A 133,996-nucleotide genomic window follows, 5' to 3' on the forward strand; every position below is an offset into this window, starting at 1 on the left:
AGGACAAAGAATAGGGGTCCATGTTCACACCCCTTCCCCAATTTTTTAAAATTTTCCTATCCTTAACATTTAACCTTATTCCATCCCACCTAAAACCCTTAAGCCTTTACATTCACCATTTTCCCTTTCCTCTACCCTCTTTCCTTCTACAACATCATTTTCTTTGACTCATTGATTTTCTCTTTGTTGCTTGGAAATTTGAAATTTTAAGATATAAAATGGTCATGGTTACACTTATTTCCAAAACTATGGTTATGAAAGGGACTGTCAAATTCATATTCCACAACAATGCGACAAGCCCCTACCACCCATCATTTTGTGGGTTTCTACAAAAGTACCTGATTTTTTAAAAATATTTATTAAAAGGTCATTGTCCCCAAAATATTTCTAAAACTACAACAATTTGCCTTGAGTGGGATTCCATGTAGACCTTGTATGTTGAAAAGACAGGTTCAATGTAAAATGTAGAACTTGTCTATTAAGAAGACAAGTTCAATGTAAAATTGAAATTGGTTTTGTCAATAGATGAGTTTAATATAAAATTCAGAACTCGTCTGTTGAAAAAAAGAGTTCAGTGTAAAATTGGAATTCGTTTTATCAATAGACAACTAGTGTAAAAACTCAGAACTCGTTTGTTGAAAAAATAAGTTTAGTGTAAAATTGGAACTAAGATCGATTAAGTAATTGAGATCTTTGACTCAAATCAGCAAGTGTCACACTCAAATTGATAAATAAATTTTCATAAATATGCACTTTTAGCCATTGCACATATCTATGATCTATCTATGAATTTTAAACCAATAACAAAGCTTATCCTAAAATTTTTCCGTTAATTATTACCAATAAACTAGATAGGATCCATCAAAATGTCATTACCAGTAAAACATCACATTTTGGTAAAATGTTTAGTGTAATGATCTCAGATGGAATATTAAATTCTGATTTTCCTCCACCATAAGTAACCATCATTTTGGCATCATCTTAAAGCAAATTGAAACATACCCTCTAGCCCTTTTATGGGATAATTGCCTTGCTTAGGAAGCTCAGTTGCATCACATTGAGGATGAAATAGGTAGCAAACAACAACCCAATTTAATATTCATTCTTGTCATTTACCAAATATTTTTCTATCCTTACTTGTATAACTTATTAAAACTAAATGAAAAATGTTCAATTGCTAAAATTCACTTCAATACCCATCATTCAGTACTAATCCCATCCCCATTCAAATCATTGTAACTGTATGTTAAATAGAAATCCTGTTTAATTTTAATACATTAAAGAACTAATGAGATATGGGTTGTTGTAGAATTCCACCCTGCTTCATCTAAATAACCATAATAATTTAGGACCATTAACTTTGCTTGCTTTGCAAGCTCCACTACTTGAGTATTAATTTAGTTACATTTTGCCATCATCTTGCAAGACGAAGCCTAATCACACCTTACTCTGCATCTAACTCAAAGTGGGCTCTAGAGAATTGAGTGCTTGAAAATAATGGTTTAAGATCATAGATTTCATAATCATGTGCCTACTAAAAATGAAACCAGTTCCAAAAGTTAAGATGGTCGTACGACCATTTGGTTGAATTATATGATGATGATAATGAAGAAGAGTTCTAATTTCATTTCCTTGCTTTGCAACTCCTCCACATTTACATCAATATGGGTAAGTCCTAAACTTGACCCAAATACAATTTCTTCAAAGTGTAGTGCATCCTTGACAAGCCCTCTTAGGAGATACAAGAGCAATTCATTGTAATCCTTTTTTATGGTCATGTGCTTTTTGAAGCTCTACAACAAATTCCCAATACTTTTAAACCAATTATCTGGGAAATGAATTATTGATAGACTTGAAAATTTTATGTGACATACTGCAATTGATTCTTAGAAAGGTAGAATTTCACATGTTTAAACAAGTCAAGTCATCTACATGCATTCCCTAAGTATGGCCATTGTTAACTTCTCCTACTTAGCATCTATAGAAATCCCAAATTCATGACAAATCAATAAACTAGAAAATTCAACCATCCAAACCTCACTTTAAGAAGTTTCTCATATTGTTGACAAAACTTGAACCTGACCAACCAAATCGACGATGGTTGTTTGGAACCAGCACTGGTTTAGAATGAAGTAGAGTAAACTTGCGAAACAACTTGCCTATTTGATATAAAGAAGCTAAAAACAAGTCATATTTTGAAACCTAATAGCTTTACGACACATGCTTCTACATTATGTTTTCCTATTTCGTTACAATAATAAAAAATGAAAGCAATAGAAAATGATGCAACTTATGTTTATATGCAAATCTTTGATGTGCCTAAAAATCAATGGTAATTAGCTAGGCTAAAAACCTAATTAGCATTGGTGAGATGCATGAGCCACACATAAGCCAAAACATCAGTGAATGCTGAGTAATAAAAAATGGACTACAAACTTCCCATGGATGAAACTCAAAATTCGGTACATTGTGCTTAAGGCATTTTCTAGAAGAATTGCCCAAAAACAAAAAAAAAACCTCCCAACACCTATAATAATTGAAGAGTTAGTATTCAAATCAATATATGTTAAACATGGTTTAAAGTAAATGAAATAATAAGAGGTAGGAATTGAAGAAGTAGCTATACAAAGTTGAGCAAAGTTAATTGACCTAGGAAAAATATTAATTTTTATGTTCTCAATTTCAACCCAGTACTCCTCAATTTGATTTAAATTAGTTGAAAATTTTCCTTACATCACATTGAGAATAAAATTAAAATCTTTGAATACTTATATATGATCTTCAACTTAACATTAAATATCAAAAGCAAAATGTATTCACTAACATCCACACAAAATTAATATGTGCTTATAGAATTCAAATTAAAAAGATGATAGAAATATTTTGACATAAGTTCATGCAAAATTTACTAGGTTGAAGAAAGATGGATCAAGATACTAAACCTGGTTGTTTGTAGCATCTATAGTCTAATTGACTAAGGCAAGACCTTCATCAGTAACACGCTGCATCATGGAAATTCTCAAAAGTTTTAGCAAGTCAAAATGATCATATAATAGATGCTCTTTTTGAATAATAAACCAATTGACTTGTATAAATATGCTAAAAGCAAGTTCCAAGCCTTGAGGTATTTTATGATAGAGCCTATATATCCTAGAGAGATCATTCACCTAATACAAAAATAAGTGGACAATTTATATATGATTTGTTTGAAAATTGCTAGAGCACAATTTTTTTTAAAAAAAATCAACTAACGAGATTCTACAAAATACCTTGTCATCTCTAAGCAAGGCATGACAATTAGATTGCTACTTTCCAGGCAACTGGTTTGCATATACCACTAACAACTCAATTTTCACTTTCTATAAAAAAAAAAAAACATTAATGAAATTGAAAACAAATAGAACCTTACTGAAACCTAAAATATCAAGTATTTAAAGTATTCATTAATTATATTTACAAGTTACTCCATGAGCTCCTTAAGACAAGTTTTACTTCATTGCAAGTTAGGAATTTAATGTCATTATACGTATAACATGATCAATTGTTCATGTACTCGATCTAGATCTACTAGGAATTTATATAAAAACACATCTATATGAATTTATACAAAAGTACTTGTTAGCGGTGCTTGTCTTCCAATCTCATGATGTCTTCACTAATTTCTTCATCCTTCATCTATGCTCTGTCAAGATGAAAACAAAGGGAAATGATATCATAGGAACCATTAATAGGTCTCATACCAAAGTTGAAAAGCAAAAAGTGAAACAAATCATTCGAAGTACTGTAATAAGAAAAAGAGAGATAAAGAAAAAAAACCACAACTTCAAGCCAAACCCTATAAATAGTCCACTTCCTATCAATAGTTAAACAAAAGAAAACTTGATAAAACCTTGGGCTATAAAAAAATAAAATAAAAAATAAAAAATTAACATAGGATTGTTATGTAACCACACCTAACAATATCTACCACGTACCATATCTTAATTACAATACATTCATCAATTGTTCAATGACAATCTCAAGTGTCCTTAAGCATAAAAGAAGTTGTCATTCCAAATAGAAAAAAACAACACATGTAGAGGTAATGTGGACTTAAAAATGCCACATGGAAAGATCAAGTGGCACATGGAGGGGCTCTTCTCTTACATCTTAGATGTATTTAGTAAGTCACATTAGAAGCATCGATATTAAAAGTAATGTGGACATTTAAAGGAACATCACAAGCAGCCTAAACATCACAAACAACTTGAACATCATAAGCATCCTAAACATCACAAGTAGCTTAAACATCACAAGCAATCAAATCAATAGAAGCAACCGGAACATCACAAGCAATCAAATCAATAGAAGCAATCGGAATGTCACAAGCAATCTGATTATCAAAAGCAACCAGAACATCACAAGCAACTTGAACATCAAAAGCAATGGAATCATCAGAAGCAACTAGAATAGCTAAAGCAATAGGAACATTAGAAGCATTTACAACATCAGAAGCACTTAAAACATAAAAAACGACATCGGTATCCTCTACATCATTTATAGGGTTTACTATGACATCATCAAGAGGAAAATCGATAGCATGAGAACTAATCCATCATGCTCTAGACATGTACTCCCTTGTTTTCAACATCGTACTCGATGTTGGCCTTTATGAGGTTCTACTAGAAGTGGAATATATGAGGATGATATCATGAATGATGTCGATTATTGATGATATGTTGCAATTGGGATGCTATAAGGCTGAACAAGTGTTTGCCTGATGTGGATGGTCGATCTTGTATAGGAATCTATTCCTGGATAATAGGTGCTATAGGAGTCTAAGAGTGTTGATGTTGCTTCATAACATGTCCTCTACACCTCCCTTTTCTTCTACCTTGTCATGAAGATAACTATGAGACTGTGGTAGCGGGACTAACATGTAATAGACTCATCTCATCCATTGCTTGCAAGGTATTGTAAGATAATGAATGTATATCCTTTTTTGTTGTTGGTGGGGTATTTGGCCTTGACAACTCATTTTTTCGTTCCAAGTGGTTGGCCTACATGTCCAAAGTAGAAGATGTTAATTAAAATTGAAGAGAAACCAAAAGAGAAAGAATGGAAAAGTGATGTTCTTGAAATTACCATGATATCATGGAAGGATCCCTGCTTAATGATAAATTGACGTGTGATTGAACGATACCACTCCATATAAGGGGTCACAATATGAAATATCCCCAGATACTAACTCATTACTAATTACATGATCACGATAGTAGCTCCATCTCTCTATATACTCTTTACGTTCAACCCTTCAATCAAGATCATGTCGACCTCGTAATGTACTTTAATGCTAGTATCACATGACTTCGATATATGTTGACTCATACCAAATTGGCATAAAACTCGATTTGGCCTGTCACTCAACAATATGGAAACAAATAAGTGATGATACAGTACGCTAAATGTCATCACCAATAGTACAATAGTTTGTCCATGTAGACATGATATCAAACGTGTAAGGCTACCATATAATGTGACTTGGCCTTTGTATTTCAAAGGTAAATCTATATTGGCCAAGGACAAGCATAGATACCTCTATGACAGAGAAAACATCTCTTCACCTAAGATTAAGTAGTAACATGTTAGTTGAGATCAAATGTAAGTAAAATTCTTAATGAATTTTTTATACAAAAAAAAAAAATCAATTGTTGTATATATCGTGCACCCAATGGAAGTGGTGGGAATGGAAGACCATCATCACCAATTATATCATGTGGAAATACATCTAATTTCTTATGGACAATACATGGAAATCTCTCCCATGCCCATAGTTGTAATAATATAGGTGGGCCAATTATATCACACGTTTGAACTTGGGATGCTTGACACATCTCCCTATAAAGCCAAGCTAAGCAAGCACTACCCCAACTATACCTACCAAGAACCCTAAAATCTGATAAAAATTGAAGAAACATGAGATGCACAAAGCAACTAGATTTGTCTGCAAATAAACATCCTCCTATAAGTTGTAAGATATATGCTTTGGCATAATACTAAATAGCAATATCATCAGCTTCAAAGGGTAGAGTGGGAAATTTTTTTGTTAACCATGTTATATTAAGTTGTGATCCATCCATGTCATCCTCTTCAAGTGTGTGTCCTAACAAAGACTCGCATAACTCAAGCCACTATTGTGACTTCAAACGAATAAGAGGAAGTCTATCAACTGGTAGTCCAAGTATAATGATGACATATTGTAGAGTAATCGTCATCTCTCCATGTGGCATGTGGAATGTATGGGTCTCAAGGCTCTATATTTCAATTAAGATAATGACCAAGTGCTAGTCCAATGTAACAAATCCAAGTCATGCTATACCATAGAAGCCCATTTGCTGCAAATATGGAATAATTTGTCGATCTAGTGACATTATATGATGGAATATAGCCTCATGTTGTCTACAATGAAGAATTTGTGTCCTAACTACCTTTGTATCCTATAAAATGCGCGATTGATGTACATGTTGTGAAGATAACACTAATGAGTCATAAGATTGGGGATCCATGAGACTTACAAAACAAGGTTTCTTATTATATGTTTTTTTATATTTTAAAAGTTCATACATATGAAGAGCTCATACATCATTAAGTAAGAGTTCATATATTACCAAAAGTTCATACATCACCAAAGTTCATACATTGATTAAAGTCAATACATTATGAAAAGTTCATACATCAGTAAGAGTTACATTGGTAAAAGTTCATACATTACCAAAAGTTCATGCATCACCAGAAGTTCATACATCATTACATATTTCAAAAGTTTGTTAGGACCTTGTGCCGATTATGACTTTCTTACTTGCATGCGCCACACCTAACCTTTACACTAGGTTTTCTCCAATCCATCTCATTTTGTATGCATGATGATCTAGGTCGCCCGTGTTCTCGTAACATTGCTGGATCGGGATGCAAAATTGGGAAATCTGGTTTAGGTTTATAGTCTTCATGTGGTATTGGACTAAATTTTGGGGCATAACAAGCTGCATATTTTTCTATCCTATAATAAGAATCCACAAATTGCCAATTGTTTAACCTTGCATACACACAAACAGTTAGGACATAGGAACAAGACAACCCAAATGATTGCCATTTGTTACAAGTATAAGTACCTTCCTTAAGCTTTATGATTTGCTTCTTATTGTCCTTATCCATATGGAACCCATGAACATTAGTAGTTACGTCAAATACCTCATTTGCTTGATGAAATATTGTAATACTATGTCCACTTGCCTTAACTTCCCAAATAATGATTTTATTCTTCACATAAGAAGTATACATTTCACATTTTTTGCGTTTAGATTGTGTTTTTGCTCTATGCCTTCCAATAGAGGCAACACGTATAGAAAGTTAGTTGCACCAATGCAGTAATAGTTAACATACAAGCTCCCTTAAACACCCCATTAATGCTCTCTGCAATATTTGTTGTCATACAACCATACTAAAATCCTTCATCATATGCTTGTGTCCATCCTTTTATCTACTTTATCAAAGAAATGCACAAGTCATTCAACTTCTATAGTTTCTCATGCAAAATTGAAACTTGCGAGGTTGATGTTGGGATCCAACCTTGTACACTAAGTCTTTCAAGACTTTGGTTCTATACTTCTCATTGAAATTGCTTGCCACATGTTTTAGACAATATCTATGATAAGCACGAGGTGGAGTCCATCCAACTTTAACATTCTATACTATTGTCATGATTCCTGCATGACAATAAAAAATTAAAAATATCTCATCACTTTGAGTAACATGAAACCTTAATGCAAAAAGGAACCAAGACCAACTATTTGTTGTTTCCTCCTCAACAAGTGCAAAGGTAAAATGGAAGAGATGTCTATTGGTCATCGATTTGAATGATTGACCTACAATGCTTAAATCCTTATATAGGAGCTCTAAATGCCCAAAACAATCTTTTAAATCTTACATTGCCATTAAAGTTTCCTAAGGGATTTGTTTTCCAAACAACTTTTGTACCATGATTAGTTGCTTGAAGAACATTCATCCACTTGGGTAAAAGGTAGTAAGATGTATCCCAATCACCAAACACTACGATAAGTCTTTTTCTTTTTGCTTCCCAAACTCTTCTATTGTGAACTTCATATCCATATTTATCTTTTATTATATGATGCAATGTTGGTGCTGACATAGATGGATCATTCCTTACAACATTTTGGATCTCTCTAGCAATCAAGATGGACCCCAATTGAGAGTGGTCGTAGGAGAGTTTAGGATATACACAAGGGTGAAAACTTGTGTACTATGTTATCTGAAACAAGTGGTGAGTTTTACATCGAGAAGCATGAAGTCTCCACTTATAACCTTCATCCCACCTCTCGTATTTTATCGACAATAAATGTGACTTTGATTTAACTACAACCAAATCCTAATTGTTGTATATGCAATATCTTTTAACAACATACTGTAAGTCTTTCTTATTCTCAAACTACAAGCCTTTGTACAATATATCATGGTCTTTCCACATTCCACTATGTGACTCTAAGTTCTTCTAAGACATGACATTTATCACATCCTAATTCAACTCACTCAACATCAAGGAAGGGATGACATATTCATGATCAAGGTGTGTGGACTCATTTCCTAGATGCTCCAATTTCTCAACATCTATCTTCAACATCATGGTTTCTAGGGGCCTCATAAACATACCATTCACTCATGACCATATCATGCACCGCATTGGAATCTATATTCATTAGAGGATCATCATCATCTTTACTCATTTCAAGTGCATCATCAACATCTACCATATTTTGTGATGGGATAGGTGGTACATCAATTGACAATTCAATGGTGCATTCAACATTCTCCATCTATATTGATAGGATTTCTACATACAACTCAACAGTAGGAGGTGAAAGGAACTTTGTTGCTATATTGAACATTAAACTCATATCATCATCGTCATTTATGGATAATGCTACAAAGTTGAAATTACCATCTCCAAGATTAATTGAATAATGATAAACCAACTTCAACTTCACTTGAGATGAGCCTTTGCACAATGCATCACATAAACATGTAACTAAGTCATAGAATGTTGTGTTGCTTTTTACTAACACAACCTTTGATAGGGAAAAATTGTAGCAAATCTTGTTAGGTACATTGATCATATTACTATTAATGTAACAGAACACCATGATTGAATTGTCCCCCATTTTTTATCCTAAAGTTTTAAGATCAACACAAGAATTCCATGTTGGTGTCACCAATAATCCAATACACAATAATTCCCAATAACAATATCAATCAAATGATACACAATCAATAGGAACATTTGAGGCTAGAACATGATTCAATCCTAAATATTATTCACTTTTAGATGTTTATCTAAGAACCATTGCAACACCATATTGAAATAAATCTCAAGAATTAAGGAAAAGCTTTAGTATGACCTTAATAACCTCAATGGAATAAAATGTTGTCTAACCTAAAAAAAACAATACCAGAACCATATTTTTAATTTTTATTGTCAATTCAATATTTATTTGATTTCAATATGGTTCAATTAGTTCTTTTCTTAGGAGTTATTTTTAATTAGTATTCAACATTGGCAACACAGTCATAATTCATAATCATGGTTTTACAATGATGTTTGTAACAATTCAAAAAGCTAATAAAATCTAGGTAGAAAAATAATTACTTTCAAACCCAAGGAGAATTCCATTTCAAATGACACAAGCATAGCCTTAACAAGAAATGTATCTCAACATATCATAAGTCATGAGAAGCCTTAAATGGGCTTTACCTGCTACTATCAATAGAAAGATGAATAAACATTTACAACACAATTTATTAACTATATTTGCAAAAATATGAAACATCTAATGCCAAAAATTTATTTATTAATTAATTAGCACAATTTTATTGCATGCTTTACCTTAATTTGATTTAAAAATAAATAGTGGAAAATGAAATAAAGTTGGAAAGCAACATTTTGGAGACAAAGAATTAACCTTCAACGAGTTTTTACCAAACAATGGATGAAATTGTTTGTGTCATCCTACCCTCATTTGCACATATTTGGGACCTTCCACCTGTATAATAAGAAACCTTAAATCTAAAATTTTTCTAAAATAAATATAGAACTAATTACAAAAAGATGAGGAAAAATTCAAAAAGATGATTTTCAAGCTTACCTTGTTGATAGTTGAAAATGGTGAAAAGTCTTGTGGTTCTCCAACAACTTCTGTGCGAAATGGAGTTAGAATATGAAAGCGTAGAAAATGGATTAGGATTTTTAGAAAATGGGAGAAAGGAACCACTTAATAAATGAAGTTATTAGAAAAAAAAAGGTGATAAAAAGCAAAAGTGAAGAGAAAATCAATGGTCTACAGTAACAAGATCCAGAGAATGATAAGTAAGATAAGCAGATAACTTGATTGAATAAGGAAAAAAAGATGATAACTTGACAACTCCTCCTCAACAACCCATAATCATAGAAATCAGGTGAATCAAGTGAGGAAGATTAGGGTGAAGAAAAGGGAATAAGGTTTCAGAAAATGAGAAAAATGAAGAAGAGGTTTTTTGAAATGGGGAAAAAGGGTTTTCTAAATCCTTATGGTGCTTACATGGCATCCATGTGGAAAAATGTGTCATATTTCTATCAATAGTTTTTAATGTGCATTCTTTTAAAAAGTATATGTTTTTTTTAAATATTATATTTTAATAAATAAAAAATCCATCATTTCGCCCTTAAAATAATGTGGAAAGCAATTTTAAGTTAACATAAAAGGGCTATCTTGCCATCATTATAAATGTTACCTGCTAACATGACCACTTGCTTTTCACCCAAACAATCAATTAGAATGAGATTTAGGTAAATGAAATAACCAAATTCACTTAGTTATATTTGCAAAGAGCTTGGATTATATTGCATGTTCCCTAAAATCCATGGTTGACTACAAATTCATATTTGGTTAAGTTAAACTCACACACATGGATTGAAATATCGGTACTTGGATTTTACAGATATATTGGAGAAATATCAGTGGATTTTTTTACATAAATATTGGTGAGACAAAAATTATCCAAAATTGATGGGAATGCTTAGAAAAATCCAAAGAATAATAAAATAAGCAAGAATATACATGTTAAAGTTATTTTATAAGTGTAATTGACATAAATATGGTCAAAGAAAAAAATATCGGTAAATAGTTTACGATACTTGGATTTTAAGAATAGAAAATATGAATTTTGGAATTGTACACTTAGAAAGTTAGAATTGAGTTAAGAAATATTTGATTTTATTAAATGAAAACAATTTATACATAAACATAATACATATGACATTGCAATAGTCCTTAATACCAAAATGAAGATCGATGTGGTTCCATCATATTGTTAGATGAAGGGAGCCCATCTTGTTGAAGACAATATTCATACTAGGACATGGAGTTTCGATAGTATTGATTCCAAGTATGAATATGCCATGCATAAATGAGATAAATATAAAAAATAGTTAAAAATAAAATGATAATATAGATTTAAAATAAAAAAAACAAATTAAAAATGAATAATTTAAAAATAAAAAAGGTTAATATTAAAAAAAAAAGCTTTCAATTTTTTTTTTATATTTTCCTAATATATCAGTGGTATATCCGACATATTCGCTGATATATCTGATATATTCACCGATATATCTGATATATTCGTTGATATATTCGATATATCACCAATATATCTCTGATATTTTGACAGGCTCCTCCATTGCTCTACGCGTTGCTTCACGCTCGATTTTTTTGTCCATTTTATCGTTTTTTTTCCCAATATTCTTCTTGTTCGATAATCGATGTTGAATTTTGTTTTGAAGCCGCTCGATGTTTGATATATTGTCGATAAAATCCGATTTTTCAATCCATGCTCACATGTGCATTAAAATAGAGCTAAGGTCATAATGTGTTAAGCATAAGTAATTATTGAGAATTTAAAGTGGGAAATGTCATGTCTCAAATGCTTAGAGAGTGGACTATCGAGTTGCATGCCGTTTCACTCGAGGCAACCATATTTTAGGTGAAAGACGAGTAGATGGTGGGTCAAAAAGAAAGAAAAGATAGCAAAAAAAGAAAGAGTGAAGTGGAAGACACTAATGAGAATGAGATAATTTTTTTTTTATAGATAAATGGTAAATAATTTAGATATGGATTTGGAGATTTTTTACTTTTTTTAAATACCCAAAACGAGTTTAAATATTTTCTTATCTCATTGTATTTATATATAATCAAATGAAAAACTAATTCAATTTATTTTATTTCTTTTTTAACACATTTTTTCTTTAAAAAAAAAAAACAAATGATAAAAATGTATAATATTTATTTATCTATAAATTATTATTATTTTTAATTTAATAAAAATTCTAGAAAAAATTTACAAAAATAAAAAATTCAAGACGAAACAAGTCCTATTCACACCATCCCATTTATTTATTTATTTACTTTAGACAATAATAAAATAAATTCAAATAACGGGGACGAGATTGGAATGAGCGGACCAATCCCGAACTTTGACATTGTTATCCCCAATTGAAGAATATGGTAAAAAGACAATTCCATAATAATTAATTTTTTATCCCATTTTATTATTTTTGTTGCTTTCTAATTCAAAGAAAAATTTAAACTACCAAATCAATATTATTAAGCGTTATTACAAATAAAGGAGACAATGATATAAAAATAATACGAGTAAGGTCGAACCGAGTTGCATAAATATAATTGAATATTAATAAATGTTGATCCAAGTCACGTGCATAAACCAATCGAATGGATCTACGTCACTTCCCATTCCCCAGCCCATCAATTTTATTCTATAAATTTTATTTCTAAACTTCCTTGCATTCCCTCCGAGAACATCAAAGTTGCAGAAAACAAAGACAACATCATGAGAAGGTAAACACCTACCCATACTTTTCCTTTCATTTTCTTTCATTTTCTTTCATATTCCACACAACCAAACACACAGACACCTGCCTAGATCTTACTTGTTGCTGCTCGTGTTGTTGTTGTTGTTGTTGTTGCAGATACGGGCACCATAGGCAGCCCAAGCATCAGAGTGGAGGAGGATTGAAGGCTGTCTTGGGGAGAGTTTCAGTGGCAGTCACGGCTCTCTTGATCTGCACCGTTTGGTTGCTCTTCTCTTCGTCTTCGGTCAGCAACGGCAATCGTTCCTTTCGATATGGATCTAAGGTCAGTGGAAGAAGAGTGAATGCGAAGCATTTGAATTATTGGAATGCCAGTGATGTTTTTTCAGTGCTGTGATGCTGACATGTTGGTTCTGTTGTTTGGAAGCGGTTTTCAGAAAGTAAGATTTAGGAATAAGAAAAGGAAAAGATTTTATAGGGTTTTTAGCTGAAAAACATGTTTAGGTATGTAAATTGGAGAACAGTTTTTAAAAATGAAAACTAAGTGACACTTGTAACTTGTTTGATTTTATTGGTTGAAAACAATTTTACAAACAATAAAGATGGAGAGGTTGATTAAAGCAACAGATTGACAAATAATTTGATTGGAATATTATCGCTTGAGGTTCTCCTTATGGATATCGGGTGGCATCAGGCAAAGGAAAATAGGAGTTTTATGTTATCTTGTTTGGTTTGTTATGGAAAATACGAGGAAAATTGAACTATAATGAAGCTTATTAGAAAACTTATGCATTTGATTGTCCGTATAAAAGGGTAGTAAAATTGGAGAAGGATGACAAAGAACTTTAATGGGTTGAAACTAATTTTTTCTCTCCCTTTCCCCCCTCTTTCCCTCATACTTCCATGATTTTTTGAATCTAAGCAGAGCTGATGTGATAAAAGGAAGTAGGAGAAAATCAGTTTTTATTTCTTTCTTGTTATCTTCATCTTGTATCAATAAGACTGGATCCATTGGATTTCTAAATAGGATTAACATCCCTTCATGTGTGGTTGTCAAAGAATTTTTTGTCCAATCATTTCAACCTTTCATCATAAAAGCAAATAAGATTGCAAAATAGAACCATGGGATTTGATTTGTTCTTGATAGCCATGAGATCATCCTGTTCTTGTAGCTTTGATTAAAATAGAACCTAAAAAGCCCTTGTTTGCTATAATAATGCGTATAGCATAATTATAGTAGATAGTATAGATTTTTTCAGAAGCCATTTCCATTTTTTGTTCCATGTCTTGGGTTTGTGTGGTGTTGTTTTCAGAAAGTTCCCTGTTTTTAGGTCAGGAAAATATGAAAATGACACAGGTAACACATTTGGTGAAAATGCAATAGGGAACACAAAGTGAAACTAGAGACACATAACATTGTGTTATCTTCTTTGAAAGCTGCCGAATTTATATAGGGACACGAAATTAGTTTCCCACCTTTTATTTTATAAAGACAATCTTGGAACCTCCTATCTCCTCGCCTTAACACTTTGCTGCTTGAGCTAGGTATCGAGGAAATAATTTCCCACTTTTTCATTTTTAATTTCTAAAAATGGAAAAGAAAGTAAAAATAGCATTCTCAAAAGTTATCACTTTGTTTATTTTGTGAGTTTTATCTCACTGTAAGAGAATTCTATAGAAGCACATAAATGGGTGCAATTCCAGTATGTGCTAGGTGTACAAGGGAACTCTTAGTTTGTGGCAGGAGCAGAGTAGAAGTACTTTTGAAGACCTGAAAGTTTTGGCTTGGGCACTAAAAAGAGGAGGCTTAGGTAGCAAAGGCCTGGAGCAAGAATGAGGAGGTTCAAGGTTCGATTGTAAACACAAAAAAAGGGTGCTTATTAGAAACAAATAGAATGCACACCTTTTCATGTAGATGATGATGCATAGTGTGAATCTCAATGCTACTCACTGAGCACCAATAGTTATCTCCCACTCAATTCATCAATAAAATGAAAAATATGAACTTTTAAGGTTCAAGCTCGAAGTTGATATTCAAGCAGAAACAGGGCATTAAATCATTCAGTTGCTCCCCTTTATGTGCTTTTACTGCAATTGTAAGTTCCCAATAAGCAAATGGGATTTAAATATTGTAACACATAAGATCAATGAACCTTAGCGAATAGAAATAGCAAATGGAAGCAACAGATCCTCTATTACTTTCTTGTTCTTCATTATCACAATTCTTTGCTGTTGTTATTTATGTTATAATGGGGAATCTCAAATATATTTTTGTAAATGGTTGTTTATGTGTTGATACTGCAAATGACAGTTGACAAAATCAGGTTTGAATCATTGAAATTAAGGGGTTGTTGTGGTTGGGGATCATGCGTTTTATTGTTATGCGGACTAAGTGGATGTTTCTGGGCTGGAAGAGTCATTCAGGAGTTTAAACTGACAAAGAACTAAGTAGATCTGGTCATTGGATTTAATGGTTCTCTACTTTAATCCTCATTTGTTTTAAACTTACTAACTTAAATATGCTTGTATATGCTACCTAGTAAGGAGGAGAGGAGATTATGGGAGAGATGGATGTAAACAACATTGTCAAATGTCTTAAATTATTTTTTTTTTGATACGTAAGCACAAATATATTAGCAAAGGCAAAACGCCGCAAGGTACACAGGGAGTATACGAGGCGACGACGGCCTCACAACAAAAGACCAAAAAACAAACAAACAAAAAACCCACCAGCCCTCAACTGGAGGCTAGCCACTCCAGGAAACCTATAAGGGAGCGGGACTCCGCACCATTATACAACTTAGCCCACCCCCACAAATTACAAACAAAAGAATATTTAATTTTCTGTATAGCAAGCTCCCCCCCCCTAAATGCTAGTCTATTCCTTTCTTTCCATACCGTCCAAAAAATAAATAACGGTATGGATCTCCAAATTCTCTTCCTCTTTTTGCCCACAAAAGAGCCCTTCCAGCTGATAATCACCTCCTTTACAGTTTCTGGAAAAACCCACTGGGCTCCAAACAGGCTAAGAACCATCCCCCACAACACTCCAGCCACTGTACACTGAATAAGAAGATGATTCACATTTTCCTCCTCACTACCACAAAGGTAACACCTGTTAGGCATCTGCCATCCTCTCTTTTGAAGCCTATCAATAGTAAGAACCCTTCCCCAAGTCGCTTCCCAAGCAAAAAACGCTAACTTGGAAGGAACATTCTCCACCCAAACTTCTTTTTTGGGAAACATAGGGATGCTATGGCTGGTCACCAGCCCATACGCATCCTTGACTTCATACTTCCCATTTTTTCCCCCCTTCCATACAGCCAAGTCTTCCTCCAAGGATATTCTTTGACTCCTTAAGATTTGTAGCAATTCGTCAACCCGGGTCAGCTCCCAATCATTGAACCTTCTAATAAACCTAAGGTTCCAGCCTCCTTGGCCAGCAGACTGGTCCCATAACTCCCCCACAGTGGCACTTTTTTGTGCAGCCACATTAAAGAGATTAGGGAATCTCCTGGCCAGCCCCACATCCCCACACCAAGTATCCTTCCAAAAACTGATTTTGGTGCCTTTTCCAACCTTAAAAGCCATATTGTTCCAACACCAATCTGCTTCTTTCATAATATCCTTCCAAAGCCCAACACCAAAAGCCCCATTTGCTTTTTTAGTTCTCCACCCAAATTCCTCTTGTCCATACTTAGCCACAAGAACACGTTTCCACATCTCCTCCTTAGCATGAGCAAACCTCCAAACCCATTTTCCAAGGAGGGCTTTGTTCAAGAATATTAGTTTCCTCAAGCCAAGCCCCCCCTTCTCCTTGCTCACACACACCCTCTCCCAACTGACAAGGTGAGCTTTCCTCTCCAAACTTCCCCCTCCCCACAAGAAGTCTCTTTGCAGATTTTCTAGTCTTCTCGCCACTGTCTTAGGCATACGGAATAGGGACAGCTGGTATAGTGGCATGCTAGCCAATGTACTCTTTATAAGGGTGATTCTACCACCCTTAGAGAGATATTGCCGCTTCCACAAGGCTAGTTTCCACCTCATCCGTTCCTTCACCCCATCCCACACGTAGCTAGCTTTATTTGGCGCACCCAGGGGCAGCCCCAGATAGGTTGAAGGCAGCTGCCCAACCTTGCATCCCAATTCCACAGCCATCTCCCGGATCTCCTCCACCTCCCCCACCGGAATAATCTCACTTTTAGCCAAGTTAATCCTCAGCCCCGAAGCAGCTTCAAACCAGCATAAGGTCCAACTCAAACAGGTCATATCTTCTTTCTTAGCCTCGCAAAATACTATGGCATCATCCGCAAAGAGGAGGTGAGAGATGCTAACAGCCTGCCCCCTACCCCTCTGGATTCTACATCCAGTGATGCAGCCCCCTTCCACAGCCCTTCGAATCAGGACACTCAGCACCTCCATCCCCATGATAAACAAATATGGAGATAGGGGGTCGCCTTGCCGGAGTCCCTTAGAGCTAGGGAAGAAACCAGATGGCTCCCCGTTTACTAAAACCGAGAACTTGGCAGTCGATATGCAGCTCCATATCCACTCCCTCCACTTGGCCCCAAAACCCATTTTCTCCATTACCCTCATCAAAAACTGCCAATTGACGCTATCGTACGCCTTTTCAATATCTAGTTTGCAGATTAGGCCCTTCTTTCCTTCTTTTTTCCATGAGTCAATCACCTCATTTGCGATTAGGGACGCGTCCAGAATCTGCCTTCCCCTTACAAACGCGTTCTGGTCATATGAAATCACTCTATCCATCACCTTCTTAACCCTATTGGCCAACACCTTAGCCAATAGTTTGTATAATCCGCTCAAAAGACTGATCGGCCTGAAGTCCTCCAGCTCCTCCGCTCCTCCTTTTTTGGGTATCAGCACCAAGAACGTGGCATTGAGACTCTTAAGAAAGGTGTTATGTTCATGGAATTCCTTGAACATCTCCAACACCTCCTCCTTCACAAACTCCCAGCTGAATTGCCAAAAAGCTCCCGTAAAGCCATCCGGGCCTGGAGCCTTGTCCCCATTCATGTCCATTAGAGCCGAGTGGACTTCCTCTTCCATGAAAGGCCGCTCCAAGAAGTCCGCCTCTTGTTGAGTAATCTGGTTCAGATTTAAACCCCCTATATCTGCCTTCCACTCCGAGTCTTCCGTTAATAGCCGATGAAAGGCGTCTACTATTCCGGTCCTAATTGCATTCTCCTCTGACAGCCAGTCCCCCCTGATTTTAACTCTTTCCATGGCATTCCTTCTTCGGTGCGCATTTGCCATTCTATGAAAATACCCCGTATTTTTGTCCCCTTCTCTTAGCCACAGCTCCCTAGATAGCTGCCGCCAGTGAGTCTCTTCCAGCATGACCCACTTAGCATATCCTTCTTTTGCTTCTTTCTTTCTAGAGAATTCCTCCTCAGACAACCTCCTCTCACTTTCCACTTGGTCCCAATAGTCCACTTGCTGCAAGGCAGCCAGTTTATTACTCTCCAGATTCCCAAACACCTCCTTGTTCCAGATTTTAAGGTTTTGTTTAATTCCTTTCAGTTTTGTTGCCAATTTATAGCTAGCCCTACCACTAACCGATATCCCCTGCCACCAACTCCTCAATAGCTCTTTAAAGCCTTCCACTTTTAGCCACATGTTCTCGAACCTGAAAGGTGAGGGGCCTCTTCTTTTGCCACCCCCTTCAATTGTAATTGGAAAGTGGTCTGATGTAGGCCTAGGTAGCCTCTTCTGAGTCACATTGCTGAACTGGTCAAGCCATCTGGGCGAGACCAGAAATCTGTCAAGCCTTGCCCAGGCTTGGTTATGAAGCCCCCCACTCCACGTGAAAATTCCCCCTTGGAGGGGAAGATCAATGAGCTCAAGGTCATCCATAACCTGAGCGAACCTCCTCATAACTGAGGTCACCCTCCCTTGCCTGCTTCTTTCTCCTTGCGCGAGAATAGCATTAAAGTCACCCCCAACACACCATGGGTCACCCCAAAGACCTCTCACTGCTCCTAGCTCATTCCAGAAACACTCCCTATCCTCTTTGTTGAAGGGGCCATACACACCCGTGAACACCCATGTTGCCCCATTTTCCACAGTTCTAAATTTGCAAGAGACTGAAAAAATGCCCTCCTCCCACTCCAACATTTCCAAGGACCTTTTATCCCAACAAACCAAAACACCTCCAGCTGCACCAGCAGCTGCAATAGCTCTCCAGTCTAAGAATCTCCCTACCCCTAAGCTTTTCGCCACCCCATCAGTCATTAACTGAATTTTTGTCTCCTGGATACACACCAAATCCACCCTCTGTTTTCTAATTACAGACTTAATAATCCTTCTTTTGTTGACGTCATTTGCACCCCTCACATTCCAGCTCATTAGTTTGAGGTTCATTAACCCAACAGCAATTGGCCCCCTCCATCTTTCATGGAATTATTCTTCTTTTCCTTCCCCTTGTACTTGACTGAGCATTCCAGCCTTTTGAGCTCCCTCTCAAATTTAGTTCTCTCCAATAGTCCCTTGCTATGTATCCTTTCCCGTCTTTTCCTTATTTTAGACAGGAAATCCAAGATCTCCCTCTCCAATCCCTCTATTGAGAAACCCAACAGCTTGCTGAATTTAGCCAAGCTGCTTTCTTCCCAATCTGTCTCCTTCACACTCCTTTGGGCCTGGGATCCAGACACGGCTGGCATCCAGTCCGGGTTTTGGTCCTCTAGAGCATCGCCATTAATCGCAACTAAATCCCAACAGCCCTCTCTTCGCGCTGGCTCCCCCCCTGAAGCTGCATCTTCTATGTTGTTTTCTTGCTGGCGGCTCACCCTTAAATCCCCAGAAAGGTCGCAATACTCCCTCGCCGGAGTCCGACCAAAAAGAGAAGAAGAAGAGGGAGAAGAATCCCCAACCCTAAGATTTAAAGAGGACCCGTACCTGAGAGCTTCCTCCACGATCGCTCTCTCTGCCATGGAGCACAGGGGAGCCGGCATCTGCGTTCCAAAGATCTCCTTCTCGCGACACTTTATAAAATCCCTTTCCATTTTTAGGCCCAAATTTTCTTCATGGCCTATGCCCATGAACTTGGCTTGCCTTTGGCCCAGAAACCCCCAGCCGAAACATCAGGCCCATGGGCCAGGAGCGCCATTCCATCAGGGGCTTGAACCTCAGCCGGCCCACACTCTAACCCACCTGCTTCCATTGGGCCTTGGATCACTGGCCCGCTGTCCCGCTTCAAGCCCACGAGGCCAAGCCCCGATCCAGAGGAGCTTGACCCATCACCCACTGGACCAGAGTTCTGTCGGGCCACCCGCCCGACATGGGCCCACTTTTCAAACACTTCTCCCCCTTCCCCTCCCACCTGCTCTCCCGTCACTTCCTCTGACCGGCGCTGCTCCTTGGTTCCAGCGCCCGCTTCTCTCCCACGCACCAACCCGCGCGTGGAAAGCGATCACCCCGTCCAGCATCCTCACGCCCATCCCCCTGGTTTCTTCTCAATGCCGGCAGGATCTCCCACCACAGGGAACAACGTACATCTCCCCTTCCACCCCAATCTCCAGCGAACTCGGCAAGAAGCCTCCGTTCATCCTAACCTTAATCCTTGCCCATTCCAAATCCTCTTTCCTTTCTGTTTGAGGATCAATTCCTACGAAACCGCCACACTCATCCCCCACTTTCCTCAGAACCGACGGCACCCACAACGAGATTGGGAGCCCCATGATCCTTACCCACGCATCTTTCCTCTCTTCATCCTCTGCAACGCATCCAAATCTCGGACTCCACATCTCCAAGCCCAAATGGAGTCCTCCCACAGATCTTTCCCCCGCGGCAAGGACCCACTTAGCTTCTTCCACCGTCTCAAATTCCATCAAAGCGCAGCCCTTTCCCAGTCTGGCCAGCCCTAACTTTCCTTTCAATCTCCACGCTCTTGCCGCTGTCCACCCCAGCCTCGATAGATCTTCTTCGCAAGCCGAATTAGGTTTCCATTTCCCTATCAGACAATGCTTCAGTCTGTTCACGTTGCTCCGTATATCCTCCTCCTTCAGCTCTACTCTAACCCTTGCGGAATCCCTTAACCCCGAGCCCCTGGCCACCTCTGCATATGACCTGCCCGACTCCCTTGGCCCTTGTTCCACTGCTTTTCCTTCGCGCCGAAATCCAGCCCACAAGAGGGACTCCATCAACGACACCCATCCACCCTTTTCCCCTCTCCCTTTTGGTATACAGATCCCAAATCTCCTCTTTTCCTGATCCGTCACCCCCAAGCGGATGAAACTCCCGGCCCTGTTAGTCTCTCTTACCAGAGAGTAGACCCTCCCTTTTTCCTTCCACCCTTTCTCCCATTTGCCATCTTTTCCGTCCTTCAAGCACTGTGTCAGCCCTTCTAAGAGTAGACCCACACTCGCCGGCCCTAGCCGGACCCAAGAAACTACCCCTCCCTTGCTCTCCGAGATGATGGCAAAGCTCTTACCATTTTTCTCCTCAAACACTATTTCAAACTCCTTTGATTCCACCACGAAGCTTTTTCTCTTCCTCTTCCCTCGATTCTCCGCCCTGCTATCCCCTTCTCCCTCTTCGCTCGCAGGATCGCCCACGCTCTCTCTCTCTCGCATCTTTTTTAGATCCAAAATTTTCCTTGTGGCTTGTATTCAAATGTCTTAAATTATAGAAAGAGAGTGTGAGTATTTGACAAGTTAAAAGACTGATGAGGATGAATATCAAAGTTCTAACCGAGAAAGGAATATAAGAAGAAAGAAATCCTAAATTACTATATCAAGGGTAATTAAGTAACTTTGTTATTTTTTGGGTGTCATAATTAATTAATATTTGGTATTTGAATTTAGAAAGTTTTAGTTAAAAGAAATCTTAACATTTTCTATTTTCTAAATTAATCTCTTTTTAAAAGGTATCTATTTTGAGCCTTTAGAATCTAGAAGTATTTTTTACTATAACTTTATTATAAGAAGTTTCTACACCTAATTCTAAAGAGAAAGTTCTGACTTTTTAACTTTTTTTTTGAGAAGATTTAATAGTCTTAGGAAAGGGATAAAAGTCCTAATAAGTTACTACATGGATAAGGTTAACTTTTTCATAGTTTTATTCAAATTCTAGTTTCTGCTACCTATAATTGATGTAAAATGGGATTAAGGATTGATAGTGAAACAATATTAAGTTTTGCATATTTTGAAATTGAGACGCCATTGGTTTTCTTCTTGGTGAGATTCCTAAACGACCTTAATGAGACTCTAAAGTTTCTATCTTTTTTTATTTTTTTATTTTTTATCTTTGTTTTCCTATATTTTATTTTACTTTTCTCTAGTGGCATAATTTTTATTTGTTCATTTCCTTAAATCCTAGGCCCACTTATTTGATCGTAGACAATTATCTTAGGGTTGTTCTACATTAGTGAGATCCTTGGCTTGAAGGTGCATGCAACTAAGGAGTATAACAATTACCTAAACATGAGCTTTGAGAATCTTAATGATCAAGATTCTGCTTCAATATGTTTGGAGGAAATTTCTAATACATAACAATCCCAACAAGGGACATTCTTGAAACTCAACAACTAGGTGGATGATAGAGTAAGACTAATGGAAAGAAGTTTTTTCCTTTGATAAGAAGAGACTATTGAAAATAAGTTAAGAAAAACAATCCATTGAAGGAGGGGGTGGGAACCATCACTATGATCAATCACCTAATAAAGTATGTGAATTGCAAAGTAATTTTATGATGGGTAATCCACCTAGGGGTGCAATAGGTGACATGCATCATAATATGAATATTGAGAGATGCACAAACTTTAAGCAAGATCACGACGTGACAAGAAAGATACGAATTAAAGTTGTTGGATTTTTGGGAAAATTGAATCTTACAACTTCTTCTTGATTGACTTATGCCTATGGAAGATTACTTTGATTAATATACTATGCTTAAGAATATTAAAGTTTGTTTTCTAAAGGCATAGTGTGTTTATGGTGGCGTAATATTGAAGATCAACTTTATAGAACCAACCGGCTACCTATGAGCACATGGAATGAGATTAAATTAGATATGAAAGAATGCTTTCTCCCAACTGATAATGAACAACTCTTCTACGCTAAGATGTTTAAAATCAAATAAGGTAATAAATTCTTTGAAAAATATACAAAAAAATTTCATGAGTTTGAGTATTCAAATTAAAGTGAAGGAAGGTAAGGCTCAAATTGTTGCTTGCTATAAAGTTGGACTTCGAATGAAGATCCGACTTGAGAGGGCTGCACAAACCTACACCATAGATAATGCTTATCAACTAGCCCTTTAAATTGAATAAACACTCTATTTTTGGGTTTTTAGATGTTTGCGGTTACAAATTGGAAGGCCTTTCTCTAATCAGGTAGGACGTAAACACCCAAGTAACACAAATTCCAACACTCCTCATTGTGTGAATGGTAGAGGTGGCAATCAACAATCTTAGAATCCAACTAAGGGAAAGGTTAATAAGGGAAAAGCACCCATGAGTGTGTGTTGGAAAAAGGGTTAACAACTCCATTATGCTTCAAGTGTGGAGGACATGGTCATTATTTCATTATTTGTCAAAGTAAAAGGTTACACTTCTGTATTGAAGAAGTAGAATCTGAATCGAAAGTTGATCCAAAGGAATTTGAGAGCCACAAAAAAGAACAACTTGGAGAAGAAGGTGATTATTTAAAGGGCATATGCTCATGTTAACTAGGCTCATGTTAAATAGTGGATATCTATAGTAAGATTCTCAACACTTGTTAGTGGAACTCCCTTTGATTTTTTTTAGAGCTCTAAGGGTTTGAAACAAGGGGATGCTTTCTTGTCGTATTTATTTGTGTTAGCTATGGAAGTGGTGAGTTGCCTCTTGGAAAGGGCCAGGGAGGTTGGTTTTTGGTCAGGTTTAAAGGCAAGGAAGGGTGGTGAGGGTTTGGAGGTTTCCCACCTTTTGTTTATAGATGATACTCCAGTTTTTTGCTAGGATCCTCAAGATCAAATGGTTCATTTGAGTTGACTTCTTATGTGGTTTGAAGCAACCTTAGGGCTGAAAATAAACCTGTACAAAAGTAAGTTAATTCCAAATGGAGGGGGGGTTACTGGATGTGGTGAAGTTGGGTTGCAAGGTGGGAGAGCTTACGTTTACTTATTTAGGTTTGCCTTTGGGGTGCTCCATTCAAATCTAGTTCAATTTGGGATGGGGTAGAGGAGACTTTTCGTAGAAGGCCCTCAATGTGGATGAGGTAGTATTTTCTACGGGGGAAGACTCACGTTGATTTGAAACACTTTATCTAGTATGCCTATCTAGTACATGTCCTTATTTGCTACCTTAGAAAGTTAAGGTTGAGACTAGAGAAGATTCAAAGAGACTTTTATAGGGAGGAGGGGCTTTAGAGAATAAGCCTCATTTAGTTAAATGGGCTACTATTTGCATGGATAGGAGGAAGAGGGGTTTGGGAATTAGCAGCCTGTCATCCCTTAATTAGGCTCTTCTTGGTAAGTGGAGTTGGAGGTTCGCTTCTAAAGGGGATATTTCTTGGAAACAAGTTATAGAGGGAAAGTATGGAAAGGAAGAAGGCAGTTGATGTTCTTGTGATGTGAGAGATGAGTGTGGGTTGGTGTTTGGAAAGTTACTAGGAAGGTATAAGGCCTTCTTATTAGTAAGGTGGCTTTTGAAGTGCAAAATGGTGTGAGGGTGAAATTTTGGGAAGATAGATAGTGTGAGAAGGAGCCCTTGTGTGTGCCCTTTCTTCTTGTTTGCTTTTTCATTGTCCAAAAACGCTTGGGTGGCAGATGTCTGGGATGTGTCGGTTTTTTTTTTTGGTTTGGATTGGGGGGTGGGGTTACTAGATTTGTGCTTCTTTAGACACTTTAATGATTGAGAGTTGGATATTGTTGAGTCCTTTTCTCAAGATTGCAAGATAATTTGGTGAGGAGGGATGTCACTGATAGAATAATTTGGAAGGAGTTGAAGAATGGTGTTTCAATAGTCATATCCCTTGTCTGTCTTGGAGCCATGGAAGTTGATTCCTTTCCCCTCGGACATTATCTTGAATTCTTGGGTGTTGCCAAAAGTGAGTTTTTTTTTTTTTTTGCTTTTTTAATTTATCTTGGAATGGGAAAAATAAAGGATGAAAATATAGATTTGTTGCTTCAACTGTATACCCCCTCTTTATCCTGTTTAAGAGATGGGGGAGAGAGAAAGACCTAGAGAGAGAGTGAGCGAGAGAGATGGAGAAGAGAGATGGTTCTAGGGTGCGAACGGGGACGCAGCGGGCTTTATCCAGTCAGGGGCTCGGAAAAGTAGCTTTGGGGTAGACCAAGACCTTTGAGGTCGAGACAGAGAAGAAGAAGGGCAAGATGCAAATTTTCATAGTGGAAAGAAAGAGAGGTGTCTCTTCTTGGATTAAGCTGGGGCCGACGAGTTTAGGGCCGCTCATGGAAGGTCTGGTTTTCTGCACCAAGGACACGAGAACTGGACATTGGGAGAAACTCTGGCAAGAGAATGGGAGGACCTTCTCGTTGATGCGCGGCGAAAACAAGGGGGGATGCTTCCTCCGTTTGGGTGTTGTCGATCGGGAAAAGAAAAGATTTAGCATCTTTGTACCCAAAGGCAGAGGAGCAAAAGGGGGTTGGGCCCTTCTGGTGGGGGCGCTGCGGGAGGTGGAGTTTGTCTCAGAGAGGCAAATGAGACAGAAGGATAAGGAGAAGTTAGGAAACCCCTGTTGGGAAAATCCTTCGTGGAGGTGGTTAAGCAGCCTTGCAGCAATGGAGAAGAGGTGGTCAGGGTGAAAGTCGATAATAGGGTCTTAAGTCAAAGCTTGAAGAAGCTAGCCCATTGCCTTGTTGGCTGCTGGGACCCAATGCCAGGAAGGGGGGACGATTTGAGAAGCTGGGGGACCCAAATGGCAAAGTTGTGGGGTCTGAAGGGTAATTTAGGCTTGGCTAAATTGGAAGATGGCAAGGCGTTATTGGAATTTGAGGTGATAACAGAAGCTGAGAAAGCCCTAAAAGATGGGGAAGTCCCGGTCGGAGGTTTCGTCATGCGCTTGGAGAAGTGGAGCCAAATGACGGGATGTCTGATGGAGGGAGAGAAAGAGAGAGAGGCCTGGGTGAGATTAGTTGGCCTACCCATTTCCTTATGGGATCAGGATATCCTGAGTAAGATAGGAGAGGAGTGTGGGAGATTTTTGGACATCGACGCTAAAACGGAGAGGATGGAGGAGCTGCAGTGGGCCAGAATTCTGGTAAAGATTAAAGGTGAGAAAATCCCTAATATGGTGGAAATTTGGGTCGAGAATATTTGCTATTCTTTAGCCTTGTGGTGGGAGACCAGGCCGACGCTAAGAGCGCTGTCGACTGAAGAAAGGGGGAAACCCTTCGAAGCAGTTGGAGAAGTAGAGGGTGAGGTTCAGTCACGCGAGGGCAAGCGCGTGATGGAGGCTGAAGGGGGCCCAAGGCTCGAGGACCAGACGCAGTTGGCGGATGGGACGCGGAGGCTGACAAGCGGGTTGGGGCGATCCATGGACTGTTCTCGGGGGCTTGCTGGGTCGCCTTTAGGGCCCCAGGGAGTGGTGAGAGCGCAGGGCGGGCCCTTCGAGCTGGGCATCTTGGAGAAGCCTCGTGGGCCTGAGGGTCTAGACCCATCTTCCTCTCCTAAGGATTCCCTTGGGCCAAAGGAGTTGGTGGATCTCAGACGGTCCAAGGCCTGGAAGACCTCAGAGGGTATTGGACCGGCGTGTTCAGACGATGGTCAAAGCCCTTTGGTGGAGTCCAGTGACCATTTTGGTGAGGCCCTTCTCTCAAAGAGTTCTGGCCCAAGCCTTTCGAGGAGCCCATTCTCTGAAATTCCCCTGTTTTGGGAGAAAGATGGCCTGCGCAGGCTGTGTGAGGCAGAGATCCTCTACAATGAGAGATCGAAGACTGATCTCGCCCTTGTTGAGGAAGCGTTGAGGTACGAAAGCGTTTCTCTTCAGTCTGGATGTTTGGTTTCTGGGCCATTTTCTTTCCCTTCTTCTTTTTGCGGTCAGACTCCATTGGGGGAGTATTGCGACCTTTCTGGGGATGAAAAGGAGCGAGATGAGGGAGAAAATCCGCTTCAAATACTCATTGGTACGGAGCCCCTATGGGTGAGATTGTCGAATGCTAGGATTTGATGGAGGTCAACAAAAGTAGAACTGAAGTTCTTGGAAGGGAGATGGGCTCTGATCAAATAGTGCCACGAGAAACTAAGGCATGGGGGGAGCTCAGCTGGGAGGAAAGTGATCTGGCCAAGTTTAGTACATTCTTAGGGTTCTCGACAGAAGGTTTGGAGAAAGATATTGTGGATTTCTTGATTAAAATTCGAAAGAGAAGGGAAAGAGTTCATAGCAAAACCTTCTAGAGAAATGTAAGTTCAAAAGGGAACTGAAAAGATTAGAGTGTTCCATTAACTATGAAGGGGGGAAGAAGCAAAATGGTGGAGAGCAAGCAAGAGGGTGTCAGATTATGGAAGTTAAATGAAGCTAAGACTCTTAAGTTGGAATGTTCGTGGAGCCAACGACAGTTCCAAAAGAAGGGTTATAAAGGCTGTGATCAGGAGTCAGAGGGTGGATCTTTTTTGTCTTCAGGAGACCAAAATTCAGATATTGTCGGAGGGTCTGGTGAGAAGTTTGGGTTCTGGTAGGTGGTCAAATTGGGTGGCCCTGGATGCCTTGGGCTCTGCGGGAGGGTTGCTGATTTGTTGGGATAAAAGGTCTCTGGAAGTGCTGGAGATGGAGGTGGGAAAGTTCTCAATTTCTTGTAGGATCAGGAATGTGGAAGATGGGCTAACTTGGATCTTTACTGGTGTGTATGGGCCTTTCTTCAAAAAGGATAGAGACTGTTTGTGGGAAGAGTTAGGGGCGATCAGAGGCCTGTGGGACGATCCGTGGTGTTTAGGGGGCGACTTCATTGTCACCCTGTCCCAGAGGGAAAGGAGTAGGCAGGGAAGGTTGACTGGTGCTATGAGAAGTTTTGCCCAGACTGTTGATGAGTTAGAACTTCTTGATCTTCCTATGCAAGGGGGTGCTTTCACTTGGAGTGGGGGCAGGAACAATCAATCCTGGGCTAGACTGGATAGGTTTCTAGTGACCCAGCATTGGCTGGATATGTTTAGTGGGGTCACCCAATGCAAATTGCATAGACCTACATCTGATCATTTTCCTATTTTGATGATGGGTGGTGGGATGAGGAGAGGCCTTACCCCGTTTAGATTCGAGAATATGTGGCTGAAAGTGGATGATTTTAAAGGTCTTCTCCGAGGGTGGTGGCAGGGGATTGAGGTGAGAGGAAGGGCTAGTTTCAGATTGGCCTCCAAGCTGAAGGTGTTGAAGCAAAAAATTAAAGTTTGGAATAGGGAGGTGTTTGGAAGGCTAGAAGTCAACAAAAATTCAGCCCTCCAGCAAGTGGAGTATTGGGCTGCAGTGGAATGCGAGAGGAGCCTGTCTGAAGCAGAAACTGAGCAGAAAAAAGAAGCTAAGGATGCCTTTAATAAATGGGTGTTTATGGAAGAAGTCCATTGGAGGCAGAAGTCAAGGAAGCTGTGGCTAAAGGAAGGGGATAGGAATACTGGTTTCTTTCACCGGATGGCTAATGCCCACCGTAGGAATAACTCCCTGGATAGGATTATGATTAATGGGGAGTGGTTGACTGAGGATCAGGAGGTGAGGGAGGGGATTGTGAACGCTTTTTAGAATTTACTCTCAAAAGAGCCAGGGTGGAGAGCTGACATTGAGGGGCTGCATCTCAATCAACTTAATTCCCAGGAAGCTGAAGACTTAGAGATGCCTTTTACTGAGGAGGAAATCCATTTTGCCTTGATGGAGATGAAGGGAGACAAAGCTCCAGGCCCCGATGGATTCACAGTGGCTTTTTGGCAAGCATGTTGGGATTTTGTGAAGGAGGAGGTGGTGAATTTGTTCAAGGAATTCTATGAGCATGGGTCTTTTGCCAAATGTCTCAACACTACCTTTCTGGTCCTTATCCCTAAGAAAGGAGGTGCTGAAGACTTTGGGGATTTCAGGCCCATCAGCTTGCTTGGGGGTTTGTACAAACTCTTGGCCAAAGTCCTAGCGAATAGGCTGAAGAAGGTGCTAGATAGGGTGGTCTCAGTAGACCAAAATGCCTTTGTGAGAGGGAGACAGATTTTGGATGCTTCTCTAATATCTAATGAGGTGATTGATTATTGACACAAAAGAAAAGAGAAAGGGCTGATATGCAAGTTGGACATTGAAAAAGCTTATGATATCATCAACTGGAAGTTTCTTATGAAAGTGCTACTAAAGATGGGCTTTGGGTCTCGTTGGATGGATTGGATGTGGTGGTGTATTTCAACTGCCAAGTTCTCCATCCTAATCAATGAGGTGCCTACTGGTTTTTTCTTGAATTCAAAGGGGTTGCGGCAAGGAGACCCTCTCTCTCCTTATCTCTTTGTCTTGGGTATGGAAGTGCTTAGCACCCTTCTTAGAAGGGCTAGTGAGGGGGGCTTTCTTTCCGGCTGCAGGCTTCGGGGGAAAGGGGGTGAGGAGCTAACCGTCTCCTATCTCCTTTTTGCTGATGACACAATCATTTTTTGCAAAGCTAGAAGAAAGCAAATAACCAATCTAAGCTGGATTTTAGCGTGGTTCGAGGCGGCCTCCGGTCTTAGAATTAATCTTGCTAAGAGTGTTCTAATTCCTGTTGGGGAAGTGGATGAGCTGGAGGAGTTGGCGGCTGAGCTAGGATGCAGATTGGGGGCTTTACCCACTGTCTATTTGGGGCTGCCCCTTGGAGCTCACCATAAAACCTCTTCATCTTGGGATGGGATGGAAGAGAGAATGAGAAGAAGACTAGCCTAGTGGAAAAGACAATACATCTCGAAGGGTGGAAGAATCACTCTTATCAAGAGCACTTTGGCCAGCATACCCATCTACCTCCTATCCATTATCCGCATTCCTAAGTCTGTTGCAAAAAGGATTGAAAAACTTCAAAGAGACTTCCTTTGGGGGGGGGGAAGCTTGGAGGGGAAAGCTCACTTAATTAACTGGAAGGTGGTTTGCAGCCCAAAGGAGGAGGGTGGCTTAGGCATCCAGAAGATAGACTTGTTGAACAAAGCCTTGTTGGGTAAATGGATATGGAGATATGCCTATGAGAAGGATAACCTTTGGAAAACGGTGATTGGGGTGAAATATGGTCAAGAGGGGTGTGGGTGGAGGACTAAGGAAGTTTGTGGGTCCTTTGGAGTGGGAGTGTGGAAGGAGATCATGGAGGAGGCTAATTGGTGCTAGGATAGCATTGAATTTAAGGTAGGGAAGGGGACTAGAGTAATGTTCTGGACGGATAAGTGGTGTGGTAATGAGGCGTTGTCCCAAATTTTTCCACAGCTGTTTACCTTGGCGGGTCATAGGAATGCCAAAGTAAGTGAAGTGTGGGACTCTAGCCTTGGTCAAGGAGGTTGGAATCTTAGTTTTGCTAGAGATTTCAATGATTGGGAGCTGGATCAGATAGGAGATATGCTGAATTTGCTGAGGGACTTCAGGACTTCTCCTGAGGAGGATTCAGTGAGCTGGAAAGGGGAGGGCAATGGTGCTTTTGGGGTTAAGGGTGCTTATAAAATGCTGATTGGCTCCTCAGTTTGCGCCTTCCCGAATAGACGCATTTAGATGGACAAGGTCCCAACAACAGTGTCTTTTTTTGCTTGGGAAGCCTCGTGGGGGAAGATCCTCACCTTGGATAGGCTTTAAAGAAGGGGGTGGCAGCTCCCTAACCGGTGTTTTTTGTGTGGCTATGAAAAGGAAAATGCGAATCACATTCTTTTACATTGTATAGTGGTTAAGACTCTTTGGGAGATTGTCCTCGCCATTTTTGGAGTTCAGTGGGTGTTCCTAGAGTCTGTTAAAGAGGTGTTACTTAGTTGGAGGGGCTCTTTTGTGGGGAAAAAAAGGAAAAAGATCTGGAATTCCATCCCGTTGTGCATATTTTGGACGGTTTGGAAGGAAAGGAATAGGTTAGCTTTCAGGGGGGGAGGGGGGGGGGTCGTTAGCTATTCAAAAATTCTTTTGTATGTAATTTGTGGAGTTGGGCTAGGGTGTACATTGGAGAGGAATCTTATTCTCTCTTAGGCTTTTTGGAGTGGCTTGCGGCCACTTGAGGGTGGGCGAGGTTACTCCCCTTTCTTCTTTCAGTTTCTTGTTTTGGGCTTCTGTGTATACCCCCTGTATACTTGTGGCTTTTTGGCCCTTTTTTAATATATATTGTTGTTTATCCATCAAAAAAAAAAAAAAAAAAACTGTATACCCCCTCTTTGAATTTCCAAAAAGGATGGCTTGGACTTTTAGAATAGATGCAGTGCTCATCTCTAAAGAATTGTTTTAGTAGTGATATTGCTTGAATATGCTAAATTAAACTGTGATGTAGAAATGAAAATATGTCTCTAATGGAACTCCTGTGTGTCACTTTTGAATTTGTATAAATTTGAAGGCTGGATTTGAATTTATTCTGTCATCTTTTGTTAGGTAAGACTTTAACCAATGTGGATTTTGAGTGCTAAGGATATCAAAATTTATTGTCATTGGATTTGGAATAACAGGTGTACCTTGTTATTTTAGATTCTGTACTGCTTGGAAGTAGAAATTTAATGGCCAGATCCAAATCCATGTTTTTAAATGTATTCATATGGAATTCCTCCATGACTGGAGTATGCAACAGTTATGGATTTATTCAGAGATAGAAGGTAATTTTTTTTTTTTTTAATGAGGGGAAAACTGATGGCTCTGTAGTTTTGCATGGGAATTCCATTTGTGAACTATTGCTTTTATGAAACATTAAATGGAATGTTGATGTATCAGGTTTACTGTAAAGGTTAAGTTAGAAGTCAACTTTCCTTCAAGTTACTGCTACTCTTAACAAATGAATGACATGCTAGCCTTGCAATTGAATGCATATTATTGGAATAGATGTTAAATTGTTCAGAAATTGTAAGAACCACACTGTTAATTCTTATTTTAATTCTGAATAGATGCGTCCATGTTGTATTCGTGATTTTTTCACAAACAAGTTCACAGTTAGACTTTTGTATGGAATCTCTTTACAAGAGTACATAATATGAACTTGTGAGCAGTATAAATGTCCATTACTGCAGTCGCATCCTGGCACAAATATGATTTCATATTCACACAATTGGATTTCTCTTCTTACCTTGTCTATGTTTTTGAATTTAATTTTTTGGATAGACAAATAGAGCAAAATGCACCTAATAAAAAAGGGGGTCTCAACCCCTATACGCACAATGTATACAAGCCACACTTAAAAAATAAGCTAACACCTCATCTAAGCTAGCCAATTCCCATCCTGTCCACAAAATCCAAAAAGGGAAAAATGGAATAGCCTATCTCCTCGCAAGACCACAAGAAAAGAGTCTCAACTTTAGACCACTCTTCTAGCTTCTAATTGCTAGTGGTGGTTCACTATCTTTACTGTCAGTAGCATGTATCAAAAACTGACTATTCATTCTCCATGTTTAAACAGATTGACTTGGAAGCACTTTGGGGACCTGCTGATTCTAGTGGTTGGAGGCCGTCCTCTGCTCCACGATCTGATTGGCCCTGTATGTACTTCTCATTTTCTCAGTAATTATGCTCTTTCAGAATGATGTTGTGTTATGCAGAAAACCCATTATTATTAGTAAATTCTGATTTTAAGGTGTGCATTTTTTTGGGTTTCTTATTTTTTCATTTTGCTAGCTCCACCAAGTGAGAGCAATGGTTATTTGCGAGTTCGTTGTAATGGTGGTTTAAATCAACAACGCACTGCGGTTAGTACCTGATTCCTTTTTTTATTTTATTTTATATGCTATATCATATTATTAACATGTGTTCTCTGTTATTTTTCAATTGTTAATATTGTGGCCAACCTACCAAGGTAACCTAGTTGGTTAGGGCGAACATTGGGAAGTGTTTCAGGTTCGAATCCTATTACTGATGATACCCTAAATTTACCCGGTGTTGGTTGTTGTGGGGTAGTCAGCACCTAGAGGTTTAGGTACCTATGGAGAGTCATTAGGGCTGGAAGGTTCCTCGATTCTTAAAAAAAAAAAAAAATTGCTAATACTGTGGCCACAAGTCAAGCAGATGCTTGCTTCTTAATTATATTTCTTAATTTCCAACATGAATTTGTGTAAGTAAAGAGACAGGTAGGCAGTGATAAGGACACCATCTAGAGTGATTAGAAAGATGTGCTAAAGAATTTTTGTGCACAAACTGTGAAGTGTGCCATAGTTTTTCTTTCTTCTTCTTCCTTTTGTTGTTATTGTTGCTTTTGTTGTTTTAAATAGTGGATTAGGAAATTAAAATTTGCTCAAGAGTGTGGTCATTAAAAGTCAAGAGTGATTTTATGATCTTCTATACTAAGAAGTTGCTTGATGACTTGGGAGGGGGAATATGTCTTCACTTAAATTTAATTGAATTTTAGGGTGTCTTGGGATCTTTTTAACATATCCGAGAGGTGTCTTGTTTTTTAGAATAGAAAACAGTTTTCTAACTTAAAAAAACACAATTAATTTTTGACTAAGAACAGTCTTTTGAGAACTTGTTCTGAAAACAGATCTTTTTTGGGAACAAATTTAAGGTGTTTTCAGGTGATTTTTAAGAGTATTCTGAAAAATAATTGAAAATATAGAAAGTACTTTTTGTTTGCAATATACATGAGGGCATAGTACTTTCATAGAAACTAAGCTAGGAAAATTGTTTTTCATATTTGAGTTTCCAAATAGAATTTTATTCTTCAAAACAATTGAGAATTATTTTTAAGAAGTGTTTGCAGAAATCATTTTTTGAGATATGTTTTGAACATGTTGCCAAACTGGCGTGTATATATATTCCTTATTTTTTGTTCATTTTTTGGTCATAGAAAATATTTAGGAAGATTTGTGTTCACTTTTTATGCAACACTCAACCGAAGGCCAATTTGAATCCATCCAATTGGACGTTACAAGATTACCGTCACGGTGTCCTGTGATCCAATCTAGACTATAATTCTTGGTTTTTTAATACTCTTCACACCACAAATCCATTCATGCTTGCACCTCCTGCTTCCTCATAGTAAATTCTCTAATTCAAATCTCATGAATCTTTGCCTCTCTAACCAACTAAAATATAGAATATATAACATAAATAAAGGACATAAAGAATATGAGAGGCACTATATAGGTGGAACCCTGAAATCCTTGGATAAAAAGCATAGGTGAACCTAATGTCAATTTGAATCCATCAAATTGGGAGGATCTAGTCTAACTTCAAGCATGAAGGACTTTCATGATTTTATAAGAGAATGTGAATTGCTTGATCCACCTTTACGGAATGCACCATTCACTTGGTCAAACATGCAAGAGACTCCTGTGTGTAAAAGATTGGACCGTTTTCTTTACTCAAATGAGTGGGGAGCAATCCTTTCCTCAAATTGGCCGATTGTTTTGGAAACCAACCCGTTCAAGTGGGGCCCAACACCTTTTAGGTTTGAGAATATGTGGATGCAACATCCTAATTTCAAAGAGTGCTTTAAAAGTTGGTGGAGAGGTTTTCAAGGAACTGGGTGGGAAGGTCATAGGTTCATGAGGAAATTACAATTTGTGAAGGCCAATTTGAAAGAGTGGAATAAGGTTTCTTTTGGAGTGCTAGATGAAAGGAAGAAAAGCATCCTGAATGAAATAGCTAACCTTGATGCCATTGAGCAAGGAGGGGGTCTAAACTTTTAGTTCAAAGAGCTTTAAGAAAAAGGGAGTTAGAGGAATTAATTTTGAGGGAAGAAATTCATTGGGGACAAAAAGTTAGGGTGAAATGGGTAAAGGAAGGGGATTATAACTCAAGGTTTTATCATAAAGTGGCTAATGCTAGGCGAAATAGGAAATTTATCAAGGTGTTGGAGAATGAAAGAGGATTAGTGTTGAATAATTTAGAGAGCATCACAGAAGAGATTTTACTTTACTTTGAAAAGCTCTACTCAGGTCCTACTAGAGAGTCTTGGAGAGTTGAAGGCTTAGATTGGTCCCCTATATCTGTAGAGAGTGCATCTAGGTTGGACTCCCCTTTTACTGAAGAAGAGATTTATAAGGCCATTTTTCAGTTGGATAGGGATAAGGTGCCGGGTCCTGATGGCTTTACCATTACAGTGTTTCAAGATTGTTGGGATGTGATCAAGGAGGATTTAGTGAGAGTGTTTGCAGAGTTCCACAGTAGCGGGATTATCAATCAAAGCAATAATGCTTCCTTCATAGTTCTGTTGCCTAAAAAAAGCATGACAAAGAAAATATCAGACTATAAACCTATTAGCTTGATCACTAGTCTTTACAAGATAATAGCCAAAGTGTTCTCAGGGCGTCTAAGAGGGGTACTACACGAAATTATTCATTCTACTCAAGGCGCTTTTGTTTAAGGGAGACAAATATTGGATGCAGTTCTCATAGCCAATGAGATAGTGGATGAGAAAAGACGATCAGGGGAGGAAGGAGTCGTATTCCAAATCGACTTTGAAAAGGCTTATGACCATGTGCGTTGGGATTTTTTGGATCATGTGTTGGAGAAGAAGGGGTTTAGTCTTAGATGGAGGAAATGGATAAGAGGCTATTTGTCCACGGTATCTTTTGCAGTCTTAGTGAATGGAACGCTAAAGGGTGGGTCAAGGCATCCAGAGGCTTAAGACAAGGTGACCCTTTATCCCCCTTTTTGTTTACTTTAGTCGCAGATGTACTGAACAGGATGTTATTGAGAACAGAGGAAAGAAATTTGTTGGAGGGTTTTAGGGTGGGTAGGAACAGAACAAAGGTGTTCCATTTGCAATTTGCAGATGGTACCATTTTCTTCTCTAACACTAGGGAGGAAGATTTGCATTCTCTCAAGAGTTTATTGCTAGTGTTTGCGCATATTTCTGGGCCTAAAGTTAACCTGGACAAGAGTAATATTTATGGCATCAATCTTGAACAGAATCATCTTTCTAAGTTGGCCGAATTGCTTGATTGCAAGGTTTCTGGGTGGCCTATACCCTACTTGGGTCTCCCTTTGGGAGGAAATCCCAAGACTTGTGGCTTTTGGGATCCTGTGATTGAGAGGATCTCGAGAAGATTAGATGGGTGGCAAAAGGCTTTTTTATCTTTTAGAGGTAGGATAACTCTTATCCAATCTTGTCTCACCCACATGCCTTGCTACTTCCTTTCCTTGTTTAAGATACCCACTTCAGTGGCTGCAAAAATTGAGAGATTGCAAAGAGATTTTTTATGGTTAGGGGTTGGGGAAGGTAAAAGAGATCATCTTGTTAGTTGGGATGTAGTATGTAAGCCGAAGGCAAAAGGGGGTTTGGGATTTGGGAAGATAGTTATAAGGAATGTCGCACTCTTAGGGAAATGGTTGTGGAGGTACCCTAGGGAAGGTTCAGCTCTATGGCATAAGGTTATTCTAAGCATTTATGGACCACACTCCAATGGATGGGATGGCAACACTATAGTCAGATGGTCACATCATTGTCCTTGGAAGGCTATTGCTCAAGTCTTTTAAGAGTTTTTCAAGTTTACTCGATTTGTAGTAGGAGATGGGGAAATAATTCGGTTCTGGGAAGACTTGTGGTGGGGGGATCAACATTTGGGTTCTCAATATCCAAAACTATTTAGAGTAGTCACGGATAAAAATAGTCATATTTCTTCAATTCTAGAATCTACTCATCTCTTTTCATGGAACTTTAACTTTCGACGCAACCTATACAATCCTGAGATAGAAGATTTAGAAGGCCTCATGCGGTCACTTGATTGTCTACATGTGTCATTTTCGGTTCCAGATGCGAGATCCTGGTTTTTATCTTCTTCAGGGCTTTTCACAGTCAAATCTTTCTTTCTTGCCTTATCCCAATGTTCTGATTCTCCTCCAGTTTTCCCTACTAAGTGTGTTTGGAAATCTCAAGTCCCTTTCAAAGTCAAGTCCTTTGTCTAGTTGGTGGCACACAAGAAGGTAAATACTAATGACTTGCTACAACTTGTAGTCTTGTTTTTCTTTGGTGGGAGGATTTCTCATCCTTCTAATTGTATCTTCTTTTTATCAATATATTCCGTTATCGTTTCCTATAAAAAAAAAAAAAAAAAAATGACTTGCTACAACTAAGAAGACCCTACAAAGCTCTTAGTCCTGATATTTGTAAGTTGTGCATGAGGCATGGAGAATCAGTTGATCATCTTTTCCTACATTGTTCTTTGACGATGGGGTTATGACACAGATTATTTCAGTTAGCCAAGATGGATTGGGTTCCCTTAAGGAGCATTTTTGACATGCTGTCCATCAATTACAATGGCTTTGGTTTATCAAAGAGATGGATAGTTTTGTGGCAAGATGCTTGTATAGCTATAATTTGGGTTGTGTGGAGGGAAAGAAATGCGAGGATTTTTTAGGATAAAGCAAGGAATTCAGAGAATCTTTGGGATTCTATTCATTTCCTTGCTTCTCTTTGGGCTTTTTGTTTCAAGGTTTTTAAGGGGACTCCCCTTATTGTGTTACAACTTGATTGGCTAGCGGTATGTAATTCCTTTAGGTTTGTCTAGTCTAGAGAGTTTGTTCGTTTTTACTTTGTATTTACTTGTTTTTCGTATTCTTGTTGTTTAGTTTTCTTTGGTGGAAGGATTTCTCATTCTTCTCTTGTACTTCATTTTTCTTTTAATATATTCCTTTGTCGTTTCCTATCAAAAAAAAAAAAAAAGATTACTATTACGGTGTCTCTTGATCCAATCCAGACTATTATTCTTGGTTTTTTAATACTCTTCTTCACACCACAAATCCACTCATGCTTTCACCTCCTGATTCCTCATAGTAAATTCTCTAATTCAAATCTCATGAATCTTTGCTTCTCTAACCAGCTAAAATATAGAATATATAACATAAATAAAGGACATGAAGAATATGAGAGGCACTATATAGGTTGAACGCTGAAATCCTTGGATAAAAAGCATAGGGGAACCTAAGGCCAATTTGAATCCATCAAATTGGACGTCAGAAGCTTACCATCAAGGTGTGTTGTGATCCAATCTAGACTATGATTCTTGGTTTTTTAATACTCCTCTTCACACTGCAAATCTATTCATGCTTTCACCTCCTGATTCCTCATAGTAAATTCTCTAATTCAAATCCCATGAATCTTTGCTTTTCTTAATGGTTGCCATAAAGCCCTTTCTTCTTGCGAACCTTCACTTCTCATGAGTAGCTCTAATTCAAGATGGTTTTTAATTATTTTTTTTTCTGAGGGTTTTCTAAAAAATATGTTCAAGAACTAAGCAATGGTACAAAGAATTTATAGGTTTTTGAAAGGAAAGAATGTATTTCTCTTAATCTCAAAGCTTCTGAAAATCTCTATTGCAGTAAGCCCTAAAAGGTGTTCAAATAGATTGCATGGACTTTGGAGAGGTGTGGGGTTGTATTGAGTAGAGTTCTTATCCCAATTGAATTAAGAAAAAGGAAAAAAAGATTTCACTTCGCTCAGTTGTACCAACAAATGTTTGAACAATCAGAGGAGTTTCAAGAATTTGATCAGTCTTGGAAGAATTAAATCAATCAAGGCTGAATTTCAAGCCTATATCAATTTGTCCTCCAAAACAAATCAACTTATTAATATTTGAACTTGAAAGCTCCTAATCTTGGGTCTGAATAAAATTTGAATCAAACTTCAAACTTTAAGCCCTGTTTGGTTCATGGAATATGAGGAATGAGAATACAGAAGCCTTAGAGCTAATTCCAAGAATTGATATCCCATGAATCAGTACTCCTAGACTAATCTTTGGAACTACTAGGAATTGGAGTAGGAAATTATTTTATTGATCATTCTGCTTTAGTTTATATATAAATTAGTGTTTATCAAAATTTTCAATAATTTTATTTATAATAAATGTACAAATTGAAAATTAAAGAGGTTTGGATGGATCCCTAACCATAATTGTCATGCTACACCCTATCACCATGCAACAAGACTTCTATAATAATTTTTCATTAGATTACTTAATTAATTTTGTAATGTATCTTTAAAATGATTAAAATAAATTAGTCATGTGGCTTGATATAATACATATAATCATGATTTTTCATTATGTTAGGTAATTAATTCTCCTATTTTATATTTTCATAGCATCTAAAATAAAAAAAAGATAAAAGGGATAACAAGAATAATTCTCTCTCTCTCTCTCTCTCCAGATCTGTACGTTTATCCTGTTAGAGAAATGTAGGATGAGGAGTTTGACATTATTTATTTTCTTCTTATGGAAAAATATTTTTGGTCAAATTTGAAATTTTGAACCAGCACTAGAAGATGAATAGGATTCTCTAAATTTTCTTTTATTTTTGAGTCAAAATAAAAAAAAATTAGTTCTAAATATATCCATTTAAGAAAAAATAAATTTTGTATCAAACTTGATACAAATTGATAATTCTTCAAATGATTATTCAACCATGTTAGACAAAAAATGGAATGAAAAAAAGGCATGCTTATCAAAAAAGAAAAAGAAGAAGAAAAAGAAGAAGAAGGAAGAAAGGCCATAGACATAAAGAGAATTTGTATAATATTGGATTTGGGCTGTCATGTGTGTTTTTATTTTCTTTTGTTTTTAATTTTTCATTCTTAAGATGGGATAGTTTGTATGCGTAATATGTAATTATGAATTTGAACTCAATTATGGATCATAGGAATACAAGTACCATATCAATTACTTGGATTTCCTATCCTAACATCATGAACATAGGAATTCTAGGAGTGATATTTTGATTCCTTCTCAAACCAAACATGACCTTGAAAAGGTTTGGAAGATTGGATATGTCTCATAAGGATAGGTCTAACCTCATTAGTCTCACACTTAGCTCTGCTCTCCCCTTAGACTTGGACACCACACTCTTCTACACAGCTGAGCTCCTCTATCAAAGGACCTAGTCAATAATGTATTTTCTACAAGGAGGAGTTCTTGTGATGGCACCCTTTATTAGTGATTAACGTTTAACTTACTTAGGTCTTCCATGAAGGGGAATCTAAAGGCAGTTGCGTTTTGGGATCCAGTGATTGATAGGATCTTGAGGAGACTGGATGGATGGAAAAAGACCTTTTTGTTTCTAAATGGTAAAATTATTCTAATTCAATCATGCTTGGTCCACACCTTAACTATTTTTTTTTATCTCTTTTCAAGATTCCAAAGTCAGTAGCATCTAAGATTGGGAAATTGCAAGGAGATTTTCATTGGTTAGGAGTTGCGGAGGGTAAAAAAGATCATCTTATTAGTCGGGATCTATTGTGTAAGCCTGAGGAGTATGGAGGTTTAGGACTTGGGATGATCTCTCTGGGGAATTGTGCTCTCTTAGGGAAATGGTTGTGTAGGTTCCTTGGGGAAAATTTTGGCCTTTGGCATCAGGTCTTTTTAAGCATTTATGAGATACATTATGATGGATACACAACATTATAGTCAAATGGTCACATAGGTGTCCTTGGAAGGTTAATGCATAGGTGTTCTAGGTTTTTTCCGGTTCCACTCATTTTGTGGTGGGTGACGGGGTGAGAATTTGTTTTTGGGAGGATTTGTGGTGGTGGAAAGACTCATGTCATCCCTCACTCGTGTGCCCTTGTTTTCATCCACCCTAGATGCGAGAGCATGGTCATTGATCTCTTCAGGACTATACTTAGTTAAATCATTCTTCATGATTTTGTCTAATATATCAAATATTGTTTTTTTCTCCTTAGCCAAATTTATATGGAAATCTACATACAAGATCAAGGCCTTTGCTTGGTAAGTGGCACACAATAAGGTAAATACTAACGACATGCTGTAGTTGAGAAGAACTTTTAAATCTCTTAAACCTGATTGGTGTGTTTTATGTAAGGGGAGTTGAGAGTCTATTGATCATCTCTTTTTGCATTGTTTGACAACTTTGTGGCTTTGGCATAGACAAATCAGGATTGATTGGGTAATTACCCGGGAGTAAATGCGATAAGATGATCATTTCATATAGGGGTTTGGAGAGCTCCATTAAAGGCAAAACCTTTTGGAAAATAACTTGTCATGCATTGCTTTAGATTGTGTGGAAAGAGAGAAATGCCAAAATTTTTAGGATAAGTGAAGGACGACAAAGGGGTTGTGACATTTATTTCACTTCTATTCCTCTTTCTGGGCCTCATGCATCGAGGCTTTTAAAGGCATTCCTCTCAGTATTATCCAACTCAATTGGCTTTTGGTGTGTAAATCAAAAGGGTTTGGACTTCCTTGAGAGGAGCTTAGTCAGAACTTGAGCAGTTGACATCTTTGTATGTTGCATTGTGGTCTAAACCTTTTGTGTAGATTCCTTGTACAGTAGAGGAGGCCAATCATATTATGATTGGGCTTTTTTGTAATCGTGGGAAGGACTCCTCATCCTTCTCATGTGTTCATTAACATAAATATATATATATATCTTGTTTTTTATGAAAAAAAATTTCTACTCTTAATAAATCTATCAATTTTAGAAATTAAGATGGATTTATTTATTTATTTTTTGATAGGTAAATTTTTGTCCCATTGGGAATTGAACCTGGAACCTCCCACAAACACTCCCCAAAATTAAGACAGATTTATAGTGACTCCTTGTTACTTTACCTTCCATATATAGCATTGTTAAAATATAAAGAACTAGGTTTTATAAAGGAAAATTTACTGCATTTACGTTATGCGCCTCTATTTATTGAATGGAATTGTTTAATATGAAATAATAAATATCTGTTGGATGTTCTAGATCTGTAATGCTGTTCTTGCTGCACGAATCATGAATGCTACACTTGTGCTGCCTGAGTTGGATGCAAACTCCTTCTGGCATGATAGCAGGTATCTATTCCTAATGGTTATGCAATGCTTATTTTACGTTATCAATTAAAACCTGGATATAATATATTTATTTCTAGACCAGTCATCAGTTGTATGACATAATCTGGTGATTATTGTGTTACATGAAACTTGATGATAGTTTAGGTGTTCCAATGAGGTGTTTGAAACTGAGAAACTTGAGTAGATCAGGAACATGGCAGTTATACTAAATGCACCAGGAATTTTGAAGACATACTTGAATAAAACTCAGAGCAATGCAGTGGATGACACAAATAGTAAATCTATTTTCAATTTATTAGGAGCAATATGGTTCATATCTAGAATTTTATGTGTATGTTGCACATTTGACTTGGATAGAGCAGTTGTCGGCCCCAAAATTGATGCACATATGTTCTCTTCCTGGCCAGGTTGATCTAGTGTTTCTTTCTTTAGGACCCATGGCCCCCAGCAAAAGATATCTCAAATTGTTGGATCCTTAATCTAGCAAGGCACCACTAGCTGGTGGTTTCTTGCTTATTCTAAATATGTATGAATACATCAGAGATCAAATTTAAAATCAAGTGGATCTTTTGTTGCTTAATTTCTTAGTTGCAGTAGATATTTGGTCACTTTATGTTGCCTAAATAGGGAAGGCAATAGACAAGGATTAATGCACCTGTCCTTGCTGTAGCTGTGACTAAGTTGGCATTTCCAATTTGGTTTTCAATGGGGTTCTGAACTTGAGATTGGTTCAGGTTGAGAGTTGGGTTCAGGCATCTTCTATTAGTTTACTACATTTATCTCTCCCACTTTCCCTGGCTACCTACCTACCTGTCCTTGCTCTTGTTGGGACTAAGTTGGAATTACCAAATTGGTTTTGGATGGGATTCTAAGCTCAAGATGAGTTCAGGTTGAGGTTTGGGTTCAGGCACTTTCTATTAGTTTGCTACATTTCTCCCTCCCTCCCTCCCTGCCTAACTACCCTTGCTCTTTCTGATAGTAAGTGAGTTAGCAAATTGGTTTTGGATGGGGTCTAAACTCAAGACAGGTTCAGGCATCTTCTATTAGTCTCCTACATTTCTCCTCCCCCTCTTCTCCCTCCCTACTTGTTCTTGCTCTTGCTGGGACAAAGTTGGAATTACCAAATTGGTTTTGGATGGGGTTCTAAATTCAAGATGAGTAGTTAACTGCATTTCTTTCTTTCCATCTCTCCATCTCTCCATCCCTCCTTCCCTACCTATCCATGCTTTTGTTGGGACTAAGTTGGAATTTCCAAATTGGTTTTGGATGGGGTTCTAAACTCAAGATGAGTAGTTAATTGCATTTCTTTCTTTCCATCTCTCCATCCCTCCTTCCCTACCTGTCCATGCTTTTGTTGGGACTAAGTTGGAATTTCCAAATTGGTTTAGACTCAAGATGGATTGAGGTTTGAGTCTTGGGTTCAGGCACCTTCTATTAGTTCACTACATCTCTCTCTCCCCTCCTCCCCCCCACCCATGTATAATCTCTCTTTCCCCCTCCCTCCCTCCCTCCATTCATATATAATATGGAAATCCAGTAGACTTGAACTTGAGACCTTTTGATTCCTGAGCATGAGTCCCTGCTAGTTGAGTTGCCTGTGGGGGGCTTGCTACTGTTATTTATTACATTTTTTTAGTTTACATATTTGCATATGAACTAAGTATATAAACTTCTAATTGGTTCAGTTGATACCCACTTTGCCCTTACTCAATATGGATGCAATTGGGATGCATGCATGTTTGGTATGAACTTTCAGGTCAGGTTTAGACCAGGTAGAGAACAAGTACAGTTTGGGTTGAGGCCATTGCATTCATAACTCATGTTTTTGTCTCTATTAGGTGGGTAGGATTCAAATTATAAATTGATGATTGAACTCATTTTCAAGGTGATGAGACAGTAGGAACCCTAGAGAACATGGAAAATTCAGGGTATGCCAAATGAACCTCATAACATAGGCAATTTGCAGTAAGAAAGAGAACCAAAGAAGTTTGATGGGTGCTTGTGCCAAATTATTGATTTTTGTTTAGAGCTAGGATGTTTCTTCTCTTGGGCTCCTTGCTTAGGCGACCATGCAGGGTTACATTGGTGAAGCATGGATCTAGCCATTTTGATATGTAGATAGTTTTGCCTTTCTGAACTAGTATACATTTATGCCCTTTTGATCAAACTATGTATAGAGGGTTTTGTACTTCTTGGAAGGGTTTCTCATCCTTCTTTAATACTTACTATTTCAATGCAATGAAATTGTTGTTTCTTATATGTATGTGTGTGTGTGTAAACACCTGCCAGCTGAGGAATAATGACTAGATTATTGACTGTTTCTTCCAAATGCTGCACATGACGTGTTGATTGTCACATTCATAACCCTGCATGTTGAGTTGATTTACTATGAGGAGATCATGTTGTGATCAACAAACTGTAGAGGGCACTTTTTCTTCACCTAAACTTTTGAAGGAAAATTAAAATCATGAAAACCAAAATTTTGTTTGATTATTTTCTCCTTTTAATTTGAAAACCTGCCTGTAAAGTTTTGTATTTGATAATGTTGTGCCTTCTTTCAAAGATTTGATGACAACACTATTAGATTCACTTTTATAGGTGTTTATGAACGATGCTAATTTCTCTTACTTTAGTAACTTCATAAAGATGAGCTCATTTCTGAACATTAAGACTCTTTTCTTTTGTTATTCATGAGCAATTATGTTCAGTGAAGCCTTGTTGCTGATACATAAAAAGCATGAATTCTATAAGAGCCATGAGGGTTTTTCTTTCTCCCTTTTCATTTTTCCTTTTCAAATTCTCAGTTTGTCAAAATATCCACTTTTGTATATAACTTTGATAAAGTCGATTAATGTTCTTGAAAAGATCCAACCTTTTTCTATTTTTTATTTATTTATTTTATTTTTTCAATTAAAGTTTCTATTCTAAGTAGTTAACTTCAGTGCTCTGGAAAATTGGATTATAGGTGTGCCTAAGTGCGAGAACAATTTTCCATGCCAGAGACAAGGTAACTGCAACCAACAATCTTGTCCCTCGCCTACCAACAAACTTTCTATCCTAGTTTGGACATTATCTGATTCATTGTTTTTCAAACCCAAGGAAGTCCTAAGAGAATGAAAAATCTTGACCAGATTGCAACCATCTGACCTCTAGGTTTTGAGGGACAATTTAGTAGTGGAGAAGTGTGTAAGCTAAAAAATCATTGTACAGGTTGAAACAATCTCCAAGGGTGTGGTTTAAAAGATTTGCTTAATCACTTGTCAAATTTGGATATTGGTAGAGCCAGAGAGACCATACTTTGTTCATCAAATAATCATTTCAAAAGAAGGTGACTATTTTAATTTCTAATTGTGTATGTTGATGATATCATAATCACTTAGAGGAGATATAGAAACTGAAAAAGAAATTGGACAAGGAATTTGAGATCAAAGATTTCGGAAATCTCAAGTGTTTTCTTGGCATTGAAGTAGCAAGATTGAAGAAGGGAATTTATGGATCTTAGAGGAAGTATAATCTTGATTTATTAAATGAAACTAGAATATTGGGTTGTACGCCTACATATACCCTTAGATAAGAATCACAAGTTGAGAGCAACAACGGTAGGAGTACTAGTTGATAAGGGAAGATATAAAAGACTAGTTGGTAAGTTAATTTATTTGTCTCACATATGGCCAGGCATTGCATATGTTGTAAGGACGGTGTTTCAGTTTATGCATGCTCCTTTAGAAGACCACATAGAAGTTGTGATGAGGATCTTAAGATATCTAAAGGCTGCTTCAAGCAAAGGGTTATTATTCTCTATAAACAATCACATGTGTGTAGAGGCTTATATTGATGTTGACTGGGGAGGATCAATGATCAACAAAAGGTCCACTTCTAGATACTACACCTTTGTGGGATGCAATTTGGTGACTTGGAGGAGTAAAAAGCAACTTGTAGTTGCTAGGTCAAGTGTTGAGGCCGAATTTCGAACTATAGCCTTGGGTATTTATGAACACATGTGGATTAAAAGTTTACTAAAATAATTGCAAGTAGAGATTGAAAGACCTATGAGTCTATATTGTGACAACAAACCTATAATAAGTATCGTTCATAATCTTGTCAATATGATAGGACCACACATTGAAATAGATATACATTCCATCAAAGAGAGGATTGATAGTGGGTTAATTTTCACTCCTTTCGTCTCATCTAAGCTACAACTAGTTGACATTTTCACTAAAGGAGTTTCCAGTCCAAGTTTCTATTCAAGGGATAGCAAGCTGGAAATGGAAAACATTTTCAAACCAATTTGTGAGGGAGTGTTGGGAATTTGGCAGAGTTCCCAAGTTTAGGGATTTGTTTGTATTGGGCTTGCTATATTATAATTGGCTGATTTTATTTTATTTTTTGATAAATGATAATTGGTAGAATTAATCAACTATTGTATATGGTAGGACAATTGTATAAGGGTTGAATTATAAGAGTAATTTAGGGGTCAGAATCTGCTATCCTCTTGTATAAATATATGTATTGTTTCCCTATTAAAATGTAGAATTGGTTTTATCTAATACATGTCAACCTTGAACCATTCTCCATTAAGCTTTCTGGAGAGTGTCTCTGATGGGGGAAAACCTTTTAAAGTTTATTCAAGGAGGAAAGGGAAGACCTAAGTAAACTTTAAGTAAGATTTATATTAATTAGAATTGAATTAAGATTGGTATTTGTTGGAGTCTAATTAGGATTAGTTAGTTAAGTTATAATATAATTAGAATTTGAGTTATGATAGGAAGTTTTTCAAAGGGAAAATATTGATAAGGCAGATCAAAGAGGAGAAATCACCTAAAAAGTAATCTCTCTGGAGGAGGATGTCGGTGAAGGTTTTCGTGGAGAGGAAGACCTTCTTGGTTAAGTATGAAGGCGAGCAAGAAGGAACGTGGTGTTCGATCACAGAGCACAGTAGAGGCTCTGATTTCGTCTTAGGTTTTGAAAAGGAAGCAGTGGGGTGGATGATCAAACATTTGACGAATGCCATAGAAAGGGAGGGTCATCTAGGTTTTAACAGAAAGATCAGAGGAAACGTAGTGTCCACTTGATGGAAGTTGGCTTCAACGACCATGGAAGGTTCATAAGGATATCGGAGTTTGCTACCAAAAGAAGATATTGCTGCTTGATTATTCCAGAGGGCAAGGAGGGCAGAGGGTGGAGAATATTAGAAGTGCGCTGTCTTCAATGTTGGTGGTCCCCTCGTCGAAAACAGCTGAGAAAGGAAGGCAACACAGAGGAGAAGGTTTCCCACAAAATCAGGTGGGTCCCTTGCAAAGGTCTTTTGCGAAAGTGGTCAGTGGCGAAGGAACAAGAGAAGGCGGCCTTATTTCTATCGGGAGATGGGCGCGTGCAGTGGTGTGTGAGTGCAATGAGGATAGGGTCAACTGGGCTGAGGTTGGCCGAGTGGTGGCGAGAAAATTAGGGAAGAAAGGCATAGTCACGATTGTACCATTCTCAGGCGGAAAAGGAGTTTTCTTCGTCGAAACAACAGAGGAAGCTATATTTCTCCAAGACTTGAGGAAGTTTCGGGTTGAGGGAAGGATTTCAGTACAGATGAGAAGATGGTCGCCAAAGGAAAATGCGGAAATTGAGGGGAAGTTCAGAAGAGGCTGGATCGAACTACGGGGGTTACCATTTCACCTCTGGACTGAGATACATCTGAAGAAAGTAGTGGAGCAATGGGGGACAGTGACTGAAATTGATTGGCGCACGTTAAAATTGTTCGATCTTAGCAAGGCGAGGGTAAGAATAGCAATGAAAGACAGGTCAGTCCTCCCAGCTTTACTCGAGGTGACAGATGGCGACTGGGTGTTTACAGTTGCCGTCGTAGTGGTCGGAGAAGAAGACTGTCGAGGAGGTAGCGCAAAGGGCGAGTCAACTCGGGAGGCCTATGCATCTAACTCGGGGACAGGTGGAGGAAGGTGGGTGGAGAAATTCAGATCAACGGCTGGAGATAGATGCCGTGTCGAGGAGGACAATAGAACGAGGAAGGGGGAAGAAAGGGGTATGGCTGTGGCTGTTGCAGAGGGGACACGTAGTAAAGGAGAGCAGACACAGTCGTCGCCTAATTCGAATTCAAACAAAAAGGACGATGGGACTATTGAGAAGATGGAAGGGGGCGGGGAAAGGGCCGGAGGGGACGAGGCCTCTGCCGTTGAGGACAACCGGGCCTATGAGAGGAAGGCCCAGAATCCATATAAGTTTGGATCAAAAGTTGAAAAAGTGGACTGCTGTTATAAAGGCCCGTCGGGGATGGGCCTGAGCCCAAGAGGAAAAGATACAGTGGAGGTGGAGACGTCGTCAGGAAATGGAGATGATTCACCCGCAGCGGGAAAGGGGAGAAAAGTTTCTGGATATGGTCTTGAGGCTCAGACCAGTAGTCCCGCGAAGAAGAAAACGTCGATCGGTTCAAAGAAGCTGTGGTCTACCCTTCTCCCTCCAAGCTCTGAGCGCCGACAAGGTCTTCGATGTCGCAGCGAGACCATTTTGAGCGAGAAGGACAAGGTCGGCATCGAAGAGCAACCAGAAGTTGCGGCTTTAGGGGCCGATTACTTGGCGGAAAGAGGATTTAGCGCGAGTCCTCTCGTCTCTCGCCGCTATTCAAAGATTTGGAAGCTCCGCTGTGGGGAAGGGGCTTCGACATCAGAAAACGAAGCGGCCATGCACGATTTCCACTCCGACGAACAAAAGGAAGGATTTTTGGGCCGAGTGGGGTCCGATCCTCGCGGCGCAACAGTCATGGTGTTGCCTTCTACGCCAAAAATCAGAGGTAAAGGGCTAAGAATTTTGGGGAATTGTGGATTAATGGATGCGGAAAATCTGGAGGTAACCCCGTCTTCAACTTTTCAGTCTCCCTCGTCTCATTTCCCCCCTTCTTTGGATCTTTTTCTCCCCTTTTGAGTCCTGCTGCCCCCACTCTTCCCAGTTCAGACATTCAGCCCCTGATTTCTTTGGAAAACCGAGAGAACTCAAAATTTATTTTCAAAAAAGATGACGATGGTACTGTGGGTCAAATTAGTGTTGGTTTCCCTAACCTCGGTTTGGAGGTGAACCAGATTGATTATCCTTGCCAGGTGACCGACAGTGTTAGCCCAGGGATGCCTGATACAAACCATCTCCCAATCAGGCTATGGTCAGTCCGGGTGGCTGTGCGGGTTCCCCATCAGGTGAGTTTCAAATAGAAGGAATTTCTCCTAGAAAATGGCAAAAGTGCGTGATGTCTTAAAGACTCTGGATATAAAAGTATATTCCAGGAGGAAAAGCAGATGTACCAAAGGTTTGTGAGATGAGCTGGAGCTGGTTTGGAGGATTAGGGTCCGTATATTTAATCCATGAAGATAATCAGTTGGAATATCAGGGGGTTGGGTTCAAGGAAAAAGAGAAGGGTAGTTAAAGACTTTTTGAGATCAGAAAAACCGGATATAGTGATGATTCAGGAAACAAAAAAGGCAGAGTGTGACAGGAGGTTTGTGGGTAGCGTGTGGACATCCAGAAATAAGGAATGGGCAGTCCTTCCGGCGTGTGGGGCTTCGGGGGGATTTTGGTAATGTGGGACTCTAAAAAGTTGCACAACGAGGAGGTGGTATTAGTTCCTTTTCGGTCTCAGTCAAGTTCGCTGTGGAAGGAAGCGAACAATTTTGGCTATCAGCCGTCTATGGCCCAAATAGCACAGCTCTTAGGAAGGATTTTTGGGTGGAGCTTTCAGACATTTATGGACTTTCGTACCCATGTTGGTGTGTGGGTGGAGATTTCAATGTCATAAGGAGATGTTCAGAAAAATTGGGCGGCGCTAGATTGACCCAAGCATGAAGGACTTGGATGACTTTATAAGAGAAACGAGCTGATTGATCCTCCTTTAAGGAGTGCTTCATTCACTTGGTCAAACATGCAAGAGAATCCCGTTTGCAAGAGATTAGACCGTTTTCTCTACTCAAATGAGTGGGAACAATTATTCCCGCAAATTCTTCAAGAAGTTCTTCCGAGATGGACGTCGGATCATTGGCCGATTGTCTTGGAATCCAACCCGTTCAAGTGGGCCCAACACCATTCAGGTTTGAGAATATGTGGTTACATCATCCAAGTTTTAAGGAGAGTTTCGGAAGATGGTGGAAGGAGTTTCAAGGAGATGGGTGGGAAGGTCACAAGTTCATGAAGAAACTCCAATTCCTTAAGGCCAAATTGAAAGAGTGGAATAAGAATTCTTTGGTGACCTAATTGAAAGAAAAAAAGCATTTTGTTAGATATAGCTAATTTTGACTACATGGAGCAAGAAGGGGGTCTTCCCCTGAACTTTTAATCCATAGAGCCGAAGGAAAGGGGAGTTAGAGGAGTTGATCTTGAGGGAAGAAATTCATTGGAGACAAAAAGCTAGGGTGAAATGGGTTAAGGAAGGGGATTGTAATTTCAAAATTTTTTCCATAAAGTGGCTAATGGTAGGAGAAATAGGAAATTTATCAAGGTGTTGGAGAATGAAAGAGGCTTGGTGATGGATAATTCAGAGAGCATCAAAGAGGAGATCTTAAGGTATTTTGAAAAGCTCTATGCTAGTCCTTCTGGAGATCTTGGAGAGTTGAAGGCTTAGATTGGTCTCCTATATCTAGAGAGAGTGCGTCTAGGTTGGAATCCCCTTTTACTGAAGAAGAGATCTATAAGGCCATTTTCCAGATGGATAGGGATAAAGCACGGGGCCTGATGGTTTTACTATTGCAGTGTTTCAAGATTGTTGGGATGTGATTAAGGAGGACTTAGTGAAAGTGTTTGATGAGTTTCACAGGAGCGGGGTAATTAATCAGAGCACTAATGCGTCCTTCATAGTTCTGCTACCCAAAAAAAGTATAGCAAAGAAGATATCAGACTATAGACCCATTAGTTTGATCACAAGTCTTTACAAGATTATAGCCAAAGTGTTAGCAGGGCGTTTAAGAGGGATACTTCATGAAACCATCCATTCCACTCAAGGAGTTTTTGTTCAAGGGAGACAAATTTTGGATGCAGTTCTCATAGCCAATGAGATAGTAGATGAGAAAAGACGATCAGGGGAGGAAGGAGTTGTCTTTAAAATTGACTTCGAAAAGGCTTATGACCATGTGAGTTGGGATTTTTTGGACCATGTGATGGAGGAAAAAGGGTTCAATCCTAGATGGAGGAAATGGATAAGAGGTTGTCTGTCATCGGTGTCTTTTGCAATTCTAGTGAATGGAAACGCTAAAGGGTGGGTTAAGGCATCTAGAGGTTTAAGACAAGGAGACCCTTTATCCCCTTTTTTGTTCACCATAGTAGCAGATGTTTTGAGCAGGATGTTATTGAGAGCAGAGGAAAGAAATGCTCTAGAGGGTTTCAGGGTGGGTAGGAACAGAACAAGGGTGTCCCATTTACAATTTGCAGATGACACCATTTTCTTCTCTAGTACTCGAGAAGAGGACTTGCTAACTCTCAAGAGCGTTTTGCTTGTGTTTGGGCATATTTCTGGGCTGAAGGTTAACCTTGACAAAAGTAATATTTATGGCATCAACCTTGGTCAGGATCATCTTCATAGGTTGGCCGAGCTGCTTGATTGCAAGGCATCTGGGTGGCCCATACTCTACCTGGGTCTTCCTCTGGGTGGGAATCCCAAGTCGGGTAGTTTCTGGGATCCTGTAATTGAGAGGATCTCGAGCAGATTAGATGGGTGGCAAAAGGCATATTTATCGTTTGGAGGTAGGATAACTCTCATTCAATCTTGTCTCACTCATATGCCTTGTTACTTCCTTTCATTGTTTAAGATTCCCGCCTCCGTGGCAGTAAGAATTGAGAGGTTACAAAGAGACTTTTTATGGTCCGGGGTTGGGGAAGGAAAAAGAGATCATCTAGTCAGTTGGGATGTAGTGTGTAATCCGAAGGCGAAAGGGGGTTTGGGTCTCGGAAGGATTTCCTTGCGGAATTCCGCTCTCTTAGGGAAATGGTTGTGGAGGTATCCCAGGGAGGGTTCAGCACTGTGGCATCAGGTCATTTTAAGCATTTATGGTTCACACTCTAATGGTTGGGACGCCAACACTGTTGTTAGATGGTCACATCGTTGTCCTTGGAAGGCTATTGCACAAGTTTTCCAAGATTTTTCCAAGTTTACTCGGTTCTTGGTAGGAGATGGGGAAAGAATTCGATTCTGGGAAGACTTGTGGTGGGGGGATCAACCTATGGGGGTCCGTTATCCAAGACTACTTAGAGTAGTATTGGATAAAAATATTCCTATTTCTTCTATTCTCGGATCCACTCGACCCTTCTCTTGGAACTTTAACTTCCGCCGTAACCTTTCCGATTCCGAGATAGAAGATTTAGAGAGTCTCATGCGGTCTCTTGATCTTTTACATTTATCACCTTCGGTTCCAGATAAGAGATTTTGGTCTTTATCTTCTTCAGGACTTTTCACAGTCAAATCTTTCTTTCTTGCCTTATCCCAAAGATCTGGTTTGCCTTCAGATTTCCCTTTCAAATTAGTCTGGAATTCTCAAGTCCCCTTCAAAATTAAGTCCTTTGTCTGGTTAGTGGCTCACAAGAAGGTTAATACTAATGACATGCTACAGTTGAGAAGACCCTACAAAGCACTTAGTCCCGACATTTGTATGTTGTGCATGAAGCAGGGAGAAACAGTAGATCATCTTTTTCTTCATTGCCCTCTGACGATGGGGTTGTGGTACAGACTATTTCAGTTAACAAAGATAGATTGGGTCCCTCCTAGGAGCATCCGAGATATGCTTTCTACCAATTTTAATGGGTTTGGATCTTCTAAGAGAGGGATTGTATTATGGCAAGCTGCGTGCATTGCTTTAGTATGGGTGGTGTGGCGGGAAAGAAATGCAAGGATCTTTGAGGATAAAACAAGGAATTCAGAGAACCTTTGGGACATGATTCACTTCCTTGCTTCTTTATGGGCTTTTTGTTCTAAGGTTTTTAAGGGGATTCCCCTTAATGTGATACTCCTTGATTGGTTAGCGGCGTGCAACTCCATTGGGGTAGCCTAATTCATAGCAGTTGCCTGTATCTACCTTGTATTTTCTCGCTTTTGTTTCATTGTAGACTTGTTTTTCTTTGGTGGGAGGATTCCTCATCCTTCTCTTGTACTTTCCTTTATATCAATATATGCCTTTGTCGTTTCCAATCAAAAAAAAAAAAATTTGAGTTATGATAGGTTATTAGAGTCCTAGTAGACTTTAGATTTCTTAGAGAAGCCTATAAATAGGTTAATAAATGTAAATCAAAGGGATGAATTGATATTAATAATATTATATTTTCTTTCATTGCAAGGTTGCAACCCTCAATGGTGAGACTCCATTGATTTTCTTCTAGGTGAGATTCCTAGAAGGCCTTAGTGAGACTCTAAGGTCATATTTTCTTCATTGTTTCTTCTTTCTCTTTATTTCTTGTCATATATTTTTCTCTACCATAAAATTTATTCCTTGTTCCTCTCCTTACACCCAAAAAATAAAACCCTAACCCACCTACCCTTGAGTGTAGGCAACCATCCTAAGGTTGTCCTACATCAATCTCCTTTTATTTCCACTTACAACAACTGTCCACACAAATCAACCACTATGCTAAAGCCTTCTTGCTAAACTTGAACAAATGAGAATATTCTTTCCCTCTAAGGTCAAAGCTTTCGCTTGGCTAGTGGCACACAAGAAGGCAACAACAATGACATGCTACTATTGAGAAGACCCTATAAATATGTGGTTGCAACATCCTAGTTTTAAGGAGAGATTTGGAAGTTGGTGGAGAGACTTTCAAGGAAATGGGTGGGAAAGGGCACAAGTTCATGAGGAAATTACAGTTTGTTCAAGCCAAATTGAAAGAGTGGAATAAGGTTTCTTTTGGAGAGCTAAGTAAAAGAAAAAAAAAAAGTATCTTGTCTGATTTAGCTAACTTTGATACCTTGGAGCAAGAAGGGGGTCTATCCCCTGAACTTTTAGTCCAGAGAGCTTTAAGAAAAGGGGAGCTAGAGGAGTTGATTTTGAGGGTACATTGGACACAAAAAGCTAGGGTGAAATGGGTTAAGAAAGGGGATTGTAACTCAAAATTTTTTCATAAAGTGGCTAATGGTAGGCGAAATAGGAAATTTATCAAGGAGTTGGAGAATGAAAGTGGCCTAATGTTGAATAATTCAGAGAGCATTAAAGAGGAGATATTAAGGTATTTTGAAAAGCTTTATGCGAGTCCTTCTAGAGAGCCTTGGAGAGTGGAAGGCTTAGATTGGTCCCCTATATCTGGTGAGAGTGCGTCTAGGTTGGATTCCCCCTTTACTGAAGAAGAGATTTCTAAGGCCATTTTAAAGTTGGATAGGGATAAGGCATCGGGGCCGGATGGCTTTACCATTGCAATGTTTCAAGATTGTTGGGAAGTGATAAAGGAGGATCTAGTGAGAGTGTTTGCAGAGTTTCACAGGAGCGGGATTATCAATCAAAGCACTAACGCTTCCTTTATAGTTCTGTTACCCAAAAAAAGCATGTCAAAGAGAATCTCAGACTATAGGTCTATTAGCTTGATCACTAGTCTTTACAAGATAATAGCCAAAGTGTTAGCAGGATGTCTAAGAGGGGTACTTCACAAAACCATCCATTCTACTCAAGGAGTTTTTGTTCAAGGGAGACAAATTTTGGATGCAGTTCTCATAGCCAATGAGATAGTAGATGAGAAAAGACGATTAGGGGAGGAAGGAGTTGTCTTTAAAATTGACTTTGAAAAGATCTATGACCACGTGAGTTGGGGTTCTTTGGATCATATGTTGGAGATGAAGGGGTTTAGTCCTAGATGGAGGAAATGGATGAGAGGTTGTTTGTCCTCGGTTTCTTTTGCAGTACTAGTGAACGGTAACGCGAAAGGGTGGGTTAAGGCATCTAGAGGTTTAAGACAAGGTGACCCTTTATCCCATTTTTTGTTTACTATAGTTGCAGATGTATTGAGTAGGATGTTATTGAGAGTTGAGGAGAGAAATGTCTTAGAGGGTTTCAGGGTGGGTAGGAACAGAATAAGGGTATCCCATTTACAATTTGTAGATACCATTTTCTTTCTAGTACTCGAGAAGAGGATATGATGACCCTCAAGAGTGTTTTGCTAGTGTTTGGGCATATTTCTGGGTTGAAAGTTAACCTTGACAAAAGTAATATCTATGGCATTAATCTTGAATAGAATCATCTTTCTAGGTTGGCCGAGATGCTTGACTACAAGGCTTCTGGGTGGCCTATACTTTACCTGGGTCTTCCTCTGGGAGGGAATCCTAAGGCGTGTGGTTTTTGGGATCCTGTGATTGAGAGGATATCAAAGAGATTAGATGGGTGGCAAAAGGCGTATTTATCTTTTGGAGGCAGGATAACTCTCATTCAATCTTGCCTCACCCATATGCCATGTTACTTTCTCTCCTTGTTTAAGATTCCTGCCTTAGTGGCAGCAAAAATTGAGAGATTGCAAAGAGATTTTTTATGGTTAGGCGTAGGGGAAGGCAAAAGAGATCATTTGGTTAGTTGGGACGTAGTGTGTAAGCCAAAGACGAAAAGGGGATTGGGATTTGGAAAGATTTCTGTAAGGAATGTCGCTCTCTTAGGGAAGTGGTTATGGAGATATCCTAGGGAGGGTTCAGCTCTGTGGCATCAGGTTATTTTAAGCATTTATGGATCATACTCCAATGGTTGGGATGTCAACAATATAGTCAGATGGTCACATCGTTGTCCTTGGAAGGCCATTGCACAAGTCTCCCAAGAGTTTTCCAAGTTTACTTGGTTTGTGGTAGGAGACGGGGATAGAATTCGGTTTTGGGAAGACTTGTGGTGGGGGGACCAACCTTTGGGGGTCCAATATCCAAGACTACTAAGTGTAGTCATGGATAAAAATACTCCTATTTCTTCAATTCTTGGATCTACTCGCCCATTCTCTTGGAATTTCAACTTTTGTCGAAATCTTTCCAATTCTGAGATAGAAGATTTAGAAGGCCTCATGCGGTTTCTTGATCGTCTACACATATCACCTTCGGTTCCAGATATGAGATCCTGGTCTTTATCTCCTTCAGGACTCTTCACAGTCAAATCTTTCTTTCTAACCTTATCTCAATTTTCTGATTCGCCTCCAGTTTTCCCTTCTAAGTTCGTCTGGAATTCTCAAGTCCCTTCAAAGTCAAGTCCTTTGTCTGGTTGGTGGCTCACAAGAAGGTTAATACTAATGACTTGCTACAGTTGAGAAGACCCTACAAAGCACTTAGTCTCGACATTTGTAAGTTGTGCATGAAGCATGGAGAAACAGTAGATCACCTTTTTCTCCATTGCTCTTTGACGATGGGGTTGTGGCACAAATTATTTCAATTAGCAAAGACGGATTGGGTCCCCCCAAGGAGCATCTTTGACATGTTATCTACTAATTTTAATGGTTTTGGATCTTCTAAGAGAGGGATTGTTTTATAGCAAGACGCGTGCATCGCTTTAATGTGGGTGGTGTGGCGGGAAAGAAATGTAAGGATTTTTTAGGATAAAGCAAGGAATTCAGAGTATCTTTGGGATTCTATTCGTTTCCTAGCTTCTCTTTGGGCTTTTTATTCTAAGGTTTTTAAGGGGATACCTCTTAACGTGTTACAACTTGATTGGTTAGCGGTGTGTAATCCCAATGGGTTGGTCTAACTAGAGAGTTCGCTTGTTTTTTCTTTGTATTTTCTTATATTTGATTACTTTTAGTTTTGTTTTTCTCTGGTGGGAGGATTCCTCATCCTTCTCTTGTACTCCCTTTTTATCAATATATTCCTTTGTCGTTTCCTATCAAAAAAAATAAAAAATAAAGCCCTTAGTCCTGATATTTGCTTTTTGTGTATGGAGAATGGAAAAATGGCAGATCATTTTTTTTTTTTTTTTTTACATTGCCCATTGACTTTGGGGTTATGACACAAACTATTTAGAATAGTTAACTTGGATTGGGTCCCCCCTAGGAGTATTTGTGACACGATGACCATCTCATATAAGGGCTTGGGGAGCTCCATGATAGGCATAGTTCATTGGCAAATTACTTGTCTTGGGTTTTTTGGGTTTGTTTGGCAAGAAAGAAATGTTAGGATCTTTTAGGACAAGGTGAGGGCTTGAGAGACTCTTCGAGATCTCATTCCTTTCTTTTTCTCCTTTTGTGCCTCTTGCTAGCATTTAAGGATATTTCTCTTGATGTGATCCAGAGCAATTGGTATTCAGTGTGTAGATCAAAAGGTTTAAGGTAGCAAGCATAGAAGCATTCCTCACGTTTAGTTGTTTTTCTATATATTCTTATGTGGTACTATACTGATGTTTTAGTATTTTGGAGATTTCAAACATACTTTTTGATTAGTTCATTGTATTTTGGGAGAATTCCTCATCCTTCTTTTGCACTTTTTCTATCCATATTTAATACATTTTTGTTTTTTATTGAATAAAAAGGAATATTCTTTTTTCTTTTTGTGATTCTGACCTCCGCTTTTTCGTTCACTACATTAACAAAGAAGTTGAAGGATTTGGCGTCTATTTAATATATTTTTGTTTCTGATTGAAAAAAAAGAATAGCCTTTCCTTCTTTTATGATTCTCACCTCCACTTTTTCATTCACTACATTAACAAAGAAGTTGAAGGATTTGTTGTCTACTACCCTCTTGCTTTGGTTCACAATTTGGCTTCTAGAGTCGATGACTTTTGAGACTAGACTAGAACTCTTCGTGCAAATACTCTACCTTTGTTCATGGAATTGTTTTGTTCGCAACATTAATAAAGAAGTTGAAGGATTTGGTGTCTACTACCCCCTTGCTTTGGTTCATGATTGGGCTTCTAGAGTCGGTGACTTTTGAGAGTAGAACAGAGCTCTTCATGCAAATACTCTACCTTAGTTCATGGAATTCATGGAGTGCTTGCTTTATAAAATAGGAAATTTTTAATCACCTTCCCATGCCAGGCATCAATCAAATTTTAAAGTCAGTCTGAACAACATAGTCCTCCCTTGAGTCGGATAACTAAGCTGTAGCTTCATGTCATGATTCTAATATTGGCTTTCAATTTGTGATTTCTGAGTGCTATTTTGATTTCCTAAGGTCATAATCTTTAAATAAGAAATTATGTCAAAAATAAAAAATGTGTTCAAGTTTGATATATCATTTTGACTTCTATGATTATCCCAGATCTTCAAGTTGCCCATTCATAAAATAATGTATGCAATTTTATCAATCAATCCATTTATTAACATTGACACTTTGCACATTTTTTATTCATTTCATGTTGTAGATTTCATTAAATATATTGACCCATCACAAAAATGATTTCTTGCTACTTGAAAATTGTTCTTACTTCTGGAGTTTTTTTTGATAAGTAAGCACAGAATTCATTAAAAAGAGGCAAACTAGCCACAAAGTATACAGGGGGTAGACAAGGCTACTAAGGCCTCACAAGCAAAAAACCAAAAATAAACCCACCACCCCTTATCTGGAGGCTAACCACTCCAGAAAGCCTATGAGGGAATGCGGCTCCTCTCCAATATACAATTTAGCCCAACCCCATATATTACAAACAAAAGAATATTTAAGTCTCTGAATTGCTAACTCCCCCCCCCTTTAAAACCTAGTATATTCCTCTCCTTCCAAACTGTCCAAAAAATAAATAACGGAATGGAATTCCAAAGTTTTTTCCTTTTTTTCCCCACAAAGAATCCCCTCCAACTAAATAAAACCTCCTTTACAATTTCTGGAAACACCCATTGAACCTCAAACAAACCCAAAACTAAATCTCACAGCACTCTAGGCACTGTATAATGTATGAGAATATGATTTACATTTTCCTCTTCACAACCATAAAAAAAACAATGATTGGGGAGCTGCCACCCTCTCTTCTGGAGTCTATCAAGAGTCATAATCTTCCACCAAGCGGCTTCCCACGCGAAGAACACAATTTTAGTTGGGACTCTCTCCGCCCATATTTTATTTTTTGGAAAAACGGCCGTCAAAGGGCTATCCAACAGGCTGTATGCTTCCTTTACTCTAAACTGCCCATTTCTTCCTTCCTTCCAAAAAACCGAATCTTCCTCCAAAGTTCTTACTTCTGGAGTTATTCAATGATTTATTTCGAGCGTGCTATGGTCTTAATTTTTTGACCTATTGGAAGTTAAAATTTTAGTTGAGGCTGATGTCTCTTTTATATACTTTCTTTCCACTTGGTGTTTTTCCACTTCATTTGGCTGATCTTAGCTTCCATTATGACAATATCGACATCTTATTTACTTTGCTAGTTCTTTCTTGTTGATACTTCTGTTAACTGTTCTTTTTATTTTATTTTTTTTTAAAAGTTATCAGTATGGTTTATCTCATGGAAACTAATTGCAGCCATAATTTTGATCCTATGTGCAGTGGTTTTCAAGGTATATATGATGTTGAGCATTTTATTGCGGTACTGAGGTTTGATGTACGGATTGTGGAAAGCATTCCTGAAACACGCAAAAATGGGAAAACCAAGAAGATAAAAGCTTATCAAGTAGGATATTAACATTTGGTTTCATTAGGTCCATCAAGTTTGGAGCATTTATCATTTCTTTATTTGAGATATTACATTTTTTTTCTTTTTTTCCTTGGTGGCTCAGCTTCGCCCCCCTAGAGATGCCCCCATCAGTTGGTATGCAACAGATGCTCTGAAGAAGATGAAGGAACATGGTGCTATTTACCTCACTCCCTTTTCACACCGTTTGGCAGAAGAAATTGACAACCCTGAATACCAACGCTTGAGGTGCAGAGTTAATTATCATGCTCTCAGATTTAAGCCACATATTATGAAGTTAAGCAATACAATAGTCAACAAACTTCGTGCACAAGGTCACTTCATGTCAATACATCTTCGGTTCGAGATGGATATGCTTGCATTTGCAGGGTATGTTCCTTATCTTAGCATATGGGATTTAGGAAAATTTTCATTCTTTTTTCCCCTTTTTGTTTGGTATGTTCATGATAATTGGAGTTTGAGGGTTAGAAATCTATATTTGGCATCTTGCAAAATCATTCATGCATTTCGCATTTGCGTATATATGTTCTGTTAGAGGGTGGGTGGAAGAAATCTAATAATCTCTTGCCTACAGCCTCTATTATTGAGAGTAATAAGTGCCCCTCTAGTCACTCATAGAGCAAGTTTGTCAAAAAAACGATACAATCCATACGAAACTAGATATAAAGTACAAGGAGACCCATTCTACCTATGTTGTTGAGATTTTCCATGGCCTCATTGTTCATTGAGGTTGTATTTGGACCTTCTCGCGCTTGTGCTGATACTGGATGATAAATATCTTGGATAGGTTTGATTTACTTGAGGATACTGTTGTGGTTTGTTAATGTTATAATAGAACAGTGTTCTATAATAACCATAGGTACTTTGAAAACATATTATTTTTTTTTATAAAAGAATCCATTGATGAATGGATGAAAGGGAAAAAAGAGAAGGCAAACAAAAGTCACCCACTGAAAAGATCTAACAAATATCCGAGAAAGATCTCTTTTCTTTCTGCCATCAGAGCTCAAGAAGCAGTATGCAGCTTGTGCATTGACTACTTCCTGCTCAAGACACTGAACTTCTGTATATAGTATATTTTTATGGGAAATATCCTTGGAAATCTCCACCAATGGGGATGGAACTAAAATCATGGCAATGGGGAAAAAGAAACTGAAAGTGAAAAAGAAGAAAAAAAAGAAAGAAAGAAAATTGTTGGAGTGGACGATATACATTGTGGCTCAAATCCTATAAGCTTAAGCTTTTAGGAAAATTGGTTGTCTAACATGGTATTAGAGTCTCATATGATGGGAGGTCGTGTGTTCGAATCTTGCTGCATGTTTATTTCCTCACTTTATCGAGCCCACATGTAAGCACAAAAAGGGCTACCCATGAAAGAAAGTGTTAAGAGTACATGATATACATTGTGGGTCCTATCCTACAAGCTTAAGCTTTTAGAAAAATTGGTTGTCTAACAAAAACCTTAAAGCCTCTCACTAAGGCCTTCTAGGAGTTGCACTGGAAGAAAAATAATGAAGTCTTACCATTGAAAATTGCAAAGTGTGCGGAAAAATTGGTACTATTCATTATTATCTCATTTTAAATCAATTACCCTAATCTATGGCTTTGGAAAATCCAAAAAAATTAACAAACTACATAAAAAAAAAAAGATACCATATATATAGTAGCTTATTTTTTTTTTGATAAGTATATATATAGTAGCTTATTAAAACTCCTAATTATTTCCTAAAACTTTTAAAACATCCCCTTAAAATAAAAAAAATAAATAAATGATAAAGACTTTTAGAAAATGAAGATTCCTTAAGAAAATAGAAATTTTTACCGGAGGAGACTTTTTAAAAATAAGACATTTGAAAATATGAAAACTTCTTTCAATGAGAAATTTGCAATATATACTTCCTAAATTCTAGATAGGACCTTAATACCAACCACTTACTAATCATGATTTTAAAGAAACTTAAAATTTCCATAGGCGTCTTTTTCTTCCTTTATTCCTTTTTGTGAGTAGGCCTTGGAAACTTATCCTGATCACCTCTCCTCGTGGATTAAACTCAAACCTGTACATTAAGGCTGATTCCCATTCTTGAAAAGCTATAAAGAGGCTAGAGGTTCCAAAAAATACAACCTTATAATCCATGACCCAAGCTTCCTCTTTTCAACCATTGACAAATTTCTACATGAAGAAAACATCCTTCAACACCACTCCTACACAACCCAATTAAATCAAAATGTACCTTGCTTCGCTATGGACGACCAAATCTTGTGCACAAAATCTTGCAATACATTCCTAGTATCCCCTAAAATCCATGTGTCTAAGGGAGGTAAAGCATATCTTTTGAGTCTTCCCTTCTAAGTCTGCATTTTATACAAGGCACAAAATGCATTCCTTATACAACTACAATGTGCAAATTTAGATCAAAACAAGGGAATTGATTCCTTTACATGTACCCATGTTGCTGAACAAATGGGACAAGTGTGATCAAGTTCAAAGTGTTATGAGGGGAAACTTACTAATCAAGGCGTGAGTAGTATGGATGAGGATGGGTAAAGCTCATTCCCATAATCTTACACTTGTGACTTGGTAAACATGAAATGCAATCTAAGTTCTCGAGGGAATGCAATTTCAATACTGATCTCTCTCTCTCTCTCTCTCTCTCTCTCTCTCTCTCTCTTGGCTAAGGGATGGTGGTTTGGGGGCTAGGGGGTTGGCTAGTAATGTAGCTCTCTAGGAGATATGGGGGGAAAGTGTTGGTTTGGGGTGGATTCGAAATCCTTTGAGATCTCAAAGGAGATGGTTGAAGGAAAAATAGTTGGTTTGATTGCAGAGAGGGGTTGGGGTTTTCCTCTTGGATCAGATTTGGCGAGAGAGGCCTTGTTTGGTTGTTAGAGGGGGTTGAACTTTGTTGTGACAACTGTAATAGTAAGCTTGTTAGATTGGAGTGGAAGGAAGGGGGAAGGGTTTTTAAGTTGGAACTTCGAACCAATAACGTGGGAAGATTCTTGCAGTGTTTGGTTTTGTCGTCTGAGGGGAAGAGATTTGCCTTAATTTTCCCATAAGGAACGGGTGGTGGAGGGGGTTGGAAGACTTTAGCAAGTAAGTTGAGGAGCATTGGTGTTATGCTAGCAAACAACTCTTCATAGTTGCCACAAGGGATTGTTTGTCAAATTAGGATGTGTGCAAAAGAAACATCACACAAAGATTTTTCTTATGTAGGTGCAATTACTAGTGGTAAGAAGTCAATGGGAGAGGCTATTTGGATCTAGGACAGGCAAGAGGATATAGAGAGTAATTTGGAGTGTTTGATGCATTGTCGTGTGGGTAGCTAGGATGTTTTTGTAGATGATGCTCCAAATTTGGGTTCACTAAGTTCGTGGGTTAGAAGCAACTAGAGTTTGGTTGGGAATCTTCATCTAAAGTGGTTGGATTGTGATGTGATTTTGTTAGTTTTTGATACTGCTGAGGGTGTTGTTTTGTAGAAGGAAAGAGTTTGAAGATGGATTGGTGGAGCCTAGAAGCTGGGTGTCTCAAGGAAGGGGCCCCTACTAAAGAAACTTGGGTAAGAGTTTCTAGGCTTCCTGTGGATTTGTGGGGAATGGAGTTCTTTAAGAGAGTGGGTAATGCTTGCGAAGGTTTTGTGGCTATAGATGTGGAGATAGTAGAGAAACAACATTTACACTAGGTCAGAATTCTAGTTTGCTCCAATGGGAAGAGGATGTATGGGCTCTTATATGTGGTGGTAGGGTCTTTAGCCTACACCATTGAGTTATGGTGGGGGTCTCCACCGAAGTTGTTAGGGGTTTCATCAATGGAGGATTATAGGGTGTTGGAGGTCAGGGACAATTGTGAGGGGTGGCCATGTGTGACAAGAAGAGTGGGGGTAGACGTTGGGAATCATGGAAATTGTCAAGTGGCATCAAGAGGGCCTTTGCTTGTCGACCTAGCTTTAAAGGGTGCAATGCCCTCTACTCGCAACAATGCTTTGGAGACTAAAGGAGTTGGGTCAGTGGGCAGAGACTCAAGCTCTACTTCTCCTTCAGGTTGGGAAAAGGGAGGGCCTAGCCTTCCCATTGCTCTTTGGGCTAGCCCGCTTTGGCTTTTGAGTTCTTTGTTTTGGGCTAGGTCTTTTTTGTTGAGGGCCCTTGCTTTTGTAGACCCAGTGGTCTTAAGAGGCCCTCATACTCTCTGGTGAAGGTTTGGGGGTTCAGAAGCTTCCTCCTGATCCTTGCATCTTGTCAACTGCTTTATGCCTTGAGTTTGGTTCACCTTCTACTGATGTCGCCCTCTTGGTTGAAGCAGAAGGTTTAGTGAGTTTGGGTTCATTTTCTGCTTTCTTCTTGGGGGGTAGGTCTCTCGTTCTGTCTCCTTCTTCTTCTCTCAAAGATGTGGGTATCGTTGGTGAGGGATAATAACTTGCTTCCTTAGAGGGAGCAAAATGAGAAGTCTCCGATTGAAAGCAAGGTTGAGGGTTGCAAGCCTTTGCTTTTTCCTTCTAAAAAGGGTTTGGAATTGGATTGCTCAATGACTCTTCCTTTTGTTGACAAGAGTGCGAACCCAACCTCATGGTGGTTTTAAGAAAGGGTTGCCTAAGGAAAGTCTTGGTGGGCAGGAAGGATGTGGTGTCTGATGAGAACTTCATCAATTTGGCTTACAAGAATTTCATCTCCTTCAATGAGTGCTTGGGTTTTCCTATGGAAGGCTTTGAAAAGGAAGTTGACTCCCTATTGAGAAAATTGGAAGCCCTAGAGTTGTAGAGTGATGGGATCGAGTTTTAAGAGGAGGCCTTCACCTACTTCGGTTTGAAAGAGAACTTCAAAAGTTGGATTGCTCCATTACCTACAATCTCTCAAGCTGTAAAGGGAGAAGGGGTAAGAAGTGTGGGTTGGATTTGGTTTTTGAGTGTCCAGGATATGTTTAAGGTGTGGGGATGGGAGGTGGTGAGGAAAATGTCGTTTCCAATCTTTTCTTTTTGTGTTAGGTTTTCACAGTTGTTGGCTTCCTTGTTTTTCTTGGGGTTGTGGGTATGTGAGCTAGGTAGTGGCTTAGGGGTGTAGCTCTTGGTGAAAGCATGCTCTTGATGCTCATTTTTCTTGGTTCTCTTAGCAAATTAGGGCTTGGTTATATTGGTTTGGAAGCCCTCTGTTTCATTGTTTCTTTGTTTCTTTGTTTCTTAGGACAATGTCTTTGATTTGGGAAGTGATTTGTTATTTTCTCCTTTCACATTTGTTTTAGTGCTCTTTGTACACTCGGTGTCCTTGGTAAGTCTTTTTGTTGTGCTTTTAATATATTTGGTTATTTACCTATCAAGGAAAAAAATATTCCTTATACGTCTTGTACATTAAGCTTTCACTAACCTAAAAAATAAATTGGCCCACAAGATTGAGGGAGATTGAGGGTTAAGATCTTTCTTTCATTTTCCCTCCTTATAATTAAATAAAAGGTTATTAGTTGGTGTTGGTCTGCCATATGTCCTAGGAAGGGTGAATTGGATAGAGTCCCTAACCTCAAGAGTTTTTGCATGAAGCAGCAACTCTCAGGACCCTTGCCATTTCTTCTAATAGTCATGATTTCCGATACATAGACTCTTCAACTTTGCTGACATGATAAGACAAGATATGTGGGGGTGGGTGTGGGGGATCCTTCTTGGATATTCCTATCTTGATTTGGATATTCACTATTTTTTTTTTGTTATATCTTTTCTAAAAATATGGATAAAAGAGAAAAGAAAGAGAACATTGTTTTTGTGAAGAACGCCTTAATTATTTGCTTCTAAATTCACTTTCAGTTGATATTTTCTCTTCATTATGTCATATATCAGTGCCATTCAAGATCATTTTTCAGCCAGACTACTATATCCTAATATTTGAGATGTGAAGGATCGGATATCTAGACACACATCCACACTTGACACCTACACCCAACTCATTTAAAATAGGTTATAATTATAAAAAATTCTTTCATCTTTCCTTATGGTTGTTATTCCTATAAATAATATGTCAATAAAAAACCAACAAATTATTTCTTTTTCTTGTACAATATATAATTTTCTTTAATATTTTGTTATCTTCTTCTACCATTTCATAGAGAAAAATACTCAAATTTTTAAGGTTGTAGAGACCCATGTGAACAACTGTTGGAATAAGGATTATAGATGAATTTTGTTCGGTTGAATGGAGGCCCTAGTGGAATATTTAGATCGGTGTATTGTGGGTGCTCTTGCCTTGTTTTCACCTTAGATTTTTGTGGATCATGACTCTTTATTTTCTGGAGGCTTAGCATATGGATTGGTGGTAAGTTCTTGGTTTACCCACATGTGAATTCTATTATCTCAGAGTTTCCTTTATTTTGCCCAATAATTGCTGATTGGGTCGTGTTTCAGCTTACAATTGGAAACTGAAGATCCTACAAATATGAATGGTGATACTCCTTCCAATGGTCTTTACTGTTGTTATAATGAACTCTTGCAGATGCTTAGATATCTTTACCCTGAAGAGCAACGTATATTAACCAAGTACCGGAAAGAAAATTTTGCAGCAAAAAGACTTGTTTATCATGAAAGAAGGGCCATTGGAAAATGCCCATTAACTCCAGAAGAGGTAATCTTTTTTTTTTCTTGGTTTTTTTGCCCTTTTTTTCAAGTGCCCTCCTGTCTTGTTGAAGTTGTGCATTTGCCTTGATTGCGTACTATCATCCATGCTTGACAGTGGATTCCTGTGAAGGAAAAGGCATTTTCTAAAAGGAAGCTGGTTTGACTGTAGAAGTAGAGTTGCCTTGTGGCTTCTCAAAGTCAATGAAATTCACTATTTTTGAACAAATCTTTTCCCAAATTAAAAATTATTGGATGTTTCATGGCCACAATCTTTTCTTTACCTGGTGATACTGGATCTTTAAAATCTGGCGCCATTTTAGGGATAACCTGATAAATGTTAGGGTTTGTTATAGCTTGGTTTAAGGGTGATTAAGAATTTGGTTAAGAGGATTTAGCATTAGAATAAGGGTTTTGGGGCCTGTTTTGATGATTTAAATGTGTAATGTTTTCTAGAACTACAAAACAGTATATAATCACAAAATTCAATCATAGAGAAGGAAAAGGGAGGGAAACAAATATCTAGGTAATCATGCCCTCAAGGCCAAAGGTTAAGCTGAAAATTCTCACTGGATGGGTCATCCTCCCAGCAGTGTTGATGTCCGCCCATTCTTCTTATTTATCCATTAATTGAAAAAGCCTTTTCCCTTTATTCAATAGTAAGGTAATGATAATACATGAATTCAACCATTACAGCAGCAACCAACAATTCCTGTATTTCTTCTCTCAATCTCTTTGTTTCTCCCTCCTTTAAAAGAGTTAAATGGAAGATAACTAAACCCTTATTTTGTATTTTTACAAAAAGAAATAAAAACCTCGAGTGCTATACCCAAGAGACAAGACTTAAAAAAGTAAAAAACATACATGCCAAAAGCCCAAAACTCTTTAACCCATTGTATATTGAGGCGTAAACTATCATAAAATATTATAAAAAACATGAAAATGCCAATGCTCATCAAAACTGTCGAGTATTTGGAGCTTAAGCCTCAATAGCTGGGAGGTTGGAATCCTCAATAGCCTTTTAAACACTGAACTTAAATCAGAAAAGAACCAAAAAGTTCGAGCTGATACATTGTAGCATTTGCATGAACTGAGCTGCTATTGTAATCTTAACCATATTGCATAATAGCAGCATGAAGATTAATGGCACGGTATTTAGTTTTTTTCTTCTCCAACTTTGAATATAAAAACTATTAACAATTGCATCTTAGAATGATGCAACTAAGAAGCCAAAACTCACTTTTTCCAAACTAAAAAGGTTGAGTGAAATGCTGCATCCATTAATGGAATAACATCTTGTGAACTGTGCAGGCATTTGTCGCATGATTAAGAATGTGAATGCTAACTGATTTTCCCGATGGCTTATCTCAGATACTAATTTCTCTCAACTGCAGGATATGCATGATGATTGTGATCACAATCATTATCATCAACAATGAAAGCATGCCTCTATCTGAGGATTATTTGTAACAGTGATAAGGAACAAACAATTGGTGTCATTTCCATGATTTTAATGTTATTCCTTTTCTCACTGCAGGTTGGTCTTGTTTTACATGCACTAGGGTTTGACAATTCTACCAAAATATACCTTGCAGCTGGTGAACTGTTTGGTGGGGAGCGATTCATGAAACCTTTTCGAGCTCTATTCCCACGCCTTGAGAACCACAGCAGTGTGGAACCGGCAGATGAGCTTTTAGAGAACTCCCAGGGCTTGGTAGGTTCTGCTGTGGATTACATGGTTTGTCTGCTATCTGACATTTTCATGCCAACTTATGATGGCCCGAGCAACTTTGCCAACAATCTCCTAGGTCACCGACTTTACTATGGATTTCGGACCACACTTCGGCCTGATAGGAAAGCTCTTGCCCCAATCTTCATTGATCGTGAAAATGGGCGGTTGGCTAGTTTTGAAGAAGCTGTTAGGCGTGTGATGCTCAACACAAATTTTGGTGGACCCCACAAGCGTGTCCCACCTGAGTCTTTCTATACAAACTCATGGCCGGAATGTTTCTGTCAAATGTCACCAAAGAATCCTGCTGACAAATGTCCACCTGAGAACGTTCTGGAAATCCTAAACAACCGCTTGGAGAGTGAAATGGGCAATGGCTTTGAATCAACAACCACATCAAATTTGACAGTGCCTACGGAAGAAGAACAATGATTTGCCTTAACTTATTAATTGAGGTTACTCTATTTGACCAATGGTGCAACCTTAAAGGCCAAATTAGAGAAAGGAGTGGGCAACTGATATCTCATTCAGCTTTCAGGTATTCCTCTATCTGGATTCCTAACTGGTACAAATTAGCTTTCTGGAGTCCTTGAGTTGCTGGTATAGGAATTTGCTCTATAGTTTGTAAGATATCAAAGATATCCACAGCTGTTTCATTGTTTGTCATGCTTTGTGGATTTACAGTTATATATCCTTATTCCGCCGCATCATTTAATGGCTGCAGGTTCATGCTATCTGGATATTGAACCAAAGATGGAAAAGTTCTACACCGATACATTCATTAGCCAAAGATTTCAAAGCACAGAATTATGTTTAGTGATATGTACTTCATATCTGCTAGAGCTGTACATTTGCTACTTGAAGCCGGTTCTGTAAATCATCTGCTTAGCTTTACTATATATTTTGGGCTTAAAAAAGAGAGCATTACTACCCCTTGTTTTAACATGACTTTACACGCACGGGGTGTGTTTGGTAAGCCTGGCCTCACCTGACTAAAGTTTAATGTTGTTACATTATTTTTGCCGCATGGATGCCCTACTAATGAAAGAAAATAAGTTTGTATTGAGAGTCAACATAATCATGCTTTGTAGCATGCCAGGTGCCAGTATAACAAGATTTACTGCAATGGAGAATGGTTGTGGCCGAGGCTGAGGCCAATCGATAGCATATCCCCACAATAGTAGTCTAATTTTGAATCACTTTCATCATTATCCATTTCTCCATCCCTTTGAATCCGATGCCATTAATAATATAGTACAGCTTGTAGGATTATGGAGTGAATTAAGCATTTGTCCTGCCTTGGAGCATGATGTACATTACGGGTCCAAATTCTAATAACGCAACTTTTAAAACAGGTTGTTGAACAGCTCGAGTTAACTGCGGCTCAGATGCATTTCATTCCAGCCCACCCATAAGGACATTCATTTGGGGCCCTAACGCCATAGAAAGAGGCTTCTATCCTTTTTGTCTTAGAACATCTCCTTTGGACAAGGCAACAAGACTGTCTCACAATTTGTCAATACAGTTTATAATTCAAATTTGGCTGGGGGAAACTAAAATAAGCAAATTGTGTAATAGGAGAAAGATGGTCACACAAGTTAACAAACTAGTCTGTAAATGCCAGAGAGGATGGCATAGTGCGAACAGAGAAAGTCTGCAAATAGTGGAAACCCAAACCCCAATTATAACAGAGTATCCAGTACACTATACCAATCAAAGAATAGGTCTCTTAAGCCTGATTACACAACTCTATTATCTTAATTTAAAATCCAATTAAACTTTGTTGCATCAGACTTCTTGTCTTCTCATGTTAGCTGCTACTTTCAACCAACATTTACATCCAATACATTTTACAAATAATAAATTTGGAATCACAAAAATAATGGAAATAACACAAATGACAAAAATAAAAATAAAAATGGTTTAACTAGATTAGCCAGTGGATTGAGCACGCAACTTGTTAGCAACATAAAGCAGGTGGCTGATGTTTGTTGAAGGGTAGTTTTGGAGCAGCTTGAGATTCGAAGTGAAATCACCTGCCAACAGTCGCCTCCGGACAAGAATCAGCATTGCACAACATATCCGAAGCAGTGTCTCCTGCAATTGCAATAAAAACTTTTATTTATACATTCGTTTGGTTCTAGACAGATGATTGTCAATGATTATAATATGGCGGGCATCGCCTGGTAGTTAGGGATGGAGGCTGAAAAAGGCTCGGTATAGTTGATTTCAACCAGTTTGGATCTAGACTTTGGATGGTTTGCCCACTAAAACCCAATTAGGTAAGAAAATGAAAATCCAGAGGTGTGTGACACTTTAATGGATGGTATGTTCTTGGTTTTGTCCCCCTACAACATCATTTTGTCTTTACCAAAACCAACCACCTTTACTCTACATGAACAAAAGCAAAACAACAATAAAAACAGCATGATAGATGGCTCGGAAGGAACACAAACTTACCTGAGGACCTTCAGGATCACTTAGAAGTGTGTCCCAAATGTGAAGGCTGTCCGCAAAATTGAACTCTTGAGTCAAGAGGAGAGTTATCCATCTAAATGCATAAAATTGGGGATTGACCTGCCATTTGCAAATATAGAGCATCAGACATCTGAGAGATTGATCGACCAAGGGTAAAAATGATGTAATTCACTGAAGTCCAAACATCTGCCAGCTTATGAACTCTTCTGTGTGGACAATAGCCCAAAGTCCAAACAATGCTTGGTGCTATAGGAATAATATCCCATTGTCTGGCCACATAAAAATTGTAAATAAAGAATGGAGCTCAAATTTGATGACTCCCAAAAAGAGATCCAATCATCAGAATCTCATCCACTTGAGAACCACACAAACCATGTTTATCAATCATATCTGGGCTAGAACACGATGCTCTTTTTGCTTATTATTCATTTATTTTTCATTTGAAAGAAGAGAATCGGGACTGAAGCTTCCACGAGCATTTAAGTAAATTTTGGATTCTGGGTCTGTGTCCTTAGCTCAGCCTTATGGCACATAGGCAGGTGATTGGCTCAGGTAATTAGACCAGTCTATGAACCGACAAGATCACTCATTTATAATTATTATTATTGGTTGAAAATGCAGTACATCTGAACATTAAGTTTGATGTACTACATTTTTAACCCTTTTTTTCTTTTAATTTTTTTTCACTGGGGAAGATTATGGCACGGTACATGGAATGAATGTCCACTTCTAATCAGGATAACTGTTTAACCTGGAAGGTGCCTAGGTGATGCATCGAACAGTAAGTTCAATGTCCCTTTTAAGAGGCAGGCAACTAATAAAAAAGAGGAAAATATCAAGAAAGAAATACATGAGCACTAGATCAAATGATAATAAATGGAAGATGTATCCATGTCTTACTTTGGTTGTAATCTCAAGATGACGCCAGAGCTCTCCATCATGTTCTTTCAAGAGTTGCGACAACCTTGTAATTGTGGATCGGATACCAACAACACTGTTATCGAGTTGCTGACAGAAATGATCCCTGAATCCGCTTAATAACTCGACAAAACAAAAAAATGTGTCCGCTTCTGCAGAAGCCTGCATAACTTGAAAGTGGGAGATGATCAACAAAGTGAAACCAAATGCATAAGATAAAGGCTAGATAGTATAGTGATTAGTCATCACAAGAAGAAATCAGTTTCTTTTGGGGGAAAAAAAACCTAAATATGCAAGGAAGGAATAATCTGGATTTTTAATTCAAGAAGTGGTGAAACCAACCTAAAAATAGTCTGTAGAAGTGCCAAACAAGATGATTTTAGTGTTTGATTCCAATGAACTACTGAATGGGCTACTGATGTCTGATTTTAGTGATTTGTTTCTGGATGAACCATCAAATGATCTACAGCCTATGCAAAACATACAGCATGCTATTTTTTAGGTTAAAATTTCTTCTTGGCCTAATTTACTTGTGTATCATCAAAGAGCACAGGGAGCGAAAGGCCAAGTGGATGAAAGTACTGTGGATAATACTTTGAATTAGGCCCATGAGGGTATGTTCATGAAACTTCATTTCAGGAACACCAGTTTCCACAGGGTTAGGTTTCGGGTCACTTGAAATTCAGGTCATGACATGTATAATTTTTATTTTTATTATTTATTATTATTTTTTAAAAAAACATTTGAGGCTATCTCGGATAGGTTCCACAGCCTTACTTCCAAAGGGTTTCAACACTGGAACAGCCTAGAGGTAATGGAACAGCCTAGAGGTAACTCCCAAGGTTTATCAAGCCTATAGAATTTATTCTTGTTTATCCAAGGCAAATGCTAATTCGAATTTTCCAGATTGGAGACCCTGACTAGAACACAGGACCAAATTTAATTCTGCAGCCACTTTTTGGGTAATTGAGGCCAACTAGGCAGGCACTAGTGGAGCTAGTAGGGACACAAAAGGCAACATCTAGTCCATCTTTTAAACCTGTGTCATTGGCTCTTGCTATGAAAGCAGTTAGTAAAGCTATTGAAGCAATGGGCTCCAAGGAATACATGACAGAAGGGGACTTTTCAGTTTTGATTTCGGATTAACCATGAAACATTAAACTGATGCTGCTATAACTATCTTATGATGACAGCTTGGAACATTGTTGAGAGGTCAAGGGTGAAAGCTATGTGGATGAATGGAGAGAGCAAACAAGAAAGCCTATTTCCCAGAAAAAAGAGGTGCTTTCACTGAAGACAACTTTAGGGAAAACCATACTCCTTGATTTCAGTTTTGTTTGGATGTATAAGGTGGCTTCAAGCTCTTTTTTTTTTTTGATTGGAAACGCCACAAAGATATATTAATATAAAAAGAAGTACAAGAAGAAGGATGAGAAATCCTCCCACCAAAGACAACTAAAATACAGGAAAAACACAAAAACAAAAGAACTCCCACTAAGGACCAATCCCTAAGGAGAACACACCGCTATCCAATCCAACTGAATCACATTAAGGGGAGTCCCCTTAAATGCCTTGGAACAGAAAGCCCAAAGGGAAGCAAGGAAAGCTATAGAGTCCCAAAGGGACTCTGAATTCCTTGCTTTATCCTCGAAAATCCTTGTGTTTCTTTCCCACCACACAACCCGAATTAGAGCTATGCTCGCAGCTTGCCACAAGACTACCCCTCTCTTAGAATTACCGAAGCCTTGAAATTTGATGGACATCATGTCATATATGCTCCTTGGAGAAACCCAATCCATCTTAGCTAACTGAAATAACCTGTGCCACAACCCAATCGTCAAGGAACAATGCAGAAAAAGGTGATCTGCTGATTCCCCGTGCTTCATGCACAGGATACAAATATCAGGACTAAGGGCCTTGTAGGGTCTTCTCACTTGCAACATGTCATTAGTATTCACCTTCTTGTGTGCCACTAACCAGACAAAGGACTTCACTTTGAAAGGAACTTGAGACTTCCACACGAACTTTGAAGGAAAGTTCTGAGGAGATCCAGAAGATTGAGATAATGCTAGAAAAAAGGATTTGACTGAAAAAAGCCCTGAAGAGGATAATGGCCATAATCTAGCATCTGGGACCGAAGGAGAGAGATACAAATCATCAAGAGAGCGCATGAGGCCTTCTAAGTCCTCAATCTCAGAGTCTGACAGGTTACGGCGGAAATTCAAATTCCACAAGAAAGGCCGAGATGGACCGAGAACTGAAGAAATAGAAATGTTTTTATCCACAACTACTCTAAATAGTCTTGGATATTGGGTTCCCAAAGGTTGGTCCCCCGCCACAAATCTTCCCAGAACCGAATTCTTTCCCCGTTTCCTACCACGAACCGAGTAATCAAAGAAAACCCCTGAAAGACTTGAGCAATAGCCTTCCAAGGACAGCGGTGTGACCATCTGACTAGAGTGTTAGCATCCCAACCATTAGAGTGAGCACCATAAATGCTTAAAATGACCTGATGCCAAAGAGCTGAACCCTCTCTAGGGTACCTCCATAACCATTTCCCTAGAAGAGCGAGATTCCTCCAAGAAATATTCCCCAAACCCAAACCCCCTATTGCCTTCGGTTTGCACACCACATCCCACCTCACTAAATGATCCCTTTTGCCTTCCCCAACCCCTGACCATAAAAAATCCCTTTGCAACCTCTCGATTTTTGCAGCCACTGAAGCGGGAATTTTGAATAAGGAAAGGAAGTAACTTGGCAACTGGGTAAGACAAGATTGGATAAGAGTTATCCTCCCCCCGAAGGATAAGTAGGCCTTTTGCCACCCATCTAATCTACTTGAGATTCTCTCAATCACTGGATCCCAAAAGCCATGCGCCTTAGGGTTCCCGCCCAAGGGGAGACCCAGATAAAGAATAGGCCATCCAGACGCCTTACAATCGAGCATCTCAGCCAATCTTGAAAGATGAACCTGATCAAGATTGATGCCATAAATACTACTCTTGTTAATATTGACCTTGAGCCCAGAAATGTGCCCAAACACTAACAAAAGACTCTTCAGAGTCTGCAGCTCTTCCTCCCTTGAGTTAGAAAAGAATATGGTGTCATCAGCAAATTGCAAATGGGACACCCTAGTTCTATTCCTACCCACCCTGAAACCCTCCATCAAATTTCTTTCCTCAGCTCTCATAAGCATCCTACTCAGTACATCTGCGACTAAGGTAAACAAAAAAGGGGATAAAGGGTCGCCTTGTCTCAATCCTCTTGATGCCTTAACCCACCCTTTAGCACTACCATTCACCAAGATTGCATAAGATACCGAAGATAAGCATCCATTCATCCATTTCCTCCATCTAGGACTGAACCCCTTCTTTTCTAACACGTGATCCAAAAAATCCCACTTCACGTGATCGTATGCCTTTTCGAAGTCTATTTTGAATACGACACCTTCCTCCCTTGACCTTCTTCTCTCATCCACTATCTCATTCGCTATAAGAACCGCGTCCAATATTTGTCTCCCTTGAACAAAAGCGCCTTGAGTATAGTGTATGGTCTCATGTAAAACCCCTCTTAGACGCCCTGAAAGCACTTTGGCTATTATCTTGTAGAGACTAGTAATCAAACTAATGGGTCTAAAGTCTGATATTCTCTTTGACAGACTCTTTTTGGGTATTAGAACAATGAAAGAGGCATTAGTGCTTTGATTGATAATTCCACTCCTATGAAATTCCGCGAACACTCTCACCAAATCCTCCTTAATCACATCCCAACACTCTTGGAATACGGCAATAGTAAAGCCATCTGGCCCCGGAGCCTTGTCCCTATCCAACTGAAAAATGGCCTTATAAATCTCTTCTTCAGTGAAAGGGGAGTCTAACCTTAGCGCACTCTCATTCGAGATAGGGGACCAATCTAATCCTTCAACACCCCAAGACTCTCCTGTAGGATTTGTGTAAAGCTTTTCAAAGTACTGTAAGATCTCCTCTGTGATACTCTCGGCGTTCTTCAGCACTAAGCCCCTCTCATCCTCCAACTCCTTGATGTATTTCCTATTCCGCCTGCCATTAGCCACTTTATGATAAAACTTAGAATTGCAATCCCCTTCCTTGACCCATTTCACTTTGGCTTTTTGTCTCCAATGAATTTCCTCCCTCAATATTAATTCCTCTAGCTCCCCTTTTCTTGAGGCTCTTTGGCTTAACAAATCAGGATTGAGACCCCCTTCCTGCTCAATGGCATCAAAGTTAGCTAAATCATTGAGAATACTTTTTTTCTTTTCTTTAAGCTCTCCAAAAGAAAACTTATTCCACTCCTTCAATTTAGCTTTAACATATTGAAGTCTCCTCATGAACTTATGACCTTCCCATCCATTTCCTTGAAACCCACTCCACCAATCTTTAAAATTCTCCTTGAATTTAGAGTGTTGTAACCACATATTCTCAAACCTAAAAGGTGTTGGCCCCCACATAAACGGGTTGGTATCCAAAACAATTGGCCAATGATCCGATGTCCTTCTGATTAAGGCTTCTTGAAGGCCTTGGGGGAAGAGCATCCCCCACTCATTTGAGTAGAGAAAACGGTCCAATCTCTTACACACGGGAGACTCTTGCATATTCGACCAAGTGAATGAAGCATTCCGAATAGGCGGGTCAATCAACTCACATTCTCTAATAAAACTATCAAAGTCCCTCATGCTTGGAGTTAGGCTAGAACCCCCCATTTTTTCTGAGCTTCTCCTAATGACATTAAAATCACCGCCCACACACCATAGCGGGTAAGTTAATCCATATATGTCAAAAAGTTCCACCCAAAAATCCTTCCTAAGTGAGGGACTATTTGGACCATAAACAGCAGAAATCCAAAGGGGTCCACATTCGTCCAAAGAGAACTTGACTGAGACTGAGAAAGATCCTATTACCACCTCCTCTCTACTCAGCTTTTTTGAATCCCAGATGATCAAAATCCCACCTGATGCCCCGGACGCCGGAAGAGCGACCCAATCCTTATTTCTGATCGTCCAGACACTTCCCACAAACTTTCTATCACACTTCTCCTTCTTTGTTTCCTGAATCATCACAACATCCGGATTCTCTGACCTAAGAAAATCTTTAACCATCCTACGCTTATTCCTAGAACCCAAACCCCTCACGTTCCAGCTTATGATTTTCATGGGAAAACACGAAGACCCTATCCTTTCGAGCCAAAACCAACAAGTCTCAATAACCTGTGGGGCCTCTATTCTTCCTCCTAGAATACACCTTAATGTCAAGAGAGCATAATACCTCTCGCACTTTGGCCATTTTCCCGGGGGACAGGCCATCAATAAGGAAATCCGAATCCTCCTTATGCGACCTGACAATAGATTCCTTAGGGGTACAGCACTCGGTCATCTGGTTAGATAAAGCACACTGGTTCTCCACCTCAACACGGTCAGGGATATCACCAGATTTTAAACAGTCAACACCACCTTTTTCATAAAAAAAACTTTGAGATGCCTTGATTTTCCGTAGGAGACAGAGGAAGAGGGACTGAATTGGGAAGAAGAGGACCAGAGGAATTCATCAAGGGAGAATCCGGACTACAGAAAGGAAGAGAAGGAGACTCGGGTGGCTGAGAAGAATAGGGCTGACATACCTTCAAGATTTTGGCTCCCGGAATTTCACAAGTCCCCTCAAAGTTTGGTCCTTTACCTCTGGTTATTGACTTAGACGGTGAAACCATGTCTGAATAGCCACGAGGATCAGACCCCACTCGTCCCAATAGCCCTCGGTTGACTTCCACGCAGCTCGCCGAGGTGTCCTCCTTCGAAATATTGCCAGTCAGAGGACATCTGGAGAGAGGATTCACTATGATTTCTCGCTCCATCTGAAAACCCATCCCAAACTCCTCTTCCAAGATGCGGTCTTTACTTGACGACGACGATCCCCGAATGATAATAGGCTCACTGCGACACTGAGCTCCCTGTCGTCGATCGGCGCTTGGAGGGAAGAGGTTAGACCATGTCTTCTTTGAGATTGCCGACTCTTTCTCCTGCGTAGCATCTCTCGTGTGAACCGTGGGGGCTTTCCCCTTCCTCGCTTCGATCTCTTCCCTTCGCGACGAGACTTCCATCTCAGAAGACTTCATTCCTCCTAAGATTTGGCCCAAACCCGACAGGCCTTTACACTTACAGCCCACGGTGTTGTCTGACGATGGCCTAGGGTTGGGAAGAGACTGGGCCTTTAGCTCAACGGCCCGACCTTCTTCTCCAAAGAAAGCCTCGGCGCCGGCCCTTGCATCATCTAGACTGAACTTCGCGATCGCCTTTGTAGGAGAAGCATCTCGCTGGGGAGAAAGGGACGACGTCGATGCAGACTGGTGGGCTTGAGGTTTTGGGCCACCTTGAAGCCCACTAAGCCTCATCCCACTTTGGGCCCTAACCTTGTGGGCTTTAGAGGAGGACTCATTCTCAGGCCCAATAAAATCAGCTGGACCCGATCTGCTCCATCCTCCTCCTATCTCCCCTTTCTCTGCCAAACGCATCCTTGATTGCCGATGACGTGCCCGGGTAAGACTCCTCTTTCTGTAGCACTCGATGTCCCTAACATTGCCTCGTAGCCTTTCTGCAACTTTTGGCAACTGAGAGACGCAACCACCCACTCTCACCCACTCGTTCCTGCTACAGTTGATTTCAGACGTGACAGCGTCGGCATCGTCGTCTTCTCCGATGACTGAAACTGCTACTGTATAGGACCATTCTCCATCTTCCACCTCAAGCATCGCTGGTAACACGACGTTTGGAAGCATCTCCACCCACAGCTTCACCCTCGTCAAGTCCACCAACTTCAAAGTTTCCTTTGCCACCTTCGTTACTCTCCCCCATTGCTTCAAAATGAACTTCAACTGGATTTCATCCCACAAATGGAAAGGGAGACCTTTCAGAACTAGCCAGCCCCTCCTGAACTTTCCTTGAACCACCATATTTTCCTTAGGCGACCATTTCCTTAGCAGAATCGTTCTTCCTTTCACTAAAAGACTTCCCTGATCGTGAACCCTTTCCGCTCTCCTTGTTGAACTCACAAAGAAACATCCTTTAAAAGCGGAAATGGGGTTAATGGACACCATTCCTTTCATCCCCATCATCCTCGCAATGGCTCTTCCTTCGTGAGTCCAGTCTTGGACTTTTTCTTGGCTTTCACATATTACAGCTCTGGCCCATTTTCCAGCTGACCACGTACCTCCAGTCCTCAAACCAGCCTCTGCCACCACTTCTGCATATGACCGTCCTCCTCTGAAAGTGTCCCCATTCATCTGAATATCACCATTCTTCTCCTTCGAAGCTCCTACGTCTCGTTCAGAATACTCTTGCACTGATAGAATTGCCTTCCTGAGATCTTCCCATCCTTTCCCTTTGACGCCCTCGGGGACGACAAGAAAGAGAGGTTTCCTTTTTGTAACAAATTCTGTAATTCTCATGAACCGCCCTCTGTTATTGAAGCATATCTCCATCAAGAGGGTCTTAGTCTTGCCCCTGATCTTTCGTACAAAACCCCTGGAAGCCTCCACCTCCACAGCTTTCTTCAAATGCTCCATCAGCCAATCCAACTCCTCCATGTCAAATCCTATTGAAACTACGAAACCTCGGCTCCTCTCTGTTACCGATACCCAAGTTCCACCATTCGAACCTTCAAACTCTACCTGAAAAGATTTTTTCTCCACGATAATCCTTTCAGCTTTGCACTTCATTCTCATGGTTTTAATGCCCATGCAAATTCAAGATTCTTCCCACCCCGTAAAGCATTGTTTCTAAAACCCTGCTTCATCAACATATATAAAGTTTTTTCTTTGGGACACTAACCTCAGACATGTAGAGGGCATTTTCATTGGCACTTTGTCCTAAGGATGGAATAGCACAGTGCTTATCCAACAACCTCAAATGCCGGCAAGATTGAGTTTTGCGTATGAGAAGTGTAAGCGGCAAGAAGAGTTGTATCTCATCATCTTCTTGAGATTCTCACTCAACTGCTGTTATTATCTCTAAGACTCTAACATCCCCCCTCAACCTAAGTGTGGAGGATGACAGGTGGCTTCAAGCTCTTCCCTATTGGATTTTGATGGTTTTCAAGATGAGAAGAGTTGACTTTATAATCTCTCCTTGGTTCTCATTTGGAGGATTTCTCATACTTCTAGCTGCACTTTTTGCAATTAATTCATTCTTCTGTATATATTTGCTGTCTTCCTTCAAAGAGGTGTTCTGTGGTATTCCTTGGTCAAGTAAAATTATCTTTTGGTTTAAAACTATTTCAGCTTCGTTTCTCAACTTTAAGTTTCTACTAAATCCCATTGTAGGAAAACTCAACACATGTTGGAGAATGATAAAAACTGTGTATTCCAATTCCAACAAATTAATAATTCTTTAGATCAACTCTCTAAGGTTACAGTGCATCTTAAAAAAGAAAAAAAATATTACAGTGCAAATGTTATCCTATGATCCCAATCCATATACGAGTTTTTAGGCACCAAATCTAAATATGATAAGTTTAAGTATGAAATAAAACTCATACATGTTGGTTTCAACTGGTAGATATTTAGAAGTACAACCTAGTTTTAGAGAGTTCTTGTTCATCACAAAATAATAATATAAGAGATGTTAGATTCTCAATCTCTTCCTCCTTCCCTCGCACCTCGCACACAGGGAACACACGCACAGCATACACATGCATTCATCTCAAGTTCTAGGCTCACAGCATCATGCTAACAAGAGGCCATCATTATGACTGGATATAAAGAATAACTTTCTTTCATATAATTTGTTTTTTGATAGGCAAAGATCAAATCTATTAAAAGAACCTTCATACATATCTGATAGCTGTCATTTATAGCTCACAAGGCAAGGAAACATACAACTTGAAAAAACAATCTATCGTCTCAAGTAGGCCATGGCCAAGGACAAGTTAAGTGAATTGGTAGTGAATAAAGTCAAGCTGATTTCCTGTTATTATTAGCAAGAATGCTGCAACAACTTTGTTATTTATGTCAATGACATCATTACTGGCTCCTTACAAAGTTCCCATTCAGTTTCAGGCCAAAGGAAAATTAGAATTAACCTTGGTTTGTCTCATTCTAGTTTGTATCAAAAAAGGCCATACTATGCAACAAACAACCATTTTGGGCCTCCTAAGTTTGGGCCTTGTCTTACGGACTTAGAGTGCAGGCCCATTGGTGATGGGCCTGTGGTTAAGTTTCCCCACGAAGAGCATTGAAGCCCCCTTGTCTTTGGAGTGCTTAGTAAATCTCCTGCCAACCCCCTCATTCAGGCATCATCACAGTGCCAACAGAGTGGGTTTCAGGAGTCAATGAAGTCCTCATGGCAGAAGCGGCAGGATTTGAAGGTAGGTTTTCCTCCCCCACTTTCTCCTCCAAATGGGTCTCCCTCTCACGATGTCAGATCAGCATGTTAGGCTAGGGTGGGGCCTCCCTTAAGGTTTCCGAGTCCTGGCCTTCAGCAGTTAAGTTTGTTGCTCCAAGATGGGAGGTTGGTGGATCTCACAGGAAGCGTAGAGAAGGATTCCTCGGTATGGATGTGGCGGTTAGGGCTGAGGGGGAGGCCAATAAAACAATGAAGGCTTGTCGGATTTCAAAGGAGGAGAAGATGGCTATGTTAGCCTTGCCGATAACTTAGTCACGTTCAGTAGCTTTTTGGGTTTCCCAGTGGCGGGGGTTGAAAAGCAAATCAACTCCCTTCTGAGGAAAATGAAGTCAAGAAAATGTCGTGAAATTAAGGTTGTAGGGGGGAAGAGGAATTTGTTTTCAGCAACTCTTTGGAGAGGGAGACGCAAAAACTGGAATGCTCAATCAATTACAATTGTTCTCCTATTTCAATCAGGGTAAAGGGGAGCAGCAGTGGGATCTCAACCCAAATCAGGACATGGGGTGAATCCACTGGAAACCCAACCCGAACACTGATTTGAAAATGGGAGGGAGAGAAGCGGAGGGCATGTAGAAGAGCCCAGAAGGTTTGGATGGATGTGGAGGCTTCATTGTGTGAGTAGAAAAGGGTTGAGATTCTGGTTTTTGTGCAGCCTGAATGGCCTTCAGCAACCCCCATGAGTTGGGGGGCCACCAAATGAAAAATCGCAAGGGAAAATTTCTGAGTGGTGGGGAGTGGGTGCATGGTCTACTCAATATTGTAGAAAAGTCTTGTACAAATCTTTAATTGGGGACACAGCCCAAAATCCGAGCCCATCAATAGAATCCAGGTTGTCTGTCTGATATATAGAGCTAGAGGACAGACTCATGAGTAAATGGCGTTGGATTTATCACTGATTTGATGGGCATTTGGGCCTTCGGCCACCATTGGAGATGCCATCTGTCTACACTTCCCTCCTTGGAAAAGAAGCATTTTTGTGAATTAAAAAGTGGGCCTCAAATTATTTTCCCAGACAAAAAAAGTGGGAAAAAGAAAGGAAAGAAAAAGAAAGAATAAAGGTACCTTCCCTTTGGGAATTACAGATATTGGGAGGGGTTGTTTGGGAAGAGAAAAGCGCATGAACGCCGCTTTTTTTTATTACAGTTTGTTTGCAGGTTTTTGGTTTCAGATGGTCTTAGGGGTGTTTTCTGTTCTGTGCTAGGCTTTAGAAGTCTCTTTTTGGTGGTGATGGTGTTTTTGCGCTGGTCCTTCCTGCCAAGGAATGTCCAGTTGTTCTTAGGGGTTGTTTTCAAGGTGGTTGGTATTTTCTCTTCCTTCTTCTCTTTGACTAGCCTTTAGGCATAAGCTGTATACTTCGTGTGTACTTTGATGCGCATTTTTGCTAGCGCTTTTAATATATTCTCTCATTTACCCATAAAAAAAACAACCATTTTGAGATATAGAGTTGAATCACAAAATAAGGCATACCGCTAAAATTATCTAGTTTAATTAGATAAAACAGTGCAAAAGCCCTTTTGTTAGGAGATGGACAAAATATGCTATAAGACAACCAGAAGTAGGCTTCACTATCAAATCAGAAGTTCAAAAATTTTGAATGCACAGAAATCTCATTTACTAACCGCATTTTCCTCATCAGGGTCATTTTTGAATACATAGAATAGAGGCGCCAAAATTTCATTCATCCCTTGCACATATCTTATACCCGGATTCAACTTTGCAAACACAATCAATATGTTCCTCAAAGCCTCCTGAAATACAGGATCCATTTAATTTAGTCAAATGGGTGATGTTTGTATCAAGTCTCATGCCTCAAGTAACAACACATACCTGATTTGCTTTTGCAGATGGCGTGTCCCCAGAGAAGAAGTTCATGTCTGGATGAGTGCGCTTGACATCTCGGTCAATTTGCTCTATGATCTCTGTGTCCTAAAAATGTTCAAATTGTAATAAATAATTCAAAACACCATCAGTGGCCATATATCATCTCCTAATACCAATTTATAGTCCAATAGCATAAAGAAATGGGATTCACCTTAATAAGGCCCACAATTATTTTCCCAGACATACCATGGGCACTGCCAAACAAGCTACAATCTAAAACTATTGGACTAAAAATCGAAATGATGCTTAAAAATAAAAAAATAAAAGAATGCTGGTACGGTTTGAAGCATATTTTGTCAAAAACGAATGACAAATCCTACACCAACAAAAAACTATAATCACCATAAGATGTTCCTAGAATAATTCATGGAATTTTATTTATCCTTCTAATAGGCCGTGACAGGATCCAAAAAGTACTGATGATCATCCCCACCCCTCTTTATTACAAAGTCAAAAAAGGACAAAATAGCAAGCCCTAATAAAGCCAAATGATCATTTTATTTCTTTCTTTCACATGGAATTGCAAAATTAATCCCTTACCCAATACTCACACCGTAATTATAAAATATTTAACATAGAACATCTTATCGCTTTAGCATGCATCTGAGAGAACTTTCCAGCAAATGTCACTTGATATGTACCTGGAAGAACTGATTCCAGATGCTGGTCTTTCCAAGGCTCAAAGGATGCTCTCCATGAGTGATTTCTGATCTTGAGAGCATGCCACTGCCTTCAGATTTAGGTTCATCGTCAGGACTTGTAGATTTACCCAACCTCCTTGTGATTTCTGACTGACTAGCCACAGAAACATTCAGAAATACAGGAAAAAGAATATTATACAGAAAGGTGCAGTGTAGATATATAAAAACAACTTGATATATTTTTTATTTTTTTATTTTTTGATTTGTTATTTTTACTTTTATTTTATTTATTTATTTTGTGTTGTTACATAAAATCAAACCTAGAATATCCCTTTTCCTGATGTGAACCCCTTGCCACTAGAGCAAAGCCTCAAGGACTTCAACTTATTAGAACAAACACTGAGCTGGCTTTGCCACACACAGAGTAGGGAAGTATTTCTCATCCTTCTCTTGTAATCTCTTATTTTTTATGAATATGTTTTTGTTTTAGACAAAGAAAATGTCCGTCAGGGTGCCCTGTTGGTTAGGGCAACTGCTGAGATGTGTGATAAAGCTGCATGGTCCTAAGTTTAATTCCTGCCACTAGTTAAATGTCTTTGATTACCCAAGTCAACACCCTGAGACTTGGGTCCCATTGAAGACTCTCAAGGGCTCAGCCTGGGAAGGTTCCTCATTTATCACCCAAAAAAAAAAATGCTCCACAAAGAGAGACATGTCCTACACATCACAAGAGGAATGTACCTGCATTGTACCAATTGGACAATGAAAAAAAGAATGGGAAGGAAGGCAGGAAAAGCCTTCTATATTTATTGCCAAAGAAAAAACATGAGATTCAATGTTCATTAGACATAGATTCAGCCATTCCGGTCACCTACACCAAGAATAAGTATAAGACAAAAGATTCTATTCCAAATGGCATTTTTCAAGAAAGGAGATGGTGATACTAAAAGCCTTTTCACAGAATGTCTAGCTGGAGAATGAAGAGTAGCTTCCCACATGAATTTGGGAAATTTTTAGAGGATTGAGAAGCCATCTAAGGAGATTACATGATTATTTTGTTTCCTGTTCTCACTGGAATAATTGCCCCAGGGAAGGTTGGATCAGAGGCCTTTTCAGCCTACACAAAGTGGATTTAGAAACCCTTTTAGAGTCAACCTCTATAGCCCTATAGAACAGCAGTTACATTCTAAATAGTTTAGCAGTTCTAGTTCATTTCTTGATGCATTGTTGCGGGTGGAGGAAAACTAGAGAAGCTATTTTCTTGCTTTTTTCTTCCTCTAAAGGGAAGAAAAACATGGATAAGAATGGATCCCTTGGCAGTTATAACTTGACAATAGCAGGTTTTCCAGATTGTTAGGAGATCTGGAGGGGCAAGATCTTAAGGTTTTAACATAAGTTTTCTTGAATGAGATAGCTGCATCAGTGCTATTTTTATCACTTTGATCCTTGAGAAAGATAGGTCCATTAATATCTGAATTGTAGATCAATTAGTTTTGTGACTAGCTTTTGTAAGATCATCGCTAAGGACTTCACTAGAAGACCTAGGGAGGTGCTCCAAGATAAGGTATCCTATTCCCAAGTAGTGATTGTCAAAGGAGGCAGATTTTGAATGTGGTCCTAGTTCCTGATGAGATGAGTAAAAGTGAGAGATATCTTCCCAAGAATGCATGATGACCAAACTAGAATTTGAAGAGGCCAATGATTATGGGAACAAGTCTGATAAAAAATAATAATAATTATGGGAACTGAGCTTTTTGGATTATGCTTTGGCTAAGAAGGGCTTTGCAAGGTCATTGGAAAAAGGAGATCAGAGAATGTTAGAGATCAAGAAATTTTGTAATCCTTGATTTTAAGCCTAGAAAGCGGTTCCAAGCAGCCAAATGGTTTAGGCAAGGGCACCATCTCACCCCTATGATTACCCACATTAATGATTAATGTGCATAGCATATTGATCTTGAGGAATTAGGTGGTAGAGATTATTAAGACTTTCAAGTGAGACAGAAAAGAAGTTTCCCAACTTCATTTGCCGATGATACAATTCTTTCCTCCTTAATTTTACCTATCAAAAAAATATAAAAAAATAAAACAATTCTTTCCTTCTTCATGGAAGGAGAATAAGGAACCACATACTTGTTAGAGGTTATTGAATTTATAACACACTTTAGAATTAATATAGCCAAGAGTGCACTTCTTGGCAGCTTAGGTATTATAATTGTGGTAGGACGTCACTTGAACTCTTTTTTTTTTTTTAAAGTGAGAATGTATTAATTTAAAAAGAAAAAGAACAAAGGATGAGATGCCTATCAAGAAAACATAACACACACACACACACACAAAGAGAAAGAAAGAGTTGTGCCTCAAAAACAATCAATGAGGATAGCTTTTCCACAATATATCTCAGGGATCTAGCATCCCTGTTGGCCAAACAGTCAACAACCTGGATAGTTAAAGTAGGTTTCTAAATAAAAGAAGGGAAAATATCCCTAGCAAGAGCAGAATCCTACTCATCTGATAAACAAGCCCCCATGAACCCTCCTCCAAGGTCAAGATGCTCATAACCAAGGAATCTCCTTCCTCGGAGAAGGCTCAACACACTCAGGCGAGCAACCTTGTTTAAATCTTCTCAAAGATAAAAGCTGAGCATGAACAATGGAATAATAAATCAACATACCAATGCCTCACTCACGCTCTTGTGCCAAAAAAGAATCAAACCAACAAAATCTTATATTTTAGACCTATTACCTTAGTTACAAGTTTGTATAAGATTATAGCTAAGGTTTTACCAAGACACTTATGTACAGTTCTCCATGAAATCATTTATATATCCCAAGGAGCCTCTGTTAAGGGAAAACAAATTTTGGATGATATTATGATTGCCAATGATATGGTGGATGAGAAAAGGCGATCAAGGTAGGAAGGGGTAGTAGATTTTGAAAAGGCCTATGATCATGTGGCATGGGGTTTTTTGGATCATGTATTAGAGAGAATGGTTTAGCACAAAAAGGAGTCTTGGATGAGGGCTTGTTTATCTTCAACATGTTCTGCAATCCTAGTAAATGGAATTGCCAAAGTTTGGGTTAAGGCAATCCGAGGGTTAAGACAAGGAAATCCTCTTTCCCCATTCCTTTACCATTGCAGTTGATTTTCTAAGTAGGATAATGATCAGAGCAAAGGAAAGCGATTTATCAAAAGGCTTTGTAGTAGGCAGGAATAAGACTATAGTGTCTCTTCTACAATTTGTAGATAACACCATATTTTTCTCTAGAGCCTCTATGGAAAATCCACAAAACCTCAAGCTAATCATTTTGGTTTTTGGGCAAATATCAAGGCTTTAAGATCTATTTAGAGAAGAAAACTCTCTTTGGTATCAATATAAGTCAAGATCTAGTATCTAGGTTAGCCTTGATGCTTGATTGTGAAGTCTCATAATGGCCTTTATCTTATTTGGGTCTTTCACTAGGAGGGAATCTGAAGGCAAGTGGATTTTGGGATCCGTGGTTGATAGAATCTCAAGGACACTAGATGGGAGGAAAAAACCTTTTTGTCTTTTGGAGGGGAGAATAACTCAAATTCAGTCATGCTTGTTTTACATCCTTAGCTATTTCTTATCTCTTTTCAAGATCCTAACATCAATAACTTTAAAGATTGAGAAATGACAGAGGAATTTTCTTTTGTCAAGAAATAGAAAGGGTAATAAAAATCATCTTATCAGTTGGGACATAATGTGCCAAAGGAGTTTGAAGGTTTGGGGATTGGGAAGACTTCGATGAGCAAGCCTCCTCCCTTAGGGAAGTGGCTTTGGAGGTTTCCTAAGGAAACTTTTGTCCTTTGGCCTCAGGTTTTTTCAAGCATATATGGGACACATTATAATGAATAAATCACCAATATTCTGGTTAAATGGTCACATAGATGTCCTTGGAAAGCCATGGCACAAATATTCCAAGACTTCTCTTCACTCACTTTGTGGTGGGTGACAGGGCAAGAATTCATTTTGGGAAGTTTGTGCTGGGGAAATCAACCTTTGTGTCCACAATTTTCAGGTCTTAAAAAGTTATCACAGTTGAAAACCTCATCATATGATTTATCCTTGGTAACTCCTCTTCACTTTCTAGGAACCTTAACTTTCATTGTAACCCCACTAATTTGGAAATTGAGAACCTTGAGATACTCATATCCTCGCTCACTCTTGTGCAATTGTTTCCATCAACTGCAAATACAAGAACTCGATCATCATCCCCTTAAGTTTTACTCTCAGTAAAATCAATTTTCTTAGCCCTATCCAATTTATCAAATTCAACCCATTTGCTCCAGCTAAAATTTTTTGTAACTCAAAGGCCTTACTAAGATCAAGGGTTTTGCTTTGTTAGTGGGGCACAAGAAGGTAAACATCAATGACATGCTACAGTTGAAAAGATCTTACAAATTCCTTAGTCCTCATTGGTGCATCTTATGCATGGAAAGTGGAGAATCGATTGACCATCTCTCTCTATATTGTCTATTAACATCAGGGCTTTGACACAAGTTATTTAGTCTAGCCAAGATGGATTGGATTCTATCCTGGAGAATGTGACATGATGACCATCTCATTTAGAGGTTTGGGAGCTCTATCAGAGGCAAGACCATTTGGCAAATTGCTTGTCTCACTATGCCTTGGATTATGTGGTGACAAAGAAATGCTAGAATCTTTGAGGAAAAGTGGAGAATGGAAGAGATGTTGAGGAATTTACTTCACTTTTATCCCTCCTTATGGGCCTCTTATACTGACACCTTTAGAGGCATTCTACTCAATGTTATTCAACTTTGTTGGCATCTAGTTTATAAATCAAATGGATTGTATAACAATGAAAGGAGTTGAGTTCGATTTTGAGATGTTACCTTTGTTTATCCTTAAGTGGACTAAAGCTTTGTGTAGAGTTCTCCTTGCATAGTGAAGACGTTTAGGCATACTTTATAATTTTCTTGTATTTTTGGGGGAGCATCCATCATCCTTCTCATGTACTTTTTTTTCCCACAATTAATACATCTTTTGTTTCTAATAAAAAAAATAAAAAATAAAATCCAAGCATCAATAGTCATCCTAGAACTTGCCAATTAGGAAAAAGCCCACAACATCGATGTGTGTCTCTTAATAATCTTTGTCGATCTTCTTCCCTAAGATTCTGGTTAACATAATGAATAGGATTAAAAATAAGAAACTATAAAAATAAAAAATAAAAAACTTGTGGTTTTGCACAAAGAATAAAAAAGACCATTTAGGGCTTTTTAAAATAAAAAAGAACAATTTCATTGCATTGAAATAGTAAGTATAGAAAAGGATGAAGAATCCTTCTAGGAAGTACAAAATCCTCTATACATAAGAAATTGAAGAGGCCACAACTTCAGGTCATAAAACCTTCAAAGGTTAGAGTGTCTCAATTGCTAAAGCTTGACTTGCAAGTCAGCCACACTCCAACCCTTAGCTACCCTAGGTTACCTAAAGAGCACCCATCAAAATGTAACTTAACAAACCCATTGGAGGTGGTAGTTATTCAAAAAGAGTATCTTTAGTCAACCTCATGGTTCTGTAAACTTGGTTCGAATCTAGCAAAATGAGGCTCAAAGGGACATCTGCAAAAGCTTTACTTGTAGAAGTTGAAGGAGAGAAGTAAAACAAGATCATTTAGTTAATTGGAGGATGGTTTGTCAAGCAAGCTAAAGTATTTTGGCTTTGTAAAGTGGCCTAAGAAAGGTTTCCCTCGTAGGAAATGGCCATGGAGGTTCCTAGAGATCAAGACTCGCTTTAGCACTTATGATCAAAAGTAGGTATTGTGTTAAAGTCATATTAAGATGCTAAAGTAGAAATTTATATCTCAAGGTTTGATTTCCATTTTTTTTTATCATATTGAATACATCATTAGGGATGATCTAGTATTCCTTTCTAAGAGGATTTCTAGCGAAAGGAAGAGAATTTATTGTCATCGAAAAAAAAAGGAAATGAAGTTGAAATTGGCAGAGATGCTTGGGTGATTAATCCCTCCGAAGGAATGTTGACAAGGTAGGATTAGTTCAATCCTAGGTTTAGAAGGTGTTTTTTTTGTTGAGAGCTAGATATATTACTATCTTCCTTTAAGGTTCTCAACTCGTTACTGGTAGGCTTAGCAAATAAGCTTGTTTGAAAAAGTGGTGCTTAGGGGCTCAAAAACAAACATTCTATTGCTATGAAATAAGTAAATGCAAACAAGGATGAGAAAATTTTCCCTTAAAAACAACCACTACATAACTCTCTAATAAAAGCCAAGAAAAACTATCTACTCTAAAAATCAATGGAAACAAGTTGTTACAACTATGAACTCAAAACTTAGGGGTACAAAATCCTCTATAAAGTGATTGATTGATTGGCTTCCTCTTTTATTAACATATTCACCACACGATTAGCTACTTGAGGTATTTAGAAGAATGGACATTCCGCTCTAAAGCAATATAAAAAAATTGGCATAACCAACTTTCACCCCTCTACAAGCCTCTCCCTTCTTATTTAACCAAGACAAAACCATTGCAAAATCTCTCTACTAGAAGATCAAATAGGCCATCGGTTTTAGCTAAGCTTTAGGCCTTCAAATAAGATTTAATATTTATGTCTCAATGGCAAGACCTGCTCCAACATTTTCAGAGAATGTTGTCACCAATGTTCCATGATGAGCCATGAACTTCCCTCCAATTCCTATCTATCTTGGGATACCTAAGGAGTACCCATCAAAGTTCAACTTCAAGCAGCTCACTAAAAGGGGCATCCATGTGAAAAATATATCCTCAACCATCCTAGTAGATTTGCAAACTAGGTTTTAGTCGCAATATATGCTAAAAGGGTTGCCCACAAATATTAGGCTAGCCGACACCCAAAGAGTAGAAATAGATTAAATGCTCTTGGTGCATATGTATGGGGTGTGGAGAGTCGATTGATCATATTTTCCTACATTGTCTGATAACTCAAGGATAATGGCACAAGTTATTCAGTATAGCCAAGATGGATTGGGTTCCACCCAGGAGCATTTGTGATATGTTGTCCATCTCTTTTAAAGGATTGGGGAGTTCAGGTAGAGGCAAGACCCTTTGTCAAATCGTTGGTCTCGCTTCGTGTTGAATTGTGTGGTGGAATGAGAAATGCTAGGATTTTTTAAGAAAAGTTGAGGACGGCAGAGACTTTGTGGGATCTACTTTACTTTTATTCCTCATGGGCTTCTTGTACTACTACATTTAAAGGCATTCTCTCAATGTTATTCAACTTAATCGGTGTTTGGTTTGTAATTCAAAAGGGGTGGACAATAATGAGAGGAGCTTTGTTCGGTCTTGTTTTATAGCCATAATTGGACTAATTTTTGTGTAGGTTTCCATGTATAATGGAGGAGTTTGAGTCATATTTTGATCAAATCTTGTATTTAGTGGGGAGGATCTCTCATCCTTATCTTGATCTATTTATCAATATACAATCTATCTTTGTTTCTGATAAAAAAATATACATATACAAATAAAAAATAAAAAATCTTCCAAAGTACACCATTTGTCCAAAAAAACTCTTGCATTCTCCCATGTCCTATAGTCTAAATTAATGTGAGATTAGCAATATGCCACAATGACTCCCCTCTCAAAAGACCTCCAAAAATCCAATAAAAATAGTTAACATCTCCACCACACTCTGAGGTGGAGCCAAGTCAATCCTAGCAAGTCCAAACAACTTATGCCATAATATTAATGCTATAGGGCAGTTAAAAAAAAAAAAAAAATGATCCACTGCTTTCCCAATCTTCTTACACAACACACCATTCAAACCTAAGAGCTTTGTGAAGTCTCTTCATCTATCATAATGCTTCCTTTGTTAAATCTTTTTACAAATCCCAAATTGTGGGTGACCATTATACTCTCTTACTAAAGAGATTTGGGCCTCCAAAGCATCATCTAAGGTAGGTGATGTAGAACAACCCTAGGATGGTTGCCTACACTCAAGGGTAGGTGGAGTAGGGTTTTATTTTTTAGGGTGTAAGGAGAGGAATAAGGAATAAATTTTATGGTAGAGAAAATTATAAGATAAAAAATAGAGAGAAAGAAGAAACAATGAAGAAAAGATGGAACTCACCTAGAAGAAAATCAATGGAGTCTCACTAAGGCCTTCTAGGAATCTCACCTAGAAGAAAATCAATGGAGTCTCACCATTGAGGGTTGCAACCTTGCAATGAAAGAAAATATAATATTATTAATATCAATTCATCTCTTTGATTTACATTGATTAGCTTATTTATAGGCTTCTCTAAGAAATTCAAAGTCTACTAGGACTTTAATAACCTATTATGATTCTAATTCTAATTATAACATCCAAAGTCTACTAAGACTCTAATAACCTATCATGACTCAAATTCTAATTGTATTATAACTTTACTAGCTAATCCTAATTAGACTCCAACAAATACCAATCCTAATTCAATTCTAAATAATATTAATCCTACTTAAAGTTTACTTAGGTCTTCCCTTTCCTCCTTGAATAAACTTTAAAAGGTTTTCCCCCATCAATAGGCTTCTTAGCTGCCAAGAAGCCAATCCAAACAGGGACTAAGCTTTGTTCCATCTAAACAAACACTTACCAACTCTCTACTACTTGATTCCAAAATGTTTTAAGGGCCTTGAAGTGTCTCCGAGTGGAAGCTAAGGAACTTTGGTGATGTTCACCCTTTTTGCATCCTAAAGAATTAGCCTTAGACTAAAGAGAGGGAGATGTTCAGGTTTTTTTCTAAAATCAGTAGTTTTAGATGGCTATTGATAATTTGATACTAAGCTTTTAAGCTCTCTGGTAAGGCTTAAAATGTCTACTAGTTTTGGTGTTCAGACCTTTTTGTGGAAGGAGGTAAGGGAATTCTTATGATCATGTGGGCCTCAAAAGTTTCTTGGAGGTTAAGCTTATTGGATTAGTAGACATTGCTCCTGCTGGAGAATTCCTCTTTGTTCCCTCTTCTTGTGATTAATATAACCTTTGGCTCTTATCTATCAAGAAAAGGACAGAGAGAAAAACGAAAAAAAAGACAAACAAAGAAAATAACAATAAGTGACAGTCTGGCCCATGCTTGTAGAAGGTTTATCCAACTAAAAAGAAGAAGGCTAATTGAGCACTCTTAACCCTATTACTGCTAACTCTAACCAGTCCATAATTTCAGGTATGTCAGTTCAACTTGAGTTTCCAGCCTTTTTTATGTATACAATTTGATGAACAATTGGTAATGTACAATTTCACAAAATCACTACATGAAGCAGTCAGCAACAAACAAATGCCAAATATGCTATAAATCACAGAGCCAATTGCAGCATTGTATCTTTCCTCCCTTATCAGTTTAGTTCCTTCCAAGAGCCAAAACTAGACTAAAATGCAATCATGAATGTACTTAACAAAAAAAAAAAAAAAATTCCCTGATATTCTCTCTTTTTTTTTAATAGGCAATACGAAAATAAACTTACAGGATTCATCAAAAGCTCTTCTTTGAAATGCTTGTATTGGGACCTCTTTTTAGCCAATTCTGAAGACCAATGTCCACGATCAGTCGGTAAATACCCCAGCAAGAGCTGCCACAATCAATAAATCAAAACTTCAACTTCATAATCTAATTAATTGCTACAGATTTCTTCTCTTACCGAAATAAACTGAATAAATTTAAGCATCAAAATCAAGTCACGTAAACAATAAAAAATTTGTTTGGTTTAGTAAATGAAAAACCTAATTAGTTCAGGAAACGAGAATTTTCATCTTATCGAAATTGAAACAGAATTAAACATAAAACTCAAATTTTCAGTTCCCTAAATCCACAGAAACGAAACAAAGCATAAGCAGAAATCAGTACCTTCCACACCGTAGAACGAATCCCAGCGCCATCAGGAATACCCTGCGACGCAAGCCTCCGCAGTTCCCGCACATTTATCACCTTCTTTGATAACTAAATCCAATCAAACCAATACGAAAAAAAATCGAATAACCAATTACTAAAGAAAAAAAATCAAACAAATCCAATTCCCATACATAGCTAGATAGAAACCCTAACCTCCGCCAAGAGCTGAGCCTGGCGAGAAATGTCCTCGGCTGAGTCGTCGGAGGATGCGTCATGGACATTGTTTACGGATTCCTTGGGCTCCGGTTTTGGGGGCTCTTCTTGGACGACGGCAGGAGGGGGCTCGGGGACCGGCGGAGCGACCGGAGAAGGAGGCGTAGGGGTGGAGGGCTTGGAATCGTAGCGCTGGAGGCGGTCATCTTCGGTGGCAGAGGGAGAAGCGGACCAGAGAGAACTGTTGAGCCAGTCTGGCACCCTCTTCTTCACCATGGCCAAATGGAATGAAGATCGGTTTCACCAGAAATGCGTACAGTCAATGTCGCTCTACACAATTTCTCTTTTTCCACCCCAAAACTGTTTGCCCTGGGAACACGAAGACAGGTGGTGGTGCTGAGGATGTTCGCGTCACCTGCCGGTCAGGGAGGGATTGTAAAGGAACAATTCATAACGACACCTCGCGTCTCTTCATTGGGGCTTTCCTGGGCCTAGTCTCAGTCCTATTAGTATTGATTTTAGAAAATAATTTCTAACTTAAAAAGCGTTTAAAAAAAAAGTTAGATATTCAATCAAAATTTAGGAAATAGTTTCAAAAAGTTAAAAATTCTCTTTATATTGCTTTTTAGGAAAGTACTTGATAGATAATTCTTTTAAAAAATATTTTTATAAAATAACATTTCAATTAAAAGAACTTTAATTAAAAGTATTCTCAAACGCAGTCTATTTAATAGTGCTTCTAAAAAACATTTCTTGTAATGTCTCACATCGGATAAGGGAAAAAAATTTTAATACTATATAAGTATGGGCTCTATTGAATCATGTAAACGCATTTTAAAATTGTGAGAGATTCTTTATGTCAAAAACAGATAATATCTACACAGTTTGGTGTAATCCTTACAAATTGTATCAAAGTTATCATCGACCTTGGTGTTAAGGTTTGTTTTGCCCCATAATTTCATAGGACAATATCTTTACATGAGGAGTGTTTATAATGTCTCATATTAGATAGGAGAAAAAGTTTTTAGATGTTATATAAATATGAGTTCCTCTTAACCATGTAGACATGCTTTTAAAACTGTGATGACCTCTTTGAGCTAATGTAAAAAGTGTTTATAAAAAAATTCAATGTTTCGTGAAATTTTAAAAAAGTTGAAAAATCGATCATAATGTTTTGTGGAAAAACATTTTATAAGTGACTTTTCCAAAAATATTTTTAGACAAAACAGTTTCACTAAAAACACTTCAAATAAAAATATTGTTAAACATATTCTAAATTCCAGTTGAATGTCATCGGTCTAATGGGACGAACTTACTTGTTTCTTTTTATTATTATTATTATTATTATTGGTAAGTATATTTTAGAATAATTTTATATTCTTTAGACAAAAAAGACATATTTGACAATCATAAAACATGGTGTTTTTAGAAAATAAATTTTAATTGTTTTAATTTGTTTTTACTTATTTTTTAGGGGTTATTTTAAAAAATATTTATATAAACATGTATAATATTAAAAACCAAAATATTAGAGATAAAAATTGTTTTTAAAAATATTAAAAACATTACAAGTTTTTAAACAAACTTTTATCCTATAAAAAATTGTTTTCGAAAACAGATAGTATATTTTTATATTTAATTAAAAATTTATTAAAAGAACCTTATATTTAAATGAAAGTAAAATTATGTAACATAATGAAAGCATATTTGAATTAGCATTTCATTTGTTAAAGTGGCTTAGGCAACACTTAACAGCTTTTATTTGGACACGACAAGCAATCATTTTCTTGAAGGAAGGAGCTTTTACCAGAAGTCAAGTGCCATGTGCTTTCCAGGAAACGTAATGTAAAATATTACTAAAAATATTTGAAATCCTAATCAGTTCTAACCTCAAACTTCTTGAAAGCTTCTAATAGAAGTTCCAAAATCAAGAACCCCACTTTCATAACATAATTCACTTTCGTTCCACGTCTTTGCATGATTTTTCTTTCTTTTTCTCTTATCATTATATCATAATTGTAAGAATTCAAATTTAAAATTGGTCTACGAGAAAACTAAGTCCAAATTACTTAAAAGGCTTGATTGGTAACTGTTTTTTAAAATAATTTTCTGTTATTCAAAAAAAAAAAAAAAAAAAAACTTAGGAAACCAAAAACTGTTTTATACTCTTAAAAATAGAAAATTTGGTATTTTTAGATAATATTAATTAGTTATTTTTTGTTGTTTTCATTTATTTTTTTAGGGCAACTTTAAGAAATAATTATACAAACATATAAAATGGTTAAAAATAAAACACCACATATAAAAATTATTTTTAAAAGATATTTAAAAATATTAAACATTGGTTAAAAACATTTTAATTTTCTAAACAAGTTTTTGTTCTACAAAAATCAATGAATAGTTTTTAAAAACTATTTTCAAAAATTATTTTTCAGAATTATTTTCGAAAATAGTTACCAAACAGACCCTTAATATCAATTTTTGTATTTATATCATTTTTTCCCTTAGTTTTGCTTAATTTTCTTGTCTTTATGTCTTTTTTTTTTTTTTTTTGAGGTTACATTTAATTCCCAAAGAAATTTTGAAGAAAAATGTAAGAAAAAAAAATAAAGAGAAAAAGTAAAAAGAAAAAGAAAATCAAAAAAATAAAAATACATTTAAAATTAATAAAATATTTTTATACACCGTATCAAACTCATTTTACTTATCTTTTCCCTTTTATGTAAAGATTAAATAATTTAAGAATATATAAATGTTCAGCTGATTTTAATTATATTTCATTTTTCTTTCAAATTTTTCATGATGAAACCAAATATGAAAAGATAATTTTTCTGACATTTTTTTTCCTTTCATTATTACTCTCCTAGAACCAAACATAACTTAAAATTATTTGATACAATGCATAGCAACGAAGGCTAATGTATGACTCGAAGATATTGGATCTCTTAATCAGAGCTTTCCTAGTCTAATCTAGATCTTGTTTGGATGTCATTAGTATAGAACGAGCATCCTTCTTTGATTTTTACTCAATTTTTTTAATTACTTGAATGAATAATAAAAATTATACTATCTTACTTTCTTATATTTAATCCCTAGGTCTTATACTTAAGCTTCATATTTAACTTTATATATGTTTATTTTATTGTTTTATAAAAATTTATATACTTATAAAAACTTTTTGAGTCCCCCATTAGACAAGTCAAAAGAGACAATTGGAATAAGTGTTTGTTTGGATGCAACAAACAAAATCATTTTTTTTATTCAATCAAAAATGTGGTTTTGTAAGAAATAAGGTGTCATATGCTTTGGACAAAACTTAACATGAAATATTGTAAAGAAGTTTTGAAAATCCTTAACCCATCATAGGCTTCTAATGGAAGTTCTATATTAAATTTTGTCATATTTTACTCATATATTCAAATAAAATAAGAACATGTGTTACATGAGTCACACACGAAGAATGGTGATCTAATCAATAAATTAATAAATTTTGATAATTAAAAAATAATTATCAAATAATTAATTTTGGGTAGTTACTAAATTGAGATATAATATCATACTCCTTAAGGAAAGAATCGAACTGAGTAGACATGTACTACCACCTCGATCAGATCGAAATATTTTTATAAGTTTACTTAATCTCCTTAATTCCCTTCAATTGTTTGGTAGAAACCTCTTTACGACTTTTAAATAAATAAAAAAACCATAAATTTATCTAAAAATAGTGTATGCAAAAATATAACAAATATATTTAAATCAATAGTTGAATTTAGTGTAATTTTAAAATTATTTTTAGATAATAAAATTATTGCATTAATAAAAATGTCACATATGACAACATGCGATGATATATATTATTTTATGTAATTCAAAATTTTCTTAACACGAAAAAACATATGTTACAAGAAAATTGACATATAAAATAAAATGTGTTAATTATACAACTAAGTCATACATTTCACATATATTCAAATAAAACAATTATGTGATCAAGATTTTCAAAAATGTCTTTAGAAAATTTAATCATAAATCAAATACATACTTTATACATATTTGTATAAGTTTTCATACATTTCAAATATATCAAAACAAAATGTCGACTTCTCATCAAGTATGATACTAAAATATGCATACTAGAATTAAAAATGTTTTCTCACATTCATGTCATAAAATGAAAATGATATCATTCTATTAATCTCAAATCTCCAAAAATTTTAAAACACTTAACATAGATATTAGTGTACAAAATCTTATAAATGTCAGATATATTGTCTAAGATATACCACATATTCTCTATATTACAATATTCAAAATAAAATCTTTCTGTTCTTCAAAATTCAAATAAAAAAAAACAAATATGTTAATATGTATTTAAAAGAAATTAAATTTCAAAATCTCTTCCTATAAATATAATGTTTGTATTCATATGCTTGATAAACAAGATACAGAAAATGGAAAATCAAATCATAACTTAATTATATATTAATTCTTGAATCATCGTCATGCAGTTGGTTAATCATTAAGTAATCATATTCAAAAAAATAACTTGAATCCAATCATTTATAAGATAATCTCATGGAAATAAAAACGAAAAACTAAGGGCTTGTTTGAAAACTGTTTTTGAAAGCAGTTTTTTGTTTTCTAAAACAAAAAAAATAAAAATAAAAATAAGAAAACATGTTTAACAACCAAAAACTATTTTTTATTTTTATTTTTTATTTTTTAAGAATATAAAATAAAGTGTTCTCAAATAATATATTTTAGTTGTTTTATGTTATTTTTACTTGTTTTATGAGGATTGTATTAAAAAATAATTATATAAACATATATAATGATTAAAAATAAAGCACCGGATATAAAAATTATTTTTAAAACATGTTTAAAAATATTAGAAATAAGTTTAAAATATTTTAGGTTTCTAAACAAACTTTTATTTTATAAAATATCATAAACAGTTTTAAAAAATTATTCTCAAAACCTATTTTTCAAAACTATTTTAAAAAATAATTACCAAACATGACCTAATTTTCTCGTATAATTTCCATATTTCAACACAATTTTTAGTGTTAAATTTTCAATACATAAACCCAAACTTTTTTTTTTGGTATAAGAGGAGTTTTTATACGTAATTCTTAAAATATTTAGAAATTGAAATTGTATACAAACAAATAATAAAGATATTATCCAGAATTTATAAAACATAAGTACATGATATCCAGGAATTTCAACTTTCTATATAAATAACAAATATATTTTATTATTATATTTTACTGTAAGTATTAGAAAACAAAAATTTAAATTAATCTCAACTGTTATTTAATATGGAAAGATTCTTGTATATTAAACAATTATAATATAAAATTTTCAAAACAAGGATTCCAAGTTACATAATTAGGACAAATGTAAAAATAATAGTTGTATAGCTTCAAGTTATAAAATATTTTGCTTATAACTTCTAATTATACGAATGTCGTAGTACCTTGTACACAATGGTTAGTTAACAATTTTGTTTTGTTTAACTTTTGGCTATAAGAAAATATATATTAACAACTTTGACATATCCTTTTGATAATACAAAAAATATTAATTTTCTTATCTTCATATCTTCTAATTAGCTTTTAGGTACGTATGATATAAATTTATAATAAAAGACTTTCAATATAACTTTTGGTTATATGAATTTTAGCATATATTAATTTATTAACTTTTTCTATATAGTTTCAAGATATGAATAATTAAAATTTAAACTATGTTGTAAACATAACATAATTGATAAATTGTGACAATTATAAAAAAAAATAACAATTATATCGTGTTATAACTTTTGATTATATAACATAATTAAAAATTGTCTCTAAAATTTCTGACTATAAAATTAGTAGTTAACAATTTTATTTATAGGATTTTTGGTTATACAAGAGAATAAAAAAAATGTGTGCATAACTTCCTACTATGAAGTGATCATCAATATTGATTGTCTTCGTAACCTCTAGATATAAAAAAATTTCTATATAACTTCTGGTTATTAGAAAATTAAAATATCAATAATTACAAACTTCTAACTTGATTATATAAAATATAACTTACATAACTTCTGGTTATAAGATAAAGTAAATAAAAATTATAATAATAAAAATAGAATATAATGGCATCACTTTTCATATAAATTTTTTAAATAAGAGTGTTAAAAGAAAATGAGGTTGCATACCTATGAGAACTCTTATAGATGAATTCTATTTTTTTTTTCTACCCATAATATTGTGTTGATAACGTGTTATAAAATAAACATAAAGTTTAAAAGAGAAGAAGAGAACAAGAAAGAATAATTTAGTTCTTTATTAAATTATAAACTTTATTTATAGATTAAGGATAATACTAATATGGTAATAGCACAAATATAGTAATAATTTGTCATCCACCACCATAAATATTTATAACAAATTTTAATTTTGAAAAAAATAAGATAGAAACCAATTAAGTTATCTTATTCCTTAACCTTTTATTTCCATAAGAATTTGGAAAAAAAATTCATTAAAACAATTGTAAAATATGACTTAATAATAAGTCTCAAATTTACAAACAAAATATTTATTTATTTATTTTTAAAACTAATTTCTTACTTGAGTCATTTGAGAATTATGGGTTTAAATAAATAGTATTTCACATGCCCAAAGAATCATATACTAAAGTTATGAACATAAAATATTAAATTTTGAGAATTGTGATATTAAATTAAAACATGAAAATCTCATGTTTATGAGAAAAGTATTTTATTTGTTTTTTCAAACCACTGTTTTACTTGAATCATTTGAGAATTATGATTTAAACTTAAATAGTAGGTGACTACATGCCCAAGATTCATATCCTAAAAATTATGAATTTTAATTTTAAATTCAAATCATCAAGTGTTTTGGATAATGAAAATGTAATTTTTTTTAAATTGTTGAATTTTTTTTTATTGAAATTGACTAATTCAAAAATCATTATTATGTTTCTTACTAAACTAGTTTATATCTTTGATCTCTACTCAACCATGTTTGTATATGACAATTGTGTGGGAAAACACTATGTAAGTGAAGAAGGAAGAATAAGTAGAATGAAAAGATCTTAAAGTTTAAATAATCTAAAATTTAAGTCTGAATAATCTAAAATTTTATGCTAATGCCCATTAAAAAAAAAATGTAAAACCTAGTCATGTTGATAACAAGTCATTATTATAGAGCTAATGATACAAATTTATTTTCATAGAGAGAGAGAGAGAGAGAGAGAGAGAGAGAGAGAGAGGCTTCACACCAAAATGTACTTTTTTTTATAAGTACCGACTAGACATGAGATTATTTGTACTCTCGTTCAATGACCTAAATTTCATCATATATGTTCAACAATCTGGATTTGGAGCTTGGTAAGCACCACTTCGATACCTTAGCATTTTCCATATAAACATATAAACTTGTATCAAGGGAATGCATGGATGCTCCTATAATAAATAGTTACAAAAGTCTTCTCAATAACTTTTCTCCACTAGATCTGTGCAGATAAAACCTTGAATTGAAATCCCCAGAATTCACAAAATGATGCAAAGATTTTCAAAGTCCCCAAGAAAATTCACAAAGCATTTAGGTCCACAGCCACCAGTGACAAGGTCACTAAGCATTAAGTTCAAAGGCAGGCCCCTACCCCTACCCCTACCTCTACCTCTCTTTTCCTGTCTTTTCTTTTGTTCCTTTTTCTTTCAGTTTCTGAGGTACACTATTGTGAGTTAAAATGGTGGGGGAAAACAAATATCCAGATCAATAATTATCAGGGGATACACCATCACTTCCAGCAGTATACTTGAACTAGAGAACTCCAAAGAAAGGGTTCACTATTGCAGAGTTGAGCTCAGAGCCAGCTGAATTCAGCACTGCCATCTCAACCTTGTCCCTTGGGAGAAACAAGAACTCTCCACCTTCTATCTTCTCAAACCCACACAGCTCCAGAAACTCAATGCCTCCTTTAAGTCCACCTACTCTCTCCTGTTAACCACAATAACCACAACTCAGCAAATCAAAAAATTCAAAAGAAAATCAAGCAAAAAGACTAACAGTAGTTTCATGAACACATCATACTGCCCAGGACAGTCCAGTGCTGAAATAAAATACAAATGCCCATCATGCTGATTGACAATAAAGAAGAACACTGCCAAAGTGGCTAAGATGCCAAAAGTGTTGTGTTGTAAATGGTGATGATAATATTCATCTTAGAAGACCCTTACCTGAAAAGACGGGTTAGTGAGTCTAATTTTTCTGAATTTCTCTTCATCGGGATTCTTGGCAACATTCCCTATATAAGTTAAAAGAGTGTGGAATGCTCTTTTCACTTTGGCATCCTCATCCTGGTCATGCAGAAAGAAAACAAAAATGAGGCTATGGTATATAGGGTAGTCAACTCAATGAAACAGTAGAAAGTTTAAGAGATCATACTGAACACTACCAGTTAGCAAGAAGTAAGAAAACAAATGGTTTATTTCTGGTAATGTTAAATGAGGCAAACAGATGAATTTAGATTTTCATATAATGACTTTCTAACCATTGCTTTTTAATTTTTAGATTGGAAAATTTAATTCCAGGATATATAGAAAAGACAAGCATAACAACACCTTTACAGATTTCACATTAAAATACTCAGTACAATTCTTTCGTTAGGTGTATTGTGAAAACAGGTGCCCATTCATTGAGCATCAAATATAAAATCCCAGGGAATTCAATGACATGACTCTTTTGCAAATCATGATATCAAATCTACTGTAGAATACAATCTATATTTAAAACATAACACTAAATCTCATAAAGTTTTTTTTTTCATAAATATAATGTTTAATCTAAATTAGAAGATAAGATTGATGGCATGATATCATTTAAACATATTGTCCATTTTTTTCAGATTCAGACCAGCCAGACAGGTCAGAATAGCTGAAGATTTGGTTTGTTTAACCAATGGTTTCCCTATAGAGCATTACAGTTAGAATTTCCAAAGGATAATTCTTTTCACTGAAACCATCTGAATCAATTTTCATTAGATATACGGTAACAATTGAATTTACCTTGTGATTTTGCTTGAGCGATCGCAGGCACTCTCTCATTTGCTCTACCTTTGTAACAGGCTTAACAGGCAAAAAGGTCTGCAATTTAGACATTAGGGAAGCTTTTAATACAAACTTCAACCAGATTTGTAAGTCATACAACAGCCCAAAACTTGTTCAAACTACTCAGTCACCTTTTTCTCCTGCACAACAGAAGCAGAAGGTTTTACAGCAGCAGGATCTTCTGGTGGCAATCCAAGCTTCCGCCTTCTTTCTGCCTGTGGAAACATAAATCAACTGTTTACCCAAGTATGGTAGTAGTCTAAAAGGTGATGGAAAACAGAATAGGCGATCGGGAGAGAATCTTGGGCTTAGTTGCCGAATTGGGTCAATGTGAAACAGACATATAGAATGTTTTTATTTATTTATTTATTTATTTGATCAGAAACTAACATTTAATTTCATTGAGCATGAACTAAACAGTACAAAAGGAAGCAACTACCCCTCACTGGGGATACAACATTCCAAAAGGAAAAGTTAAAGAAAGAAAACTGGATTAGAACTGAAGGGTACAACTCAAGGTGGAAAAAAAATCCCCAGGTTGGACAAGTGAGAGGCCCTATGTTTAGCTAATTTATCTTCAGTATGTTTGGTAGTCCAAGGGATCGAATAGATGAAGCACCTTATACGAGCCAATGAGCGTTTCCTTACCCTCTAAATCTCTACATGTCTTTTGAAATCCTTACAAGCTCATTTCTATCATATTAAGAGATTATCAACTTATTTTTTCATTGAACAATGAATTCTGTTCCTGCAAGAAAACTTCCAAAAGGTCCTTCCTTCAAGAATCTTATACAAAAGAAATTATAATAAAATAAAAACTGATCCAACTGAGACTAATTCCAATAATTGGAATGTTATGTTCACCAGGAATTTTCATGATTGGAAGTTGGAAGCTCATGGTGACCTTCTTTCAAAAGTTTTACCCGATGAGGACTGCAAGAGAACCAGATAATATGCTTGTATGGCATAGATATCAAATGGAAACTTCTCTATCAAATCCTTTTATGATGCTTTAGCCAATTGTGGAAATGTTGAATTCCAGCCAGTAGGGTCCAGAGTTTTCAGGTCTACTAAGATGGCTTTCTTTGCTTGGTGGCAAGAGACAATGTCAAACTGGATCATTTGATTGCTAGAAAATAACCTTTTGCAAGTAGATGTATCATGTTATGGAAATGGCAGAGACAATGGATGAGTTTTTTCCATCATTGCACGGTAGCTTCAATCTTGTGGGCAAGTGCATTCTCTTAGTTTGGGTTCATCAAGTGATGCCAAAGTATGTTTTTCAGCTGGCTTCTAGTTGGCCAAGAGCCAAAGAGAGATGTTTGGAGAGGAGTGAGACACATCTACCCTTTTGAGATTGGATAGTTGTGTTATCTTTTTTCTTATTTTTTTTCCCTTTTCTTTTTGATTCTTTTCGTTCTTTGTTTTTTATTCTGATACAGTATCATTTTTAATGAATTTTCTAGCACCTGATAACAGATTCTCAGGATTCACTCTCATATTTGCTGTAGGTTTCACTTGAGAAGAAATTCTCAAGATTTATGCTCATCTCAAGCATAAGTTGCTTGTTAATCATCCACCCAATGCAAACATCCAACCTTCCAGATTGGAAGCATCTGTTTAACATGGTAATCTAAACCAAGACAATAATACTAATAAATAATATTAAAAACCCAATTCACACTAACAAAAAATAATAATAATAATAATAATAATAAGTGTAAGTTGCTTGTTAATTATCCACCCAATGCATACATCCAACCTTCCAGATTGGGAGCATCTGTTTAACATAGTAATATAAACCGAGATAGTAATACTAATAGGTAACATGAGAAACCTAATTCACACTAATTAATAATAGTAATAATAATAATAATAATAATAATAACTTTAAAAAAAAAAAAAAATAGTCTACCAAATAAACATTTTATATCCTGTACTCATCCAATGGATAAGACCAGGCAGCATTCACAACTAGCACAGCCATCCAAACACAAGATAAAAAAAAAAACCACACAAGCAAAAAATAGAAAATAAAAAATAAGGTACCGTGGGTGAGCTCTCATTTTCCTACATGAATGCTTAAGTTTAATGATGCGAATAATACATAATTAAAATACCAAACTCACAAAAAGAGACAGAAAATTAGGTTCATAAAAGGAAATTACCTTAGATTAAAAAATAAACATCAAGACAAATATGGTTACTAATTGATCATAAACATCAATTTCAAAATGCTGCTTCGTAATTGATTATTATTAACTTTTGAATTGAATAAACAATTGTAATTAATTAATAAGCAATTAAGACCTTGTCTTCCTCCAATTTCTGACGAATTTTTTCCCTAGCTCTTTGCTCTTCCTCTTTCTCTGCTCTTCGCAAGGCCAATATACTGTGAAAGCACAACACATCTTTCATCTAGAAATCCAAGAATTGAGAGAAGGGACACTAGATATAATATGATGCTAGGTTGAAAGGTAATACAACTAGATATATTTCAAAAAACTAGATGAAAAACAAACCGTTTTCTTTCATTTTCTTCCTCAATTCGCTTTGCTTCAAGTAGTTCTTTGCCCACTCGAATTCTCTCCTACAAAAATTCATAAAACCAAGTTAACCAAATATAGGAAAAGGATTTGCATAGGTTACAATTGAATATTCTGATACAGCACAACACATGATCAAAAGAAGGTAGAAATCTGCATATTTTTTTAATTAGAGAAAATCTGTGCATGAAAACTAACCAAGAAAAGTTTAATTTATACCAAGCCACCATCCTGGAGAACTAGTGAAACTTTCTCTTACAATTTCAGGAAGTGCACTTGCTGATAAACAAGGATCTGAGCATACAAGCCGTAAATTTAGACCAAATCAAACAAAACATTAGTTCTCACCATCATGATATGCCAGGTTGCTATTATGCTTATGCAACTGGCAGCATGTTGTAATCAAGCAAAGCAGATAGCATTTAGAATCATCTGGCACGTTAATGATAACCTTAACGTTGCCAAACTCTATCAGCTAATAAGGTTGCCCTTGATTCTCAAGAAAAAGCTAGTAAGAACGTTAATTCATTGTTCCCTTCAATCACTGTGTTGGAGGAGGGCACTTGCATCCAAATACACTAACTAACTTGCTAGATCCACTAAGAGTTCTGTTCGCTTTTTGATAGGCAAAAGAATAATCTGTGTTAAAAGCGCTTTAAGAAAAAAAGCACCATCAGACAAGTAGAAAGGAAAAGAGAAAACAAAAAACAATTTCCGTCTACCTACTTTGAGCTTAACCAATCTACAAAGCCTATCGTATTCAAGGAATTGACATCTAAAAAAGATTTGATTGATTGATTCAATTGTTCTGTAACTTCAAATAACCTTCTATTTCTTTCCCTTCATAAAATTTAAAAAAGATAAAAAGGAACAGCCCTCCAAGCTTTCTTCTGCTTCATCCCCACAAAAGAGTCACACCAATTCAAAAGGTTTCCTCTTACTAAAGAATGCATATCCCAAGCCACTTTCAAAAGAGAAAAAAACAGCTGCCGCAGAATTCTTGCTTTGGGACACTCAAGAAGAATATGATCAGCTTACTCAGCTTCCCTTATACACATGTAACATCTGTTTGGTAGAGTCCATCCCCTTCTTTGGAGTTGATCAAGCATTAAAATCCTTCCCACATACAGCTTCCCAAACAAAGAAACTGGATTTCAAAAGAATCCAAGGGTTCCACATTGACCCTTTTTTTACTTTTTTTTTTTTTCAGAAATGAAGAAAAATATATTAATAGAAGAAAAGATACAGGAGAAAGAAAAGATACAAAAGAAAGAGAAGAAACCAAGGGAAGGATGAGAGGTCCTTCCTACACAAACTGAACAAAAGAGAAAACTTCCAACAATAGAAATCTAAAAACAAAGAGAAACCCCAACATTCTCAAACTTTTGAAGCGCAAACCGCAATCTAGTTGAGTTGTAAAACACTTAGAGGAACTCCTCTAAAAGCTACAGTACAAGAAGCCCATAGAGAGGAATAAAACAGAATCAAATCCCATAACATCTCTTCCGTTCTCCCCTTATCCTCAAAGATCCTATTGTTTCTCTCTTGCCACACCATCCATACCAAAGTAAGGCAAGTAATTTGCCAAAGTGTCTTGCCTCTTAATGAGTTCCCCAAGCCTTTAAAAGTAATAACCAACATGTCCTCAAAACTCCTTGGAGGGACCCAAACCAACCCTACTAGATTGAACAACTTGTGCCAGAGTCCAATGGTAACAGAACAATGAAGAAAAAGGTGGTCGATCGACTCTCCATTTCCTTTGCAAAGAATGCACCATTGAGGACAGAGGGATTTGTAGGGTCTTCTCAATTGCAACTTATCCTTGGTGTTTACCTTCCCATGTGCTACTAACCAAGCAAGGGCCTTGACCTTTGAAGGGGCTTTTGAACTCCACAAAAACTTGGCCGGAAGGAACAAGATAGGATTTGAGACTTTTGACAAGGCCAAGAAAAAAGATTTCACTTAAAACAAGCTTGACGATGATAAAGACCACGCTCTTGAATCTGCCAAAGAAGGAGAGAAAAGCACTGAACTAAGGGAGGACATTAATCTCTGAAGGAGATCAATTTCTGAATCAGTAAGATTGCGGCGAAAATTAAAATTCCAAGACAGTGGAAAGGAATTGCCAAGGACATTTGAAAAAGTGAGGTTTTTCACAGAAATAACTCTATAAAGATCAACAAATTGAGAGCACAAAGTTTGGTTACCCCACCAAAGGTCTTCCCAAAAACGAATTCTCTCCTCATTGCCCACCACTAGGCGGACAATAGGGGAAAAAACTTGGAAAACTTGAGCAATAGTCTTCCAAGGGGAAAAAGACCCTTCTTTTACTCAGTTCAGCTTGTTATGCATTTATCAATTTCCAATTTACTCCCCATCTACTTTGTATTTTATGGTGCATCATCACTGCATAAACATTATTATAAAAATAATTCTTTTACTTGCATAATCAAAATGGTAGTAAATGTATATGCGTGCTTCCTATGTATATTGCAACTGTATTTACATTCCGTTTTTCTATTAAATAAGAAACAACAGTTTTATTGAATTATAAAGAAGATAAAAGACTATAGGAAGGATGAGGCATTCTTCAAAATAAACAATATTAGACATGTAAAGTGAGTCACTATATAGTCAAACTCAATTAAGCACTAGTGTGGAATTTTTTTCCCTTTTTTTATAAAATGTACACCCACCGCATATATAATTCCTTACAAATATATCTCAACCCCAAGATCAGGATTGGCTCCCTACCCCAAATACGACACAATTTGTTCATAGCAGGAAAAAATTACTCTATATATATATAGTTCATATCATAGAAAAGAGAAATCTTTGAGAGAGTATAGAGTTACCTTTTCTTTCTCTCTTTCCATTCTTTTCTCTTCCTCTTCTTTTTTCTTGCGAGCTCGCTCCCTTAAAAGTAAGTAGAAGATCAAAAAACATGAGATACAACATAATAAGAAGGGAACTAGAAAAGTCACAATATTATATCAAGATTATTAAACGGCATTAAATATGCTCAAATCACCATTTTAGGAGATAGTTACAGGGCAATAAACATTGCATGCATTTGTACAGCATAAAGGAGGTACGAGTTTTATCACATAGCCAACATTCTAAATTAATTGTTTACTATAACAAAGCCATGTATGATGCATTAAGACAACTGTTATTTTGTTAATTAAAGAAAAGGTCTAGTTAAATTTCCAAAATATAATTAAACTTACAAGTTAGAGGAGGCATATATTTGAAAATATCAACACTAGAACCAAACATTTTATGCTTATTCTACTATTATCACTGCGTATACTTTTATGAGAAAACAACAAATTAATGTGATTGAAAGAAATGCCAGAAATAAATTACACCAAAAATAATTTCATAAATGAACAATAATTAAATTAAAAAAATTAGAAAAAAAAGTTTGCTATCAAATTGAATTGAATTTAGACTATTTGCAGAAACTAGAGCAAGGTAAGAAGAGAAGAAGCGAAAATAGAGACTAATCTGTGTCATCTGTTCCGTGTTTTGTTACTTGGTTGTTGATGTCACATTATGTTGCCAGAATCTGTAAAGTTAGTATATGTTACTCGCTGATGAGGTTTGTGGCTGTTGGAGTTGTTTGGCATAACAGGGATTGCAGCTGTATGCACTTTTTCTAAGAAAGACAATTCACAGTTTTCTTAATCTAGAAAGAACACCCTCTAAGAAATCTCTCATTTTCCTCTTCTTTTCCATTATTTCAAGCTTGATTAAGAATATAAATTGCTAGACAGAACTATAATACTACTGCACAAACTCCACCATACAGCCATTCAGCAGTTTTTGGTACTTGAATGCCATTTCTCAGCATTATTAAATCCATGGGTGGAAAATGAAAGAAAGCAAGCCAGTATCTGCAAAAGCTAAGTGATCTATTAGAACATGGTCTGATGAGTGATATCAAGAAAGAGGACAACACACTTCACCTTAGTTCTTGAGCTTTGATCTTCATTTCTTCTGGTGTAAGAGATGGTTTAGGAGCCTCAACTTTGGTGTTGACAGGTACCTGCACAATGTTATGTGACAGAAAAGAAAAATGAATAAGAAACAGAGTTTATTAAAATAACTAAGGATAAATAAATAAAAAGAGATATCCCTTGCACAAGAATAGCAGACATCCGAAATCCTAATACACCTAAATAAAGGCAAAAAGGCCCATGCCAAATTGAGCCACCCAAGGAGGAGCCAAGCAAACCAATAGAAGTGCTAGGGAACTCCTGGTCAAGAAGACCATAAAGAGATCAAGAAGTAAATACAATCTCTCAGCTCTATTGAGGAGCTTTGTCTCCTCGAAGATCCTAGTGTTACTCTCAGTTCATATCACCCAAAGAATGGCTAACAAAGCATATCTCCATGGACACACTTATTACCCTGCCAAAACCCTGAAAAGCTCTGACCAGCATATTTGTGATCCCTCTCAAAGCCACCCTGCGATTGCTACAATAGCAAAGAGGAACTGCCAAAGATCACAAGTGAGCAGACCATGAAGAAACAAATGATCAATAGCCTCTTCATTTTTCCTGTATAGTTCAGTGCTGATGGCTTGGAAAGGTCCCAAATCTTACACATGTCATTGATATTCACTTCATGTGAGACACTACCCATGCAAAACGTTTTCCTTTAAGGAGGGCTTAGGATACCATATCAGCTTGGCCGAAAAAAATAGGTTGGTTATCTTTCATGTAGTGATTGAAAAGGTTATCGAGGCTTATGCCTTCTATAGCCTCAATATTAAGTAATTAAAGCTTATTGTCACAGGATGCTTCAAATGACCCTCCCCATGGGCTTATATAGGAGGAGGGAAACTTCTGGAGACTCCTGGAGCCATCTACACTAAGCCATTGGTGGGAAGAGTGTGAAAGGTTCTAGAAATGCCTAGAGATGTGTGGACATCTCTACACTATGGTGGAAGGCATGAGAGGAGTCCAAGGCTTTCTAGAAGATTCTCAAAATCTCTTGCATATTCTTGTACATAAGGTTGTACATAGATTAGTGTAGGGAGTTCTAGAATATTCTTGATTTGTAAGGAACCCTTCAAGGTTCCAGATAGTTACATTGGTGCCTATAAATAGGTGAGGCCCTCATTTGGCCAAGACACCACCCAAAATCACTTTTTAACCAAGCAAGTGAGCATCCAAGCACTTGTAAAGGTTTCCTTGAGTTAGTGAAAGCTTCCATTCTTTAAAGAGTTGCCTACTAAGCTTCTTAAGCTTTTGAGTCGCGAGTGTCTTAGCCGAGCAAGCTAAGCATTGGGGGAGCAAGGCTGACTTAGCAAGATCAAGCGTCTTGACTTGCCTAAGTGCCGCACGAGCTTAGTGAATGACTAAGTCCGTGACATTATGCCTCATTCTGCTTAGGCTTATAGCCTTGAGCTTAAGCCTCAAGGCTATTGAGGCTTAAGCCTCAAATATTCAAAGGGTTTTACTTTGTCTAGGGCCTTTATAAGTTTTTTGTATATATTTTATAAGCAGTTTAAGCCTCAATATTCAATGGTTTTAAGGAGTTATGCTTTTATAGGGTTTTAGTATAGTTTTATAAGTTATGTCTTGGGTCTAAGACTAAGGTTAAATCTTTTACATAATACAAACTTGGTTTCCAATTAACCATTTAACTAAAGAGGTAAAACAAAATAAAATAAAATTAAGAAGAAGAAATAAAGGAGTCGTTGGCCACTAAAATGAGTTCATGAATAATCATTATCTTACTATTGATAGAAAAGGAAAAAATCACTATAGTTGATGGATGAAGAAGAAAAGTGGGTGGGCATTAACACTAATGGAGAGGATAAATAAAGCAATTGGGTACGAGTATGGTTCCTTGAGGATCCTATTAGTGATAGTGATAGGTAGTGCTGAAAATTATTTAATGAACCCATAAGAAAAGGTTGGATTTTAGAAGAAAGAAAGAGGAACTAACTTAGAAACTATTGATAATGACAACCAATTAATTTGATCATCATGACTTGTATGATTTTCTTATTATTTAATTTTAACGAGATTTTATTAGTATTTTTTCAATTTTTTAAGATTTTCTCTTTCTCTTATATATATATATATATATATATATATATATATATATATATAATAGCTAATGCCTTGTTCTGTCTTAAGGCTTAAGCCTTGTCTCAAGTCTGCTTTTAAACTTTTAAAACATTGCTTTCATGGAAAGAAAAAGGATGAAGGAATATGAAGCAAGAAGGTTGTTGAAAAAGTTCCCAATCCATCAAGAGACCAGCATCTCTCATCTAGGGTAGAACAAAGAACTACAATTTTCAAAGGAAGGAACAAAGCCAAATTAAGAATCTTTCCCTCTGAGATTTTTGTATCCTTTGTTTGACATAGCTCCTCTACTTCAAAAGTGAAGTCTTCCTTCTGGGCCAGACAGAGAGAAAAGTAAATTATGGTCAAGTAATATTTGAGTCTCTTGCTCCTTTTTATTTGAATATATATTTTTCATGTGCTTTTCCAAACGATATTTGAATCTCTTGCAATAAAACTTTAGGAAGAGGACCTCAGGTGCCAGAATGAACAACAACGTTTTAATACTACTTCATGATAGATATATTAAATACAATAGTGTGAGATGCTACCATGTGAAACCAAATAACAGTTCATGTGGCATGCCCACAGTATGACAAAGCAAAAGATGTTGAACAGAATGAAGCCATAAATAAAATCTTGCAACAATGGAACCCAGACAAACAAGGGAATCTGTTGCTAACAAGAAGTTAAGGTCCAAAAGGCTGTTGAATGAAACCAAAGCAACAATGAAGGAGCTTCATTACATGAAAGCCATTGTTGAAAAGTGTTACAACACTAGAATCATGTTCCAGCAACAAATATATACGAAGCCAAGCAAAATGCAAACATAAATATTGCCTTCGCCTATAGTCATTACTACATCGAAGTGCTCACTCGTGTCTTCTGGAGCTCCTGAAACCCACCTTAAACTAATTTCTACTTCTGGAATATGATTAGTTGAATACTATGGCTTCAAACTATGAAAAAAATTAGATAAAAAAAATTCAAAACAGGGGACCAATATATAAAAAAACTCAAAAAAGGAAGCTGCACACAGAGCTACTAAAAAGCAGATAAGTGAAGCCATCATACCAAGGGCATCTCATCTATGTCTGAATCATTCTCATGTTCAACTACCCAGTTTACAGCAGCTTCAAGGCTGGTGTTACCTGAATCGGAGGTAAAAATATTCAGATAATTACAAAGACTCTTGATTTGGAAACATGAAAGTATACTAAATAAATAAATAGAGATGAAGATACACATGATGCTAAAAGAATATCAAAAGGGAAAAGCAACCAAGTGGTTATCTGTTATATAGTGCTTAAGGATGTTATAGGAAAAGAGCTAAAGCACTACAAAGCATACAAAAAAGCACATTACATACATAAAATCTAATCACAATTTGATGAGCAGCAGGTATTGTTCCCTTTTTTTTTTAATCAAAGACAAAAACAAAACCAAAAAAAAAAAAAAACAGAAACGAAAATAAAAGATAAAAAATTGATTAGATGAAGAGTTTTTATTAAGATGGGAAATGCTTCAGCAAGATGTAAGGTGTATGCTTTCATCCTCTCTGATTTGTTCTCCTTTTTCTTCTGCAATTTTGGACTTCTTGTACTTGTTCCTTCCTTCTCTTGTAGATCTCTTTTTTTAGAGCCCTTTTTTGGTAATTCCAATGCTCATCATTTCTTGTTTGGAAGGGAAAAGACAAAGCTAAGAAAAATGCTAGAGAAGAACACAGACTAAGTTCATGTTTTCATTGCCTAAAACCTTTTATGATTGTTCAAGAGTTCCAAAGCAAAGCACTTTCAAATAGAAGCAATTAGATCCAATTTGCCCATCTACTTTATGTCCTTGTTTAGCATTTCGAGGAAAGTTATACTGAGGATTGAAAAGATTCAAGAGATTTTATCTAGTGAGGTGGGGCTCTAGAGATATAACCACACTAAGTGAAGTGGTGGATTGTTTGCATAGGAAAAAGGAGGGTATTAGATCTCTTCGCTTATTAAGGCCCTTCTTTGCAAGTGGAGCTCATAGGAGGAATATATGAGAAGAATGAGGAGGGAGAAGATAGGGGGGAAAAGAAGGGGGTGTTGGGTGGGTAAAGGATTGGACTAAGGAAAACGATTAGGAAGGATTGAGATCTCTTTAATAGTAGAGTCTTTTTCTTTGTGGGTAATGAGAAGGTGAAGTTTTGGAAGGATAAATTGTGTGGAGATGTGCCTTTGCGTATATCTTTTCCCTCTTTATATGCTTTAGCATTATCAAAAGAATTGTGAGTGGGGGATTTATAGGTCTAGACAAGTGAATTGAGTCACTTGAGTCCTTGTTTTTCTAAGCATTTGAAGGATTGGGAACTAAACAACATAAAGCTTTTTGAATAGGTAATATTGACATCTATTGCCTTACGCTAATGTAATATATGTGAACTATTATCTTTTTTCTTGTAGTGTGGGTCCAATTTACTTTTTGCTTAGAATCTCGAGATTAATGAAATACCACTCTTTGAAGAAAATAAGGCACCAACCATTAACCATTTGACGATTACTTCTCCTAGTTTCTCGAATGACAAGGAATGAAGTATGAAGAAAAGAACCAATCATTAACCAGCCAAATAGCAACAAGTCAACAGGACTGTAGTCAAGCAAGAAGGCTAAATTTCACATATTATACAATAAATGATAAATTTAGTATCAAAATTGGCATGAACAATAGTTGCAGCTATTTTTGAAATGAATTATCCATAACAATAGAAGTACTATGGCCAATTGACCAAATTTTGGAGTGAATACACCACCAAAAATCCAAACTAGTAGCATAAAAGACGAGAAATCCCGGTAGAGAATTGGAGGCTTTGATGTTGGCCATGGATTTAATAGTTATCAGAACCCCACATTTTGCTCCTCTTAAACTATTTGGGCCATTTCAAACTTCAACTTCCATTCATGTCATAAAGTCCCCTATATGGCACTAGAGAGACACCTCCAAGGGAAGCAAACAAATAATTTCCAAAGTAAACATGGAAATGATATGGTTGCTAGATGCAAATATCAGCACATGCAAAGGCACAAAGCAAAAAGGAAGAAGCACAAGAGCTTAAGAAATGATTAGAAGCTAGCTAGATGAGAAATACTCATCCATCACTCTTTTTGATTTCCATCTCCAATTTAATCTACGCACATAATTCAAAACAGTAGTACTAAGTGTATTTGGCATCAGGTTATTTCAAGCATTTATAGGACACGTCCTAAAGGATGAGACACCAACATTTCGATTAAGTGGTCACACAAATGTCCTTGGAAGGCTATTACACAAGTGTGTTAGGACTTTTCCATGCATACTCGCTTTGTGGTGGGGAATAGGGAGAGAATCCGCTTTTGGGAAGATTAGCCTTTGTGTACACAGTTTTTGGATCTTTATAGAGTTGTCTCAGTGAGAAATCTTACCATCTTAGTCATCCTTAGGAATTCCTATCTGGTTTCTTGTAATTTTAACTTCTAACACAATCTCATTGACTAAAAAATTGTACTTCTCAAAAGACTCGTGTCTACACTTACCTCAGTGCACTTGTCTCTTTTTAGGGTAGATTCAAGAGATTGGTCCTTATCTTCTTCTGGTTTATTCTCAATAAGATATTTTTTCACGGTCTTGTCCAGGTCCTTGAATCTAGTCCCATTCCTTCTGGTTAATTTTGTTTGGAAATCAAAAGCCCCTTCAAAAGTCAAGGTCTTTGCTTGGTTAGTGACGCACAAAAAGGTAAATATCACTAACATGCTGCAGGTGAGAAGACCCTACAAATCTCTAAGTCCTCATTGGTGCATTCTTTGCAAAAGGAGTGGAGAATTAGTTGACCATTTGTTCTTACATTTCCCAATAACATTGGGGCTTTGGCTTAAGCTCTTTGTGATAGCTCATTTGGATTGGCTTCCCCCTCAAAGTATTGGAGATATGACGGTTATTTCATTTAGAGGGTTGGGGAACTAAATTAAAGGCAAAACTGTTTAGCATATCGCATGCCTCGTTGTATTGTGGATTGTGTGGCAAAAGCAAAACGCTAGGTTTTTTAGGATAAGTACAAAACAAAAGGGATGTTGTGGGATCTTATTCATTTCTACTCCTCCTTTTAAGCCTATTGTATTGTCGCCTTTAGAGAAATCCCACTTAGTGTTATTCAACTAAGTTGGTCATCGGTTTGCAATTCGAAAGGGGTGGATGACAATTGAGAGTTTGTTTTTGGTTTCTTGTGATATTTTGTACATGTCTTCATTTGTATTTACCATTGTATAGGGGATAAGTATAGTCTTACTTTAATCAAGTTCTGTATTTTTGGGAAGGACCTCTCATCCTTCTCATGAACTTTATAACTATCAATATATATTTCGTTTCTGATCGAGGGGGAAATAAAAAAATAAAAAAAAATAAAGCTTTTCTTCTTTTGGTTGCAAAGGAAGACAATGATCAAGGAGAGGATTAGATGATTTGGAAGGCCATCAGAAACCGGTATGGGGTGGGGGTTTGGAAGGCCATCAGAAAAGGTTGGGAGAATTTTCGTTCTCATGCCCGCTTCATCATTGGGGACGGCACCAGAGTGAAGTTTTGGAAGGATTTGTGGTGTGGAAATCAATCTCTGGAAGAAGCTTTCCCCATCTTGTTTAACCTCTCTGTCAATAAAGAAGGATGGGTTGCTGAGGCTTGGGAGGAAGACGAAGGAGGAGGTAGCTGGGGGCTTCGTTTTAATAGACACCTTAATGATTGGGAGGTGGGAGAAGTCGAAAGCTTATTAAGCAAGCTTCATCCCTTAACCATTAGAAGAGGTGTGGAGGACTCGTTCCGGTGGAAAGAGAACAAGAATGGAACCTTTTCTGTCAAGTCCTTTTATAGCTCTTTCTCAAGGGATACCAAACCCCCCTTCCCGGCTAGAACTATTTGGACGCCTTGGGTTCCAATTAGAGCTAGTTTCTTTGGCTGGGAGGCGGCTTGGAATAGGTTGCTCACCACGGACCGCCTTAAGAGATTTGGTTGGAGCATCCCCAACAAATGCTTTTTGTGTAAATATGAAGAGGAAACCACAGATCACCTTCTACTGTTTTGCGAGAAAGCCAGAATGTTATGGCTCCTAATTTTCTCCCTGTTTGGGGTGCATTGGGTGATGCACTCCTCTGTGAAAAAACACCTCCTAGGTTGGCATGGTTCCTTTGTGGGCAAGAAAAGGAAGAAAGCTTGGAGAGCTGCCCCCCTCTGCTTGATGTGGACCATTTGGAGAGAAAGAAACAGGAGGGCATTTGATGATATGGAGAGGAACGATCAAGACACTAAATCCATTTTTTTGTACACTTTTGTGAATTGGGCTAGGGTGTATATAGAGGAACACACTTTGTCTTTGATAGATTTTGTAGACTGGCTAGCCACCAAGTAAGGGTCATGCTTGTTCTGTCCCTTTGTTTTTTGCTTCTTTGTCTTTGGTATACTCCGTGTATGCCTTTTCTCTAGCCTTTGGCTCTTAATGAAATCTATTTACCTATCAAAAAAAAAAAAAAAAAAAGAGGATTAGATGATTTGGATGGATTTGAGGAATGGAAATAGTCTTAGAGTCAGGGAGATCAATGCCTTTTCCAATGGGGAGTAATTTGGAATTCATGGTACCGACTAAAGTGAGCTTCTTTACTTGGGAGGCTAATTGGGGAACAACTAACTTTAGAACAACTTTTAGAGGAGAGGATGATTGTTGGCAAATAGATGCTTTTTGTGTAAACTTGAGGAAGTATCTTTTGATCACATCCTCCTTCACCATCACAATTCAAGGGTTTTATGGCAATTATTATTTTCTTTGTTTGGTGTATCTTAGGTGATATCTTCTACGGTCAAAAAGGCTCTCTTAGGATGGCATGGCTCCTTTGTGGGAACAAACGGCAAAAGGCATAGAAAGAGGTTCCCTCATGCATTTTTTGGACAAGATGGAAGAAAAAGAATCAAAGATCATTTGAAAATGAGGACCATTCTGACCAAAGCATAAAAAGCACCTTTCTTAGCACTCTTCTTTGTGAGTTAGGTTGTGCACAGATGAAGGTTTAATAACTTTGATTGATTTTGTTGATCGGTTGGGGTCTCCTTGAGGGAGGGAGAAGTTTTTTATGTTCCCTCTTTCTTTAGTTGTGCCAAATGGCAGCCATTGTATACAACCCATACACTTTGGTTCACGATTCCTTTTAGCGCTTTTTTAATATACTCATTTTAATTGCCTATCAAAAAAAGAAAGAAAGAAAGAAAGGAATAGAAGCAATTTGATGTCTAAAGCTCTTTTCATTAAAGTTGGGGATGAAATGCATCTCTAGAAGAGCTTACAAGAACAGGTTTCTCTTCTTTACACAAATCTCTGAAATATACACTTCATTACAACATGATGGCGTTAAACAGACCTTGAGAATAGAAAATTTATAAAAAAAAAGAAAATAAAATAAAAAAATAAAAAGTCAGGTCCTAGCCAATTAGAATGACCTTAATAAAAGGGATCCTTGAACACTCCACTGTGGGAAAACTGTACGTTAGATAACAAAGGATCGCTATAGGCAGAAAATATTCCTTGAAGAAAGATTATCAGAAATTATTTAGTTTCTTTACTTCTAAATGGGTTGCACCCAGATTAATATCCAGAATATACTGCTCTTCCCATCCAGACCTTCAAACACCAAGTATAAAGGTAGCACTAGATTTAAGAATCACCAAAGAAATACCTAAATGGGCAAAACCAATCTCAACAAACACAAAGGAAAAAGGGAATAAAAGAGCATATGTTGGGGCTTGCAAAACAAGCAAATGATTAATGATGAGGGAGTTGCACCACTGATGCTCTTGAACCAAATCAAAGAAGTTTATATGCTTCGTCATTTGCACCATATGCCTTTACCTCTACAGTTGATTCTTCTATGCTTTTGATTAGACACATCTGTAAATAAGACTAAACTCTTTCAAAGGAGCCACAATACACTAATGGGCCTTGCAGGAATTATAAAAAAAAAATGAGAGTAAAGAGCCAAAAGCCAAAACTTCACAAATTGCCCTTACAAAGGGGCCAGAGAGACTAATGTACCTAAATCAGATGGTTTGGAAGAGATGCCAAATCCAAGATCCAAGCTGCGAAAGTTGCATGGGACATTTGATATATTATGGATAAAATTTAAGATGGAGCTTGTAGAAAGTTCAAAATCATCTTTCATAATATGGTAAAAATCTATAAACTCCATTGAAATTGTCTTTCTGAATTTCTCAACATCAAAGTTTGCCCTTATCCAAGTAAATCTAGCATTTGTAACCAACAAATACCATTCATTTGAAGCCAAATAGTCCGGATGAGAACTAAATATGTAACAAACAATACCTGTTTCCATAATGTTAAATTGAGTACTCAACTTCATCATGCAATTAGTAGAGATCATACTCCAATCTTAACAATTTTCTTTGGTTTTCATATTGTTGAATTTATAGGACAATACCTTAAATAATTGTAATCATATAGCTGTCAAACATATGAGTATGATTAAGTGAGACACGCAATAGCAGTGTCATCCTCAATTAGTGATAAATTATTTCAAAGAATCAGTTTTAATAAGGAGATGATATGTTAGCAATTTCCAAAGGATTCACCAGAATAATGAAGTGCACGGGTCGCACGTGCCGTTGGAAATCCCATTGCTTCAAGTTCCTCAAGCAGCTTCTTGTCAACCTCTGGCGCAATCATTTCTAAATTTGCAAGAGAAAAAAAAAGTAGAAACTCAGGCAACCATGGAAAAGAAATTTAAAATAAAATAGATATCAGAAAGCCACATCACCATGCCACAAACAAATAGTAAAAAAAATTATTTTTAGGCAACCAAATACATAGTTATGACTAAAACCATCTTTAATTTCCATCCACAATCATTAATGTTCGGACTAGACTTCACAAAATGTAGCATGGACAGTATGGCTCACTAAAAAAAGTATTCAAAAATTTAAGAAAAAATTAGAACAGTGGTGGTGATGATAATTATTATTATTGTTATTATGATGACTTTATTATTGTTATTATCATCATCATTATCTTTATAAGCAGTAATATATTTCATTGAATATTCTGGGAGAAATTACAATCAACAAATTTAGAGAAAGAGGGAGAGAGAGGCAGGATATAAGTACCTAGTAAATAGTATCGTACTACTAAATTGAAGTAAATGTGGAAAATTATGGGCAAAGAGGTAAGAACACCTATTCAAATTGGTTGTGTGAATTATTTAAAATGAGCACCAAAAGACCACCATGTTAAAAGGAGAGTGGGTGATTTTCAATGACATCCAACCATGTTTCCAGTTCATCAAAAATTATCATATTCCTTCTATGTAACCATAATATTGTACTAATGTTTTTAAACCCTTTCCCTTGAGTGTCATTCAGCTTAGTTGGCTCTCGGTATGTACACTTTAAGGTTGGGCTTGCATGGTGAGGAACCTAGATGGAGATGTAATATTTGTACAGTCTTTTTTGTTACTTTTGTACAAATCCCCTTGTAAAGCAGAGATTTTCTTGGGTCTTTTGATCAAGTTTGTATTTCATGGGGAGGATTTCTCATCCTTCTCATGTTTTCTTAACATTAATTAATACATCTTTTGTTTCTGACAAAAAAAAAAAATACTGCAAATAGAGCAAAACTGATTTGCAGCAACACCTAAGGGCTTAAGTTCCTAACCTGCCCACCTCCCTCCCACAAGGAAGTAAGAATATTATTAGATAAGTTAAATCCACCCATAAAGTATGTTAATATTTTTTTTTTATAGGAAATGACAAAGTAATATATTAATAGAAAAAGAAGTACAAGAGAAGGATGAGGAATCCTCCCACCAAAGAAAACTAGTCTACAAGAAACCAAAAAACAGAAATTACACTGTAATAACGAACAACTACTCTAGGCTAAACCAACCCATCGGAACTACACGCCGCTAACCAATCAAGTTGTAACACAATAAGGGGGGTTCCCTTAAAAACCTTGGAACAAAAAGCCCAAAGAGAAGCAAGGAAAAAAATTGAATCCCAAAGACTCTCTGGATTCCTTGCTTTATCCTAAAAAATCCTCTCATTTCTCTCCCGCCACACAACCCAAATTAAAGCTATGCACGCAACTTGCCATAAAACTATCCCTCTCCTCGATAAACCAAAGCCACTAAAAGTGATGGATAGCATGTCGGAAATGCTCATCGGGGGAACCCAATCCATCTTGGCTAACTGAAATAGTCTGTGCCATAACCCCAATGTCAAAGAACAATGTAGGAAAAGATGATCTGCTGATTCTCCATGCCTCATGCACAACTTACAAATATCCGGACTAAGGGCTTTGTGAGGTCTTCTCAATTGTACCAAGTCATTAGTATTTACCTTCTTGTGTGCCACCAACCAAACAAAGGACTTAACCTTGAAAGGGACTTGAGAATTCCAAACGAACTTGGTAGGGAAAAATGAAGGAGAGTCAGGGCAATGAGATAAGGCAAGAAAGAAAGACTTGACTGTAAAAAGCCCTGAAGAAGATAAAGACCAGGATCTCGCATCTGGAACCGAAAATGTTAGTTGCAAACACTCAAGTGATCGCATGAGACCTTCTAAATCTTCTATCTCAGGATCAAATAGGTTGCGGCGAAAGTTAAAGTTCCAAGAGAAGGGACGAGTAGATCCGAGAATTGAAGAAATGGGAATATTTTTATCCGTGACTACTCTAAATAGTCTAGGATATTGGGAACTCAAAGATTGATCCCCCTACCACAAGTCTTCCCAGAACCGAATTCTATCCCCATTTCCTACCACAAACCGAGTAAACTTGGAAAACTCCTGAAAGACTTGTGTAATAGCCTTCCAAGGACAACGATGTGACCATCTTACTATTGTGTTGGCATCCCATCCATTAGAGGGTGATCCGTAAATGCTTGAAATAAAGTATGTTAATATAATGAAAGTAAACAAACAACATTCCCATATTCCCTTGATGGGTTTTGTTGCTCTAGTAGTTCTATTGCTTGCTTTCTTAGTTTCTTCTCTTTTTGTTCTAAGGCATATTTTGAAAGGCACCATGTCCTCCATGATTTGAACCTTCTTTTTTATTCTTAATAATTTCTCATTTAAAAAAATTGATTTGAAATGTGGATAGACTAGTTGCATATCACATGGGCCATATTGTGTTTTTAAGCAATTTTCATCTTAGAGAAAACCTGGATGATAGATACAGATACCTTCAGATGGCAGGGATGGAAAATGAGGTTTGGTTGCTATGCAAATACCACCTCCCATCTACCTATTTAGGTGCACTATTGTACAATGCTGCTGCTATTTCAGACTCTTGGTGGAAAAATTGAGCAAAAACCTGCAATGTGGAAAAAGCAATATTTGCCTAAAGGGGTCAGGCTCATATGTACTTTGTCCACTCCTTCATTGTGCTTTTTATATTCGCTTTTGAAATTTTAGTCTCTATTCAAAAGTAGAAGGCTTCAAAGACCCAGTGAGGCACTAGTGGATGGGTTATAGCTTTAGGGGTTCATATAGCCATATTCTCACAAAGAAGCTAAAGGCCTTAAAACAGGATCTAAATATTTAGAATACAGAATGTCACAACCAGAAAAATTGAGGCCTTATATCAAATTAGCTTTTGAGATTCCAAGGAGAGAGAAGCAACCCTCTTTGTTGAAGAGACTTAAGGGCAAAAAGGTGGTGGTGGATAAATTTAGAAACTGGACTTTGTTGGAAGAAACAATGTGAAAGTAGCAATCAAGAGAATTTTGGTTAAGAGATGGGAATAAAAATACCAATTTTTTTATAAAATAACTAATGCGCATAGAAGAAGAAACTTCTTAGTCGAAGTTGGAGTAAATGGAGAATGGTTGTCCCAAGATGCAAATATATATATCAAGGGACTTTCATAACCTCCTTTTGAAGGTGGGAGATTGGAGAGATAGGGCGTGCTTGGAAACTAATATTGAAAACAATTTTCTAATTCAATAAAAATGTTTGGTAAACTTTTGACAAAAAACAATTATATGAGAATTCATTTTGAAAATGATTATTTTTTAAAACAAATTTAAGATGTTCAATTTTTTTCCTTCTTTGTTCTAAAAAACATAAAAATATGAATAATATTTTGAAAACTTTTGAATAATACATAAGCGTACAATACCTTCATGAAAAATGAGCCAAGAAAACCATTGTTCATTTTTCAATTCTTAAACAAGACTTTGCTCTCAAAATAATTAAGAACTATTCTCAAAAATTATTTTTCGAAAACATTGCCAAATGGGCCCCTAATATCAATTTATTAGCACATATTTCTAGGAAGCAAACAAATATTGGACGTAGTTCGTATCGCAAATGAGGCTATAGATTCAAGGCTAAAGAGTGTCAATTGTGAGGTTATTTTTAAGATAAACATTGAGAAAACATACGATCATGTTCATAAGAGTTCTTGCTTGCAACCTTGAGAAGAATGGATTTTAGTCAAAAGTGGGTTAGATGGATTAAATGGTGCATATCCTCAGTTAAATTCTTTGTCTTAGTTAATGGAACCCTAATTCGCTTCTTCTAAAGCTCCAAGGAGTTGACAGGGAGATCTCCTATCCCCTTGCTTACTCATATTGGCAATGGAGGCACACAATTGCATTCTAATGAGGGCTAGACAAGAGGGCTTCATCTCCAACTTCAAGGTGCATGGAATAGGTGGTGAAGGGATGGAAGTGTATCATCTCTTGTATACTAACTATCCCCTTATCCTTTGAGATGCTAGTCAAGAGCAATTGATGTCTCTAAGCTCAACCTTCACGTGATTTAAGGCTATATCTAGTTTAAAAAATTAACTTGGAGAAAAGGCAAGATAATCCCAATTGGGGGACTTGATAATGTGGAGAAACTAACTTCTATGCTAAGCTGTTGGGTGGGGAATCTACCCATACTTAGGCCTTCGTTGGGAGCTTCTCATGAATCATTAAGGATATGATGTGGTGAAGGAGATATTTCAAAGAAGACTTCCAGTGTGGAAGAGGTCATGTGTCTCAAAAGGAGTGAGACGTACTTTGACCAAAAGTAAGTTGTCTAGGCAACCAATTTATTCCATGTCTCTATTTGTCATTCCAAGAAGAGTAAGCTTAAAACTAGAGCAAATCCAAAGAAAATTCCTTTGAGGTGAGGGAGCACTTAAGAGAAAACCCCATTGGGTAATTAGTCTATTGCCTACATGGAAAAAAAGAATGGAGGCCTTGGTATTAGAAATTTATCCACTCTCAACAAGGCTCTACCAGGCAAATGGATTAGAGATTCACTTTTGAAAATGAATCCCTTTGTAAGTGCTTCATAGTAGGAAAGTTTGAGAATGAAGAAAGGGGATGGTGCTTGAAGGGGTGTAGGATGGTTATTAGGTGGGGTTGAGGAAGGCAATAACAAAACAGGTGGGAGGTCTTCCAAAAAAAAAAATCTCACTTCATGATTAGAGTTGGAGGCTTGTGGAAACAAGATAGACCTTGACTCAGTTAGGCACATTTTGGTGTAAAGAAGGACAACCACTTTGTTGAACACACTTTCCCTATCATTTCATTTTCTGCCAAAAGTGTTTAATAACCTCTTTCCTCTCACTTGACTCAACTCTACTCTCAAACTTCAACACCTTCCTATCCACATGGTCAACCTCATCTAGAAAAGAACCTATTTTAGAAATTTTAAATAATAATATCCTTAAAGAAACTATTTATGACTGCCCATTAAGTGAAAAATGCAACTTTTGAAAGAAACCAAGTTTTCCAGAGAAGGAAAATAAAATGATTTTTCCCATCGAAGTAAAAAAAAAATAAAAAAATAAAACAGACTATTTCCCACAAGCTACAACACTTTGTGACATTTGTATTTTTATATTAAGTTTGAATAGGTCTGAATTTGTGTAAAATATGAATAGAAAGTAATACAGAAGAATCATTACATTTCATATAAAAGTAAAAAAATTTTACTTCATGTATTTAAACAAAATATCAAAAAATAAGATTTAACATAAAAACATATGGTACAAAAACATCTAAAATTTAATAAGACTTTGGGCAAAAAAACAAACAGTCCATACATCATTAATACACACTAAAAACATGAGCTTTATTAACAAAGCTTATTTGGAATTCTTGGGCTCTAACAAAAGTGAGCTTTTTTGTTTGGAAAGCAACTTGGAGAGGAATTCTAACTATGGACAACTTGAAGAGGAGAGGGTGGGTGTCAGTGAATAGATGTTTTCTATGCAACGGCAAGGAGGAATCTTGCGATCACATCCTTCTTCATTGCTCTAAGGCAAGTTTGTTATGGTAGTTGGTCTTCTACTTGTTTGGAGTAAGCTAGCATGGTTGTTTTGTTGGAAAGAGGCGAAAGAAGGCATGGAATGTCACTCCTCTTTGTTGTTCTAGACTATTTGGAAAGAGAGAAATAGAAGAATTTTAAAAAGTGTTGAATTACCAAATCAAGAGATAAGGTTCTCTTTTTTGTGTAACTTTTTAGAATGGATCAAAGGGGGTGTAGGGGTTTGCACACTTGTATACCTACTGTGTACTTTGTGTTGCCTTTTTTGGCTCTTTAATCTATTGCTCCTTTGCATATCAAAAAAAAAAAAAAACACTGAAAACAATTCCTGCTTTAGCCATGGAAATAACTGAAAAAGAAAATCCAATTGCAACCAAACAAAATCATATGGAAATCAAATCTATCATTACAAATTAATAAGGACAGAAAGCCTCCTAGAAAGAGGAAAACCAAACAACTAAATCAAGAAAGTCTCTACAATTAAAAAAATGGGAAGTTAAGCACCAAAAAAAAGGCAGTACCTTGGGGCTGGCTGCTGCTACCACTTGCATCCACAACCTCCTGTGATTCATCAGTCGCCTTTGGAACCTCTAAAGATATTGGCTTGGCTGCCTCCGAAGTCTTATCTACAAATTCAGTGTGCCCAGTTCTTTTTGTATGCAAATCGCTTTCCTTCACCACCAACCAGAATGCAAAATAAATAAATAACCCAAACAATTGATGATATTTTCAATTTCCCACTGATTGTGAACCAAACAGAGTAAAAGTTAAGTAGAAAAACTTATCAGTCCTATGCTTTACATTGTTATGGTCTAAGAAGCTTGAAAACACAGCCGTCAACTAAGCTTTAGGTCTGGTGGAGTGATGTTTATATTTTTCATGTGTCCAAAGTTGACATATTCACAACTCATACCTTTATGTTCCTTGTTTTCCCAAGATTTTCTCGGGAAACCAATTGAAGGTCAGAAGACCAAAAAAATAAAAAATAAAAAACGAATCATAGAAAAATAATAATAATCCAAGTCCGGGAATTACAACCTCAAGACACAACGAAATTTAAGCCCCATGTTCAGAGTTCCCAGAATTCCTTTCTTCCAAACAACAAAAACCGCCTATCAAAAAATTCAATTTCCTTGCTTTTCCAACAGTTTCCCCACAACCCAACAACAACAAACAATCAAACTTCCAAATTCAACTCATCCAAGGCCAGCATCCCACAAGAGAAACCCCCACACAAAAATAACTCAATTTATAAATTTACTTTCCCTCGCACTTTATCGGCAACCAAACCAAGATCTCTAATTAAAAAAATAAAAATAAAAATAAAAAATAAAAAATAAAAAGGAAATTTTGAAAAGAATGAGAGCATACAGTTTTGGATCTGCAGGGCTTGGAACAAATGGTGCAGATGAGGTTGAGGACGGCTTCGGTGGACTCGGAGAAGTTGGAGTGGGAGGTGAGCTCCGCGTGTTCCTGGGCTTCCTCCACGGATTTCAGGAGAGCTCCACAGTCTCCACACTTGAGAGATACGCCTGCCATTGATCATCAAAAATCCTAAAATCCCCAGATCCCTCAATTTTGGATTTTGGGTTATGGTGGGTTTGCTTGGTTATGGGGAAAAGGAAGCGGCTTTAGTTTATATAGTGTTGGCCGCTGTGAGTCTCCTCCCCTTCCTTTTTGGCTCTTTCCCATCTCTACACCAAGCCCCCCTTGTGCCAAATATTTAAATAATAATAAATAAATTATTTCAAAAATAAGAAAATTTATCATAATCTATCATATAAATATAAATATAAAGTTATCATCCATAATTAATAACTCATTATTTCTTATTTTTAGTCTTATATTTTTCATGTGAATTGCAATAATAAAAGAAACTAAAATCTCCAAAACATTTTGATTTTTAAATTACACCATTTATGTTTTATGGTTAAAAAAAATATTAATTAAAAAACTTAATTTTTGGTTAATTAATTTAATTTATAAACAAAATATATTTAATTATTTGTTTATACAACAACAACATTTAAATTCTTAGTAAAAGATACCTAATTGTTAATTATAAGACATAGTTTCAAATTTGATGTGGCTAAAACTTTTTGAATTAAAGAGGAATTTTTAGTTTTTAAAACTATTTAATTTCTTTCAATCTAATTTTTAAATTTTTTATACATGTTTTTATTCATCAACATGCACTCAAATTGTTAGAATGAGTGTCTTTGGTTGCATGATTAAAAAATAATTTTTTATATTTAAAAACAAAAACCTATTATTAAAAATTTGTTCCATCACTCTATCGAGTTCTTTATGTTTTATTTTTTTAAAACAAAGTAAAATAGATAATATTTTAAAAAATAAAAAGCAGAGAATAGAGAAATTTAAATATATATATATATATATATATATATATAAAAAGTAAATAAAATTCAACATGATATCATTACTCTTCTCTCTCCACAATCCCAACACAGGAAATATTCAAATATGAATTTTTTTTTAATTATCCATATATTTTCTAAATGTTTTTAAAATTTTTTAAAATTTTTAATTGAATAAATAAATTACTAAATCAAACTATAATAAATATATATAATTTATTAACTTTTAAAAATAATTTAAAACTAAAAAATTAATTTAATCAATAATCAATAATATTTTGAGAGAATTATGTTTTAGGGGTAGATGGGTCCCCAAATTAACAAAAGATTCATATAACTCTTTAAATTGAGTTGAAGGATATGAAATAGTAACGGATAAATATACCTTTTAAGAACACATATAAAATATTTTATAAAATTAAGTTAAATAATTTTTTTTCAAAAATATTAAATTAAATAAAACTATTTAAAAAAATATTAAATTAAATAATTTTTTAAATATTAAATTAAATAAATTTATTTTTAAAAAATATTAAATTAAATAAAAGTATTTTTCAAAAATATTAATTTTTTTCTCAAAATCAACAAAGGGCATTTTTGGAAATACTAAAGGATAATATCCTTCAACTCAATTTCCATACTTTCATTGAGTCTTGAGCTCAATTTGAAGAGTTACACGGACCTTTTGTTAATTTGAAGGCTCATCTACCCCTAAAACATAATTCTCCCTAATATTTTTAAGTCATTGACCAAAATTCATTTTGAGTAACTTAATATTTCTGAAACTGTTTCTTTTTTGCATAAAATTGTATATTTGAAAAAAATTTCATTCCGTAAATAAACTTTAAATTGAGGAAGACTTAATGCATGAGATTTATTAATAAGTCTAATAACTTAAAAAAAAAAAAAATTTGAAATTCAAATAGTAGACCAATTAATAAAAACAAAAATTATGGATAAAAATTGGTATAAAATGACTCAATTGTTTTTTTTTTTACGTGAAACCATATTTTCCTCATTTTTTCTACTAAACAAATAAATTATAAATTAAATAAAACTTAATATGTTGAATTCATTAAGAGTTTAGTAACTTTTAAAATAATTAAAAACTTAAATATTAACTCAATTAATACCATAATAAATTTATAGATAAAAGTTGGTTCATAATCACTCTATTTTTTGTTAGGTTGGTTAATAATCGTTCTATTATTTCTTTATTGCACATAATTATATTTTTATAAATTCTCTCACTAAAAAAATTAATTTTGAATCAAGTGAAATTGAAACTCAAAAAATAGATTTAATCACTACAAAAAAATAATAAACTAAAACTAATAAATTAATCATGACTTTACTATTTCTCTTACACATTTTTTCTTGATAAGTTACTATTTCTCTTATACATACAATCATGTTTTCTAAATTTTCTTATTAAGTGAGAAATAACTAATAATTTAAATTTTTCACGAGTCTTCTAATTTTTAAAAACAATTTGGAATTCAAAAAATTGTTTCAATTAATTGTAAATTAAATCAAAGCATTAGAAGATATCACACCCATAATTGAGCACTAAATGTGTGTATTTGTAATTAGAAACTTGACTCATTTATATATTAAAAAGTTAAATTTTATTTATTTTTAAAATTTATTTAAATAAAATATTATTAAAAAGTATTATTTGTAAAGTATTATTATTCATTTTTAATATATATATATATATATATATATATATAAAGAATCATTATGCTTTTATGAAGATGTTAATATCCATATTTTTCTAACAAATACTAAAATAGTATATATTTTATAAAGAAAAATATAATTTATAATTTTACTATAATATTTTTATTCATATTTTACAAAAAAAAACTATTTATTTTTTAATGTATTTGTAATTGAAAACTATTTTCATTTTTAATAATACTTGAATGAAATTTAATTAATAAATTATAAATTGATTTTACAATGCTTTTACAAAATCAAAGTGAAAAATTATTTTTTAAAAATAACTTATTCAAACAAGTTATTAGTTTTTTAAATGTTTTAAAGGATAACATGTCAAACACCCTTATTTTTATAAAATACTTTAAAAAAAATCCTCGATTTAAAAAAAATAAAAACAAATATAAAAAAATATGGTCAAATAAACCGTATTTTTTTTAATCATATTTAACATTTAGAAAAAACAAACAAACAAACAAACATAATAAGAGTCTATGTAGACCCACTTTTTTCATGTGCATCCCTACTCCACAGTGTGACTTTTTCTTTTTTTCTTTTTTTTTTGTGAAAAACTGATTTTTATAAAATTAGAGTCGTCATTTATTTTTAGAAGGGAAAATAAAATCTTAAAAAAATGAATCCTTTTTTTTGAAAAATGTGTATTTGAAAAACTCGAGTCTAAGTTTGACGGTCAAGTTACATATAGGGAAGAAACCATAATGGTAGCATCTCTCTAAGCCCTGGAAAATATGTCTCTATTGATTAAGTTAAAATTAATATGATAATTAATCCATAAATCAATAATATCAAAGAAAGCAAAGGTGATCAAGCTTAAGGGCAAAAAACATGCTATTTATATCCAAACAAACATACTAAAGAAATCAATCATAAGAGAAAGGAAGATGAGCAAGTAATGATCTCATTAATGAAAACAAACATACAAATTGGAACTCATAGCGCTTTCATGAACACATCAAAATTAGTTTAAATAATACAACATATGACATGCATTCTATCCCATTCAAGAAAACCAAGTAATGATCAAAGCAATCAAAATAATATCAAACATGAAAAGGTCCACTAATAAAGTATATATATTACAAAATTAAAGAGATAAGAAGGTAAATAATGTACCTACGGAGTTAAAAGAGGGTTAGCTTACAAGTAATAAAAATAAGTATAAGAATAACATGATCAAAACCCCATATACCACATAATGTATGTAAAACTTAAGTAAGAGATAAGAAATTTGAATAATACACAACACAAAGGTTCATATTTCCTACAAACAAATAATTACAACATGAAACACTTAAAATACCAAAAGTAATCCTAAGACTTAAATAAAAGTTCACCTATCTTACATGACATGTTCACAATACACAATTGAAGTTAGATTAATTACAAGTGAACTAAAGAAAGCAAAATGGATAACTTATTTCAAACACTTAGCAAATACTCATAATAGAGACATTCACCAAAATAATAATAATAAAAAAAATAAAAAAATCCTAAGTAAATATCTAGAAACAGTATCTCATCATGGAAAAAATCATAGAACATTTTCATTATGTTGTAATAAAAACAAAACCATATCAAGTCATGAAATACTAATTAATACTAGATTAAAAGATAAAGTAAACATTGTATAGTAATGCTAGCATACAATTAGAATAGGGGTCTGCACAAAACAAATCCTAAAAAAAATATATAGAAGGTGAATTTAATCACAAAAAAAAAATAAAAATTGAGGAGACATCCTCTACATGTCTAGATGATAATCCAATTAACCAAAGAGTTTAACAAAGCCCCATTTAATCCCAATTTACAAAACATAAAAAAAGGTTTAGAACATGACTTAATTCTAAGTATGTATAAACTGAATTTTTTTAACCAACCCAGAGATGTGATAAAATCATGCAAAAAATCACACAATATACTCAGAAAGTCTATTTTACAAGAAAAATAATGGCAAGTCAAGTATGCGCCCAAATCAATTTTAAAAACAACCAAGCAAACCCTTTATTAAAAATTGAGGTATTGTAGTGGGCATAATAAGGGAAAATTATATATTTCAATTGGGAAAATATTTTGTTAGGACATTGAATCTTGTTTGTATGGTGGCGATTTTGTTCCTTTTAATATTTAGTTATAAAAGTCCTTTTAGATAGTGAGCCACTCTTCATTGAAGATTAAGAGTTGTTGTTCATCCAATTAGGAAGTCACAAGTACATCTAAAAATGTTTGATTTGTGGCTAGTTAGGCTTCTAAGAGGTATAAGGAGGAATGATACCTTTTTAATTAAATGAAAATTGATTTTTAAAGAAAGAAGGGATGCTTGAGTGAGCAATAATGCTCGAGCGGTGGTTAAATGTGCTTTAGCGCTCATGAATTTTCTGTCGAAATTTGGAAGATATTTTTGATAATTTCATGCAAATCTCATTTGGAAACCTTATAATACCGAACCTCTTCAGGATATTTGTCTATTTACCTCTCTATAACCCTTGAAGGGTCATAAATTAAAAAACTCTTGAGAGGGTTACATTGAAAAGAAAGCTTAATGGGCCACATCATTTCTGATCTCTCATTGGAATGATTCAAGCTTTGAATCTTAGGTTGAAGATCTTCATTCTTTCAACGAGGCTAAGTGTATTCACTAGAGCAATTGGTGATTATTGCGTCATGGACATGGATTAAGTTGTAGGTATTGGAGAATAAGTCTTTAGTGTAAATCGAGCAAGTAAATCTGTATAACTTGATCTCATATAATAAATTTAGATTAGCGGTCTTATACCTCATGGTTTTTAATCTCTACAGTTAGTATAAGGGTTTTCCACGAAAAATATTTATGCCTCATTACATATTTTTATTATCTTGTTTGCATTGCCTATTGTGGAAAATTTTGTTAATCTCTAACTACTAGTAGGGAAAAGTTAGTTATAATATATAAATATTTATTTAATTTTTAAACACACCCATTCCCCCCTCCCCCCTCCCATTGGGTGTTACCCTAGTAGAGTTTGGTTTTTCAATTGGTATCAAAGTAAGATAAAAGTCAAAATTTAATTATTCATGTAGGAAAAAAATCATTTTTTTTATTGATCCTATAGGATAAAAATTAATTTTTTTTATTGATCTTGTAATTCCAATACGAAATAATAAAAAACCGGGGCTTCTCTTAATAGTCCATCTTACATCGATATGAATGATTATCCTCATTGGAAAGCTCGAATGAAGTTTTTTCTTAAAATGCAAGGTGAGTAGGTATAGAATTCAATGGAATACGGATAGGAACCCCTATTGAATCTTGATGTCCATGGAAGATCAACTAGAGAATTAAAACCTAAATAAGATTGAACAAAACCAATAATGAAGGAAATGAAGTTGATGCTAAGGCTTTATTTAGCATCTTTATTGGACTTTGTTCAAATGGGTTTCGCAAGATAGCAAACTGTACTCGTGCTAAGAAAGCATGAGATATACTTCAAGTCACTTTTCAAGGTATGTTGGCTGTTAAAGTTTCTAAATTACAAATGCTCACTACTAAGTTTGAGAATATTAGAATGCATAAAAATTAGAACTTTTCTTCATTTTATTCTAAATTGAGTGATAAAGTTAATGATTTATTTAACCTTGGAAAACCTATTCCAGATTCAAATGTAGTAAGAAAAATTTTGAGATCTCTCCTAAGGAGATTTAGACCTAAAGTTACTGCCATAGAGGAGAGCAAGGACATTGATTCTATGATAATTGATGAACTTGTTGGCTCCATACAAACATATGAGATGACCCTATTTGATTCTCAAAAGCCTAAAGATTTTGCCTTTAAAGCTTTTGAGAATGAAGAAAAATATACTAAAATGCTATATGATATAACTATAGATGAATTGGCTCATATTACTAAAAGAATAAAAAGGTCATAAAATTTAATAGAAAATTTAAAAAAAATCAAGGATTTGGAAAAGGAAAGAGACTTGAACAATCATCCAAAGAAAAGAATAAGGGTTCCTCCAAAGGTAAGAAAATAGAATACTTTAACTATGGTGGTTTGGGACATTTTGTTGTTGATTGTCCTAGTCCCAAAGACATAAAAAAAAGTCTATGCAAGTTACATGGAGTGACATAAATTCTAAAGAAAATGATTCCACAACTTCAAAAGATGCAAGGTATGACCCTAATGACTTTTTAGCTTTTGTTGCACTTGTGGAATCTATACATGATGGTGATTGTGATAGTGAGAGTGATGATGAATTAACTTATGATTACAAAAACTACTTTTATGAATAATATTATTGTTGCGAATGAAAAATTAATTAAGAATTATTTTAAGAGATCATGATATTCTTGAAGCTCACAAAACCAAGATTGATGTGCTAAAAGAAGAGATGACTAATCTTCTTGAAAAAAATTAGATTTCTTGAGTTTGAACATCATTCTCTTATTGAGAAGAATAATGCTATCACTCAAGAGATGAAAAATAATAAGTCTTCCTCATTTGTGGATGAAAATTTTCACCCGAAACTAAAGTGCTTAATGAAATACTTCATAAATATAAAACCCGTGGTGATATGAAAGGTTTGGGGTACATTAACAAAGATGAAACTCCTAATGGAGAAACAATTTTTGTAAAAGGAAAAAAAGAAACCCTTAACCAAGCAACATCTCTTAGCCCTCTATCACTATGCACACACTACAAGAAAAATTAGACACACTCAATATAGGTGCTACACTAAGTTTCTAGAGAGATTTGAATCTCAAATGAGTAGACTAATGAATGATTTTTAATTTTCTTAAAAATAACATATTGAACAATGGATAAATGAACAAACCTAATCAAAAGCCTAGAAATCAACAAATCTCCTCTAGGTCACCATCTAGGATTAAACAAATTTGGATGAGAAAAGATAGGACCAAGTGTCAAATTATCTTCACTGCACTAAAAGCTAGATCCTTCAGTGAGTGGTACTTTGATAGTGGCTGCTTTAGACACATGACAAAAGACAAGTCATTTTTCACTTCTCTCAAGGATTATAATGCAGGTACAATTATTTTTGGGGATGGAAGCTTAGCTTGTGTGAAAGACAAGGGAAATATATCTATCCTTGATTGTCCTAAATTAGTTGAAGTTCTTTATATAGATGGACTCAAGGCAAACCTCCTAAGTATTAGTTAGATATGTGACAATGAACATACGGTAAACTTTAGTCAAGGCTTATGTGAGGTAATCAACAAAGAAGGAAAAATCATAATCATGGGACATAGGACAGTTGACAACTGTTATGTAATAATTCCTAACTCTAAAACACCTTTGTGTGCAATAGGGCAAATCTAAACCTTGCTAAGCTTTGGTATGGAAAGCTAGGTCACATAAACTATAGAAATCTTATGCACTTGGTGAATAATGAAAAAGTTAGAGGTATCCCTAAACTAAATGGTGAATCTAAACCCATATGTGGTGAGTACACAAAAGGTAAATAAACAAAAAGTTCACACAAAAAGATTAAGGAAATTAGCACCCTCAAGTGAGAGCTTATACCTCTAGAGAGTAAGAAAGAACACATGCATTTATCAAATTAAAAAATTCACACAAAAAGGTAAATTTTAGCTTAAAATTTTTGTTACCAAATTTCAAGAAATAAAATTGAAACCAGGTTAGAAAATGTGAGTTTATTTTTTATTTTTTTTTATTAAACGAGTAATCAAATGGAACCTTAATTTTTGGTTTACGAGATTAATGTTATTTTGATTTTACAAAGAAATGAAAATATTATCCATAAAAAATAAAAAGTATTATGAAAACAATACAAAAAATATTAGGATTTTGAACAATCAAAACAAAAAATAAAAATGAAAATTGATAGATGATGT

The 133,996-nt window shown here is 36.5% G+C and overlaps 3 protein-coding genes across 3 annotated transcripts; 1 reads left to right on the forward strand and 2 right to left on the reverse strand.

The window, feature by feature from the left end:
• The first annotated feature begins 12,831 nt into the window (after positions 1–12,831).
• On the forward strand, positions 12,832–68,649 carry LOC117914359 (O-fucosyltransferase 1-like). The gene is given in 11 exon segments (XM_034829666.1): positions 12,832–12,938; positions 13,070–13,235; positions 32,411–32,489; positions 32,626–32,696; positions 41,647–41,735; positions 59,119–59,242; positions 59,349–59,632; positions 65,729–65,742; positions 65,745–65,857; positions 67,385–68,114; positions 68,301–68,649. Coding segments are annotated over 10 exon segments (1,572 nt in total). The 5' UTR covers positions 12,832–12,930; the 3' UTR covers positions 68,009–68,114; positions 68,301–68,649.
• Positions 68,650–69,237: 588 nt separating this feature from the next.
• LOC117914360 (TBC1 domain family member 13-like) lies at positions 69,238–93,402 on the reverse strand. Its single transcript, XM_034829667.1, has 9 exons — positions 92,959–93,402; positions 92,761–92,853; positions 92,381–92,485; positions 82,904–83,053; positions 82,209–82,307; positions 82,001–82,129; positions 70,955–71,134; positions 70,037–70,153; positions 69,238–69,673 (listed from the first exon to the last, which is right to left on the reverse strand). Exons 1-9 carry the CDS (start codon positions 93,232–93,234, stop codon positions 69,509–69,511), a joined length of 1,314 nt encoding a protein of 437 aa, XP_034685558.1. The 5' UTR covers positions 93,235–93,402; the 3' UTR covers positions 69,238–69,508.
• Positions 93,403–100,357: 6,955 nt separating this feature from the next.
• On the reverse strand, positions 100,358–125,651 carry LOC117914370 (UBX domain-containing protein 4). Its single transcript, XM_034829680.1, has 12 exons — positions 125,400–125,651; positions 124,550–124,700; positions 118,338–118,433; positions 111,786–111,862; positions 108,600–108,679; positions 107,484–107,544; positions 104,605–104,672; positions 104,393–104,474; positions 102,214–102,297; positions 102,041–102,118; positions 101,213–101,332; positions 100,358–100,973 (listed from the first exon to the last, which is right to left on the reverse strand). Exons 1-12 carry the CDS (start codon positions 125,565–125,567, stop codon positions 100,797–100,799), a joined length of 1,242 nt encoding a protein of 413 aa, XP_034685571.1. The 5' UTR covers positions 125,568–125,651; the 3' UTR covers positions 100,358–100,796.
• Positions 125,652–133,996: the final 8,345 nt, after the last annotated feature.

The sequence above is a fragment of the Vitis riparia genome, chromosome 5, assembly GCF_004353265.1.
Source record: "Vitis riparia cultivar Riparia Gloire de Montpellier isolate 1030 chromosome 5, EGFV_Vit.rip_1.0, whole genome shotgun sequence".
NCBI classification, from domain to species: Eukaryota; Viridiplantae; Streptophyta; class Magnoliopsida; order Vitales; family Vitaceae; genus Vitis; species Vitis riparia.

Excerpts from the sequence above, each read along its gene's own strand:
- LOC117914370 (XM_034829680.1), bottom strand. The coding sequence starts at position 125,567 with ATGGCAGGCGTATCTCTCAAGTGTGGAGACTGTGGAGCTCTCCTGAAA. Across the intron at positions 104,475-104,604 it reads GAAGAAAATGAAAGAAAACG|TATATTGGCCTTGCGAAGAG; the intron begins GTTTGTTTTTCA and ends GTGCTTTCACAG. Across the intron at positions 102,298-104,392 it reads AGAAATTGGAGGAAGACAAG|GCAGAAAGAAGGCGGAAGCT; the intron begins GTCTTAATTGCT and ends ATGTTTCCACAG.
- LOC117914360 (XM_034829667.1), bottom strand. The coding sequence starts at position 93,234 with ATGGTGAAGAAGAGGGTGCCAGACTGGCTCAACAGTTCTCTCTGGTCC. Across the intron at positions 92,486-92,760 it reads TTCGTTCTACGGTGTGGAAG|CTCTTGCTGGGGTATTTACC; the intron begins GTACTGATTTCT and ends TGATTGTGGCAG. Across the intron at positions 70,154-70,954 it reads ATCTTGAGATTACAACCAAA|GTCAATCCCCAATTTTATGC; the intron begins GTAAGACATGGA and ends TGCAAATGGCAG.